Source organism: Harpia harpyja, chromosome 1 (genome assembly GCF_026419915.1).
Source record: "Harpia harpyja isolate bHarHar1 chromosome 1, bHarHar1 primary haplotype, whole genome shotgun sequence".
NCBI lineage: Eukaryota > Metazoa > Chordata > Aves > Accipitriformes > Accipitridae > Harpia > Harpia harpyja.
Genome location: NC_068940.1, coordinates 30,116,706 through 30,247,378, shown reverse-complemented (window position 1 = coordinate 30,247,378; position 130,673 = coordinate 30,116,706). Strand labels below are relative to the sequence as shown.

Genomic DNA, 130,673 nt, shown 5'->3' with positions numbered 1-130,673 from the left:
GGACCGCTGCCCCTCTCCTGCTGTGCCTGAGCCGAGCCGGTGTGACTGGATCCAGCCCAGGGTTACTGGAGGAGCTGCTGGGTGCTGCCAGCCAGGTCCCTCCACCCTGGCTCTGCCACGGCATGTCATGCAGGATGTACTAGTGTGCCAGGCCACCGGTCCACAGGAGCAGCTCGGCTTTCTCAAGGACATAGGGCCAGATTTTGGGGCCCTGGCACCCCCGTGGTGCCCACTGCAGCCGGCCTGTGCCAGCAGTGGGTGGAAGCCCCCAGGGTCATGCTGGCCCGGGATGCAGGGTGTGCTGCACAATGCTTGCACATTGCAACACACGGGTTGCTGCGGGGTGATAAATAGCCCTGGTGGGTCCCGGCCTCAGGGAGACATGCGACAGGAACCTCTCCGCACTGGGGAGCACGGGCAGCCCCGGGGCGAGCGGCAGCGATGCCCCTGGGGGCTTCAGGTGGTCTCTGCCCCCACAGTGACGCTGGTTCCTTAGCACTGCCCGCTGGTGCAGCGAGGACCCTCCTGCCCAGATGCAGCAGCACCCTGGGGTGCAGGGGTGTCCCAGGGGAGCTGAGATGGTGGTGGCCAAGGCAGGAGGTGCACAGGGCTGTGCCGGGCTGGCAGCAGAGGGCACGTGGCCCCACGTGCCCCCCGGGTGCCCATGGCTGTGCTCAGCCACCAGCAACAGCCTCAGCAGCCTCCAACAGGGAAACTGGGCCAAATAGTTTCGTTCCCGGGTTCTGATACGATTCCATGCCAAACCGAATGAGGTGCTGCCAGTGGCGGTGGCTGCCACACAAAAACCCGGCGCTCGCGGGGTTTCTGACGCAGACACAGCAACGGCCACCGAGCCGCCAGCGAAGGGATTTCTTGGCATCTTTAGTGAGCAGTGGCAGCTGTGGAAGCCGGGGTGCGGGGGCCGCAGGGTGGGGGGGACGATGGGACGTGGCAGCTATGCCGGGACTGAGCCGGATGCTCCGCAGCGCCTGCTGCAAACCAGCTCCAGGTGATCCAGCCAGCTCCCGGGGTGCAGCACGGCTTGGCCCTGTGCCGGGCATCACCCGTCGCCTCCCCGGCCTTAGGTGTCCCACCGGGGCTGGACACCATGAACGCGGGAGACGCCGAAGGACATCGCCGTTCCCACCGGGGCGAAGGCGGTGGGGGGCCGTGGCGGGGGGCTGCCGCACAGGATGGGCGAGAGCTGCTGCTCCTCTTCCCGGGGGCGACGTGGGGCCAGCGCACAGGAGAGGAGCCCGATGGCACCCAGCGCCCCGGCCGCCACGCACAGCGCCATGCCCACCAGCCGGCACGTCCCCAGCGCGTGGTTGTACCGCACCGCCTGCACGTCCAGCACCATGAATTCCTCCTCCCCGATCCCTTCCAGCTTCGGGGGCACCAGGGAGACGGCAGCCAGCGCGGCGGCTCCCACGAGCAGGAACAGGGTCCCCGTGGAGAGGCTCACCTGGGGACAGGGCCACCCAAATGCCGTGGCGGGATGCACCCCGCACAGGATGTGGGCAGGGAGTGCATCTCTGGGGGGAGGTGGGAGGAAGGGTTTTCAGCATCTCTTACCTTCCAGATGAGGGGGGCCCAGGCTCCGTGGGGTGAGGATCCCTCCCCATCCCCGTCGGGGCTGGCCCCAGTGCAGTCCTCGTAGAAGAGGTGGAGGTAGGAGCGGACCCCGTACCACTTCCCCTGCACCACGCTGGGCCCGCGGCCGCAGCTGCAATTCGGCTCACGGGTGGGCATCGGGCCTGGGGGGGCACAGGGGGGCCGGACCAGGCTGTGGGGAGGGCGACAGGACCCTGAGACCCACAGCCACTGCCCTCCTGCAGCCGCAGCACCCGCAGGGCTGAGTTGGCTCCTGCCCTCGTCCCAGGGTGCAGGGCGGAGGACAGGGCACCAGTGCTGGATGCATGCAGGGGCCATTGCCTGTTTTGGGGACCACCAAGAGGGACCCCAAGAGCTGCCCCCCCCCCAGAGCTCTGTCTTGGCCGCCAGGACCCAGCCAGGGCAGCGAGGCTGAGGCCACATCCTGGGGGTGACTGAGAGCATCGCTGCCCTTATCCCAGTGGGGCTTCCACACGGGATGGAGGAAGGGAATCCCCCTGCACCGCGGGGGACCTGCCCATCCTGGGCCGGATCCAGACCCGGCACAGCCCCAGCACGGCTCCCGCCACCGTGTTGGCAGGATCAGGCCCAACATCAGGCCATCCGCAGCCACCCAATCGCCGGCGATGGGGAAGGAGGGGCGGTGGCGGGGAGGGATGCAGCCACCTTTGGGGTGGCCAAGGGGCTGCTGCCTCGTGGGGACACAGGGACACGGCCACCCTGCTGCGGGGATGGGGCCGCGGCGTCCCCTCCCTGCCACCTGCCATGGGGTATTGCCATGGGAACTGCCTGCTCAGCCCTTGCCAGGGCGGCCCCGCAGCCTGGCGTGTGCGTGGGGATGTGTGCGGAATGTCAGCCCGGAGGAGGGTGAGGAGGGGGGAACCGGGACCCTTTCGGTGCCGGTCGCGGCACTGAACAAAGCCCTGCGCCAGAGAGGCTTCGCGGGGGGTGGCAAACGTGCCGCCCACGGGACTGGCTGTCCCCCAGTACATCCCCAGCCCCTCTGCCCCAGCCTGGGTGTCCCTGAAACTGGGGACGTGTTTGTCCCCCCGTCCTCACGCAGCAGCAGGGCCCTTCTTGCATGCAGGGGTCTGGGGGAGTCCCAGCCTGGTGCTGCCACAGTTTGGAGGGGGGGAGGCTTACCCTGGGGACCACCCTGCTGTGTCCCTGGTGCCCATCACTTTACCCCCCACAAGGCCGCCCTCATCCTCATCCCCCCATGTGTCCCCACATAGGCTCACCCCTGCCCACACCCCTGCCCCCCCCAAGCCCTGCCTGCTCCCCGCTTACCTCTGGGGGGGGCAGAGGCTTTAGCACATCCTTCCCCGTCCCAGTGCTGTCCCCAACAGCAGTCCTTCTCCTTTCCTTGTGTCCGGGAGGGAATCCCACGGCACCGTCCACCGGTGGGCAGCCAGCACCCGGCTTCAACGTCCTCCTCCCAGGGACTTGGGGTGGGGATGGCAGGGGGGGCTTTGCCGGGGCTGGGGGGGGAGCGGGCAGAGCAGGTCCCTGCTGCCAGGCCAGGAGCCGCCGCTGCCTGCGGAGCCAGCACAGATGCTGCGTGCGGCCGCTGTGCGTGACTCAGAGCCAGGCCGGCAGCGGCGTGCGCACGTGCCTGCGCGGGCAGTGCCAAACACCGGGCACCGGGCACCCAGCCCCGCGTGGCCCTGGCCGGTGGCAAGGTCAGGAGGGCAGCGGTGATGGCCGGCGAGCCGGGCCAGACCCACGGGCCTCCCTGCTCCTGGTCGAGCCAGGCAGTGTCCTGCAGCCGGGGGGGTCTGTGCCGTCGTGCCGGGGCATCGCTGCCCCCATGGCTTTGGGGCACCCCGGAGCCCAGGGTGGTGCTGGGTGCTGGCCCAGAGGCGGTGCAGCCCTGTGGTCCCATGGGGCTGGGGGGTCACTGAAGCACAGCCACCTCCCCGGACACCTCCACGCTCCCTGGGGGCAGCCAGGTCCCCAGAATGCGGCGGGAGGGGCTGGTGGTACCCGGTACCCAAGGATGCTCCGGGCTCCCCTTGTTGCCGTGGCAACAGCAATGGATGGGAGGGGGGGTGTGCGTGTGTATGTGTGTGTGTGAGACGCAAGCATCGCGTGGCCCCCCCCCCCCCGAGCCCTCCTGCGGGGCTGGATTAGCCCCCCCCCAGCCCCTGAGTGGAGCTGACGGTGCCGTGGGGCTGCGTGTGCCCAGAGCAGACACAGCACACGTGTGCACAGCACGCGGCATGCATGGGCATGTGCAGAGCCCATGCGTGCATGGAGCACATGTGTGCACAGCGCGGGCATATGCACACACACACGCGCGCACACTGTGCATCCGCACGCCACACACCCAGACCGTGCACACGTGTGCAGCCCGCGGGCACACGCACGGGGTGCAGGCACACGCACTGCACACCAAGAGGGTGCTTACGCACGTGCAGGGAGATGCACGCACACGCACATGCGTGCACACATGCAGAGACACACAGGCTCACACCCCCCAGCAGCGTGGCACTGCTCCCAGGGGACATCCAGCCTGCTCCCCAGGGAATGGTCGGTGTGGGAGCCCATGGGAACCGGGGCTCAGAGTGGGAGCCTGTGGACCAAGGTGGGAGCTGACATGCCTGGGAGCTGGGTGCTGGCTGCTGGGAACCCCACATCCCCCTGGAAGCCCCGCATCCCCCTGGGAATGCTGCATCCCCCAGCAAACCCTGCATCCCCCAGCAAACCCCACATCCCCCTGGGAGCTCCACATCCCCCAGCAAACCCTGCATCCCCCTGGGAACCCCGCACCCCCCTGGGAGCTCCACATCCCCCAGCAAACCCTGCATCTCCCTGGGAACCCCGCATCCCCCTGGGAGCTCCACATCCCCCTGGGAGGAGCGAGGCGGCGCAGGAGGAGCCGGAGCCGTGGGCAGCAGACCAACACACTTTATTCCATAGTCACAACAGTCAGGATAACCGTTAGCCGAGCTTCCGCAGAGCCAGAGCCGGCCGCTTTGCACCCCCCCGCCAGGACGGGACAGGGGGCGAGGGCTGCCCCTCAGCTAAAAGCCTATTTCTCCAAGACAACAGATACAGGAACCCTTCACTAACACAACACTACAAAGGTGACCCCGAGCGCTGGTGCCCATCCACAGGCTGCGCTGGGGCCCCGCCGGCTCCGGGGGCCCCCGGCCCGCTTGGCTGCCGCCGGGGCGGCTTCTTCCTGAGAGAGGTTTGGTTTATTTTTATTATTCATTTATTTTATTATTATTATTATTATTATTCGCTTTGTCTCTAGTGATGACGGGATGTCGCACGCACACACGCTCGCACACGCATGCCAGCCAGCACCGGGCAGCGGGGAGGCGGGGGGCGCAGCGGGAGGGGGCCGCACGCTGGGGGGGGTCTCTAAGCACTACAACCACACGGCACAGAAAATCCACCACTGTCCACAACGGTTCCCCCCGATAAACAAACCCAGCGAGTCTCGAGGAGGGGGCAGGAGGGGGACGGGGATGGGGATGAAGCAGATGGTGTTGTGCTTGCGGCCGGGGTGGGGGGGGGACCCCGGCTCTGGCTCCGGTTCTGGCGCTGACCCAGAACCTGCTCCTGAGGAAACGTTTCGCCTGACAGTCCGTGGAGGGAGTGCCCCGGCCCACGGGTGATGCACGGCACCCAAGGGACCCACCGGGACCCCGGGGCTGCCCATGTCCCTGCTGGGAACAGGAGATGCAGCCTCAAGTTCCAGGGCTGGCAGAGCACACATATGATGCGAGACCCTCACCGTGGCCTCAGGCCCTGCAGGTACTTTGGGGCTTTGGCTTCCCCATGGATGGGGATGGAGGGTGGGCGACCGGCAGCCTCGGCACCTTTCCCGAGCGCCCCTGGCTGCGCGCGCCCCGAGAAGGCACCGAGGTGCTGGGCGAGATCTGTGTGCGTCGGAGAGCCCCAGGGGCCGCAGGACCCCACAGGAACCCCAAACCTGGTTCACACGTGGGAGGGGGCTTGGGGTGCTCCTGGCGTGGGAGGTGGGAAGGCAGACACCCCCCCCCCCCGGGGCGGCGGCGAGGCGGGAGCAGGCTGGCCCGGCGCTTATTTGGCTTTTCCACCTTGGCTGGGGCTGGGTCCGGTGGGGAACGGCCTCGGGGTGGGGGGTGAGGGGTTGGGGGGGGCAGGGACGGGGACACGCTCTATACGGGGAACACGTGTCTGATGCGTGACACCCGCCTGCCTCCGCAGGCTGGCACCCGCACCAGGGCTACTGAAACACCGTGGCTAACGCAACGCCGACACACACACACACAGCTACCGCTACACACCGACACATCTACAATGCTGATGGCTGGCCGTCAGGGAGGTGCCTCGAGGGGACCCCGAGGCCACCCGGGATGGGGCTGGGGGACACCGAGCATCCCTGCGAAGGGCCCAGGGACGCACCTCTCCCTGCGCCGCGGTGCCTGTCCCCACGGCTGAGCCGGAGCCACCGGCATCTCTGGCAGTGGGGCCAGGCCTGTCCCCCTCTCTGAGCCACCCTGGGGGGCTGCCAGGGCCCCGGGAGGGGTGAGGGGGGGATGCCCTTCCCCTGGTCACGGCTCCAGCCGGCCCCACGGCAATGGGCAGGCATGGGGTAGCCTGTGACCGGAGGAACCGGCAGCCCCAAAACAGGGAGGCAGAGCCCCGGGGAGTGGGTGCCCCTCTGCCCCTGGCACCCCCACTGCCCGGAACGGGTCAGAAGGGCTCCCACACACCCAGACCCCCCCTGGGAATCGGGGCCGTGGGGGGACCTCAGAGGCTGCTTCAAGCAGCGGTCCCCGCCGAGCCCAGCACAGGTCCTCCGGGTGCTGCCAGCCCCCGCCACGGCCACGGCCCCAAGGCTGGCAGCTCAGGGTGACCGGGGTCCCCACTGGCACCCACACAGCACAGCCGTACCCGAGTGCAGCCCCTGCCCCACAAATGCAGCCTGCGGCGGCCGCCGCCGAGCCAGCACTGCAGCCACGTGCTCCCCGGCAGCGGGAGGAGACAGCTCATTGCAGGAAGGAGCCATTAGGAAAAGCAAAGAAAAACCCAGCTGGAAGAGTCGCTGCGGCAGGACCTTCGCTGCTGGGAAGCTCCTTGGCAGCAATTTGCCGGGATGCCCCTGCTCTTGGCGCAGTGGAACGCCGCACCGGAGCATCGCCCACACCCCGCACGCCCACCAGCGTCGGCTCTCGCTGCCCTCGACCCCGTTTGGGTGGTTGCTTAAGGCAGATTTCCCGCAACATCCCTTGCCAGCCACCCTGCCCTGCCCGCTCCCTGCCACCCCGGCAGCATCACTCACCGCGGCCGGGCACGCTGGGACCCGGCTCCGCCAGCCAAGGCGAGCCAGCCCAGAGCGGGTCCTGCATGGGCACCGCGTCCAAGGCTAAAATGGGGGGTGGCTGCTTTGGGAAGGGGTCATCTCCACCGGGGTTCGGGGTGCCTACGGGCAGGGGCTCCTCCCGCGGCACAACCTCCTCCGCACAACTGCCTGGCGAGAGGGACAACACAGCCTCCCGCGTCCACGTGCGGATCACGTGCGCGCAACTTCGCTCTTCCCAAAGCGAGCGGTGGGGAGCGTGCGCCGCAGGGAAAGAGCTGGTCCTGTGGGACACCGAACCCCCGAAGCCAGAGACACCCCCCCACCCCCCCCCCCAAAACGAGGCGTCAGGCAGGGAGGGCTCCGCATGGCTCTGCCGCCCCAGGACGCGGCGCAGCCGGGGATCCCTCCCCAAGGGCTGCAACAAGGAAGAGGAGAAAATTGAAGCTGTACTTTAAATGCAGTCAAAAAGCAAAAGGAATCGGCCATTCCCTGAGGAATGGGGAGGGCGGGATGGGCACCGAGAGCCGAGGGCGGCATGGGTGCTCCCGTTGCCCGCAGAGCGGGAGGGAACACGGGGCAGCCGCCGGCGGGCATGGCAGCGACCGGGAGCAGCCATGGCCAGCAGCACCGCGGGGGCCGGAGCCGCAGGGGGAAGGGACCGGGCGCTGACAATGCAAAACCCGGTTAGATGCTCGCATTTCACGGGCAAATAACCGCGGCGGCCAGCCACGCGTCCGGACAGACGGACGGATGAGGAGTGGGTGTGTGCCGGGGGGGGGGGTGGGGAGAGCAGGGAGCTCTGCCTTCCAGCGCCTTCAAGGCAAAATACCTGATTCCTGCATGTAAACAGCTGGTTTCGGTTCTTTTTATGGTTTTTTTTTTCCTGGGGTTTGTTGGGGGTTTTTTTTGTGGGGTTTTTTTTGATACGACCTGATTGGGGGGGGGGAGAAAAAAAAAAAAAAAAAAAGAGCATTACCTGCAGAGTGCGGGACTCAGTAGGTAAAGACCAAGTCCGAGATGCTGGACATGAGCCAGTCCCCCGCTATCATCTCCGTCACCTCGGGCGTGCAATAGTCCGGGAACTCGAAGTGCGAGGAGCCTCCCCGCGGGAAGAGGTCGTGGTCCTTGTCAAAGACGGACCAGTCCAGGGTGCCGCAGGCGGCACCGGCGGGGGCCCGCCCGGGCAGGACCCCCAGTAGCTCTTCCTCCAGCTCCTCATCGGAGGAGCTGAAGGAGGAGGGAGGGGACCCAGCCGACATGGGAGAGGGGGACCCGCTCTCCGGAGACCTCCCCGCATCGGGGCAGGCGGCAGCAGGGCTGGGGGGTGCGGGGGGCTCCTGGGGGCTGTGTTCCCCGGCGGGTGCCGCGTGCCGGGCGGCCGTGCCGGGCACCGCGGGGCAGTCCTTGACGGGCACCTCCGGCGCGGGTTCCTGCGGGGCGTCGGGGTCAGCGGGCGGTTTGGCGGGCTGCCTGCGGCCGGCGGAGACGCGACCTAGCACGGAGGGTTTGATCTTCACCGGGAGCCGCGGGCGGGACGCGCCGGTGCCCACCTTGCCCTTTTTCCGTGGCCGGTACTTGTAGTCGGGGTAGTCGGCCATGTGCTTGAGGCGCAGGCGCTCAGCCTCCTTGACAAAGGGGATCTTCTCGGAGTCGTGGAGGAGCTGCCAGCGCCGGCCCAGGCGCTTGGAGATCTCGGCGTTGTGCATGTCGGGCCACTGGTCCATGATCTTGCGACGCTCGTGCTGCGACCACACCATGAAGGCGTTCATCGGCCGCTTGATGTGCCCGCTCGGCGTCTTGCACCAGGCGGGTTCGGCGTCGCGGGTGGGCAACGGGGCGCAGGGCTCCCGCCGAGCCTCTGCGCCCCGGCCCCGCGTACCGCGCTGCACCATACCGGGGCCCGGGACCCCCCCCCTGCCGCCGCCGCCTCTTCTTCTTCCTCCTCCTCCTCCTCCCCGCCCGCCGCCGCCTCCCCGCCCGCCGCTACGCGCCGCGCCGCGCCGCCCCCATTGTGCGGAGCGGGCGGCGGCGGCGGGGCGGGGCGCAGGGGGCCGCACCGGGGCCCGGGGGCGCACGGCGGGGGCGGCTCCGCCGGGGCGGCGGCGGCCGAGATGGTCCGGAGGGGGCCCGGGCCGGGCCGGCGGTCTCCGACTCGGGGATGCTCCACAGCGGTCCGGTCCGGGGATGCTCTGGGATGCTCCGCACTGGCCCGGGGATGCTCCCGGATGCTCCGCACCCGCCCGGGGATGCTCCCGGATGCTCTGGACCGGCCCGGGGATGCTCCGCACCGGCCCAGGGGTGCGCCGGGATGCTCTGGACCGGCCCGGAGATGCTCCTCCGCCCCGCCCCGGGGATGCTTCCCCCGTTAAGTCGACGGACGCTCCGGTCGGGTGCGGTGCGGAGACGCTGCGGAGGGTCCGGGTCGGGGGGTGCGCGGGGGCGGTGCGGGCAGCCCAGGAGCCGCACGCCCCCCGGCGCCGCTTTTATAGCCGCCGCCGCTCCGCCCCCGGTAAACACCGCCGCGCCGGTTCTGTCAATGGGAGGCACCGCCCCCCCCGGCCCATTGGCCGCGGGGCGGGGGGAAATATCCGGCTCCGCCAATGGGCGCCCTCCGGAGAGGGGTTGCTGGAGAGAATGGCAGGGCGGCACGCCCCGGTACCGCCGCCACGGCACCCCCGGTAGCTCCCCGTGCCCCCAGCTGAGCAGCGCAGCGTCCCCGGTGACCGCCGGTACCTTCACACGAGCGTCCCGCTGCCCCGGCCTGAGCACCCCGGTACCTCCCCGTGCCCTCCGGGACCCACCCGGGAATGCTCCAACTACTGCCAGTACCCGCTGCTCCCCCGGTCTGGGCACCCCGGTGTCCCCGGTGCCCCCTACACCCGCACACGTGGGGGCCTCACGGCCCCCCCCCGGGAGCGGCCCGGGCACCGCTCCGCCCGCCCGGGACGCCGCTCCCGGACCCCGCCCCTGCCGGTCCTGCCCACTCTCCCGGGTCCCCCTGGCCCGGGACAGCCCCCGTGCCGTCCCGCCGGGGCTCGCAGCCCTCGGTCCCCCGCGGCGTGGGAAGGCCGGTGCCTTCCTGGACGCGTGTCCCCCCGCCCGGCCCAGCGGCGTCTCCCCGCGGCTCGGCTCCCGGTGGGTCAGAGCGGGGCGGGGGGGGGGATGGGGGGAACGGGGCCCGCGCTGCCCACGGGGCGGCCACGCGGCTCCCCCGGTGACACGAGTGGGGCCTCGTCCCGCGCTGCCCGGCCCCGCCAGGCCCCGCCCCGCCCGCCTAGGCCCCGCCCCCTCCGCCGATCTGCGGGCGGCACCAATGGGGCGGCGGCGGCGGCGGCGGTCCTGTTGCCCCGGAGACCGCGGGCTGCCCGCCAGGGGCCGCGCCCATTGGCTGCCGCCGCGGCGCGTGGCCCCCGCCGCAGGGTGCGCGCCCATTGGCTGAGCCGCCGCCCGCCAGTTGCTGTGGTAACAGGGGCCCGAGCGGGGACCGGGGCCGCCGCCGCGGCCTGTCCCGGGCATCTGCGGCCTGTCCCGGGCATCTGCGGCCTGTCCCGGGGCCCTACCCGAGCCCCGCTGCCCCGGGGAACGCCACACAAGCCTGCGCCGCGCCTTCCTCATCGCCTTGGGCCTTGCGCGGGGCTTGCGGGCGGCGCATGCCCGAGCCTTTCCCGCCCGCCGTGCCCGGCACCGGGCACCGGCCGCGCCAGCTCCCCTATGACCCTGGCACCGTGCATCTTGCTGGGCCATCCCACCCCGACCCACACGGCTCCGGGGGTGGGCCCCCGGCCATTAACATGGCAACGCCTGTAGGGCCGAACAGCTTTGCGGGGCCCTGAGGCGGCTGCCCGGTGCCCGCTGGCGCCGGGGCCGCCCTGCTCCGGGCTCTCCGGGGCGGCCGGCCCTCGCCCCGGTGGATCCCGTCCCGGTGGATCCCGGGCTCCTGCCGTGCGGGGGCCGGGGCGGAGCCGGCAGGGGGCGCCCTTCCCGGGAGCGCGGGCCCCGCCCGGCTTCCGTACCCTCCTGCTGTCGCCATGGAGACCGGCCCGGGAGACGGGGATGCGGGGTACGGGGGATCTCCGGGGGGGTCCCAATGGGACAAAGGAGAGAGCCAGGGGGTCTCCCCGTAGGCGACAGGCAGGAAGACTCCCTGGGGGGCATGGGGTGGGGAGGGGGGCTCCCCGTAGGGGATGGGCAGGGGGGTCCCCATGGGGCAAGGAGGAGATGGGGTTCACTTAAGGGTACCATAGCCCGGGGGTGTCACTGCCTCTCTGCTCTGACTTTGGACCCACAGAGGCTTATCCGTGGGGACAGGCGGAGCTGTGGGGCTCGGCCTCCTCGCTGGGGTTACGCTTTTTCCTTCCAGAGCCCGCGCGGAGATGGATGGACAGGGCCCGGGCCCGAGTATCACGGAAGAGTTCAAGAGAATAGTAAGTCTCTTGTTCCCCTGGTGTTTATGACACAGCACCGTGGTTGTAAACACGGCGTCTCTCAAACAGGCCTGGAGATTTGTTTCTCCGGGCTGGTGAAGGGACGCCGGGAAGCCCCAGAGGAGTTGCAGAGGGGAGTCAGAACTGTGGGTCACATCAGAGAGGTCTCTGCTCACAAACCTCCTCTGACGCCCTATCTTCTCTGTGCTACTGTCATGCTGAGTTTAGGATTACAGCAAATGGCAGAAGGCAGAAGCAGAGGAGAGGAAATCTCCAGCCCACAGGCTGACTTTGCCACTGCTCACCAGTGAGGACAAGAAGAAGAAAGGGGAGAAGAACAAGCCAGGTTGGGAGAGATTCCTCTATACACCGCCCTGCTGCCCCTGCCCACTGGTGCTGCTTTTGAGTTAACCCAGTGCTTTCTGCTGGGAGATGTTCAGCAAAAGCCACAAAAAGGAAATTATCCAAGGTGAAATGCTGAGAATAAAGGGGGAGAACTAGAAAAGGCCAGGGAGCGCTTTGTAGGCTCGTCTCCTGGGCTGTAACTGTGAGTGGCTTTTGCTGGGGCCGCAGAAGGTTTGAATTCAGTCTCTCAGTTCTTTTTATTTCTCTCAGTCACATATGACAGGAGAGAGTAGATGTAAGGCATTGAAACTGGACTGTGAAATAAGCACAGGCCTTTGTTTGTTTGTTTCACCAGTTGCATTTATGCTGAGTAAAAAACCACCGTTGCCTTCAGAGACATCATCATCCCAAGAGAAATACAGAAGTTTTACTCAGAGGAAATTAGCGCTCAAGAAGGCTGAATTAGCTAAAACCTTGGAAGAGATCAAAATTACCACAGTACGTGCCACAAATATCCAGTGCTAGGATGTAGGTAGCAAATCCATACAGTTACCCTGGCTGCCTTTGTGGAGGAAATTCTAGCAGCCTGACTCACTCTTGCAAAATGGCATGTGTTTATTTATTAATACACTGGAGGTAATTATGCTGCTCTGCTTAATGCTGGTGAAATCTAACCTTGATATTGTCTATGAAGAAAAATTAAGAGAAACCAAGAGAGAGTCCAGACTGTAGCAGTAGGAGGGATGAGATTTAGGAAATGTGACCTGTTAGAAAAGACTGTCAGTATCAGATTTTCTGTCTAGCAAAGAGAAGGTTGACGTAGAGGACATGACCACAGCTTTCTAGTAGGTGAAAGATGGTTATAAAAGAGACGGTGATCCTGCAGCTGGTAGAAAGGAACGTGGGAGCAAGGGTGTGCTGTATGTGGGAAGTCAGAGTGCCTCAGCAGTGAGGCTGCTGTTACCATGGCACAGGAATGTCCCGGGGATGGCAGACGATGCTATGAAAACTTGGGGTGGGTGGGACTGGTGGAATCCGCAACACTTTAATCCACAAATTCATGCAGAATCTGACCAATCTGAAGAAAAATGCTGTCGAGGAGCTGAAGCAGCGCAGTGCCCACCTGGCAGAGACCAACTGCCGGCTGATGAAGGACATCCAGCACACTGATGACAGCACTGCCAAGAAAGCCAGGAGCCTGCTGCAGCGGTATGAAGTATTTCAGGTGAGGCTTTAAGGTTGACCAACAGACCCAATTCAGCAGAGCGCAGAACTTCCCATTACTCGTTAGTACTGGAGAAGGGTCAGGCACTGCCCAGCCCCTTCCACTGCACCGAGTGTGACTGGAGCATCCCCAGTCCCGCAGGGAGCTCTCTGATGCCCAAAGATCCTGTGAAGTGCTCTTGTTTTGTGCCTGTGTTTTAAAGTCATGAGAGCACCCTGACTGTAACTGTCCCAAGCAACAGTAGTCACCCCTGTAACAGCCGAAATCCATCTCTCTGTAATGTCCTTGGCTCCAGCTGGCTCCTGAAGCACCACTCTGCTCCCCAGAGCAGCTCCTGTGCACGAGCTGGCACCAGCCACAGCGATGGATTCCTCTGTCCTGCTAATGCAAGCAACAGCACGTGAGAGGAAGGTCAGGGATGGTGCAGGGGGACGTTTCAGAGCTCTGTGGAATGAGCAGTGACTGGATTTCTCCCTGTGCAGAGGGTGAAGGCAATCGTGCAGACCTTCAATCAGAACCAGCTGGATACAGCAAGGGCAGAGCTCCAGGAAACGGAAAAAACAATGGAGAAGAATCTGGGAAGTGAGTTGCTCACATTACTATGAAATGCAGTCTTTACAACTGTGTTACCTTTGCTTTCCTTCTTATGAGGTTAAAGACACTGTGTTGATCTTATAAACATCAGACAATTCCATGTCTGAAAACAAATCCCGTTTGCTCTGTGGGGATGATCTTCCCATCAGCCTGTCAGGACAGAGAGTGCCCTGTGACACCCGGCAGCCTGTGCTCAGGGGGGTGGGAAGAATTGCTCCTTGCAGGAGGGCAGGATCTGGTCAAGGTGGTCTGACTTGGGGTAGCCGTTCCCACTTCCCTCAGGGTGTGTAATCTCTGTAGAGAGGATTCAGGCAAATGCAGGACAGACTCCTTAGTGAAGAAGCAAAGCTCTGGAACCCCTGGTTTGAGATTTTCTGTTTTGACTTTCAATCAGAGCTACAGCAGCAGCTGGATGAAGTCACATCAAAGGTACAGGTTCTCCAGGATGAGCTCAGTGTCCTGCGCACCTACATCGACGGGCAGTATCCGGAACAAGCTGTCCAGATAGCCCTTCTGCAGCGCAGCATCCAGAAACTGAAGGAGCAACAGCAGGTGCCGAGACCTCTCTTGCAATGTTGCCAGGGAGGAAGGAGAGGGAAGGGGAGGAAGGAACGTGATGGTTATCTTGCCTAACGCTCCTCTTGTTTCTGTGCACTCCTTCCTGCTGTTCTCAGGAGGAGATAGACAAGACAGAAGAAATGGGGAAGGCCATCTTGGAGGAACTGGAAGAGAAGGCACGGGCAGAACAAGAAGCATTATTACAGAAAGTCGTGGAGGTTTGTGGAGCTCATGAGACATCCCAGCAAGGGGAATCAATTTCTGGGAGCTGGGATACAAGGCAGGGGCTGCCACACATTGCCCATTAGCAACAGCACGGTGCAGCCAGCACCCAAAGAGTAACAAAGCATTGCTGCTCCCCTCCTGATGCCGTACTGGAGCTGTTTGTCAGGCTGGGAGGGTACATGAGAAGCACTTCTGACTTGCTGCTGTAGTCTGGTGTGTTAAAATATTCTCAGACTCGCTCCTGAGAGTTTGCCACATGGAGGTGAGTGCACTGTGACCCAACATTCACCCTGCTTTTATGGTCCCTGTTGTATTACATTATTTAGGTAGCTGCTTTGCTAATTGGCTGTGACACCGCTGTGGCAGTGCACATAAGTTTGTAACAAATTCATGAGGATATTAAACTATATGCAGCACTACAGAGCAGGGACTGCTGTCATTCTTCCCAAAATAGGAGGAACTCCTGTTGCACAGTTCCTGCTCGCACAATGTGCTTAGCACTTTTCCTGGGTTAGCAGCTTGAGAGCACCAGGAAAATAATTAATTACGGACTCGGTTTACAGCCTGCTCTGATGCAGAACTGCTGTGCCCTTTTACAGGTGAATCTGGAAGCACAGGTGATACAAGTTACCCAAGCAATATTAACAAGCTTTGCCTGGGAAACTGAACTGGATCTCTTGAGTTCCTCAGTCTTTTTCCATAATCAGCACAATGTGATCTCAATGACAGTCTCTTTCTAGAGCTGGAACTCAAACCTTGTTCTAGCAGAAATCATTTTCTTGAAGAGTGATGCACCTGGACATGGCCAGCATTGGCATCCAGCAGTGGCAGGGTTTCATGCTGGTGGTTCCTGTGGAGTTTCTTCAGCTGGTTTTCTTCTCTTCACCCACACAGGAGATGTTGCTGCACCAGGACGGCCTGAAGCAGATGGTGAAAAACAACCACATTCTGCGATGTGAAATACTGAGGCAAAGGGAGGTGAGCGAGCTGGGGAAGAATGAGCGCAGTGCAGCAGAGCCAGCCACCCTCAGCCCTTGCCCTTCACAAGGATTTTGTCTGCCTTAGTGGGGTACGTTGCCTTCCGTTTCCACTGGAGTCAGTGGGCTGGTAGGACATCCTGAGGACGAGCAGTCCAGCAGGTGTTTCAGGAAGCCTGTTAGGGGCTCACTTGCACGAGGGATGTTTTCTAGCTCTGCTGTTTGCAAAATCTCTAAAACTTTTAATTCCTGCTTCTATTGCAAAGTAAAGGACTCTTAGAAATGTCATTCATTCAGATTATTAAGGACCTGGAGGAGGAGATTTGTGAGCTGAAGAGAAGCATCCAGACGCTCCGTCAGAGTGCAAGAGACCCAAGAGAGCTGATCTTTGCTGATGTTCTTCTCCACAGACCAAAGTAAGGCTGGTCAGTGGGCTTGCACAGCCCTTTCTCTGTAGCCTTGGGCTGCAAAGTTGTTGGCACTGAGTGCTGATAACCTTACCCCATTGTTTCCACAGACATCACTGTTAAACCTATGCCCAGCCTGGGGTATAAACCCACAGTTACGTTGGGTTCTGCTTGGAAAGATGGCTGCAGGGTCTTGTGGTCTTGCCTAAGAGCAGCTGGGAACTAGCCACAACTCTAATATTGATCCCTGGTCACATTGCATCTCTCTTCTAGGCTTCCCTTTGTGCAGCCTGCAAGTGGAGATGATCAGTGGCTGCAGCTGGGGACAGTCAGGACCAGCAGAGCTTTTCAAGGCCCTTGTGCCTACACTGACTCTTACTTTATTGTTATTTTCACTTTGTGGTTAGGAAACAAAACTGAGGGAAGGGGGCAGGCTCACGAGGGGCATCCCTGTCGAGGCAGGTCTTGCCCATCTAGAGCCGCCTTGCTGGTTGTGTGAAATGGCACCAGCACTCTGTGAGAACAAAGAGGGGCAGCTGTTTCCCTAATATGTAAAAAAATGTGCTGGCAGCATTGGCTGGCAGCAAAAAGGCAAAACTTTGTTATCTTTCTCACTGCTCTTTCCCTGCCCCAGTTCTCTGGTAGCTAATTACTTCCCGAGTGGAGGTTGTGGGTAATCCCCACTCCTGCTTACCGGTGTGTGCTGTGCTGATACTGGATATAAGAATTACAAAGTGTAAGGTGAATCCTCACTTAGTGTTGATGGGGAGAAGGCCCTGCCAGCTCGATCACAGGAATACCGGCCTTTCCTCTCCAGGGACAGACCCAGACGGGCCAAGTCTGTGGGCTGAAGCATACCAACAGCCAGCCGTGACAAGCTATTTTCCACCGTACCCATGGCAGGCTGAAGGCGTAACGCTGCCCCTTGTCCCAGGGCAGTGGGGTCTTACCCGGGGCAGGACAAACCACAAAAATCGCAAATGATTTAGAGGTGCCTTGGCTTTCTGCGCTGTCTGCTGACCAGGGGTATAAACCTGAGAAAAAAAATGGGTCAAATGTGTTTAGATCTTGAGTACGCTATAGCCTGAAACCCATAGTTGTGCGCAGAACAGTGTGCATATGTGCGTTTATTTACAGCAACTGCCTATACAAATTGTTCTTGGCACAGAGGCATCTGCTAACGGAATCATTCCTTTCCAGCGCGTCCCGCTGCTGCAGGTGCGGGCTAGTCCCTCAGCTCCTCCACACCTCACATGCACACAGGGGTTATTTTGCATGAAAATATCATCCCTTGGGATGAGCAGACGCTCGCCCAGCAAACCAGTGGTGGTACAGGTGACAAGAGGGGCTAGATCTTCCACTCCAGGGCCTGGGTTTTAGCTGGAAGCCAGGTATGGCTGCAGCACTGCAGAGGCACGAGCCGAAGCAGGAGGAAAGCCTGGAATGTGTCAGGAGATGGCGAGGGGAGGTGAGCGGCTGTGTGATGGATTAGTGCAACTTAATTTTTTTCCGATAAAAAAAAATGATGAAAAAAGGGAATTAATTAGCCTTGACAGTTGGTGGGGCTGGGGTTACTGAGGGTGGCTGGGAGAAGAGTTAAAAATAGCAGGAAGGCCCAAGTGGAAAGTTTCTGTAACATCACAAGTCAGGCATTTGGTGCTTACCCGCCCTGACAGGCGGGAGCCCGTGCCAGAGCCCTCTCCGCCATCCCTCAGCCCTTTCCCACTGACCTCCCTGCAACTTTTCACACGACTTCACCAGCCCTTCGTTTTTTCTAATTAACCCTTTGGTTCCAGACACCGGATTTGCTTCTTGAAAGAGCAAAATCAGACACAAGCTACGCTCAGTGTGGGAGCGTAAGGGTGCGTAGCAGCGCCCAACTTGCTGGCCCTCTTTGGATCCCTGTGTGCTGCTGGCAGCCCGCAGAGCCCGGAGGAGCTGTAACCCCCTGTGTATCCGTTCCCATCTGCATTTCAGTTTCCCCCCATTCAAGATCCTCTTGCTTCAAGGGGCCCCGGGTGGGTTTCACCAGCAGCTTCAAGCCCTGCGCTGTGGGGACTCTGGACGCACAGTTTGTCCTGGACTGAGACGGAGATGGATGAGCGCAGCTCTGAGCGAGCGCAGCTCTAAGCAAGCCCAGCTCACTGTGCTTGTCCTTTCTCTGCGAGAAAGCAGATGTACCCAGCTGTTCTGATGGGCTTTCTCCACTGCTGTTTGTCTTTCGGGATTGACAGTGAGGGGCGGCTAATTTCATTCCTTCTCCCTCTCGGAGCCCCAGGGGTTACGTCTGGCTCTGCCTCTCTGGGAAGGCCAGCGAGCTCCGAGCCTGCCTTGCGGAGGGCTTCGTCGCAAGCATGGCCTAAGAAAGGGCCGTGGAGCAGGACTCAGGCTTGGAGCTGATTTCTTTTGTAGGCAGAGTGGTTAGCGGCTGGGGTAGATGGTGAAGGGTGAGCCGAAAAGCAAAATAGTGCTGGGGTGAGCTAGTGGTCGGGCAGGGCTCTGGTTCATGCTGAACAGGGACTGCGCACAACAACCCTCATCTGGTTTTAAAGGGTTTTTCCCCCTGCTCCCCCCAGCTGCTTGCTCTGTCCTGTGTCCCAGAACAAGTGTCTGGGCCCTCCCCACTAAAAACCAGTCCTGGACCCTGGGGACACAGAGAAGATGGCACAGCTAACGCACAGCAGGCTTCCCTCTACCCACCCCAAGCCCTCTGATCCCCACATGCAGGGGATCAGGTGCCTTCGAGCTCTGAGTGGGCTGCGCAGAGCATCCGAGCAGTCGCCTACCTCCCACCCTGGCCGTGCAGGAGCTTCTCCTCCTCTTCCTCCTCCTCCTCCTCGCATGGCAGCTTATTCCCACTCTTCACTTTGCCCCTCCTAACTTTCCTCTCTCCCTTAGATGCATGCCGGATACCGAGGTGGTCCTCAGCCTCCCTGCCAAGGAGACACCGCTCATCTGACACTTGGCCAGGCTCTGCTCGCAGGCCCCTCACCCAGCACACGGTGTGGCTGGGCTTGGATGAGGTGCCGAGCTGCGAAGCCCCCTCCTTTGCCGTTGGCACTTCTCCATCCCAGCCCCGCTCAACCGCCTTGGGGACTCGCTGATGTGGGTTTTATGGTACAATAAAGGTGTTACCATCATCCCTGGCCTGCCTGGACTGTGCTGTGCTCACGGGTAACGCCGGAGGGGTTGAAGCCCAAAGGGGCCTCCCCGTCGCTGTGAGGGGTGTCCCGGGAGCAGCCCTGGTGCCACGAGGCCCTGCCAGCGCATCCCAGTGCGGGTGGGACTGGTGTCCCAGCACGGGGTCAGAGCGGTGCCCGCACGGAGCCGGTGCTCAGGCGGTTTGGTGCCAGCGGTAGGTCCGGGCCAAACGACAGCTTCAAATAAAACCGGCTCCTCTTCTCACCCGTGCCAAGCCAGCCTCCAGCCGCGCTCGCCGTCGTTACGGTGCCGCGGTGTCTGCCGAGCAGGGCTCCAAGGGCCCGGCAAAGCACAGCCCCGCCGGGCACCGGGCAGGGCCGGTCCCCCGGGCTCGGCTCGCTCCTTACTTGGCGAAGCAGCGGAGCCGTGCGCTGCCCCACGCCGCCGCGAGATGGAGCCGGGCCGGGGCCGGCGGGGAGCACGACCGGGGGCCGGGGGGACCGGGGGGACGGAACCCTGCCCCGCGCAGGACGGGGGAGCGTGGCGGAGCGCCCGGCTACAGCGGCATGGCCCGGGCATCCCGGTGCTACCGCCGTACCCTCTCCACACGCCCCCCCCCCAACACGCTCCCCGGGACCGAGGGGACGCGCCCCGGGGGAACTCGTCGTTCCCCGACACCGGGAGCCCCGCGGGGACCTCGGGGACCGGACAGGGCGGCCGGGGCCCGGGGCCGGGGCCGGTGCGGGCGGGAGGTGTGTCCGGCGGGGGAGGGACCGGGCGCGGCGAGAGGGGGGGGGCTCCACCTCCCGGGGTTTAAAGCCCGGGCCGGGCGGCGGCGAGCCTGTCCCGGAGAAAGTTGTGCCCGAGTTACCGCCGGTTCGGACGGATACCAGCACCGAGACTGACACCGGGACCGACACCGGGAGCGGCGCAAGGAGCCGGGGCACCTCGGGGCTGCCTCTCCCAGCCCCGCTGCCCTCGGTGCCGCAGATGACCCTGAACACACAACGCGGGAGCAAGAGCCCGCTGCGGAGGAGGGCCAGCACCCCTCTCCCGCGGCCGGGGGTGCCGGGTGTCACGTCGCGGGGGGAGGCTTGTCACCCCCAGCTCGGTCACTCCGCGTCCGAACCGGGCGGCAGAGCCGCGGCACCCCGGGGCAGTTGGTCTTCCGACTCTTCGGGTTCCTCCGGCTCCTGGGAGCCCCTGTACCGCGTGGTGCTGCTGGGTGACTCCGGTGTGGGCAAGACCAGCCTGGTCAACCTCTTCGCTGGTGTCCAGGAGCGGGACCTGCTGGAGCAGCACGGAGGTGGGTGCCCGGTGGGAGGCTGGTTGGGTTCCCTCTACGGCAGGGTCACCCACCATGGGACCCGGAGGAGGTGGCGGGGAGGCAGCGCCTGTCCAGGCTGCGTGCACGGCCCCGTGATGGGAAAAATCCGTGTGCAAGGCGGAGAGGAGCCCGGTGCCAGGACTGGGTCTCAGCTGCCCAGGCGGTGCCGTGCCAACTGGGTTCTCCCGGCGTCTTGCAGAGGCCTCGTACGAACGCACGCTGTCCGTGGATGGCGAGGAGACCACGCTGCTGGTGATGGACACCTGGGAGCCGGAGCAGCGGGTACGGCAGGGTCAGGGCTGGGTGCTGCGGGGAGCCTGCGCTGCCGGCAGGGCCAGGTGTGCTGGGATGTGCCCAGGGGATGTTGTATGGGCACAGCCACCGCTTCAGAGCCTCTGAGCTCCATGAAGCTCCCTGGGGCTTTCCCTGCAATGTCCAGGGTTTGCTACTGCCCTCACCGCGGAGCGGGACATGCACTGGGCAAGAGAGGGGCTGGGGGTCACGTCTCTGGCTGGCTCTTTGCCCACCTTTCACCAGCGTGGGAGGTTGCCCACCGTGTTCTCGCCAGTGGGGGCTCTCGTGGTGAGGCACCGAGAGCACAGGGTGTCCCTCGCACAAGGGGTGGTCGGGCTGGGCGGAAAGAAGGGTCTGTGGGGAAGGAGGGTGGTGCCAGCCCCCTTTGAAATGCGTGGAAATGGTTTGGAAACGGGGCTGAAGGAGCTGACTGGGCAAATCCACGTGAGACGGTGCCACCAGCCAGGACACATGCTTTCATAAGCAGAGCTGTGGCCCTGCGAGCCTGGCACAGGGCATTCCTTCCGCTCAACGCACAGAGGCATCTCCTGGGCAGAAATGCCAGCGCCGCTGTCACGGCCTCCCTTGAAACGCCCCTTTGCCTCCCTCCATGCCGGGACTGGCGTTCCTGCGGGTGCCACCAGGCAGCGACTGAACCCCTGGAGCGGGGATGGAGCCGGTTCCCGGGCTGTGAATGTGGGCACAGCACTCACGTGGGATGGGGCTGCATTTTGCATGTTCAGCTGCGCTCTCTGGAGATGCCTCAGCACCATAACGCTCCGACAACGGCCCTTTATTTCCACTATTGGCTAATCCCACCCTGCCCAGCAGGGACCAGTGCCTGGTTCACGCAGGGCCTTGCACCCACGATGCCGGTGTTGCGTGGCCAAGGGCAGCTCCAGGAGGTGCAGCCTCAGTCCCCGCGAGCCAAGCTGAGCCCACAGCCCTAATTTGTTGCTGATAGAGGAGGAAACTCTCAAACAGCCCACAAAATCAGGAGCTTTTAATGTGCATTTTATTAATGGGGCCACATGTCTGCTCCCCGAGATGCTGAGGGTGGTGCTGAGTGCTGGCAGGTCCCATCGGTGCTGGGGTGCTTCGCTGTCCCCCAGCAGCAGTCAGGGCTGCCAGCAGCCCCTGCAGAGCAGTGACATCTCGTTCCCCATGCGGTGGCAGGGTGAGGAGAGCTGTCGTCGCAGCCAGTGCCTGCAGGTGGGGAACGCCTACGTCATCGTCTACTCCATCACCGACCGGGGCAGCTTTGAGAGCGCCTCGGAGCTGCGCATCCAGCTGCGTCGCGCGCGGCAGGCCGAGGACATCCCCATCATCCTGGTGGGGAACAAAACCGACCTGGTGCGGTGTCGTGAGGTCTCCGTCGAAGGTGAGTGGGAGGGTCTGGCTGGTGGGGACCACCGGGGAGGGCCCTGCACCTGGGCTCCCTGCCCAGCTGCATCCCCCGCGTCTGTCCCCTTCTCCCTGGACATTCAGCCGCTGCCCCGCATGCGGCAGCACCCGTTCCCCAGTGCCCAGGGTGCCAGCGGGGCCGTGCCCCCTCCCTGCCTTTCCCTTGCAGAGGGCCGTGCCTGCGCCGTGGTGTTCGACTGCAAGTTCATCGAGACGTCGGCGGCTCTGCAGCACAACGTGGCCGAGCTCTTTGAAGGAGTGGTGCGGCAGATCCGCCTGCGCCGTGGGGGCAAGGAGGCCCGCGCGCGCCCCTCGCCCAGCCAGAAACGCAAGGAGAGCCTCACCAAGAGAGCCCGGCGCTTCCTCGACAGGCTGGTGGCCAGAAACAGCAGCAAAGGGGCCCTCAAAGTCCGCTCCAAGTCCTGCCACGACCTGTCCGTGCTCTGAGAGCTGCCGCCTTCCCGTCCCTCCACCCACGCAGGCTGGGACTCTCCTCTCTCTGCCAGCAGCGTGGCCGGTGGCTCCGCAGAGAGCCCAGACAGGTCCGGAGCGATGCTGAGGACGTGGAGCTGTTTTAACCGGTGCTGAGGGATGCCCGGGGTGCTCTGGATCCGGCCGGTTCCCCTCCAGGAGGGGGGACAAGTGGGGCCGGGTCCCCTGGGCTGCAGAGGGTGGGACGGGCACCTGCGCTTGGGGTGGTGGGATCCTGGATTACAGATGCTCCTGGGGAGCCGGAGGTGAGGGGTGGCCGTGCTCTGGTGCAGGGCTGCCTGCAGGGCTGGAGGCTGCCGGGAGCGTGGCAGGTCCCGCTCGTGGTGCCCATCCTTTGCAGGGCAGCAGGGGCCGGCGAGGGCTCCATAGCGGTGTCCACCTCGAGGACATCCTGGAGCCTGGCCGGGGAGGGGGGCTGGGGGAGCACCGGCAGCATCGCCTGGCACCCCCGGCTCCTCTGTGCCAGGGCTTTGTGCCATGTCTCCCTGGTACCAGTGTTTCTTGGACTGAGGTTTTTCTGCTGCCACTGTACCGGTGCAATGGGGAAAACCCTCGATCTGCAGAATAAACCACATCAGGGAGGTTGCTGGTCTCTGCTGGGTCCCTGCCGTGGGCAGCCACATCCCAGAGCCGCGTGGCCGGATTCAAGCCCAGTTCCTTGCCAGCGGCTGGGGTAGAGGACCTGCCTCCTGCTCCAGCCAGGCCTCGGCAGGCTCCATCTTCACCAGCTGAAACCTCTCGGGGCAGGGAAAGCCTCCGTCCAGGGCTTCCTTTGGCCGCCTTTGCTGGAAATCCCGATTCCTCACCCAGTGGTCGCAGCATAGTCCCCTGTGATGGCAGAAACCCCCAGCTCCCCCTGCACCTCCCGGGTCCCGGTTGGCTCTGAAAAAGCCTCTGGGAATGGCTGAGCTCCGCTGAGGTGCAGGTTTCAAGCCCCTGAGCACCGTGGGAGCCGTAGCCTGGGCAGGGAGCCGGGCGCTCGGTGGCTCCTGGTGCCCCGGGCAGGGGCAGGGAGGCAGGAGCCGAGCAGCGTGGCTCCTGCCGCAGCGCGGTACAGCCGGGAAGGGACGTGCTTGGCTGCAGCAAGCAGCGAGTGACCCCGGGCACCCGGGGAGGTGATGCTGGAGCCGCATGGGCTCTGCCGGTTGTTTTTAGGCTGTGCTGCCGGCGATCAGCCGGGACGCCGTGGTGTAGCCTGTTCAGCGGGCCCAGCGCCAGGGAGGATCAGCGGTGCCCTCCCTGCCCCGGTCAGGTCGAGAGTTTCCGCTCGCTCTGTGGCTCGAGCGTGGGGAGCCGCTGGCCGTGGCCGGCACGGTGCAGGCCAGAGAGGGGGGTCACCAGCGCAAAGGGGACACGGAGGTGGGGCAGCACCCTGTCCCTGTGGGAAAATTGTCTCTCCGCAGGTGGAAACCCCAGCGAGGGCTTCTCCCTGCCAGCTTTGTCCCCAGGACCAGGGAAGCCCGCTCAAGCTTTTCTCCGTTGGTGACCGCGACATTGCTGCTCTCTCCTTGCTGCTGTTCCGGCTCCAGCTATTCTGCCGGGGCCCTGCCCTGGAGCTCCCCACACCCCGGTTCCTGGTGCTGCTGGATGCGATGCTGCGGTTCACACAGCATCAGCCACACCAGGGTCGGGGGCTGCACGCCGGGGCCAGGGGCTCCTTGTTGCTGCGGGTCCCTCCCACAGCTGCAGCCGGCGTTTCCCTGCGGCAGGCGGAGGGGGGGGCACAGGATGGAAAGTTGGCAGCCAGCAGTGAGGGGAGTGGAAAGAATGAGCTCAAACCCAGAAAAATGCGGCCGCGCTGGAGGGTGGGAGGAGAGGCCAAGGGGGGCCACGGCGAGGCGCTGGGAAACGAAGGGAGGAAGGAAGGCGGAGGCGCTGGTGGGGGGCCAGGGGCTGCCTGCGGCCCCCAGCCGGGCCCACACCTGGGGCAGGTAGTGCCGGCACTTGGCGGCCCCTCCAGCAAGTGCTCTCGGGGCCGTCCCAGTGCCATCCGTCCCAGTGCCATCCGTCCCAGTACCATCCATCCCTGGTTGGCCACCGGTCCCAGTGCAACCTCCACCAGTCCCACCCAGTCCCGGTGCTATTTGCCCCCACGCCATTCCCCCTGGTGCCATCAGCGCCAGTGCCATCGGTCCCGGTGTGCACCGCTCTGCTCACCGCCTCCCTGGGACAAGGGACCCCGCTGGCTCCCGGCCGGCACGTGGCCGCGCTGGGATGCCAGCCCCGCGGGCTGCCCTGGCCCTCCCTGTGCATGGACCCTGCTTGAATGGGCTGCGGAGACACGACTATTTTTTGCGCAATTTCCTCAGTCTGTGGCACAAGGACATCCCAGCCGCCGTCGGCAAAACCCGCTCCCACCGGGCAGACAGTGCTGCACAGAGCCGGCGTGTGTTGGCCACGGGCAGGACGAGCCCTCGGTCCCGGCAGGACGGCGACGGCTGGGGGCTGGTTTGGGTTCTGGTTTAACAACCCACTGAAAAACTCACCCCCTGCCAGCCTTCACTTCCCCCCGGTCCCAGCTCAGGATGATGCTCCCACCCCGGTTAACCTGAGTTTGGTGCAAAAATTGCTGAATCGGACACCTGGACTCCCTGCCCTGCCCGTGGCAGTGCCTGGGGCCCCTCTGCTCCCACCTGCCCACCGAGGGAGCATCGGTGCGGGGGGGGATGCAGGTTCCTGCTCCCTGGGGCACGGTGGAAAGCAAGCAGAGCTGCTGGTCTTGCTCCTCGGGCAGAAACCAAAACCAAAGAAGAAACTTTGGGAGGGATTCCTGGAGAGGGACGTTGCAGCCCCCACCCAGGGCAGCTTTCTTTGGGGGGGGGTGTCACATCTCAGAGCCCAAAACAGGGCTGGAGTGCTGCAGGGCTGTGACACAGGGGGCTGAGCAGCAGGGGCAAGGCAGGGAGGGGAAGCATCACCCTTTGTCGACAGTTCCCAAGCCAAGCTGGGGTTTAGGGGTCGGTTGGGCACCTGAAGGGGTCCATAAGGGGCTGGGTGAGGGGGTCGATAAGGGGGTCAGTAGCTGTGCCGGGCTGTGCCGGGCCATGGCAGGCAGCAGGGTGGGAAGCAGCGGGGAGTGCAAGGGCACGCTGCCTGTGTGGCTGCCTGCTGCTGCCTGCTGCTGCCCTTGGTGCCCGTCCTTCTCCTTTGTGGGAGAATTAGTGGCAGGGAGAGGACAGCATCCCGGGCAGGAGGCCAGCCCCGCAGAGAGGGGCTCCCGGGAGGCCTTTCCATCTGCCCTCCGCCTGAAACACAAAACTATGAATCACACCCGGTCCTGAAATAGATTCCTTTTTTTTTAAATAAAAAAAAGAGGAAAACATTTTTTAAAAAAATTAAAAACTTGCTTTTTAATCCCTGCTGCGCTCCCTTCCCTTGCTCGTGGCTCAGATCTAAACTGGGGGCAGCACCACTCAACTTTGCCCAATCTTTATCTTCGCTGGCGTCTTTGCTTCCCAGCAGACTCCTGCCCTGGCGAGGGAAAGGAGGACGTGTGAGAGGAGGAGGAGGAGGAGAAGGTTCGGTGGCACAGCCAGGCTGCCAGCGGCTCGGGAGGGGAGGGAATATTTGTGAGGAAAACACATGTTTCAGCCAATTTTCCAGCAGAGTCCTGGCCCCAGTCCAGCGGCAGGGAGAATTTGCTGCCATTTATGAGGCATTTTTGCAGAAGGGCTGTTCGACGAGTGTGGCCACGGGTGGGCTGGAGGAGTTCATGGGGGAGGCCTGGCAGCGCGGGGGGGGGGTCCTCGGGAAACGGCGAAGGGCAGGAAAACCCAGGGCTGGATGGAGGAGCAGCTCGGGAGCTCCCGACCTGACTCGCTCGGGCTGACGGTGGCCAAAGCCACCACCTTCCCGCTTGTGGCCTTGGTGGCCGGGGGCTATGGGGAGCTGTGGGCCTCCCACCCCCCACCCACAGGGACCCCCCAGGAGATCTCACCCGCTCCTCGCACCGCAGGGTCTGGGCAGGGAGGGACCAGCCTGCGTTCCCAACCCGGCAGCCATGATATCAGCGCAAGAGTTTTGGGAGATGGGATAAACAACCATGAACCGGGATAATCCCAGGCTGAGCACAAGCAGGGCGTGGGGGAACCGCCGGCGCTGCTCCGTCCCACCGGCCTCCGGCTGCCCTCACGGCTCCCGCTCCACCGAGGCACGGGAGGGCTGGGGGGGGCACGGCCTGACCGCACCGGGGCCTTCCACCACCGCCGGGCTCTGTTGCGGTGGGAGGGGGGGAGACCAGCCTGGAGACCGGCCCCCAGCGGGGTAACGGGTCCCCGGGCCGAGCCCAAGGCCGGTTCTGGGGGATGCAGACCCCGGGTGGGGGGGACGGGACACACACACACACGGGAGGAGCGCCGGGGCCCGGTCGGGATCGGGCCCAGCAGGAATCGGGCCCAGCAGGGATCGGGCCCGGCGGCGCTCAGGCCCCGCCCTCCCCGGCTGTCGGTCTCCTAGCAACGGCGAGCCGGGTTGCCGGGGGTGGGCGTGGCTTTAACGCCGGCGGCGTCGGTCGACGCTTTGACGCGCCTTCCGGTCGGTAAAGAGGACGTGTCCCTGGCGCGCACGGGCCGGAAGCGGACCGCCATGGAGGAGGCCGCGGCGCACAACGGCAGCGCCGCCGGGGCCGGGGCCGGGACGGGGGTCGGGGCCGGATCCCCCGCGGCCGCCCGGCCGCCCGCTACCCCCGAGGGTATGGCGTTGGCTTACGGCAGCCTCGTCCTCATGGCGCTGCTGCCCATCTTCTTCGGGGCGCTGCGCTCCGTCAGCTGCGCCAAGAGCAAGGTATCCCCGCGGCTCCGGGGTAGGCCGGACACCACCACCCCCCCCCCGCACCCCCCCGAACCCGGCGGCGCCGGGGCGTCCGGGTCTCCCCCCCCCAAGCCGTGCCCGGCAGCGGGGGTTGCCCCCCCGCCTCTCCCGGGAGACCCTCCGGGGCCTCTAGGCCTCGGCTGCCCCCCCCCCCCCCCCCCCAACCCCACGGTGCCCCATCCCGCAGCTGCGTGGACCCCCCCGCCCCGACACTGTCCCTGGAAAGGCAGAGAGACTCTCGGCCCGGTGGAGGCGAGGGAGATCCGGCTGCCCTCGGGGTCTTCTCCAGCCCCCTTCCTCATTGTCCCGATCAGTTCAAGTGCTGCAAGACTCCTGACCACCCCTCGCACCCCTGCAAGAGATGCCGTGTTTGGGGGGGGCTGGTGTGTGGCTTTGCTCACCCACCCTGCAGCACTCAGACTGGTCCCTGGGGTGCTGCGGAGCCCTCCTGCCCGCACACCCTGTGCTGTCCCTGCAGCCCATCGTGCTGCTCTCTGCATCTTGTGCCTGGCCTCCGGTAGCAGCTGAGACTTAAATCCCAACCCTTCAGCTCCCGAAGCTCAGGAGAAGGGACTGTTTTACACTGTTTTTAAAGCCTGTTGTCTGCCCTTAAGTCTTACATCAGGGGTTTCGCCAGGAGTTAGTGGGCTTGCTGGCAGCCCAGGCAGCTGAGGTCTGTGAGCAGGGCCTGAGTGTGGTTCTGGGGAGGAATTTCTTTTCGCTCATGCCACAGGGAGCCAGTGGCTCTTCTGTGCTGCCGAGCGCTGTGTGGCAGCCGCTGTGGCCGGGATAAACTGGTGTTCCTTCGCAGGCTTGCTTTGCATAAGGGCTTCCACTCTGCCTGCTGTTGGCCGCAGGTGTTTGCCTGTGCGAGATTAGATCTCTGAGCAGCAGCCAGCTGGGCAGGGGGGCAGGCAGGGGACAGGCAGCCCTCTGCCTCTCCTCTGAAAGCTGAAGGGTCTCTCGTGGGAAATGGCTTGAAAGGGGGCTGGTTCAGCTGGTGCAAAGATGTCTCAGAAGGCAAAAGGGGTTTATAAATCTGGGGTTTCTGAGCACAATGAGTGTCCCAAGAGCGAGGTGAGGGATAAAAGGGTGATTGGAGAGGAATGTCATTCAGAGGGTGATCGACATATGGTGCGCACAGATGGGGAGGCTGGTGGGGAGGGACGGCCGTGAGCGGTGAGGGAGCCCAGCTCCCCACTGGGCAGGGGGAGAAAGGAGCAACGCCAGCGCAGGGTTTTTTTTCCTTTCTCCAAGAGGAAAAAAAGCAGTAAATTGTGGCAGCCCTCGGAAGGACGAGTGCGAGGTTTGCTTTTCCTGTCTCAGGCTCTACCTGTGACACAGCCAGTGCGTGCCCTGCCCCTCTCGAAGCCGCCACGGAGTCCCGCTCATTGTGTCTGTTCACCTCCTGCTCAGGTATGAAGCCAGAGCAGGGACTGATCCATTCCTGTCCTCTCTTTCCCTCCCCAGAACTCCTCGGAGATGCCAGAGACCATTACCAGCCGAGACGCTGCTCGTTTTCCCATTGTTGCCAGTTGCACCCTTCTGGGGCTCTACCTCTTCTTTAAAGTAAGTGAGCAGTGTCAGCGGGTGCTGGAGCCGGTGCCTGCCATCCTCACCGCCTGGTCAGGAGCTCCCAAAGTGGGGCTGAGTCGAGTTTTGGCCCTTAGTGTTGGGACAGAAAGTGTGTAAGGCTGCATGGCTCGAGCTCTTTGGTGTCACCACGCAGGAGGACGTCAGTTCTCACCTGAGCTGTCACAGCTTGGGGGAAATTGGAGCCTGTTTGTGCACAAGTTGGTTCTGGACAGCTGCCAAGGGGCGAGTTCACCCCTGAGCTCTGCCTGCCTCCACGGGGTGACCTGACGGTGCATGGACTGAAACCAGAGGGTGCCAGGGACTGCTGAGTTGCAAATGCTGCTGTCTCTGTGTTGTGCCCCGTGCTGTGCTTCTGAAGCCGTCTTGGCTGCAGGCCTGGGGGATTGCTAGCTCATGGGTGAGCCCCTGTGTGTTCAGGTGAAGTCTTTTAGACATGCAGAGCCAACAAGCAGAGTTAGATGACCATTCCTGAGTCACAGATAGGAGATCCCAGCAGCAGGTGCTTTCAGCTGTGTGGAGAAGGTATCTTGGCTTAAAGTGCCTTTGGCTGCCCACGCATGTCTGGTGTGCGGCTGAGCTCCTGGAGGGGCCTGATGAGCCGCGGGGTTGCCAGCGCAGAGCGGTCCTCTCAACACGGTGGCTTCCAGCCCCGCTGTCCTGGGCTGCCTGCGAGGTGGCAGGGTGCTCCTGGCTGGCCAGGTGAGGTTTAAGGTGCAAAGTTGGGAATATTGCAGTTTACAGGCCCTTCTCTGCCCATCACAGTTACCGTGCAGCAGCCGACCGACACTGCGGGCTCCTACCCTGGGTCGAGCGGCTGTGTGGGCTGACAGCTGTGCTGTGCAGCTCCTTACACCAGTGTGGGCCTGGGCACTGGCTCGTGCTGCGGCTGCACCAGGAAGGCGAGTGCATGCCTCAGCCTGCCCAGCTGCAGAGGTCAGCTCTGCAGCAGCAGACAGGATCAGGCCCCCCTAGCAATATGCCCTGCTTTCCCAGCAATGAAGTTTAGCCTGTGTGCTCACTGGGGCTGCAGCTCCTCTTTTAGGTCACCAGTAGTAAAGCTGAGCATCTGCTGAGCCTCTCCTAATGGTGAGGTATGGAGCAGCCACCAGACCCTGCTGCTGGGCCCCTCTGGCCACTGAAAGGACCCCCAGCAGCTCACCCCTTCCCTGTGGCCCATGTCTCAGGGTACTCTTCCATCTCCTCAGGTGCCTTTTCTGCCTCTTGCTCCTGGCTGGGATGGAGGCACCAGGAAAAGAAAGTACTGAATGTGCAGCATGGCCCCGCTGAAGTCGCTGCATGATCGGCGGCTCTTCCTTTCAATACCTGCAGTCTGCCATGAGCTCTTGTATTCCAGCATCCCCCTTCCAGGAGAGCATGGAGGACCATGGGGTCCCCTTGAGCTGGGCTGTAGGGGTGTGATTTGGCAGTAAGGCAGCGTGTGCGTTGGAGGACAGGATTTCTAATAATACCTGGTTTAATTAGGGCAGGCTGCGCTCGGCCCGCTGCAGTAGTGAGGGGGGGGTGCTGCTGCTCCCCTCTGCCAGGGCAGCCCTTGGGAGCGGCACAGTGCCTCACTCCCTGCTCTGGCTCACTCTGCAAGGGACACACGGGGGAAGCTCTGTCCTCCTTTCTGAAGCGCAGGAGTTATTTTTTGACCCGAGCAGCTCGTAGATGTGCGACAGCTCGCAGGCCCATTGTGCTTGTTCTGTGAGCACATGGCTATTTCCAACATATATCCCATCAGCAGTGCAAGAATTTGGGTTATTCCAGCTACTCTTATCTCCCTGGAGCACTGACACAGCAGCTGCTAATGGAAACGTGAAGTGCTGTAGATGGGGAGGATGCTGCGGTAACTAACCCCTTTCTGGATTTGTCTTGCAGATATTCTCTCAAGAGTACATCAATCTTCTGCTTTCCATGTATTTCTTCGTGCTGGGGATCCTCGCCCTGTCCCACACCATCAGGTACAGCAGAGGGAAGGGTGCAACTGGGGCAGGGATGTCCGAGGCTGCCCGGTCTGAGAGGCAGCGGAGCGTTCAGTTTATTGGGGGCTTTCTAGAGCACCATTGCCTTGCAGCAGAGCCAGGTCCCAGCTCTTGGGGTGCTGTCCCTTGGCGGTGTGAAGGGCCCAGAGCATGCTGTGAATCCTTCCTTGTGGGGGAACCAAAGTCTCGGGGGTCCCGGCAATCCGGTACCCTGTACAGCATCACTGGGAGAGCTCGTGGAGGTGTGGGTGGCCGCTATCATGGGACAAGGCCAGCTCACCCCGAGGAGCTGTTATGGCTTGGTACAGTCCTCGCTGCCCTGTGGAGGGGAGAGCTCCTCGGCACCCGTGTTCCCCTTATTGGGACGGCTGAAACAGGCAGCTGGAGCTCACGATAACGTCCCCGGCCTCTCGCACTGATGCTTGGCACGAGGTGTTGAAAGCTCAGTCTGTTTCAGTAACTGAAAAAATAAAACTGGTTTCCTGTTTCCTGAGCTCTAGGGTGTTGGGGACCAGATGCTTTCCCTAGACCGGTGCTGGGCAAGGGCTTTGTCTCCATTCCTGGCTCTGCAGGAGAGCTGTTCAGTGGTGGCCCAGCCAGTTCTGGGTGCCTAGGGGGCTGCTGGGGGGCCCAGGGCGCATGCTGGTGTCTGGAGCGGGTTCTTCCTTCTTGCGGGCGATGCTCTGTGCCTGTTGCCCTAGAGCATTTGGGGGGACTGTCACATATGGGCACATCAGACCTCTGGGGAGGACGAGGTCCCATATCTGCAGCTTGGTGACTGAAGCTGGGGCTCCTGCAAGTCTCTGATGTGGTGAAACCTGGCGTTTCCCCGTCTCGGGAGGGGGTGTGGGCCAGCGTCCGTTCTGTGACGCCATCACGCAGAGGTGCTGGGCAGTGCATCCTGCGGGGTTTATGTCGAGCTGCCCTTGTCTACACCTCTCATTTCAGCCCCATGATGAACAGATTCTTCCCTGCAAATTTCCCCAACAAACAGTACCAGCTCCTTTTCACCCAAGGCTCCGGGGAAAGCAAGGAGGGTATGTTGGCTCGCCGATCTCTCTGGGGGCCTGCATGTTTTCTGCCTTTACTGTTGTGGTTTTTGCTCACTTGGTGTTTTGACTTTCAGCCCGTTGAAACAACCTTCTTAAAGACTTGCCTCTTGCTCCCCTCTGCACTTCTGTAGCCGGTGTGAGCCCCGTGTGTCTCTGCAGAGCTGGGGCTGCTGTGTGCATCTTCTTGCACCGGCTGGCACTCTCCCTCTGTGCTGCCTCTGGCCAGCAGGGAAACCCCAGAAACAGATCCCAGAGTGCTATAGGAATGGAGCTATGGCTGCTGTTAAATGCACTGCCTGTGTTTAAGCTCCTCGGGTAGCATAGTACTGACTTTTTTTGTGCTGCCTTAACTGATCTGATTCAAATCTTTGCACTGGTAGAAGATGCTTTGATAAGCATCCTGCCCAGTAGCTTTACTGGTAAAGGAATACTACTTCTAGTGATAACACTAGGAGTTAACTGGTGCAAGAAGAGGGAGAAGGTTTGCCTCTCCCTGCCTTAGACAGTGCCTGAATCCAATTTCCTTATTGACAGAAGGATCGCAGATGCTGTCCATGTGGCAGAGTCTGGCTGAAGGAGAAGGTCCGGGCTTGCCAGGGCCAGCTGCTTGCTCGCATGCAGTTTGCACGTGTTTACCATGGCCACGGCCATTTCTGTGGGTACAGTCCCCTCGTTTGGGACATGGGCGCTGTGGTCTGTGTTGCTCCCCAGCTGTGAAGTCACTCACACTTCCCTGCGCGGAAGGGGAGCTGCCCAGGCTGCCCAAAATCTGACTTCTCTTTTTTATTGCAGAAATAGTGAATTACGAGTTTGACACCAAGGATCTTGTGTGCCTGGCCCTGAGCAGTGTTGTGGGGGTCTGGTACCTGCTGAGAAAGGTAAGCGCACCACAGCCCTGTTGCAGGGAGGCCAGGGACCAGGCTGGATCAGACCCAGGCCCCTTTCCACGCAAGGCCTCTGCAGGCTGAGGCCGTGGCTTGGCATATGCAGTGGGACCCAAATCTCCTTTTCCTGTTGTTCTCAGCACTGGATTGCCAACAATCTCTTTGGGCTGGCTTTCTCTCTCAACGGGGTGGAGCTGCTGCACTTGAACAACGTCAGCACTGGCTGCATCTTGCTTGGGGGCCTCTTCATCTACGACGTCTTCTGGGTAAACGGGAGCATTCCCCGGGGCGGACGCGAGTTGCAGCCGTTGGCGGAAGGCATGTGCGTGGCGTTATGCCTCTTCAGAGGCAGCACGCTGGCTGGACACACGTTTGCAGTCAGGATTTCCACTTTCTCAGCCCAAAGGGGTGTGGTGGGGATGATGACGGAATCAAACAGTGGCAGAACATGGCTCAGCAAATGCATTTTCTTTTAGTCTCTGCCTTAGAGAGCCCAGGGCTGGCAGTGATCTCGTCAGGGCTGTTGTGGGGTACCCAGGTGTGTGGCATATCTAGTTATGGTGACCTGTATTTCCCACTAAGGTCTTCCCAATGCCTGACAGAGCTGCTGGGTGGGCTGGAGGACGAGGCTGCTCTGGCGTATGCTGATCCGGCTTGTATGAGCTGTGCCTCAACTTTGTCATCTGCCGGCTTCATTAGCATCCTGTTCTCTTGCACAGAGGACCAAACACTGGAATGCCTCCAGTCTCTTTCCCTCAGCCAATGCAGTGCCCCAACATCTTAATTTTGAGGTTTTCCTTATCTCTCTGCAATGGGCCTGGATGCATGTTTCTCCTTGTAATGTCTGTATTCCCCAGTCCTTCCTGCAGCCTCTACCTTCTGAATTACTGTGTTTCCAAATGTCTGACAGCCTTGTATACCTTGAGGTCTGTCCAGCAGCTTTGCAGCTGCTTCAGTAATCCTTTCCTATTTAAGCCTGGCTACTGTATGTTATTTTGTACTTGGCCAGTGCTACCCCTGTTTCACAGGCTCGTTAACAGTCTCAGCTCTGTGGTTCATTAGCCTGTGTGCCACTTCCTCTGCTGCTTTCAGCTGGAGAAGATTCAGCCTTCTGGCTTAGCCCACCCAGTGCCTCATGCTCTGCTCAGGGTGTGAGTAACTTCCCAGTGCTTCAGAGACAGCAAGAGTGCAACCCTCGCTGCTCTCTGCTTGCCGGCTGTCTCCTGCCTCGGCTTCCCTGGCAGGTCAATGTATTGCCGGAGCCTCACAGAAGGGCCGTCTTGAAGTGGAGACCCTCTTGCTGTGCCCCTCTGCAGGGACTGGTCACTTGGATCTTAGCATGGATTTAATCAGAGTGAGATCCAAGGAGGGTTTCAAGGAGGAAGGACAACTGCTCAGTGGATCGATGATATTGCCCCCTGCAGAGTCTTGGGGTGAATTTGCATGTGACGCTTTTCCCTGGTCCCAGTGTGGAGTCCTGTCACTCCGTGGCGATGCCCAGAGCTTGCTGCACCTTATGGGAGTTAATCTGATGCCCAATGCTTGCTTTAACATTTCTCTTTAATTCCTAGCTCTAGGATCTTGCTCACCTGGTGCTGACCAGCACCTGGTTTATGTGCCTGCTCCTGGTATAGCCAAGACTGGAGGCTTGGAGATGAAAAGGAACAGAAATTAGGGTGGTTGACCTATATGTTTACAGTCCATCCCCCAAATGATGCCAGTATTTAAAGGTGATAGTGCAGTACAAATAAATGACCTCAGAGCAAAATGCAGCTGATCCAAGAATTGCTCCAGTCCCTGTTGGAAGCTCACAGGCAGCAGCCTGGCACTGGCTGGGACTCTCCACTGGGAACTCCTGCCCTCAGATAACATCCTGCGCAGTGGTCAGGCTTTCTGCTGAGTTGACTAATTAGAGCTGAACCAACCTGCAGGGGTAGGTGCTGGGGAAGGCCGGGTGGTGGGCAGCACTGCAGCCCTGCGATGTGAGCAGTCTCTCCGGTGCTGCTCTGAAAGCAGGATGACCGTGATGTGCTCCCTGCCTTGAGCACTGTCCTGTGCTTTCTCCCCTGGGTGGTGGGCTCACTTGCAGGACTCCTCTGCCCGCAGTTCGGCAGCTCTTTGGCTGTTTTCTGTCACTGAGGCCGCTCCGGGCCCCGAGGTGATGTTGTAGCTGAGCATGTGTGTGTGTCCCTGTGCAGCTGTGGTCATCCTGGACTCCTCTGCTTGCCCCTAGGTGTTTGGCACCAATGTGATGGTGACAGTTGCCAAATCGTTTGAGGCCCCGATAAAACGTGAGTAGATCTTCCCCATGTGCCGGAGGAGGGGCTGTCCGTTGTGCTGCGGTTGTTGCCCTGTGCATCCTCCACCTTCTGGAGATGGCTCAGAAGGTGGGATGTGTGCAGGAAGGTTTCCTGCTAGTGACCCCTTAGACTGCTGCATGGTGTCCCTGACCTGCAGGGAGCGGGCCAGGTCTCTGGAGAGGGATGATTTGCAGAGCCCTGGGTTAGTCTGCACCCCCAGAGCGGGCAATTTCACCTGCTCATTAAAAAAAAACCCCAGCAAATCAAAACATCCAAAAAACCAGCGGGAGGGGTGAATTTCTGCTGTTGTGGTGCATGCAGTCATTTGGGTCCTGGGAGCTGGGGCTGAAACCTGCCCATGGGGCTGGCCCCAAACCCCTCGGTTTCCCTTTCCAGAGTTGTCCCAGGAAGGAGAACAAGGGGAGCTGCAGGAGAGGAGGGGGCCAAGGGCAGGGACAGGGGTCTTGCCCGGCTCCGGTCCCTTTTTGCCACACACAGTGGTGCTGAGGTCTACTCAGCACAGACACTCTTCCCTTACTGTTCCTCCCTCTGCTCCTTGTAGTGGTTTTCCCTCAGGACCTGCTGGAGAAGGGGCTAGAGGCTGACAACTTTGCCATGCTGGGTCTGGGAGACATTGTCATTCCAGGTGAGGACAGAAGAGGGGGGACATGACCAGGATTGCCTGTCTGAACAGGCTGCAGGGAGCTGAGCGGGTTGCCTCACTCTGCCTTTGGCCATGCCAGAGCCCTGTGGGCCTCCTGCTGGGGCTGGGGGCTGCGTGGGCTGGGAGCTGCGTGGACTGGGGGGGTCTCCTACCAGGTCCTGGTGCTGTCCCTGTGCCTTGTGCCGCGAGAGGGCACTGTCAGCCCAGGCATGGCACTCGGAGCCGCTGCAGGTCCTGCCCTGCCTCGCTCAGCCTTCCCTACGACCTCCATCCCCTCACTGTCCCCTTCTCCCTGCAGGGATCTTCATTGCCTTGCTGCTGCGGTTTGACATCAGGTGAGTGGGCGGCAGGGAAGGGTCTCTGGCAGGTTGGATCTTGCAGCATATTTGAGCTGCTTTTGTAGAGGAAAAGGGGAAGCCAGGAGCGCAGTCGTGTGCTCCCCTCCAGGGCTTGGCATGGGGACCCGGGATTGCGGCTGGGACGGGGGGTGCAAGGGGAAGCTCTTGGAAGAGTAGACGTGAGAAGGGCTGGCTTTGTGGGTGAGTCCTGAGCACTGGGGGCGAGTTGTTTGAGCTCATGGGCGTTGCTGTATGGATGGCAGGGCAGGCAGCACATAACAGCCCCACAGAGCCTCACTGGCTCCCTGGCACTGGAGAGGGCAGTGCTGCTGTGCTACGGCAGTGAGGGGAAACAACAATGGTGTGGGAAAGAGCATGGGGTGCTGGCACCTGAGAAGTGTTTGCATGGAAACAAATCGGTGCCTGGCAGTGCTGGCTGCCTCTGGGTTGCCATTGGTGTTGGGAGAAGCAGCTCCTTCCTATGCAGGGAAGCTGCACCTACCGCCAGGGTGTAGCTTTCAGCAGTTGCCCCACACCAAAAGTCTCCGGCTGGGGAGCTGCCAGGAATGGGCCGCTTCATGCGACTGCGGTGGTGTGGCCCCGCTCCCGCTGCTGTTGCACAGACCCTCCAGTCTGTGCCAGCTCTTCCAGGTGTTTCCACCCACATCCTGCCTGCACCTGCTGGGAATCCCAGTTCCTGCAGCCTGCCCTGCAATAAAACAGCACGTGCTGAGAGCGGGGTGCCCGGGACCGGCTGTGCCTCCCTGGAGAAGATGGGACCCTCTCCTTGGGTCCCAGCACCGATTCCTCCCCCCCAGTAGCCATCCAGCAAGCAGGATCGTGCACCTCCTTCCCTTCCCCAGCCCCTCACCTGGGCGTCACCCCATCCAGTCCCACACTGCTTCTGTGGGACCTGGGGCTGTGCTGGTGACAGTCTCTGCGCTGGCTCGAAAGCACGGGCAGAGCACGGCTCCCCGTGCCCCAGCGTGGTGGGAGATGGCTTAGAGCGCTGGGCCAGCTCCATTTCGGCCACTGGCATCCCAGACCTGAGGTCACTGGGCTCTGCTCCCTTTCTCTACAGCTTGAAGAAGAACACGCACACGTATTTCTACACCAGCTTTGTGGCCTACATCTTTGGGCTGGGCCTGACCATATTCATCATGCACATCTTCAAGCACGCCCAGGTGAGCTCCGCTGTGCTGCCTCCCGCAGATGCACGTCCCAAGCGGGACATGCCAGTTTGGCCACGAGGTTCCTGCATCATGCCAGGAAAAAGTCGATGCATTCCTTCTCTTGGCTTTGCTTTTCCAATGCCTGCCTGTACCTTGCCCTGCCCAAAGCTTGTGTGCCTGGCTAGAGCAGAGTCCTGTTTGGGGCAAGGCTGGTTCAGGCAGCTGCGTTTCCAACAACATCACCTCAACTGGCCTGCCCTGTGTTTTTGTGGCTCTCTGCAACCAAGCTGCCCGTGAAGACCCACCCTGCATGCTGTGGAGGGGCCCTGGGAGCCCATGCAGTGTGGGTGCTGTCACTGGTCTGCACAGGGGCCCTTGGTGTGTTTGTGGCCCGCTGGGACCTCACGGTGAGGGTTTTGTGCTGCTGCAGCTGAAACTTGGCTCTTGAAGCTGCTTTCTGGGGTATTAACCCTCTGTGCAGTGCTGTGACAGATGCCACGGGTGCGGAGGGAACAGGGCCAGCTCACCTCATGCTCCTCCTGAGGGGTGATTTGTGGTTTGGTTTACCAGTTGTTTTTCTTCCCAACAGCCTGCTCTTCTGTACCTGGTCCCCGCATGCATCGGATTCCCACTTCTTGTGGCCTTGGCAAAGGGAGAAGTAACTGAAATGTTCAGGTGAGCGTCAGCTGGGGACGGAGCTGTTTTGCCCCCGGCACTGGAGCGCATGAAGCGTGCAGATGTTCCCACGCCTGGGCACAGCTGGGGGGACGGGTTCATCTGGGCATGCTCTGGGTGTGCGTGTGCATGTGCGTGGGTGGAGGGAGTGGATCTGTGTTTGTACACGCCGGCCCTGGCTCCAGCCACCCCCTCGTAGCCGGGTGGGAGCTTTGGTGCAGTACCAACAGGCAAGCAGCATCTGGTATTGCTTTACGCCCTGGTGACAAACTCTTCCCGTGCGCTGGCAGGTAGGGGAGGGTGGGACCGCACACCTGGTGCTGAGATACTTGGTCATTGTGTCCCAGGGCCTGTGGGTGGGGGAGAACAGAGCTGAATCCAGCTCCGAGAGGAGCCAGGGCTGGTTTGAGCACATCCCAGCCTCCCCGCTCGAGTAAAGTATCCTGGTTTGCAGCAGTCTCCCTGCCCCCAGGACTGTAGGTGCAGAGGCTTTGCTGTGCTGTTGTGCTCCAGCCCTTCTCTCAGCCTGCCGTGCTCCAGGCGTTTGCCTGTTTGCTGTTGGGGGCAGCTTTGGTCTCCTGCCTGGACTGTCCCCTCTGAGCCGTGCAGAGCATGGCCTGGCTTGCCTGGGAGCTGTTTCTCCACTGTGCTTGGCCAGTTTCGCTCAAGGCGCTCAGTGGTAGCCCGGTGCGGTTGCTTCTTTGAGGACGGCTGAAGCAGAGGAGGGAAGGGAACATCCATCCCAAAGCAGGACGGTGCACCCCCCAGCCTCCCCGCTCCAGGGGTGCCCCTGCCCGTGAGGGCCTGCCCAAGCCCCCAGCTTACTCGGAGGGAAACCAGCACCCGACTGGGGCGCAGCGGGGAGCCGGTTGCCCTTGCTTCCTTCCCCTCCCCTGGGAGATGCAGGTATGCGTGTTCCCACCGGGCTGTCAGCTGGGCCAGCTCCCCAGCCCTGCCGCACCTGCCCCTCCTTTGATGTTTGCTTCTGACGATCGCTGCTGCAGGCGCTGAGTGTCCTGGGATCGTCCTTCCTGTGCACCTGGGATCCTGCAGCCGCTCTCCCCAGTGCCGTGACTCACCAGCTGACAGCAGCACCACCTCCCGCGCCAGGAAACTGGGGAAACTGGGGAGAGGCGAGCTGTGAGTCCGGCCCGCCTGGTAGCAAGGCGTCCGGGGAGCCTGGCAGCCGGGCACCGGGGGCTAGTGCCACCACAGAGCATTAGCACAAGCTGCTCCAGCAGCAAAGCGCTGCCCGCTGTTGTTGGCCGAGTCCTGCCAGGGCAAGTGCAGGAGGCTGGGGGGGTTGCAACCTTGATGGGCTCTGGGGTCCAGCCACCCTTGAAGTCGCGCCGGTTGCAAGCAGAGGAAGTGGGACGCGATGGGACTCGTGCCTGGAGGGCAGTGGCTCCCACCGCAGGAATCCCACCAAGGCGTAGCTGCCCTGTGCGGCTTCGGTGCACCCTGATCCTCCCTGCGCTGATGGCAGCCCGGAGCTGGCAGTTCTCCTGTGGTCTCTGCCTGCTGGCTGCCTGCACGCAGCGAGCTGCCTGCACATGGTGTCTCGCAGCAGCCGTCAGCTGCCCTGGGAGAGGGCAGCGAGGGTCTGATGCAGCGGCGAGTACAGGCAGTGCTGCGGGGAGGGTGGGAGTGAGCAGATCTGAGCTGCGAGCCTGGGGAAGGGCTGCCTGTGGAGCAGAGGTGGGTGATATCGAGATCAGTTTTGCAGCTCCCAGCCTTGACAAGCCTCTCTAGGCAGGTGGTAACCTTCGCTCTGCCTCTGTCAGCAGTGGAAAACCCCTCCTGCTGCTCACCCCTGCTGCAGACGTGCTGTCCTTGAACAGCAGGAAAGGGTCTGCTGCGTCAGGCTGCTGCGTGCACAGCCCCTGGGCTGCTCTGCCGCTGCCTTCCCAGTGCTCAGGCTTGCTCTCCTGTGGGCTCCAGCTGCCTGGCTCTACCCAGGCTGGCGGTAGCTGCCTTCTCCCCGGGTCTCAGGCCTCGTTCTTCCATGCTGCAGCCCTGCCTGGGGTCTGCAGGCAAGGGGAGTGCAGGCATGAGCTTGCCAGCATGGCCCCAGGGCCACCCCAGCCTGAGCTAGTGGGTGCTGGCAGCCAGAGGGGACAGCGGGCTGCCTGCGCAGGGTGGTGAGTTTGCAGCAGTCTCACTCCAAAACTCTTCTGCTTTTTCTTCTCTCTCCCCGCCTCTCCTCTCTGTCCTCGTCTTCCCCCTTTCCCCTCCTGCTTCCTCTCTCTCCTGCAGCTATGAATCCTCTGCTGAAATCTTGCCACACACACCAAGACTTACCCACTTCCCCACCGTGTCCGGCTCGCCGGCCAGCCTTGCTGATTCCATGCAGCAGAAACTGTCCTGTCCCCGCCGACGCCGGCAGCAAAGCCCTAGTGCCATGTAGCAATCGCACGCGGTGCCCTTTCTGTCTGTCGCTCTGGCCAGGTAGGGGCTGGTCCCGGCTCTCCCCTCTCCCTGGGCAGAGGCAGTAGCTGTCGCCTCACTGCTGCGGGCCGGCTTCTCTCCCTGTCTGAGGGGAGACTGAAGGGAGAGAGGATTTGCCATCTCTGCCCTTGTTGTGCTTTGTGTTGGAAGGCAGCTGTCCTGGGTTTCTTTTGCCAGGGCCCTGGGGCCGGTGCTGGGGGGTTTGCAGCCAGAGGAGCGAGACCCTGGAGGTGGTGGTGGGGGTGTCACTGCTGTTGGTATTGCTGTGGCTCCCCCCCGCTAACCAGCCTTGCTGGCACCAGCACTCAGCCTGGCAGCGTGGGGGGGAAGTGTGGTGTTATCCAGGATATCCGACGGTGATCTCGGGAGCGAGGACAGACCCCTGGGCACAGAGCTGGCCCAATGGCTTGGCTGGGGGAAGCCCCAGCCCCTGGCTGGATCCACCCCATCCATCTCTGGAGGTGTCTGGGGGGTGTCACAGTGCTCGTCTCCCCACCTGGGCTCCCACCCCGTTGGGCTTTCTGCACTGGGGGGCCAATGGCTAGAGCACCCCCATCCTCGGCACGGCCCGGCCGCTGCAGCAGGGCAGACCCCAAGACTGTGGCCCCAGGCTGGGCTGTCCCCACCTGGCACAGGTCTCTTGTCCCCGGAGAAGGTCTGACCCCACTCACTCCTCCCTCCTGTCCTTCTCGTCCCCAGCTACGAGGAGAGCTCTACCCCCAAGGAGGTGCCGGGGGCATCCAAAGAAGAGACGACAGAAGCCTCCAAGAAGGAGAAGTGACTTTGCCCATGGGCCATGCCCGGCACCGCCGGGCTGGGGCCCTTCCAGACCCTCCGCAAGTGACAGATGACGAAACAATTGTGCAAGAGCATCGTGTTGTGTGTGTCGGAGCAGCCACCCAGGTGGGGTATCGATGTATGCCGCATAGCCACCCCCCTGCCGGCCCCCCAGGGCCGCACCGCCGCCCCCCCTGCCTGTTTATCTCTTATGGGGGTACAAGGCGGGTGGGGGGCGCAAACCACAGGCCGGTTTTTAAATTTTGTATTGTGCATTTGCTTTCTCTCATATTAAACCATGTCGAAGGAAAGAGTGCTGGTCTGGCAGTGCCGCTGGGGCTGTGCCGGCAGCCCTCGCCTTGGCCACTTGCTCCAGCTTGTAACCCCTACTCAGCCCCCTGGCCGGGATCGGCGTCCTGGCTCACCCTCAGCCTTGTTCTCCCTGTGGGGCCCGTGGCCATTGTCTGGCTGTTTCCAAGTGACCGTCCCCTTCCCCCTCCCGCTTGTCCAGCGCTCAGCCTTCCCCCAGCCAGCCTCAGCCTGGCCCCCCCTCCTTGCAACACCCAGATTTAGGGCTGTGGTCACTGACCCCCCTCCTGTGCCTGGGTGGGTTTGAGCCGGGGTCTGGTCCTGGAGCGGGTGGGTGGGTGCGCGGGAATTGGGGCACAGGAACCCAGCAGGATGGAGACATGCTCTGCCTCGGTTGCATGGGGGGTTCAGCGAGCTGGGGCTGAGTCCCCACAGCCTGGGGGAGCGGGCATGGGAGGGAAAGAGCCTGGTGACCCCAAACTGAGCCTCATAGCGGGTTGAAGAGAGCGCAGGCTGTCCCCCTCCTTGCAGGGAGCCAGGCACCCACCTGCACCCCCTGGGGCTGCAACAGGCACTGGGGGCTCCAGCAGCCGCCTTGGCTCCTGCTGGGGCCAGCTGCCGCGTGTCCTGCAGCACCGGCTGTGTCCTCCCTGCCCGCCCTCGGGGCAGGCATGCGGAGGATCCTGCATCCCTCCGGCCATGCCCACTGCCAGAATAAATAGAGAGTGTTTGCCGGCTTGGCAGCCCCTCCACAAAAGCCGTATTGAACCATTATTCCCCGCGTCGGCTGCGAGCACTAAAAGTGGCGCCTCGTGTTCTGCCATCTAATGACCCTTCGCAGTCTCCTACAGATGTTTTCTATGACTTACAGCTCCTTTTCCAACAGCCCTGTCCGCAAAAACAAGAGGGGCCACTTTAATTCCAATTAAATACCTCCAGCTAAGCAAACAGTGTGCAGCAGGGCTTGGGTACGGTGCGGCCGCCAGGCCCGGCCCATGGAGTCACTGAGTCTAGACTCCAGATGTGATTTCACCAGCCTCCAGTGTCCCATGGAAAACGATGCTGGCTCTGCCGCGGGGCACAGCACCCTACCCCAAGCCGGGGCCCCGCTCACCGCCACGGCATGATGGTGCATGCTCTCCCGCTGTGGGTCTGGCACCGCATCCCGCGAGGCTCTGCATCCTCCCTGGCTTTGGGTGGTGGGAGCCTGATGCCACGCTGGCCTCCCACCCATCCCCTTGCAGCCTCCAGACCCTCCGAGCGTGCAGGAGCAGGCTGGGGGTTGCACATGGTACCCCAGCGCCGGCATTATCCTGCCTCCCTGCTCCCCCGCAGACCTTGGGACAGCTTGTGCCAGCTGTACGTGCGGTGGGAGCGCGGCAGCGAGCCAGGAGCTTTCCTGGGGCTGCGGGGAGCGGAAGGTCTGGGGAGGGGAGAGCAGGGTCACCCCTCACTCTGCCTAGCCGATAAGCCAGGGCCGGGCTGGAAGGAAGGAAGCGTGCTGGGCCCTGCAAGGAGCCGCCAGCGGAGCCGGCGCCTTGGTGGCCCCGGGCTTCGCTCGCCCGCTGCACCTGGACCCTGTGGCATCTCCGCTCCCAGCACCGCCACGGCCACACGGCTCCGCTCTGTCTGGGCTGCCGCTGGGCCACCTTCCCCTCGCCAAGGGGGTCCCTCCGGCTCGGGGAGGGGGGAGCTGCGGAAACGCAAACGCACCAGCTCTGGCAGGAAACCTCCATCCACGGAGCTGCGTCCAGCCGGGGAAGGGACCGGAGACAGCCTGCCCTGCTGCCGGCAGCCGTGGGGTTTGGGGTGATCCCCCCCCCTGCCCGTGGCCCCCTCGGGGCACTGATGTAGGTGCCCACTGGCAAGGGGAGTCCCTGGGCACCCTCCCCTCATGGCAAGCTCCTGCCAGGGGATTGCAGCAAGGTGGGATGGGCTGAGCTGGGGGTGCACGGGGGGCACCCCTGGGTGCAAATGCCAGGCAGCGGGATGGTGGTTTCATGGGTGGGGAGTGCTGGTGCCTGGGGCAGGAGGGGGGACACCGGGGCTGCTTGTCCCCAGAGCCCTGCAGAGCCTCCCCATAGCGGATGGGAGCGCAGCTGGTGGGATGGGTGCCGGGTGCTGTGGTTCCCAGTGCGGCACCTTGTGCCCCACTGTGCAGAGCCGGCCATGCCCGGCTGTGGTGGGGGTGAGAGCTGGGGGTCCTGCTGGGTGGTGGGTGCTGGCGGTGGCACCCGGCCGGCGGCTGCGAGCAGGGGAGAGGAAGCAATCGAGAGCAACCCCAGCCCTGGCCAGCCGGTGAGGAGGGGCAGGAAGCTGGAATAAATCCCAGGAAGGGCTGCCTGGCTCCAGCTGGTCTGGCCTGCAGCGGATGGAGCCGGGAACGGGAAGGCGGGAGGGGAACGCGCAAGGGCTTTCTCAGGCCTCGGCCACGCTCCAGCTGTGCCGGCGGCCCCCGGCTCACATCTGCAGCCGCAGCTCAGCACCGTCCCGTGGGCATGGGGAGCTGGAGGCTCTGCGCAGCCCCAGGGCAGAGGTGTGCATGTCCCCAGGGCCGATCATAGGGTGAGGGGACCTGGATGGAGCCCAACCCCAGCCAGGGCAGGAGCAGCCCAGGTTTGGGGGTCCCGTTCACTGGGGGGGGGGGGGAGGCCCAGCCTGACCCGTGGTGTCCGTGCTGCCTTCCTGCCTCCTGCTCGCAGCCCTGCGGAGCCCTGCGTGCCGGAGCACGAGGCTGGGTGCTGCCGGGGCTGGGGTGCCGGCTGGCCCCCGTCATCGCCGCGGCACAAGTAGCCCCCGGCGGCCCCTCGCCGGCCTGGCGTGGCCGTGCCCTGTGTGGTCCCGGCAAGGCGGGGGGCGGCCGGGGGCTTTGATGTGCTCGGCTGCCGGGCAACCCCTGCTCTGCGCAAAGCAGCCGCCCTCCCCCCCCACGACCGGGCTGAGCCCAGCCAGCGCCATATGGCTGAGGCCGCTGTTACCGTGCCGAGTGCCCTGTTCCCAGAATTGACATGGAAATGAAGCTATCTGTCTTGCCGGACAACACCGGCCGCGCTGGCCGACACGCCGTGCCGGGACCCCGTGGCCAGCTGTGGCCAGGGCAGCGTCCTGGGGCCACGCTGGTAGTCCTGACCCCAGCACCCCATCTCCATCCCCACCACCCCAACACACAGAGGGCCGCGGCGAGGACATCCGACAGCCGGGGGCATCCCACGGGCCGGGGCCACCGGCAGCCAGGGCGACCATGCCACCGTGTGTGCCATGACACCCGCGCTGGCAGTGAAGCCCGTCCCGGTCCCCATGCCACCCGGCGTGGCCGGTGCTTGGGGCGGCGGGCAGGGCGCTTGTCAGGGCGCGGGGGCCAGCTCGTCCCGGCCATGGCGCATTGTTGGCGACGCAGCTGGCGGCACCCGGCCGGCCGGCAGCACTGAAAGGCATTCCTGCGCACAATGTCCCCGGCCTCCCCGCCGCGGCCTGGCCACCGCCGCCAGATGGGGGCTAATTAGCAGCTTTGAGAGCCGCGGTGGGAACCGGGCAGCACCAGGCCCTCCGCCGAGCCCTGAATGGAGGGGGCGACCCCAACGCCGTGCCCACCCTGGGAACCGCCACCGCACCGGGATGGGGGATGCAGGGAGGAGGGACAGAGGGAGGGACAGAGGGATGCGGCTCCCCCCAGCCAGGCTGGCAGGGTTAAAGTCCATCCACGCTCTCCAGGATTGCTGTCCCTGCCAAGAGGAGGAAGAGGAGGGGAAGCCTTCAGCTCCCTGCATGCCTGGGGCGGCTGCAGCTGCTCTGAGCATGGCCAAGCACGGGAGGGTCTGGCCCCCAGCCCACCGCCACTAAGGGCAGGGCACTGTGGCCCTCTGCACCCACTCTGGATCTGGCCTGCATGACACACTATCCAGCCAGGAAGGGCACAACGTGCCCAGGCTGTCCCTGTGGCTGTGCTACCATGAATTGCCATCACAGCAGGGCAGCCCACCCTGGCAGCCCCATCCCCCTGGGGTCGAGGTCTGCTGGAGCTGTGCCGTCAGGGTGCTGCAGCCCCATGCCGGCTTTGTTTGCGACAGAGCCCAGCGCGGCTTCTTGCTGCTGCCAACAATGCAGCGGTGCAGCTGGGCCTGCGGCACGGCCTCCCGGGGTACATGGGGGGCGGTGGGGGCTGCTCTGGCACCCAGGCACATGCATTCGTGTGCAAGATGGGGTGTATGTGTGTGTGAGAGTGCATAGATGTACGTGCATGTATGTGTGTGTATCTATGTACATTCATCCATGCGTGCCTCAGTGCGTGTGCATGTATGTGCATGCATGTACTTATGGACATGTTTGTGCACATGTGTACACCCACAGGTTTGTGTGTGTGCGTGAATCTTCCCGTGCATGTGTGTTTGTGTTATGCCCATACATCTGTGTGTGTGTGCACACACATGTGCATGCCTCCATGAGTGCATGCACATCCGTGTGCCTGTGTCTGTGCATACACATGTGCACATCCGTGCGTCTGTGCACACACAGACACACACCCGTGTGTCTGTGTGCACACGTGCACGCACACCTGTGCAGGTGTGCAGCGATTGAAAAGGCCACAGCTCGGCCTGCTCACCCCCTGCTCGCTGCTGCACCGTTTCGTGCTGTTCGGGGGAGTCTGTGGCAGCGCTCCCCCGCGAACTCGCAGGGCGGACAGGCCGGGGTCCTGCTCGGGGCCCCCCCGGGGCTCCCGGCCCCGCTGCTGGCAGGGCGCTGGCTGCACCTCCCTGCAGGTGCGGGGAGGAACGAGCAGGAACGCTAATTACCTCCCAGATCGGAAGCCCTTCGGGGCAGGGACCGGCCGCTTCGCACGGAGGCTGCAGCCGCACCGGCGGCACCTCCTCCCGTTCCACCCCCCCCGCCCCAGGACCGCGCTCGCAGCCCACGGTCCCGCGGTGCCCCACGCGAGCTGCACCCAGCGCCGTGACCCCCCCGGGTGGACCCAAACCTGGAGACACCCCCCCCCCCCGCCCCGGCAGCCGCCGCCTCCGCGGAGGTTTCAGCCCCGGGACTGGGGGGGGGGCCGGAGAGCGGGGCGACCCTGGGGCGGGGGAGACCGAACCGGTGCCGGGGGTACGGGCTGTCCCCAGGGGGGATGCCCGTGTCCCCGGGGGGGTCCCGGTGCCCCCGGGCCGGGCTGCAGGTGCCCCCCCCCCCCTCCCCGCTCCGCCCCGCCCCCGTCGCCATGGGCACCGCCCGCGAGGCGCCGCGCTGACAGCGCGCGGGGTTTTATGAATGGGTGACGTCACGGCCCTGGCGTCTAACGGTCTGAGCCGCCGGGGAGGCGGGGGGGCCCGGGGAGTGCAGGAGGGCTGGGCGCCTGGAGGGGCACCGGGAGGCCTGGGGGGGCCGGCGGCGAGCGGGGCCGCGGGGAGCCCCGGGGGATGGAGGGGAAGCGGGGGCCGCAGGGAGCCCGACACCGGGGGGCCGCGGGGCAATTACCCACGATAATGGCGGGGAAGGTGTCGGGGCGGGCGGTGCCCGCCGGCGCTCCGCACCGCCGGTGGCCCCCGCACCCCCGGTAGTCCCCGCACCCCCGGTGTCCCCCCGCCGCCCTCTCCCCGCCACTGCCCCTTTAAGGCGCTGCCCTTCGGGGGCGCATGAATGGGGCGGGCGGGGCTGTCCCCGCCCCCGCGGCTCCGCCATTGGCCGCGACTCTCCCCCGCGGCCCCGCCCCGCCGTCGTCGGCGCTCTATAATTGGCGCGGCGGGGCGCGCGCTCGGCTGTCCGCCCGCAGGGTCCCATCGCCGCCGGTCTTCCCCTCCCCTCGCCGCCCCTCGCCATGAAGGTCGCCGCCGCCTCCCCCTCGCCGCTGCCCGCCGGCGCCGGCGGCTCGCTGAAGGCGGTACGACCCGGGGAAGCCGCTCGCTGCGGGCCGGGCCCGGGGGTGTCCCCGGGAGCGGCGGAGCAGGCGGCCGCCGCGCTGCTGTACGACATGAAGGGCTGCTACTCGCGGCTGCGGGCGCTGGTACCGACGCTGCCGCGGCACCGGCGGGTCTCCAAAGTGGAGCTGCTGCAGCACGTTATCGACTACATCTGGGACCTGCAGCTGGCGCTGCAGCGCGGGCCCCCCCGCCCCGCCGCCGCCGGGGACCCCCCCGAGGTGAGTGTGGAGCCCTCCCCGGGCCCGGCGGCACCGGCCCAGCCGGGTTCCCAGACCCCCCCCACCCCATCTCTGCACCGCGCTGTCTACTTCCCGGGGCGGGGGGGTGGTGGGGTCCCTTCCTCCCGCCCCTCTTCCCTCCCCGGGACCCCCCTGACCAGCACTGACCGGCCGCTTCGCCCCCCTCCCCGTTCCCGCAGGCTCCGTGCATGCCCGCTGCCGACCGGATCCTCTGCCGCTGAGACCGCTCCGGACCCGTCACGGACACCCCCGGGACCCCGGCCCCGAGCGCCGCCGCTCGCCTGCATCCCGGGACCCCCGCGGCACGGCGGGGACCGGCAGCCGCGGCCCCCTCCCCTGGCGGGGCTGCCCCGGGGGGGGATCCCCCCGCAGCCTGGGCCGGGGGTGCTGCCCGGCGGCCGCGGGACGTATCCTTCTCAGATTGCTGAGAGCATTCCCCGTATTGTATATTACAATGATGCTGGAGAATATTGTTTTACAATAGCTGGAGTTTTGTTATTAAACAAGCCCTGATGACCAGACATGCCTCTGCTTCCTACCCCTGCTCCCCGGGAGGGGGGGGCTTGGGGAGGGGCTGGATCCTGGGGCCATGCCCCCAGGGAGCATGAAACTGGGGGGAGCCCATCCGGACCAGTATGGGTTGGGCGGGTGTGCTGTGGGGTACTGGGGCTGGGCCCCTGTGGTGGTGCTGGGGAGGGGGTCTCCCATGGGTTGGTTCCAGTTCCTCCCAGTGTGCTGCTTTGGTGGGTCCCAGGTGTCTGCGGGTGCCCTGTCCCTGTCCCAGTACTGTGTCCCCATGGAACCCCTCCCAGGGCCCAGTGGCTCCTGTGGGGTCCATGTCCTGCTCTCACCTCTCACTCCCCAGCCTCAGACATGGGGTGTCAGGGGCAGGCACACAAGGGAAGATGGTTTGCACCCTGGTTTCTGCGGTGGGAAGATGGAGCAGCACTGGGACACGTCTCCCCTGGGCAGGCGCCTCGATGGGACGATGACACAGAGGGGACAGTACTGGGAGCCAGGTGTGGGGCTCTGTGCCCAGGCGAGGAGCATGGGATCCTGGTCTCCCTGGGCAGCAGCATGGGCCTGCCCTCGCCCCATTTCTCAGCGGGATCAGGGCTGAGGCCAGGGCGCAGGTGGCTGCAGGGTGTGAGGCTGTGTGAGGGTGATGCTGCAGGGGATGGTCCCGTTCCGCTGCCCCGAGGGAGAGTGGGTGTGAGCCCTGGGGTGCTGCTCGCTGCAGTGCTGCCCCTGCGGTTCCGGCTCGCCCTCGTGCAACCCCCACCAGCGGGGCTGGGGCTGGACAAGCTTTTTGGGAGAAGGAAATTGCATCAGCGGTTGTGCAACCCCACAGGCTGGGGGTGCCCCGGACAGCTGTGCTGACCTGAGCTGCCCCATGACTCACAAACACCTCGGGGGCTGTGCTGCCTTCTGCAATAGATGTATATGGACCTTCCTATGGGCTTGGTGGGGGCAAATCGGGGTGCCTGGGGGGGGGGCTTCTGCTGCCCCAGCCAGCCTTGGGCGCAGGAAGCCAGCTTGGGGCTCCCCTGGCAGGGCCCGTCCTGCAGCTGGGGGTCTCTGGGGCTGGAAGGGGTTGACCAGCCCTGGCTGCAGGTGTGTGCATGTGTGCACCTCTGCATGAGCATTTGTTTGTGTTTGCACCTTCACGGGCATGGTCACAGCTCTGTGTGTATGTGTGTGTCCGTGCCCGTATGTGCCCGCTCAGGGTTCCCCAGCCTGGCAGATCCCCTGGCAGGGGGGTGAGCAGGGGCAGGTGACTTGGGGAACCAGGACACTGTCTGGCCTGGCCAAGCTTGTCCTGGCTGTGACACAGCAGCAGGGGACATGTAGGGGGGACTGTGGGCTCCATGTGCCTGTGGATGAACCTGTCCATCAGCCCTGGTGTCCCTTCCATCATCAGATGGGTCCCCTTCATCAGCTCCCCAGTGTCCCTTGCATCATCCCCCTGGTGACCCCGCCATCAACCCCCAGGTCCCCTCTATCATCCCCACTGGTGTCCCCTCCATCGCCCCTGGGACCCCTCCATCGCTGTGGCAGCAGTTCTGGAGCTGCCGGTGCCGGGGCAGTGGGTCCCTCTCCCGGTGCCCGCTTGCACTGCATGGCCCTGCCCGGGCCGCCCTCCCGGAGGGTCCTGGGGCCGGGAGAACCAGGGCCTGGGGGCTCTGCTGGGGCCCAGGAACCCTCTGTGGAGGGTGCTGGGGCTCTTCCCCACCCCACGGTGCACCGGTTCCATCTGTGCCGTGCTCCCTGGTGCCGTCCTTGCCCATTAGTTACTGGCACATATGGAAGCTCCAGCTGGAGCTACAGGGAGAGGGGCTCTGTGCATGCCCATGTGTCCCCCCACATCCCTGCCCCACCGCCCTGCCCAAGCTCCGTGTGCCCCACGGCTGAGCCCTTGCAATGCAGTCTTGGCCATCATCTCCCGCTTGGGGCACGGGGACATGGTGTGGCACTGCCACAGGGCTGCCACGACCGGGGGCCTGGCATGCCAGGGTAGCCAGAGAGTAGGGGAAAGGGCTGCGTGGAGCCCGCTGAGGCTCGGAGTGGGGTTGGCAGGGCTGAGTTGCCTGCCACGTACCAGGATGCAGGATGCAGCTGCACCAGGATGCACAGGAGAGCCCAGGGAGGGCCCAGCCCTGTGGGCACCTGCGCCCCGACCCATCTCTCATTGTTTTCATGGGACCTGATTCATCCCGGAAGGGATTAGGGACCAAGGAACTGGGTGACGTTCTGGTCCAACCAGCCCGGCCACCCCGGGATGGACATCGGCATCAGAGTCGGTCACTGCTGCTTGCTGCCATGCACGGCCCTGAGGACATGGCGGAGCTGGGACCCACAGCGGGACCTGTGGCCCCCACGGCGTGGGGTACCGCGACCGCCGGCCGCGGTGAGGCTTGGTGCAGGGTGGGGGCAGCTGGGGATGGAGGGGCTGTGGTGGACGCGGGGCCGGGGGCCAAGGACAGCGCTGGCCTTTGGGATGCTGCCGGGGGCTGTGGCCATCGCTGCAGCCGTGGTTGATGGCACTGGGGGGTCCCATGCAAGCGGGCAGCTGCTCTTGAGGGGACCTTAAGGTGCATTATCCGGTGCTGTGGTCCCTCCGGTGAGGTCAGCCGTGGGACCTACATCCCCACATGGTGCTGGGATGGGGCGCTGGCCCCCCCCCCGAGGGATCCCTGGGTCCCTGGTGCTGTCCCCTGGCTGGATCCAGGCAGGCAGCTGGACCCCTGGCAGCCGTAGCCCATGGCACCATCCAGTGACCTACAGCCGTCTGAGCCACGCTTCTCCCAGCTCACCCTGGCTGGGGGACGGGTTTGGGAGCATGGGCAGCTCTTCCCCTGCGGCCAGGGCTTTTTGGAGGGGATTGCACAGTTCTGCTCTCGCTCTGACTGTCCTCACCTTCTGGTCATGCCGTGGCCCTGGGGGCTGCCGCCATGCCCTGGCGACCCTGACCCCCCACTGGGGTTCGGGTGCCCCTACACAGGGTCCTCAGAGCCCTTCCCAAAGTGGGAACAGCTGCTGCTCCCCAGTGCAAGCAGATCGAGCCCTGTCCCCCCAGTGCAGCCCACCTGCCCCAGGACCAACTCGCAACATCTCCCTGTTCCTCCATCACTCCCAGGCTGGGCATAGCCAAAGCCCCTTGGGACCCTGGCCCAGCTGGGTCCCCACATGCCAGCCACGTGCCCCCACGGCCGGTAACCCCAGGTCCCACACATCCCCAGGGTGGGGGGCTGGCAGCGACACGGCGTGGGACCCTGCCTTCCTCCGTTCCCACAACAGGCGCAAGTGGGGAACAACGGGAGACCCAGCTTCCCCTTTGAGTCATGTATTGGGCAAGGCTGGGCTTTCAGTGGCCAGAGCGCTGCGGTGGGCTCCGCATGTGCGCAGGAGGCTGATGTCACCCCAGGCTCTCTGTCCCCGATATAAGTCCTGGCCGGGCTGGTGCACGGGGACGGGGTCTCCGCAGCGACTGGACATCCCGTAGCCATGTCCTCTGCTTCAGCCTCCAGGTCCCAGCACCATCCCCAAGGCGTACTGGGGTCGGCGTGGCTCTGCCTCCTGCTCCTGCTGACAGCCTGCGTGCCCGCCACCGGCACCAACCCCGGCATCAAGGCCCAGCTGACCCGGAAGGCGCTGGAATTCGGTGGGTCTCGTGCCCTTGACCACCCTTGGGGAAACTGGGCAGGGGGTGAAGGGGACCATGCCCAGACCACCTGGGATGGGGGATGGAGGGGTGTCCTGGACCCGGCTGCTCGCCCCACCGGCACCGCAGCCCCTTCCTTGGTGCCATCCCCCAAATTCCTGCTCTACCCCAGGTCGGCAGATTGGGCTGGAGCTGCTCCAGTCGCTGCTGCAGAAGGAGCATGAGCTGAACCTGAGGGGCTCCTACTACAGCCCACTCCTGGGGACACTCACCTACGCCGTGCCCCGGTAAGAGCTGCCCACGGGGTCCCGGTCCCTGTCCCCATTCCCATTCTGGCTGTGCCCTGGGCGCAGCCGTGAGCCCAGGCTGCCTATGTCGTGCAGCGTCCGCATCCATGAGCTGCAGATGAACGACTCCACTGTGGACTTTGCCGAGGACGTGGGGGTGAGGCTGATGGTGCAGCGCGCCCGCATCCGGCTCAGCGCCGACTGGGGAGCCCAGCTGGGCACCATGTGAGTCCTTACGTGCACGGGGCACAGGGATGGGTACCTGGGTGGCTCGGGGCCACTGCTGTCCCCGTGCTCACCTGCTCTGTCCCCAGCCAGGACAAGGGTTCCGTTGAGCTCCGCGTGCACGACCTGGCCATGGTGGCGGTGCTGGGGGTGAGCGTGGATGGCAGCGGCCGCCCCATGGTGTGGAGCGCAGGCTGTGATGCCCACGTCACCGACCTACATGTGGAGTTTCACTACGGACACAGGTGATGCCGGGACCCCCACTTCCCTCTTGTCCCTGGCATGCAGGGACTCCCTGGTGCCCCCTGGTCTGGGGGAGGCTGGGGCACCCCAGCGTGATCTGAGCACCCTGCTCTGCCCCACAGCTGGCTCTACAACCCGCTGGCACCGCTGCTCCAGAAAGCCCTGAGGCAGGAGCTGAACAAGCAGGTGGGTGCTCGGCCCCTGTGCTGTGGGGTGTTGGTGTCCCCATCCCTTCCCATGGCAGGCCCAATGAGTGGCTTGGGGACCCCCATCTGTGGGCTCACTGACGCCCTGCTCTGCTTCCAGCTCTGCCTCGAGCTCCACAAGGGTGTCTGCAGGCTGGAGGCTGCCCTGAAGCACATGAAAAGTGGGTGAGGGGACCCTAGGGACTGGGGCTGGGGCTGGGCAGGGTGGTCTGGGGGGGGCCATGCAGGGGGCTGGTGCCCGGCAGGGTCAGCAGGACCCCACTGTGGGGCTGGATCCCATCAGCCCCCGTGTCGGCAGAGCCGGGGCTGTGGGAGGGGGCTGGTGGTCTCCGACTCCCCCCCAACCATCCCCATGTCCCTGCAGCATCCACCCAGCTGGACACCTTCGCCGCCATCGACCACTCCCTGGTGGGGCAGCCGGCCATCACGGTGGAGCACGGGGACATCGCCCTCAAGGTAATGCCATCCCCGGCATCCCTGGGCTGGCTCCAGGAATGGGGTACGGGGGAGCCGGGCTGAGCCTCACGTCCATCCGTCCGTCTGTCTGCGCAGGGGGAGTTCTTCAGGGTGGGCAAGTCCCAGCAGAGACCTTCCTCGGCGGTGCCAGTGGCGTTGCCCACAGCGTTGCCCACCGCTCTGCCCACAGCACTGCCCACGGCGCAGGAGCCCATGCTGCTGCTGGCTGTCACCGAGTTCGTTGCCAACTCGGCCGCCTTCACGTACTTCACGGCCGGGGTCCTGCACAAGAACATCTCCAGTGACATGGTAGGGACGGCTCCGGCCATGGCTGCGGGGCAGAGCTGCCTCCGCCGGGGTCCCACCGGGGTGTCCCCGTGCCTGCCCATGCCTGGTCCCAGCACCCCGACCCCTCTGCTGCCTTCCAGCTCCCGCGGCGGTTCCCGCTCCAGCTGAGGACCAAGAGCATGGGGCTCTTCTCCCCGCAGGTGGGTGTGGGTGGGATGGGACACGGGGAGAAGGGGATGCGGGTAGGACAGGATGCAGGCGGGATGGGACATCGGATGGGACACAGGAGGGACAGGGCAGGGGATGGGCTGCAGAAGAGGTGGGACACAGGATGGGAGGCAGGCATGATGGGCAGGATGGGAGGCAGTCGGGATGGGACACAGGCGGGACATGACGTGGGCAGGTGGACCATGGGCAGGACGGGATGCATTGCCCACCCTGCCTGCACCCAGCCCAGGGCAGGGCAGCGATGGGGCACACTGGGCGGTGGTGGAGACCCGCTGGGAGCCCGGGCTGGAGCCCATGGTGCCGGCGGTGCCAGTGTGGCTCCGTGCCAGCTCAGCCCTGGTCTCTCCCAGCTGCAGCAGCGCTACCCAGACTACCCCATGGAGCTGCACCTCTCGGCTCGCCGGCAGCCCCTGCTCTCCTGCCACCCCGATGCCCTGCACGGTGCCTTCTTCGGCTCTGCTGAGGCCTTTGTGGTGCTGCCCAACGCCACCCACGTCCCTGCTTTTCTGCTGAACATCGTGAGTGGCTGGTGCTGCCACGGCACGGGGATCCAGGGCCTGGCCCCAAAGGGCTTAGCTGGGGCTGATCTGCCTGTGCTCCTGGTTGGGGCAATGCTGGATAATGCTGGGCAATACTGGGGTGATGCTGGGCGATGCTGGGGTAATGCTGGGGTGATGCTGTGCGATGCAGGGTTGCAGGCACTGCTCTGGTCTTTCCAACATCTCTTCTTGCTGCAGGATGCCAATGTGACGGGGAAGCCGACCATCACCAGGAACAGGCTCGGAGGCACCGTGAGCCTGAAGGGGTGAGTCCCCAGTCCGGTGCTGGGTCTGGCCTCCCCTGGGGCATTCCTGGGAAGCTCCCCCCATTCTCCACCTTTGGCCGTTTGCCTCCCCATGTCCCGTATCGCCTGCTCAGACCCCTCCTGCCCCTGGCTCTCATCCATGCCTGCTGCCCTGGCACTGGTACCCTGGTTAGGTCCTCAGCTGGACCCTCTCTGTTGGGCTCCCAGCCCTGCCATGGAGCTCAGTCCATTCCTGCCCTGGGATGGGACAGTCCCCGTCCCTGTGCCTGGCTCTCATCCTGCTCTCGTCCTCCAGGCTCAGCGTGTCACAGGTGACGTCGCACGTGGGCCCGGTGGAGGTGAGCTGCTGTGCTGGGGCACGATGGGGGATCCGAGGGGAACCTTGTGCTCTGCATCACCCTGGGAGCGGGGTCTGGGGGTCTGGGAGGGGCCTGGGGGTGCTGGGGACCCCGTGCAAGGCCAGCACTTGCACAGACAGCGGGTGCAGCCCTGGTAGGGGAGCTGAACCCTGCCAGCGCTGCAGCCCCCTCTGCCTGCCCCATGCCAGGCTCAGGGGGCTGCCTGTCCCACAGGTGAAGAGACTGGAGACCCTACTGAAGTTCGGGCTGTGGCTTTTCGGGGTGCCCTGGGCAAACAGTGAGTGCTGTCTCCATCCCACCCCCCCACCCCCCCCCCCCGGCTGCCCTGGGGCTGCCCCCCACTCACAGCTCTTCTCTCCCCACAGAGCGGCTCCAGGCTGGCGTCCCCCTGCCCACCCTGCACGGCCTCAGCCTGCTCGACGCCCGGCTCTCGCTGCAGGAGGTGGGTGCCGCCACTGTCCCCTCACCCTGCTGCCCCCCGCATCCCCCATGTCCCCCCCCCATCTCACCCCAACTCCCCGCAGGGCTTCATGCTCATCGCCACGGACCTGCAGTACAAGCCATGAGACCAGTCACTGCGTGGGAACCTGCCGGCCCCCCACGAGCCGTGTCCCGGTCCCCATCCCGCTGGCAGCCAGCAGGGAGCCGATGCCACCGCGGCCCCGTGGCCAGCACAGCTGCCTGGCCATGGGACCCACTGACCCCCAACCTGCCGGGGGGGGCTCCACGGCAGGGATTAAAGCTGGGAGCGTGGTTCAGCCTGGTGTGGGGTGTGGTGTCTTGGGGAGCCCCCGCAGCCGGGTCCCCCAGGCAGGGTCCCATTCCCAGCTCCATGCTGGAGCATCACCGGGTCCCCCCAGCTGCGTGGAGCTCCAGACGTGCCGGGGTGAGGGGTCCCATCCCCTGCGCCGGGGTCCCTGCAGCACCACCGGGGGGGGAATCGAGGCTGCGTGGGGGGCGTAGGGGGGGCTGGTGGGTCTGGGGGACCGAGGGGGTCACCCACAACCGTCGCGGGTGTGCTGGCCATGCGGGTGCCCTTTGCCCCCCCCCCCAGCAGCAGCCGCTGCAGCTCCACGGCAGCTTCCCCCATCGCCCACGGGATGGTGCTCGTGTCCGCGGCCTCCCACCGCGTCCTGCCGGCCCACGGCTCCCCACGGGCCCCGGCCGCTGCCCCCCCACTCTCCGGTCGTCCCCTGCGCACCCCGGAGGGGCGGGGGGGGGGGGGGTGTCGTGGGGAAGGCTGAGCTGCAAGCAGGGAGCGTCCTGAACAAGGCCCAGTGTTTGTGGGGTTCAGACTGTGCCGAAATGAGCAACCCCCCCCCCCCCCCCAAAGGGCAGGTGGTGCTGAAAGGTTTCCCCTTTCCCCAGCTCACCGGTGGCAGAGCGGAGGGGCGAGAAGCAGCCCCAGGAACGCGGGGTGGGGGGTGTGTGTGCTGTGGGACCCAGTGAGGCACCCACCGGGATGTGGGGCTGCAAGCCCCCTGCCCTCCTCACCCCAACATGGCTGTGGATGCTCCCCCTGCCTGGCTCCCCACCTATGCTGAGCCCACAGTCCCAAAACCAGCTCCCCCCCCCGCCGCCCAAGCCCAGCTAAGTGCCTGGCTTGGGTTGTCCTGCCCCCACAGCCCTGTAATAAGGAGGAGGATTTGAGCCTGGCCCTGGTGAAAAGTAGAAGGGGTGGGCAGGGGTCCGTCCCGATGCTGCCTGTGATGGAGACGGGCAGCACCATGCCCAAGCAGGCAGCACCATGTCACGCCAACCCTGCCCAGCACCGTCCCCTTGGGAAAACAGCAAATCCCAGACCCCTTGGAGCACCCCAACCCTTCCCTGGCCAGGGAAACGACCTGTTCCCCCTCCATCCATCTTGCTGAAGGCAGCTCCTGCCCAAGGCTGCCCGAATGCCCCCTCAAGCCCCCGCCGTTTGCAAAAACCACAGCACCATCAGCAGCTCCAATGACAAGAGTTTATTAGTGGAATCACCTCCACCTGCAAACCGAAGCGTTCAATGGGCTAATGCTAATCCTCGTGCTCCCTGCGTAGGATCCGCTCCCAGCACCATGGGTGCCGGGAGCACATCCTACACTGGGAGCGCGAGTCCGTGCTCGGCGGCCAGGTGGGACCCCCCCCAAAGCCTCCAGTTTCCCCCTCCCCGCCTCCATCCCACCTTGGCCTTTGCAGGGAGCACGGCCCCACACATAAATACGGACAGACAAGATAACAAAAATAGCATTAAGAGTATTCACAAATGAATTAAAAACTACTCGGATATGTACAGCAGAGCGCGGGCGGTATGTACACAGACAAGCCCGCGTGGACAGCTGGGTCTGCCGGTGGTCGTCTCCGAAGGATGAGGGGTTATTTTCGAAGCTAATTTCAGCTCAAAGCCCGGGATGTTCCCTGCCCTGGCGGCAGCAGGAGCCGCACGGGAAGAGGGGTGGGGGGGGGAGCCAGGCACCTCTGCCACTGCATGCACCCATCACAGCCACGCCATGGGGACAGGGATCTGCCTGCGCTACGGGGACTGGCAGCAACCAGGACAGCACAGGAGAAGCCAGCAGCTCCCACTGTCCCCAAAGAAGCTTCCCGGCGGCGGGGACAGGTCTCAGCTGGTGCCAGCCCTCGCTCCCAGCTCCCCTGCGCTCGCTCCCCCACTGGCCCCATGGATCGGCTGCGGTGGGATTGCTCCCAGGGCTCTGCCTTCCCCTGCTGCCACCCCCATGAAGGGCAGGAGCATCGCACCCACACCCCGACACCCCTTCCACCCCCCCGGCTCTGTATTCCTGCACTTGCTGGACACTGCAGCCCCAGCTCTCTGCAGAGCCCCTTGTTCCAGGGTAGGGGCCGGGGAAAGCGCTCTCCCCCCTCGCCTGCCTTCCTCCTTTGCCAGCCCGGAGGAGCAGGTGTGGGGAGGGATGCACACTGCCCCACAGCAATCTACATTCGGAGGGAGGAGGAGGAAGAGGAGGAGGAACCCTTCAAAGCAGGCACAGCCCTGGGCCTGACGCACCATCCTCACCTGAGACCGGCCTCAGCTCCCAGCAGCTGCTGTCCAGGGAGAAAGGGGCTCAGGGACTGACATGAGGGCAGAGCTCGTCACCGCCGGCCTCTGCCTCTTCCTCCCGGCTCCCCCCGACCCCTGCAGGGATGAGCTCTTCCCAGACGAAGCGGGGATGGCATAGGGATGCTGCAGGGAAGCTCCATCCCGTTTGGCAGCCTACCTCTTCCTGGGGCCTGAGCATGATGGAGATGGGGGTACGGAGCCTCGACCCTTGCTCTGGCTGGGGAACCTTATATTAGTGACACATCTACACACACGCACGCACTCACACATGCAAAAATAAGTCTGTTTATTCTCTTCAAAGTGATCTAGAGGACCCTGCAGGGCTGGGACACCTTCTAGCCGGTACTCCCCCCGGCTGCCTGGATCTCCCCAGCGCTGGGAGCTGTTGGCTGAAGTGCTGCATTGGTCTCAGCGCCTTTAAAACACAACGGAACGGAAAATAAGACGGGCTACAATAAAAGGAGCTGGCGGCACGAGGGAGAAAGCTCCGTGGAACGGGGCGCTCGCCCGGGAGGCAGAGGGGCTGCCCCCCCCGCGCCGGTGATGGTGCTCGGGAGCGGAGTGTAGTGGATGTGGCGGTGAAGGCGCAGCCGTCCTGGCGACGGGGGGATTCGGCGGCGGGTCACTTGCGGCTCAGCAGGGATCCCAGCAGAAGCACTCCTGCCACCGTCGCCCCGGTCAGGAGCCATTTGTTGAAGGTCTCCTGGCCCTTCCTCACCTCGGCAGCAGCATCGTTCCCGTAGAGGTCCACAAACCGCTCCTGCGGGAAGAGAGGAGCTGTGAGCAGAGGGGGTGGGAGCAGAGCACAGAGACCATCTCTGCCACTTTCTGGGGCTCCTTCCTCCTCCGTGGGAAGGGGCAGGAAGGCTGCTGGGCTCCTGTTGGCAGGAAAGCGGTGGTGGGGATGGGGCAGCTGACAGATGCCTTGTGCTTCCTTGCTCTGAATCACGCACAGAGGGCGATGGGGAAAGCACAGGACCAGTCATGAGAGAAGTGGATGCCAGAAAGGATTTGCAAGGAGAGTACCACGCGGGCAGGGCAGATGCATCACGTGCTCTAGGCTCTCTAAAATTAGCATCAAAGTGTGATAGAAATCATTGCAGCAGGAAAATGCTGGGCTTTATTCCACGGCCAAGGCCTGGGGGAGCAGCAGCAGGGTTGGTGCCCACGGTTGCGGCAGGAGTCCACAACGTGCATGCCCCCGTTGCTTTTGCATCCAAAGCAGAGCCTCTCACCTTCCTCTCCCCACTGCCGCATCCCAGCAAGACAAGCACTCCCGCGTCCTGGCCATCGCAGGTTACTCTGCAGCACAATCTGGATTTTGTGAACCCCTGTGGCGAAGGCAGACGCTCTGGGTCGTGAAACTCCGGCCTTTCCCCGGGCTTTGGGAGAGCGGGCCAGGCACGAGGCCTGGCCAGGAATGCAGTCACTCCGGCCCGGCTCGTCCAAGCCGGCTGCCTCCAGTCCTTCATCTCCAGCAACAGCAAGAGCCGGGCAAATTTCAACAGAGCCACTGCACGGCGAACAGCCACAGCCCCTCTCCCTCCGAGGGAGGTGTGTGACAGGGCTGGGGACAGATGGCCATGCCCTGGACTGGGGGAGGTGAAGGGCAGAGAGAAAGAGAGAAGACCACCAGAGCTGAACTGCTCCCGAAAACAGGCTCTCAGAGAGCACATCTGTACCCTGCACCCATGCAACACCCTCATGGCATGACACAACCCCTCCTGCTCTCCTGGGTACCCAGGGACCTTGGACCACTGTGAGGATAGGTGCTCAGGTCCTCGGGCCACACGCACTGCAGGGAAGGAGGGGCCCATGGGCAGGGTACATGAAGCAGGGAACTTTACGCCCCAGCAGCTCCCAGGTTTATCAGGGCTGAGCAGGAGCACCGGGGCTAGAGGGAGCTGGAGCAGCGAGCTCTGGGCTCAGGGATCGCCAGTAGCTCAGAGCGCCAGGCAGCTCGGCATCAGCAGGGCCTTGACGCTGTTGCACCTCGAGCCTGTCTTCCCAGCAAGGTCCCCTGTTCCCTGATAAGTGAATGCAGTTCCAGTAACCCGGCTGCTCTGGGAAAGCAGAGATAAGCCCGGCTGACGCTGTGCTTGTGTCACGCCTTACCAGTCTCCCCGGAGGCAGGGGCAGCATCCCTGCCTGCCTGGGTCTGGCAGCTCTGCCTGCAAGCTGCCTCCCACGCCTGCCCACAGCCTGTGATGAGCTGCAACCGCTGCCACAGGACCTGTGGGGGGTTTGGTGCCCAGATCACGGCTGGGATCGAGATGCTCTTTAGGCAGGTGCCTCTCCATCACTCATGGAAACGTGGTGCCAGTCCCCTGGCTCCCCCAAAACAGCCCCAGCATGGTCACAGCTTGCGGGGTATCGCCTCACCTTGCCACACACACACGATCGAGCTCACACACAGCTTTTCACAGCAAGGTGTGCAATAGACATGCATGCTCGCTCCCAGGGAGCCAGGCTGTGTCCCCCCCCTCAGCCACTGGCCTCCCCCCCAACAGGGGATCAGGTACTTGAACAATCACCCAGGTGAGATGTGCACTTCGGCACCTGCCTCTGCCCCACCAAAGCTCTTCTCTACCTCCCATCGAACACCAACTCCAGCATCTTGCGACTTCCCTGGCTGTGAAGAGCTATCAGCAGCCCCGGGGCCAGGGCGCTGGGACAACAGGGACTTTGCTAACTCACCCCGGGGCACCGCTGCTGCCTCACTCAAAGTCCTCTTCAGGTATGTGAAAACCGTCCCCGTGACTCCCACCACTCACACAGAGCAGCAGAAGGCAGCTTGCTTCCCATCGGGCCTGCCAGCTGGCGCAGGCTCCGTGGAGGTCTTGTATTGCATCCTGGCCCCGCAGGAACGGGCAGGACAGCAGCTCACACACAGGTGCCACCCAGGGAGAAAGGTGAGGGCTGCTGCCTGCTGCTAGCCCCTCTGCCCGGCCACTCGTTCAGGGTGATGGCTGCGGAAACAGCCAGTGATGTGCTGCAGAAGAGGGACGGGAGGAGAGCCCAAACCAAAGGAGGGGATATTTTTAATTACGGCACAGGAAATCCCTCTGCTGATAGGTGGTGACGAGCAGCGGAGCGGTGACAGAGCACAGCAAGCAGCAGCAAACCAAGAGCAGGCTGACGGGGATGGAGGGCACAGGGGAACCAGGGCAGAAGGCATAGGCTTGTCCAAAAATGCCAGCTGTGGACTGCGCCCACCACCCCTACAACACCTGTACCAGGGCCCTGGCCCCCCAGGGAAGGTCCTTCCCTCGGATACACGTCCCAGTCGAGCACTCACAGCACCCAATGCTGCGGGAGCACTCAGCAAGAGGAAGGAGGCTGCGCCCTCGTGATGTATTCCCCAGAAAAAGCCACGTTGCTCAGAGATTCAGTAAGGCCTGCCCCACCAAGAGCCCCACACATCTCCGCGGGCTCCTCCTGACCCATGGGAGGGGACATCCCCACAGTTCCCAGGAAGGCTGCAGAGGTGGAAGGGGCCATGCAGTCACCCAGCCTCTCCGCAGGGCTGGCACCAGGAGAGGGCCCCCACAGCCAGGGCAGGGAGCCGGGGAGGGCTGGCAGCCGAGCCCTCTCGAGCTTGGGGAAAGGCAGTTCCAAGAAGCATGTTTTGAAGCCCTTACTTCTAAGAAAAGGAAGTGTTTGCTGAACAAGAGATAAATGGCATATGGTGAACTGAGAGCTATCGGGTGCTACAGACGGAGAAGAGCAAGACAAGAGCCCCGCGCGGGCAGGGAGGGGACGCGAGCCCCTCTCCTTCCCCTGGGAATGGAGCAGCAGCTGCGGGCTGCAGAAGATTTGGGAGGAGAGCGCCTTGGCCTTCCTCAGGGAAACTGTTCCCAGGAGCTGTGATAGCTCAGCCCCTGCACAACTGCGATCCCAGATGTGTCCCCTGGGAATGGCAATCCCAGACCAGGGGGAGTGGGAAAACAGGCAGGAGCGTCCTTCCTCCCTATCCAGGGGGTGGGCTGAAGGTTAGGGAAAGGCAGCTTGCTTAGTTCCCACACCGCCCCAGGCCTCGGCCGCTCTGCACCTGAAGCCCAGCACTCCCAGTACCGATTCTAACCTCTGTGGCCTGGTGTTTGGGATCTCAGGCTTGCCCAGACACGTCCAGATATTTCTGGCCTCCCCCAGTCACCTTTATCTGAGAGGAAATATTTGAAATTCCTGAGTCGATCACAAGGACTATGGTAGCAACAGCACGTCAGTGTCTCAACCACCCTCTCCGCGTGCCCTTGGGCCTCTTCCACCCCAGCGAGGACAGGCTGTTCCACCGCCGAACACCCGTCACATCCCCTTCCCCACCCCGGGTGACAGACACGTCCAAGAGGAAGATGCTCTGGGGCAGGCGATGAGGAAGCAGCAAGATGTTATTCCTCCGCAAAAGGCAATCCCCCAGCTTCACCTCTCCTCCCCCAGCGCTGGGGAAGGACACAACGTTTTCTTGCTGGAGCCTAAACCAGCACTTGCTGGGGGGACTTCCCTCCAGCTGCATGTGCTGCTTGCAGGAGACAGAGGACCTGGAGATCCAGACTCCACCAGTGCCCACCACCTCACAGAGCAGGGGCAGGGAGGTTCTGCAGTGCCAAAGGCTCTCAAGACACCTGCAGTGCCCCAGACTGCAACCCACTGGCGGGGGGGGACGCATCAGCCATTTAAACACTGCCTAGTGACGATACACGACACTGTGGTAGAGAGAAAAGAGGAGTAGGTCTGACCCAAAGTGCTCTGGCTTAGGTGGGACAGCAGATTAATCAGGCACGAGGTCTGGCTGAGACAGCATTCACATCCTGGCCTGGAAATGGGAAGGGGAAGACCCAAAGTTTCAGCCTCTTGCTGGTAGCCACTCCCAGAGGTTCAGCTGGTTTCATTCACCAGCACTGTCCAAAGCAGTTCCCCGAGCCAAGCGGGAGGGAGAACAGTTGCTAGATCCCATTCAGGGTGAGCAGAGCAGACCAGGTTCCTCTTCTAAGATAAGCCTCAACACTTGAGGAAAGAGGATTCAGTAAGTGACACTGAACCATGAGGGCAGGTGAAGGAAGCAGATGTGAGCAATGAATCCCCATCTGGTCTCTTGTGAGCCAGGGGCAGAGCAGAAAGGGGAGGGTGGCAGCTGCTGGGGAGGGCAGAGTTTGGGTGCTCAAAGCTTCCCTTGCACGGGGAGGTGAAGGGTATGGAGGTCACTGAGACACTGGCACGAAGCTCTGAAAACCAGCAGAGAAGAGACAGGCTCTGTCAGGACTATTCACAGTGAACCAGTGGCAGTTAGTCCAACTTTGACAAGGAGACTCTGACTCCAGCAGCCACTACAGAGTTTCCCTGCACCCCCAACAGCCAGCCAGCCTGTCTTTGAGCCAGACACCCACAGCAACCAGCTCAGCACATACAAAAGCCTTTCCCACCCAAGGATCTTAATGTGTTTTACCAAAAATTAGTTAGTTCTCCAAAACCTCCTGCGGGTTAAGTCAGCATTGTTCCCAGACAGATCAACAGAGGTGCGGAGAGGTTAAGTGCTTTCCCTAGAGTTGCATACAAGCCAGCTGCGTGAGCCACAGCATCTGACTCCCAATCCAGGCATTCTCGTCATGAGGCAATGTTTCACTTGCAAACAAGGCTGTTTCTGTTATACCTTCACCATAACTGCAGCTGTATTACTGCTAAGAGGTCTAACACCAACTGCCGGTCAGGAGTGGAGTCATCTGGATGACCAGACATTTGTTAATGAGATGCTAGGAACAGTTTTGTGCTGAGCAGTGAGAGAAGCGCGGAAAAAGAAAGGCAGCAGCTCAGCGCAGACCACAACAAAGCCCTGCATCAACAGCAACCTGCTCCCAGAGCCCCTTCGGGCTGCCAGCTCACCACATGGGACTGGCATATGCGAACCTGGAGGTGAAGCACAGGGGGGAAAAGGCAGCTGAGATCTTTCAGAAAGAAAGAAAACATAAGTATTCTCAAAGGCTGCCACTAGGATCCTGTAAACACAACTCAATGGGTCCCTATGTGCTATGAAAGTGGAAGAGACATCCTGGAGGTTGTCCCTCCGCCCTGCTCCCCCAGACACCGCATCCATGTGTGGCCCCCACCGCCCCCAGCCCTGTCTGAAGCCCAGGCCCTAAAGGAGGGGTCAGTCACACAGCACTGCCTGCAGTTATCGGGACTGGAGGTCAACATGAGCCCCCGCAACTCGGGCACATCATGCCAAGGAAACCTGCCATCCAAGGCAGGGGTCCCAGAGCTTCTCCAGATCCCCAGCTTCACCCCACTGGTCCCCGTCAGCATCCTGGGCAGGCTCGGGATGGGGTGGGGAAGGGCTCTGGGGAGAGCATACTTGCAGGTGCAAATGCTCCAGAGACCCAGCTCTAACTGTTATGCAAATGGTGACCTCCAGGGAAGCAGCTGCTGATCTCCATGACAATGGCAGGGAATGCCACCGGCTCCACTGCCTCTCCTGCATCGCCTGCCCTGGGAGCGGGTGCTGGGGTGCTGCCTGCACTGGGGTGCTGCCTGCACTGGGGTGCTGCCCCTGCCCAGGCTCCAGGGCTTTGCATTCAGAGAAACCTGCGACTCTGAGGGGTGCAGCCATAAACTCAAAAGGGTTTATTAAATAAGCACATCCCTGCCTCGCTCTCCTCCCTTCCCAGCCTTGCCGAGTCACCAGGCTGCAGCCTGCAGTGGGACCGGTGGGGAGGCTGTCCCTGGGGCCTCAGCCCAAAGCCCAACAAACCTGCGGGGCTTCAGCCTAGTGAGGGCCAGAGCCAGCTCTTTTCTAACCAGAAACAAACACTTGCTAGCACACTCCAGCCCTAATCCTTGCCACGGCAGCCTCCTGTCAAACTGGTTTCATCACCAGCTCCAGGGAACCTGCAATAACCCCACACCATTCAGCACAATTTCAGCATTTTCCAAATACATGAAAGGGGCTACAGTGACAGCTGTAACCCCCATCCCTGCCCCGGGGAGACTGCTGTGCACAGCATGAGATGGAGAGCAGGGAATTGCGCTCTCCATTCCAGAAATCTGCTGAAACATTCATGTGTACTAAAGCCGGAGATGGTGCAAATGACTAATCCACTTGCATCCATCGTTCACCAGTGCTTCTCCCAGAACTAACTGGGCTGATGGCTCCCGAAGGTGCTGAAGCCCCGGCCGGAGTCAGGCGCACTTGGCAGCGGGACGGCTGGCAGGCGACAAGGCTCTGGTACAAAGGCACAGCGAAGAACACATTGGCTGAGCCGGATCCACTCAAGAGATTAGCACCTGCTGGGAATGGGATTGTTTTCCAAAGGGCATTAAGTGGAATAGTCCGAGGAAAGACGGTCTCTCTGATGCTTCTCCCCACCGGACAGATGGTGTCTGAGCCCCGGCAGGCAGAGCAGCCTGCCTGCCTTTTGTGCGAGGGGCACGCTCAGGGGACAGGGGAAGACTCCTGCTTTAATTTCACGGTTATCTGCCGCCTGCGGTGCTGGGGAGCCCAAGTGCCACAGCCAGCTCGCTGCACTGGACAAGCACCTCAGCTGGGTCCCCTGCGCCCGGTGAACAAAGCTCAATTTTCACCTTGTCATTGCTTTTCCCAGACGTCACAGCTCCTGTGCAATCGTGCCCTTGTGTAACTGTGGGGAAACCTGTGCCGAGGAGACGTGCCAGGCTCATGTTTGCCTGGCTGCGGAGCCATGTTCCCTCCTATCCAGGGGCTGAGTCATGCGATGCTGACAGCTCTCCCCAGCCCTCAACCACAGCGCGAGCCTTACCCCAAATCTACCCTGCAGGGAACAGCAGCATTACCAGAGCCTGAGGAGTGAGGCTGGGTACAGGGACGGTCCCCAGAGGAGACAGGTCCCGGGGAAGGACCACCCAGTTCTTCTGCCTCGAGCCACTTGTCCTCCAGCATCCTGGAGGAGTGCCGGCCAAGCCTCACCACTTCCCACTTAAGCCCCAGCACTTCATCAGGCTGCTGTAATTCTTACATGCCACTTGAATGAAAAAGGGGAAAGGGTGGAGATGCAGGAAGAGGAGGAAGATGTGCTCATTCTGTTTTCACTTCCTGTTAGTCCACATGAAATCTCAAATGATTCAGGCCACAAAGTCCCTTTTAGCAAAATCCTTGCTGACTTGAGGGCAGGAAGCAGAGTAGGCAGCTGATGCAGCAAACGCAGGAGAGAGCAATGCAGCACGAGAAGGAGATTTTGTGCTCTGCCCTGGGCTCCTCCATACGTGTTGTTGCATGAAATAATCACTGGCTGGTGCACTGGAAGCTTCTAAATGAGGTCAGTTGCTCTAATAAAAGATATTAGCTCTCTGGCAAGTTTAATACACTGGTGAGCCATACCATTACAGGATGTAAGCACTTGCAACACTGCTATGATGGCTGATTTACAGGTAGCAACACCTAATTTTCTCCATACATAAGTCATATGTCACACAGACACTACCCAGGGCCACATACACGCCCAAGTCCCACATCCCAGCCCAAACCCTGAGCCAGCTCGCCACAAGTTACACACACAGAGTAATATCACGTACTGCTGCCAGCCGTGCTCCCTGCACAACACTCGTAGCCCAGCCTTCCTCAGCCTCAATGATGGCAAAAACCAGAGATGTGCAAAGGGGACTAGTATCATCTGGAGGACTAATGATGTGATGCAGACAGCTGTCCCGCTCCACCTGAGCATGGCCTTAGCTGCATTCAAACCAAACCTGCTCCATGCCAGCCTAGGCCTCTTCTCTGAGCTTCCCAAACAGCCCTTCACCCTCCAGCAGAGAGAGAGAAAACCCTTCCATGCTCCTTTGGGAAGCAGCCGGCTCCAGCAGCTCCCTTCCCTCAGGCACACAGTCCTACCCCCAACAGACAGGTAGGTCCCTGCACACCTCCCGACATGAGCAGCTCCTGCTCAAAGCTCTGCCTGCTGCCAAGTTGTCACGTTTTGAAGTATTTGATTTCAGTCTTAAGAGCACCTGGCTGGCAGCGGTACAGGCAGGGAGAACCTGCCTGCTCTTTGTTCTTGGCCAGGTGGAACACGGAGCAGAGGACACCTGCCTTGGTTTCCCCCCTGAGCTCAGGACTGGGGCTGTGAGTCAGGGAGCTCTGGGTCCATCCTAGGTCAGGAGCAGGGGGCAGAGAGGCTGAGCCCAGCCCCACTCCCACCAGAGGCTCCTCATCCCCAGGGCTCATCTCCCCAAGCAGGATACTGATGCCAGAAGCTAGCTACTAATTGGATCTACTTAAATCAGAAGCAACGTCTGCAGACACAGCTGAAACACAAGCTTGAGCAGGAAGGAGGATAATGCAATAAATTCAAGCAGCTCTCCCCAAGGGAATCGCACAGACCCCTGAAAGTTCCCTCTTCGCAGATACAGCCTATTGCCCTTCCTTGGGCATGCTGTGTAAATGCAGGGGCAAGTGGTGGTCGAGAGGGTAACCAGCCCAAAGCCTCCTGAAACGCCATGCTCACCCAGCTCCCTGCTCCCAGTAGCAGAGGGAAGGCAGACCAGTTACAGCACAATGTTCAAACAGTCCCCGTGGCCACGGGAGCCTCTCTGGTTAATGCTCCGAATCCCGCTCCTCCCTCCCTTGCTACCCCGGAGGCAGGCAGCAGCGCTAAGTGCACTGGGGTTCCCATTAAAGAGATCCTGAGAGACAGCACTGGGCTGGTACACGTGAGCACGTGTCCGAGAGAAGACACGGGCAGCTGGAGAGATGCTGGCTGCACGGAGGAGCTGCAGCGGGCGTTCCCGCCTACAGGCAGTCCTTCCCAGCACTGTTCAGCCCTCGGATTCTTTTTCTTTTTTTGCTAACTAAATTAAACATGAGGATAAAATAAGCAAAATACCTAAAAATAAAAAATAAAACAAGCATTTCTACAGCACAACTAGGTCACAGCTCCCCAGCATGCAAGTCATGGCAGCCACGGCTCAGCCCCTCAAGCCTCCCGGGTTCAAAACTGACATCTCTTTTAAAAGGCTGCCTCCCGAAACCCACACCTGCTCCCCGGTAAGCCCAGCTGGAGCCATCTGCTAACGGCTCTGCCTCCTGGCAGCCCTCTGCCCCCTCGCTCTGCCGGGCTGTTCTGTTCCTGTGGCAAAGAGTAACCCTTCTCCCCACCTGAACGGGGCGAGGGCCAGCCCATACCCTGAAGCGGCCCTGGTGCACCCACAGCCAAGCCCTCACGTTCCCCTCCACAGGCGCACCACAGGGAAAGCTATTGGATGCCTCAAGAAAGCACTCCCCCAGCTTAAGCCCTCGGCATCCCAAGGACGATTAGGAGCGGAACTTCAGAGAGATCTTGAACCAAACACCCCTCTGCACATCCTTCCAGGTGGGGAGCAGGGAGGAGGAACCGTCTCCCTGTCCAAGGCCAGGGCAGCAAAACAAGGAGCGCCCTGGCACCGAGGGACACTGCTTCCCTTTCATGCCTCCATTATCTTTGTTAATCTTTAGTTGCTCAGAACAATAGCGTTTAAGGGTAACATCCCTCTCTCGGGAGGGTGGAGGAGGAGAGTGTCGTTGCTTTCCTGCCACGCAAAGGCAGAGCCACCCAGCAGAGCATACCTTCATGCTGAATCAGCCAGCAGGTAGGTCAACGTCCCGACTGCTATTGGGGTCACCAGAGGGGAGAGAGCAGCCGCCCCCAGCCCCTTTCTGCTCCCAAGGCAGAAGCCACCATTAATCCCTTGCCTCTCAGTTCAGCAGGTCTGCAACACTTCTACAACTGATATCCATCCCTTCCCCCAGCTCCTCCTGGGAATACTCCAGCTTTACAGCTAGTGGGGAAAGAGCTGCTAGAGAAATACTCCTTGTAACATCAAGATGGGACTGTGCTTACAGCAGTCAGCAGCTTGGTAAAAATCAAAGGAGAGAAGCTTAAGCAAAGGCCTCAAAGCATCGCGCCACCATTCAAGCCTGTACCCGCTGTGGGCCGCAGGCATATTGCCACTCCCGGGGGTAAACCACGTACACAAACCATACAGGATCTCCACAGAAATCAGGTGCAGCACCCCAGACATGTATAGAAAGCTGCAGCTTCCACAGGGGAAAAGAGCACGTTGCTCCCTCCCACCCCTTTCGCTGTGGTGGGACACCCCATTGCTGCTGAAATGGGGAGAGATCCTGGGCAGCGCTCAGGGTGACCCAGCTCCAGTTTCAGAGAGGAGCAGGATGATCAGGAAGACTGACATTACTGAGAGCAGCTGTGAACACAGAGCAGCAAGAAACAGTTTGCTAATTATTTCACAGGTCTTTTTTTAAAATGACACTCCGTTCTTCGGATTAAAGAACCTCAGAGTGCTTTACAAATCTGAGTTCCCAGTGGCTCCCCTGGGAGGGAAAGAAATGCTATCCGTTTTGCTGAAAGACCAGGGAGTTAAGTGGGCTGCTCTGAGCCACCGCCAGCGATGGGCAGGAGCTTTGCCTTCCAGGCGCCTGCTCTAATCACAGATCTAAGGAACGTAATCAAACTGTACCGCACACCGAGAGGCAGCAAGGAAAACAGGCAGGGCCCCAAAGAAGGAGAACCAAGTAAACGGGGCGAAGAGCAAAGTTCTGAAAACTCGCCTCTGCATCGTTCTCGGTCTAGCGGCAGGAATGCTGCGGGCCGGGCAGGAAACTGCAGTGGAAGTCATTCCAATGGCATTTCCTGGAGAGCACTGCAGAAAAGCCTCCCAGGTCGCAGGCAGGCGAGAAGCTGCCAGGGATCTGCACCCTGAGCCCAGATCTCCAGCCGCCAGTGAGGATACAACTACCTGGGACGGCCGTGCCAGGCAGGACAGCCCGAGCCAAGACCCTGCCGGCAGTGACCGTCAGGCAGGCAGTTCCACAGCCAGAGGAACACCTAGTACTGCGAAGGGATCCAAGGGGACTCAGCTGGCAGGAGGAGAGTATTTTTTTCATCCCAAGCAGGTGATGACAATGGGGGCACCGTCTCAGCTGCAAGGAATCCAGACTGTAAAATAATTACAGAGGACAAAGTGGAAAGCGATAGCCCAGCTAAGCTTTGCAGACCACTGGCTAGGATTCATCTCTAAGACAGCAAAGTGCAGCCTTGGCTATCCACAGTCACCTCCTACAGCCAGCTCTGCTGCGTGTTGGCCAGCAAGTGAAACTGATGGCTGTGATCTTCAACAGCATTAGCCGCGCCGGGGCATCCCCGAAACCCAATGTGTTAACACTCAAAACAACAAAGCTTTGGGAAACAGCGCTCACCCCAGAGGGAGCTGCGTTCCCCATACGGTACAACGCGCAGCCGTGCCTCTTCCACGCGTGCCGTGCACATCTAGCGCGGCGCTCCTCTCCGAGTCTCAGGGCACAACAGCAGCAGAATTCAAACTTGCACTTATCTCACACTGCCCAAAAAGCTCGGATCGAGAAGGCGTGAGGATCCTGTGGCACCCGGGATCAGCTAGATAACGTGGTGGTTGCAGGGAAGGCTTGTGTGGCATACCTGGGCAATGGCACAAGGCCAAAAAGCATTTCTGAAGGGAATCAAAGTCTAGCTCTCAACCTGAAACCATTGAGAAGGTTGGAGCAAGAGCACAGGATGAAATCCCAGCTGCGCTCTGTCATATGACATAGGCTGAGTCATTTCCTATCATTCAAGAAAAAAATTAAAAAGATAGCAAATGAGCTTGCTATATTGACATCTTCTAAGGGATTTCCCCGGACAGAACCACAAGCTTCCAGTCCACCGCAGAGCGACACAACATGTATGTCCCAGCACACCGAGCCCTGCATGGCCAGGGCCGGCTGAGAGCCTGGGACACACAGAGCCAACACTGGAAGCAGTCCTTCCTCCTTCAGCCTAGCCCACCTTGTCGGGATTCAGATGTCACAGACTGGTGACAAAGATGCCGTTTGCTTTCAGTCCTGGCCTGACACAGCCCCTTTATGCTGGTCCCCACCATATGCCCTGCAAACAGGAAACCTCTTGCCTCTATGTCCACAGATCTACCTCCATGTCCCCACAGAACACCCTCTTTAAATCCCACTCTGAACATATATTTAGCCTCGAAGGAAAACCTGTCATCCACTGGAGGGTCACAGCCAGGCAGGAACTACCGCTCACTTTCCTTTCTCAAACAGATTAAGCATGGTCAGTACACCTCTGCCTGCCAGGCTCTCTCCCGCTCACCCTGTGCTTCCCCCTCCTGCATTGCCACTCACCAATTTCTCCCGCGAGGACTCCTGATCCCCACTGGGATCACTGTTTGAACTTCACAGCTAGTGGAATCTGGTCCTGGCCAAAGCAACTGCCCCAGGAAAGCCTCCTCCTTGGTTCTGATAGCTCACCAAGGCAGCAGCTCTCTTCTGGCTGGTTATTAAATGCCCCCCTTGGGTTCTTCTTGTTTGTTTGTTTTCTCAGTGCCAGATTGTGAAGGGGAGGGCAAACCAAGGCTTGGCCAGTAAACCTGACAAAATACACCCAAGTTACCACTATGTAGCAAGATTTAACATTTCCCCCTCGCCTCAAAGAATGGTTTCTCAAGAAAACTGCTACAGCCCAGCACACAGCAGCCTTAACAGGCCCCTCCAAAGGCAACCTGCACCCCATGGCCATCCTACGCTTATCTTTGTTCCACTGGTGGGGAATGAAACAGAGCTTCCTACACAACCAGGCTGTGTGTGACACTTGTGATGGAGCCACGCTCCTTCCCTCTTTCAGAGGGGCTTTCCAGGAAGAGAAGTACTGCAGCGCTCCAAAACACAAACCACCTGGTCCCTGCCAAGCAGGCCTGCCAGAACTTGCATCCCTCTCACCAGGACCTGCCTGCTGCACCTCTCAGGAGAGCTTTGTTTGCATGGGACAGGCTCTAACAGCTCAGGTGCACCGAACAGGCTCCCTGTGCAAACAGGGCGGCAGGAGAGGGACCGCTCTGTCACAGCAAGTGCAGGGTGGCACTCTCTTCGTGCAGAGAGAGCTGGCAGCAGGCCAGCAGTTTTCTCCCTGCAGCTGGAGCCGCATGAGAGCAAAGCAGAGCATCCCCACGCACGCTCCACGCATGAAGCACTCAGGAGCTCTTATGGCCCCTGTGCTGCCGCTGCACCGTGCCATCCCTTCGCGTGGAGCGGCACGGCTGCCCCCCCACCAGAAGGGACATGGTGAAACCTGAGTGCAGAGGAAAGCTACAGCTGAAACACCTAACAAGCACCGGGTTGGGATTTGCAACAGGCTGGCAGCAGCTACACTGCCCAGCCCTTTTTTTGGTGGCTGGTGGGGTGGACCCCCCCCACTATGGCCTTTACCACCCTGCCCCACTCCCCTTCAGCTACCGGCACAGCCCAGGCAGCAGCACAGCCTAAGCAGTGAAGTTAGAAGCCCCATTCAAGGTTAGAAGAAGAGAGCAAGGCTGTTCCCCTGGGTGGGAAACACAGCTAACGGCGATCTCCAAAGGAAAAGCTGGTGGGCAAGTCAGATAGAGAGGAGTCCTGGCCCTTCCACAATCTGTTGAACAAATATTTGCTCCAAACAATTAATTTAGAGAGAGACACAAAAAAATTGAGGAGTCTGAACCGTGATGGTTGGGGGTGGGGAACAGAAGGAGGAGGTATTTCATTCCCCGCAAGCAGGGACCAGTGATTTTCCACCAGTGATTTAATCTAAATCCCCCAGAGAGTTCATTTACAAAAAATCAGATTGCATTATCGCCTAGGTCTCCAGGATACAGCCCAATCCGTCACTAACAGCAACAGCCACACTAGCTTGGAAACCTCAATTTGATCGCTCAATTCCAAGACTAATCTGTGGCTTTAAAAGCCAAAGTCAGTGGGGAGGGGGAAGGAACTCAGCATTTGGCCAGGGTTATCTGCAGGATGAGAGCGCTAATGGGCCAGATACAGCCTGATGAAATGGCCAGCAGATCCCGGGTTATTAACCGAAACCAAGCTCCTCTGCCTGAGCAGCCCCGCCCAGGCAGTGCCCCAGGGCGGCCACATTCCTGGAATTCCTGCACCCTGGGTGAACCCAATCCCTCTTCCTGAGTGTACCAGCTCCCCCTCTTCTCCAGGATCCCCAGCATCGCCAGTGAGGAGAGGAGCTGGGGAGCTCCATGGGGCTCCTGTGCCTCTCCTCTGTCAGGAGGGTGCAGAGCACAGCACTGGGCTCAAAGGTTCCTGCCCCCTCCTCAAGATACAGGGGCCTGCTGATGGACTATGAGATGAACAGGGCTGAAAGGCTTTAGCTCACCAGCATGCCAAGGAGGCAATTCCCCACCGTTTAGATGCTAACGACTGACAGCATGAACTCTTTCCAGTGGACACCAGTAAAGGTTACACCAGCAGGGAATCACTAAGATGCAGAAGCAAAAAGAAAACTCAGACATCTGTAGGTCGTATACCTCCCGCTGGCAGTCCCAGGCAGCACCGCACAGCCGGACCAGGCATCTCAAGAATGCTTCCTGAAGAAACGCTTATTCATGTTAATACCTCACCACTGAAAGCTCACAGGGTTTTCTGCTGGGGCAGCTGGAAGCATTGCTCCCTGCCAAGCAAGAAGCAGCTGCAGGTTTAGCAGTTCCCCAGCACAGAGGTTGCCCCAACCTCAGCCCTGGCTCCCACCGCAGCAGCTCAGACAGGCCCAGCAGCCCACCCACCCACCCACCCGGATCTGCTGGGGGATTCACTTCACCGTGACCATGGCAGAAAGCAAAGTCCTGTCTCCAGAATGAAGAAGTAGCTGTTACCCCAGCAGACCGCAGGCTGGCCCACTGTAGCACTGCGTGCTTGGAGAGGAGGAAGCTCCACTCCCTGCTGTTAAATGACACCAGGGACATGCCTGAAAGCAAGGGCTCCTGCTTGAAGATCAAGCTTGGATGACATTAGATTTCCAAAGGCTCTTGGAAAACACGTCTTTTATGTAACATCCAGGGAAAAGAAGAAACAAGGATAGAGAAGGACTTGTCTGAGCATAAACCGTGTCATCGCAATGGACTGACCCTCTTGGGGCAGAGCGTTAAGAACACAGAGGGAAAGGCCACACGCCCCTTTATCTCCCTGCAAGGTCTAGGACATGCGCTAGCATAAACAGTGCAGGGAGCTGCGCTCCAGTACGACCGGCACCACTGCCGGCCTGGAGCAAGGGAGGACGCGGGCAGCCATCCCCACCGGGGAGAGGAGTTCTTACCCATCCGCCATTCTCCTGGATCCAGGGATCTAGGTGGTCGGTCAAGTACGTGGTCATCCAAGATACAACGCGTCCCACCAATACCCGCATCTCCTTGTCAACGCTCTCCACACACAAGGCTCCTCCGAAGGAGAAGAAAGCCACGATGCGACCCCAGTTCACTCCATCGCGGAAGAGTTCATTCACTACCTGCTCAAAGCTCTGATACGCCGTGCCAGGGGTGATGTGGAGCTGGGAAGTGAGGTCGCTGAAAGCCCGCCGGTACCTCAACTCAAACTCATCCCCTGCCTCTCTCAACGCCTGCCTCACATCAGCTGTTTGAACGATTTCATGGACTTCGAGGCTGTTCCGGTGCATGGCGGCTCCGTTCACTACGTGGCTGGCAGGCGGGTGCCAGGAGGGGCTCCCGTTGAGGACGCCGTCCATCTCGGCCTCCTCTGCTGCAAAGTCAGTCCTGTTCTCATCCTCCTCCTCCAGCTGACTCCAGCTGTATCCCTTCTGTGAGAGCTTGTAGGAAACAAAGTCAATCACTAACTCCCGATTACTGCTGGACATTTTCACACCTGGGACACCCTCAATGAGTCCATGGTCCGGAGCACAAGCAGATCAGCACTTAGCAGGTCCCGACTCCACTCTTCTTCTTCACAACCGATGGAAACATCTGACCTTTGCACAGACAAACACCAGAGAAGGAGAAAGGCAAAGAAACAGTTAACGCTACAGCTTTTAGATGCACCCGCGCCATTAACACTGATAGCTTATCATTAGACTGAGATCATCCTGCAGCTTTATGCCGAGACTCAGGGCCACCGGATTGAAGCCGCACGGAGAACCGACTACAACACCCCCCCACCTCCTGGGAAGCCAACCTCGAGCCCCAGGGGACTCCCAGGCTCGCTTCGAGCAGCCCCCGGCCTCCAGCCCCGGGGTCTCACCGGGTGCAGGCACCACCTGGCAGGCCGGCTGCGGGCCGGGCCCGGGGCGGAGACGGCTCTCGCTCTGCTGGAGCTGCGGGCCGGACCGGCTGCGCTCCGCCAGTCCCGGAGTGCCGCGGAGGTAGAGGCAGCACCGCCCCGGCCCCGCCCGTTAAAGGGCCCGGCTCCCCCCGCCCACCTCCGCCGGCGTTGCCCAACGGCTGCCGGCGGAAGCGGGCAGGCTGCGTTGCCCAAGGGTTACGGCAGCCTCGTACGGGGCCCAGTTTGACGGTAACCGCGGCGCAGCCCTCCCCCCCCCCCGCCCCGGGGGCTGGCTCGGCCGGGCACGCCGCTGTGCACAGCCCCGCCGCGGGCGGCAGCCCCCGCCCCCGCCCTCCCGAAGCCCCTCGCTCCCCGCAGGCGGAGGGGAGCCGAGGGGATAAACGGCTAAAAAGCGGCAAGTCCCCGCCACCAGGGCCGGGCTCGTAGGGCACGGCCTGCCCCGGGGCTGCCGCCGCCCGGCCCTGCGTTCTTACGGGAGCGATTCCGGTCACTCGCTGCGGTGAGCAACGCGCTGCTGCCGCCGGGGCCGGTGGGACGCCGGGGCCGCGGCAGGCGGGAGGGCCGCAGGGGGCGGCCTGCCCCCCGGCCACCGTACCGCCCCTCGCGGCCGCCGTACCCGCGCGGGGCGGGGCGGCGAGCACGGGGCCCGCGCACGAGGGCCGACACGGCGCCCGCGAGGACGGCGCCCACGCCGCCCTCCCCTCACTCGCCAGCCAATCACCCGCCGGAAGAGCTCTGCGGGGCGGGGCCCGGAAGCGAGCTCTCCCATTGGCTGAGCCGCGCGTCGCTCACGGCCTGCCCCACTCCGCCCCTCACCTCAGCGGCCGGTGGAGGGTCCGGGCCCTTCCCGCCCCTGCCCCGCGGGCCCGGCTGGCAGCGACGCCGGGGGTCGCCGGGAGCCCCGCCGGGCCTCGGCCCGCTCAGCAGTCCCCGGGCTCCTTCCTCATCGCCCGCCAAGCCGCCGCCGCGCTCCTGGGCCGCGCCGGGGGGGTGCGGTAGGGTGGGAGGGGGCAAGAGAGGGGCGGTGCGCATGCGCACGGCGCCGCGAGGCTGGGCGGGGAGCGGCGCGCATGCGCGGGGAGGGCGGGGCGGGAGCGTCGGTTAGACGGAGAGGGAAAGGAGGGGAGCGGGCGCGGAGGGGGCGGCTGCTAGTGCGCAGGCGCGGAGTTGCCGGGCGGAGGGCGGGGCTCTGGCGCCCCCTCTCGGCCGCGCCGGGCCCCGTGGGCAGCCCAGGCCGCGGTGGCCCCGGTGCTACGGGAGCTCCGGTCCTGCTGCGCCGCGTGGGGACCGTACGGGACGGCAGAGCCTGTTGCCGCGGCCGCCTGTCCCCTTACAGCGCTTCGGGCTTCACGTGTGATTTTTGTCCTTTTTTTTTTTTTTTTTTTTTTTTTGCTGTTTCCACAGTGTTCCGGGAGGCTGCGGGGAGGGGGGGGTGGTAAGGCTGACGCGGGTAGAATGCCGAGGCGGCGGAAGGCAGCCTGCGGCACCCGGGGTCGGCCTCTCTCGTCGGCAGGGTCCTCCCTTGTTAGCAGAGCCTGCTGTCCGGCTCTACTCCGGGGAGTTTTATGCAGGATTTGGGGTAGGTAATGTTGCCTAAAGGGCACTTTCCCCCAGCAGCAGGGAGCCCGGCCGTGCTCACTGGGAGGGGTGGGTGGTGGAAGCCGCCTTCCCTGGGTCAGGCGGGCAGAGGGAGCTGACCTGGTGAGGAACGGCCGGCAGCAGGAGGAAGTCAGGCAGGGCTTGGGGAGTGCAGGCAGGCTGCCTGTGCTCGATCGAGGCGGGAAAGAGAGAGGCCCGCTGCGTGCTTACTCAAAGCCGCAAACTAAACGCTCCAGCGACCACCTAAGGTACAGCCGTGGTACCAGGGCCCGGTTCCGGTGGGCTCTTGCCCGGGCGCCGCGGCCTGTCCTGCTGCCGAGGCCGCCTGGGCCCGGCGGGGTGTAGGCACCGGCCCCCACCCGACCCTGCTCGGGGGACCCGCCCACCGGCAGCTGATAGGCCGCACCCGAACAACACTCAAAGCGCCGCCTCACCTGGTTGGCCGGGCGCGTCCCGCGCAGTGCATTATGGGAGCTGTGGTTCGCGTCTCGCCTCCTAGCTGTGGAGCAGTGCGCTTGGGTACTACGTTTCCCGTCGGCCTTTGCGGGGAGCGCGCGAGTGCGTGGGGGGCGGGGTTTGCTCATCCGGGTCCCCTGGCCTTCACGCCCAATCGGAACGCACCGAGGGAGTGCCCTAGGCGTTGATTGGTCGGTTCGGACGGACGAGCCCTGTTTGAAATCCGTTAACGGCGGCGGCCAGAAGTGCCGCGCAGGGTGGCCGCGGCGCTGAGGTGAGTGGGAGCGGGCGGCGGCGACGACGACGGTGGTTACCGGGTGCTTCTCCCCACAGCTGCGGGGGACTCTCGGCTTCGTCCTACCTTACCTGGCAGACACCGTTACCGGAGGACGGCCTGGGCCGCAGCCCTTCGCCGGGGTCCGGTCGGGTCTCTCCGGTTGTGGGGTACGTGGCTGGGCCTGCTCCGAGCCCCAGGTATCGGTAACACGGCCTCAGCTCCTTGCGGCACCGTGAGGGCGCGACTGGGAAATGGAGGCGGAAAGCAGCTCCGGGCGCTTAGCCCGTGTCCGGGGCCGCTTTCGCCGTGGCCTGGCGCGGTGGCTGGAGGGTAGGATCGCACCCGGAGCTCCGTGGTCTGGGCCTAAATCCCCGAGGGCTAATTGCAAACCCGTCGTGACCGTGGGGCTTGAAGGAGCCGGAGCCTGGGGCCAGCCCGAGGCCGGCGGCGGGTGAAGCCACCGTGGTGAGGGGCTCCCTCCCCGAAGATGGGTTCGCAGTACTAAAACCTTATAATGGGGCAGCTGCCTCGTGAGTAAAAGAAAGTTGTGTGTTGGGATGCGAGTCTTCAAACAATCACAAAATCTGATGTGATGAAACGATGTATTTCACGATGAAATACAACCTAGAGCACCGTGCCAGCACGGACCAGGCTGCCTTGCTGTGTCGGTAACTGTTCACACCCACTGCTCAAAACCTGAAGAAGTGTGCGTCTTACTTTTGGAGCTAAGGAAAACTATGTTACATCTTCTCAAACCAAATCCTGCTTCCTAGGAAAAGGAGGGAAAAAAACCAGGTGAAACCTGGCTTAAGTAACAGAAAAGGTATTAAGTTAGCTATTTTTACACTGTGCTTTTTTTAAACTAGAGGAGCTTCAACTTAATCTAACAACAAATTGAGGTTATACTGGCTAAAAATAATTTACTTTTCCTTGAACAGCTATTCTTAGAATGTCCCATCTTCATGTCTTCTAAAACTTTTGGGATCTCATTTACAGAGCATAAGGTGTCAGCGCTGTTTATTTTGGGCTGTTGGAAGGGAGGTGGGTCTGGGCTGTTAGCAGAGCAAAGGCTGCTCTGGAGAAAACCTGCTGCTCCAGCACCTCACTTCTCCTTTTGCTGTAGGCTAATGACAGCAGGTCAGGGTGGTCTGTGGTGCTCTCTGTGTGCTCATCTCTCACCTGCGTGGAGTTAAAGGCTTTGTGTCCCAATTTGAATATTATACAATGGAACAGCAGCGTTGCCTCTGTTCTGTACCCGGGATGATGAATTCAGTGTTGATTCTGTGCTGTGGAAAAACACACTGGAGCATTGAGTGAAGAGCATCAGAGAGGAAGGAGAAGCTATAGATCCAGAATTTGTTAAAAGTGTTCACTTAACCCTGCTCAGGGAAAAGCAAGGATGACATCTGTTAGTGATTGCTGGCATGTGCTGAAGGAGTTCACCTGGTGGCTTTGTGGTGGGGTAGCTTCCTACCAGGCTGTGGTGACAGGACTGTACCTACAGAGAGGCAGTTTCCAGCCCTTTGTAATGGTCCAATTTGCATATTAACCCCTGAAAAGCATCTGTGCACCTTATCCAGATTATCGGAAAGCTGTGGGTTGTAGGACAATGAAGCAGCTGCCAGGCTGAATTAAATAAGATGCCTGGTTAGCGCAGCGTCCTGTGTTTAAATGGCAGTCAGTGTTGGGTGCCCAGCTGAAGGCACTGGAGTTACTGCAGCACGTTGGCCGGGAAGCTTCTCTTGCTTATTCCCGATAGCCCACCCTGGGTTTTGAGGCATGTGGATCAACTGGCTTCAGATTTATCTGCCAGTGTAACTCGGAATATCGTTTTTGTGTATCTGGTACTACTTTTTTCTGCTTTCTGATCCTGTTAGGATTTGGAGTAAATAACATCTGTAGCTTATGAAGCTCCAGTGGTGTACTGTGATAAAGTGTTGTCTCTAGTTGACCAGGGGATTATCTAATTACATTGCAAGATGGCAAGAAAGAGCAGATCATCTCTGCACCCTTCTTCTGTCTGTCCCTTGATGCTCCCCCAAACTCCTCCATTCTCTCTCCTTCTGACCTCTAATTTCTCATCTGGGAACGCTGCTTCCTCTCTCCAACACAAAGGCCTGTATGTCTGGGAGGGTCCTTTGTCCCAGGCAGTGGGTGCTGTTATTGTATTGCCTGATGACCATCAGTCCATGCTGGGCTGCTGCTCCAAAAATAAAAGGCTCTTTTGGTTAGGTCGTAATTGTGAAGTGCTCCCTTACAATGCGCTTGGTGCCAAGAGTCACATACTGCACCTAGGCCAGTACTGCGTGGGTCTTGTTGGAGTTACTCCTCTCCAGTCTTGTCTGCCCTAAATGGTTTTGGCAAGAAATCAACAACTACATTGAGAAAAAGATGCTGAGCACATCTGTGATGGAATCGTGTTAGCATTTTAAAGCTAATTTGGATTAGAGCGAGGTGTGAAGTTATTCCGAAATACCTATTGCGCTTGCTGTTGGATCAGTCTTATTCTGGGATAGGAATGCTTGTTCCAATTTAGCTTAATCCTTTTTCAAAGCTAACTAATCTAACCCAGGCCAAGGCACTCTTCTGGAACGTGCCAAAGCATAGTTACTCAAAAGAAACCTGATGTGCAGAGAAACCCGCCATCCATTCCTCTTTGTGGGTACAGCTGTGCTGCTCTGTGCAGAAACTGTATGGGGCTGTGGCTATGTGAGGTACATTTTAGGTCAGTGAGGGGAGCGGACCTAGAAAGAAAATTAAGGTTTTAGTTAGGCAGTCACTTTTATCAAAGGAATTTGGGCTATTTTTGAAAGCGAGAGGACTGGATCTTCCTCCTTTCTTGCACCAGTGGTGGGGTGAGCAGCTCTCTCTGAACCAGGAGAAAGCTGATCCTGCAGAACGGGGGTGAGGGTTCCCCTGGCTTGCTGTGAAGCTCTGCGAACACTACTGTGGACACAGAAGGTGAAGGATATGGGGGAGAGCAGGGTTATGCTTTAAATCCACGCTGTAGTTACATAGGATTACAGTGTGCTTGTAACCATGATCTGGTAAACGCACACAGTGCCTGCTAATTAGGTAACGTCCTTATTAATGAGAAGAAATTTCTGCACCTCGCTTCTGGTGGAAGAGTGCCGCAGTAGAGAGAGAGAATTTTGCCTCCTGTCTTTAAATAAAAGACTGAGATAATGGTGGTTCTGCCCTCAGAATCACAATTGGGTGTTTTAAAATGCCTCAACGGAGTGGGCAGCAGGCTTCGGGGCTGTCCTTGGCTGAGCCTGTTTCGATTGCAGAAGCATTGCAGTGGGCATATCAGAGTGATAAATCACCATAATGTTCCTAACTGACGGGAACTCAGTTCCAAGCTGAGTCGATGGGTGGAGGAGTGAGATGCCTTTCAGTGAATTGCTGCTTCACAGAAAATCTTATTCTGCGCAGGACTCGGAGGATACAGAGGGATTTGAAAAGCGATGCCGTGAGTTCATCTGACTGAAACGGAGCCTCTGGAGTTCAGTCACAGTAACTTTTACCTCCCCACTGGCTCTTTCAAGAGACTTGGAGTAGGAAACTGTGGCATTGATGCACTCCCTTTCTTTTCATGACTATTCGTTTCCCCCTGGGATGGAGGGAGGGGGAGAGAGAAAGGGTCGGTGGTGAGGTCAGTGTTGAGGGTGCTGACGTTATGAAAGGATATGGACTTTACACAGTAAAAAGTTGGAAACTGCAGCAGCATAGCAGTGGACACGAGTAGCTGTGAAACACGATGCCCGGAGCTCTGACTGGGTGGACAGACAGGGGAGGGTGAGGGGAGAATGCAGATGACGCATTTGATTTTTAAAAAAGTGGATAGTGTTGACAGAAACTCTATCTTGATTAAGGGTGGTAGGAAAGCATTCGATTCCAGCCATGTCTTGAGCTCGGTTACAGTTGGTTTTGGCTCCGATTCTTCTGTTTGCCTTCTTTGGGTCCTACCCTGACATCTTTGCAGTCATGTAGCTGATGCTTCTCTAATGACATTCTTCCCCTTAACTATCGCAATTCTGTGCTGGGGAACTGAAGGCTTCTCAGTGCAGCCATCCTCAGGGGGAGGGCCGGTGATTGTAAACAGCAGTGGTACCTTCTAAATGCTGCTTTGATTTACTCTTGAACATTTTCTTATTTACGGAGCATACCGTCCGGGTTGAACTATGTGTGGTCTGCATAGACAGATGGTTTAGGTCTGAGACTTTGTGGATTAAGAATACGCTGCTTTAGAATTGGTTGGACTCATAAAAGCAAAGTTCAGGTGATTTCCTTAGGGAGTGTTTTATAACACATCCTCACGGGCTTTGCCTTGCAGCTGTGCGAGGCATCATAAAAGCATGAAAACACCTTTGCAAAAAGGTTTTGTTACAATTTAAGGTTTTATAACTTTGTTGCTGGCTTTATTCCTGTTGGGTTGAGTTTAATATCACCTGTTGACACAGGGACTCCTCCTGCTGTCAGTGCTCCACTAATTAACTGCAGGAACCATTCTTGACATGGTCACAGTGCTTGGTTTGTTTATAGCCTGGCCAGCCTCAGGGTAGTGCCGTGGAATGCAGCAAGGGCCCTACACTGCCATTATTCCTACTTTTTGCCCACTAATAATACTCTACACAACTCTCTTCCTGCTTTGAAAATCAGTTTACTCTATAGAAGAGCACGTTTGTGTCATTAGTTCTTGTTTGTAGCCCTTTGGAGGGAGAAAGACTGTGCTTTGCAGTGCTCTGTAGTCAACCTCCTCCTCAGGCTCTTGCTTCATAAATCTGTAAGAGGAAGAACTCTTCTTTGCTGTACGTGGTGAGGGAGGGAAGGGCAAATCAGTCTCAATCTGGAAGAGCTTTGTACTTCCTTTTAGAAAATACAATTCTAGCACCTACAGGTACAAAGAAAACCTTCAAAACTTGATCTTTTTGATAGTTTTGAACCTGCAAATGTCAACACTGGTAAAAGCTCCTTAGCTTTGCCAGTCAGCAGTAGAATAAAAAACTGCGTTGCTTATGAGGCATTCTGTCCAAAGGCTGTAAATTACAAAACAGGAAAATGTAGCCGAGGCTGTCCCAGCATCTATCTATAGAAATCGTGCAGAGGAAGAGAGGTGGAGAATGATTTAGCTGACACCTGCGTTGGGGTTTGGTATAACAGGTGACTAATGCTTGTTGTCTAAAGGACTGTAGCAGTGCGAGCAGAGGACTCGTGGGGACAGTGTGAAGGTGAAGATGTCTTGCCCAGAATCTCGCTATTCCTTTGATGTCCCAAACCCTTGCATCAACTTTGCGAGTCTGAGCGATGACGATGTGCACAATGCAGACTCCTGGTTTGGTAAGGTGCTTCCAACTCCTTGATTGTTTTCTCTTTGGATGAGGGCTTGGTGTGATCCTTGTTTTGGGCCTGGCTTCTGTGCCAGCGGATTAGTCATGTTAACTGCATCATTCATCATGCATGGGGTTTTTCCGTTTTGTTTTTGTATTTAATCTTTGTCATCTGTAACTTGACAGATGACTTTGTTAACATCATAATGAGATTCTGAGGTATTAAAAATTCCTAACGTAGTATGGATAGTGAAAGTCTCTCTTTCCTCATAGACCAAAAAGCCGACCTGGAGAATGTCCCTCCTGCAGAAAATCTGGCAAAGGTCTCACAGAACAGCCCTGTTTTTTCAAAGCCTGATATTATTCTGTCTTCTGTCGCATCACAAGGAATAACAATGAGTAAGCTGGCGTGGCATGGGGGGGAGAGAATAAATTTTACCTGCTTTTCACTCACAAAATGAAAAGGCCTCAGTCTGGCTTTTGTGGGACCATCTTCATATGTTGTTGTCTAGCAAGGTCTCATGTGGTTTCACTTTAGCATTCCTCTGTGTGTGTGTGTATAGATATATACAAGCTGATGCTTGTCACTGTTCTCAGGTGAAAGCCATGGTGAAGATGATGGTCAAGCAGAATGTGTGCAGGCCAGTGCGGTTCCTCAGAATATTGTTGGATCCCTGACGAGCTGGAGAGCTACTGCTCCTGCAGAGGCCTCTCAAAGGTGAAATACTTGTATTCGGTTTGTGTGAAGATTGATGATGGTGTAACTAAGCAGGTCCTGGTTCTCAGGATCTAGCTGTTCTTGGGTCATCCTACGGGTCTGAAGTTCTCCAGCACAGAGATTGTGTATTGGCACAGCTGATCTGCTTGCTAAGCTGGAGGGACAATCTCTAGGGGTGGAAATGTAATGCAGTGTCTCGCATGCTTGTCAAATGAGAGTAGCACTAGGAGTTTCTGGAATGTGAGGATACCTGAAACTGAAGTGGCTTATAAAGTTTCTTTGTTTATATCTGCCTGAGTTGGGCAGAACTCGTTCTTGATGTGAATGCAAGGGACTCTGTGTCCTCATATGTACCAAAGAATATTAAGTTTATGGATTGTTAAATAATTCATGCTGCATTTAGTTTGTTGCGTTAAACACGCAATTTATGTAGGGGGCATGTTGGAGTTAGGTGATGCACTGACATAAAAAGTGTTACACAGATCGTGTGTCTTTTCAGACCCGTGGGAAAGCTAACCTCCACTTTCTCTTCTACTCTAGAGCGGGTAGAAGACAGGCTCCAACACAGAGAAAAAGACAGCAACGCAAACAGCCAGCTAGAATCAAAGCAGAGAGAAATGCTAATGCCTTGGTTAATAAGGAAGAAGTTCCACCCCTGAAAAAAATGAGAATGTATGTCATCAAAGTCTTTCTGTTTGGGGCTGGGAAGGGGGATACAACTGTTTCTTTGGAAAGAATTTCCAGGCAGCTGAGAGGGTTCTCACAGGAAGGTTAGGGGGAGGTGACTGAAACCCGATTCCTGATACTGGTTTCATAAACAAGAAGAAATGGCTGTAAGACCTGAAGGAAATCCTTTATTTGGAGGTAGAGATGTGAATGAAATAAGCTTGGGTTTCTTAAGCTTCTTACTCCATACTCGGTGTCTGTCAGCGAGCTTTAAATTTAGCGTAACTTGTTCATCAGGAAGTCATCAGGCAGTCATAAACTATGAAAGAGTTGCAGCTAGAATATTTCTCAAATTAGCTTAACCGCTAAGATATCATGGTGATACGTTTGAGGTCAGGAAATTGAAGTGTGATCTTTCAAGCACTGCTACACCTAGATAAACTACAGTACACGTACCTCCTCAAGAAGAGCCTCAGTTCCAAAAACTCAGTAATTCATCTTCCCTTCTACAGCCGTAGAGTACCAGGGAAAACTAGACAATCTGTACCTGGGCCCGTGGTGAGGTAAGGCTGGTCTGGCATACCTTAGAACTCACCGGGTGTTGGGATGTTATGCATGGTGGTGAGAGCTGCAGGTGATCTTTCATTTAGAGCACAGTTAATTGGAGTGGTTTGCTGTAACACCTTGTTGCCTTAGTTCTAGCAGCAGAGAGGAGGTCACAGAAGTACCCACGAGGAGACAGCCCCTGCAGAATCCTGACCTCTCCCCAGGGAGAGGGAGAAGCAAGCTGACCATGCCCTCCACACCAACAATGTTAAAGTATGTAGCTTTCTTGTGACTTGTCTTTGCTAATCATAGTTGATTTAGGTGACAGCCCTGGCTAGAGTGTTTCCAGCTTCAACTTGGCATGTGATGGTATCACATTTAGTAAAAACCGGATTGAGACAACAATATTAGGATGAAATAAATGTATGTCACCAGCTGAACCTGTGCAAAGGAAAGCTTTTGCTTTTAATTTGAGGAAACAGTTGTTCTTGCTAATGGATGAAGCGTGCATACAGCAAATGGGTGTGCAGGATAGCAGTTAGCTGCAAGCTTTCTTGAGCAAACAAAATCCAAACAGATCTTTTCTAAAGAGTATACTTTTATAATGAGTGATGCTTCTGCAATGAAGTCAGAGATAAGCATGTTCCTTTGTGCTAACATCATGCTGTGAAGCAGGAAGGCATATCTCAGTCTTTAACGTGCTTCTGCAGGAGGACCAATCGTTCTGGCAAGCTGAAGAGTACAGAGGAGCAGGAGCTGGAAAAGATGCAGCAGTTGCAGCAGGAGGTTGTGGAGCTGCGGAAGAAGAACGAGGAGTCTCTGAAAGCAGCTATTGCTGGAGCAGGTGGGCTCTAGCTGAATTGCAGGTTGAAGGTCTACTGGGCTCAGCTGGAGAGTGCTGCATAGAGCTGTACAAGTACCTTTAAAAACAAACATTCCAGATTTTGTAATAAGTGTTGGGATTAGGTGGCTTTTAATGTAGATCAGCCCCTAAACTGCCTGGAAATAGATTTGTTTGGTTTTTGTCATGTTTTGAAAGGTTATAGATGAGTTCTCCAAAAACTGTTCAAGTTAATTAGAAATTAAATGCTTTTTTTTTCTCCAAATCCTCCCCCTGGACCCCAAAAGGCTTTAAGACCTTACATGCTCTTTTCCTTTAGGACAACCCATGAAGAGAACTGTTGGTCAAGTAACAAAGCCAATTGACTTCCACTTCTGCACGGAGAATAGAATTAAACAACATGGGGAAAGCCAGCCTGGGAACGAGTACAAGGAACTGGATTTTGCAGCAGTACTGAGAAAGCATCCTCCTTCTCCGGTGAGAACCAGAATATTGCCAGCAGTCAGCTGACTAACTCTTGACATCACCTTCTTTCTGCTTTTGCAACACGTGCTGCTGGTAACCCGCAAAGAGGGCTACCATAGGAGAGGGAAGCATTGTGCAAATGTAACTGTTAGCTCACTGCATATCTGCATTGCCACAAGACTCTAAAGGACCCTTTTGAAAAGGGCCCTTTAATGTCATACCTTCCGGTCACTACACTTCGTGCTTTAATCCTCCACTTCATACAGTTTCCCAATATAACTAGCTTGTGCACGTTCAAACAGTTAAGACTTATGTCTGATGTTAAGTGTTACCTCCTTTTCAATAAAGAGAAGGGGCAGATACTGTGAATCAGTGGGAAAAGGAAATGTCATCGAAGCATCCTGTGTTAAATGGCCATAATGACTGTAGGGTTTTTTTGTCTTAAGGTGCGAGTGCCGAGGGGACCCACTATCCCCAAACCTTTCAATCTGTCCCAGGGAAACAAAAGAAAACTTGAAGAAACCACATCAGAATATGTGTCCCTTGCTGAGCAGGTAGAAGCATTCCAAAAACGCACACCCTCTCGTTACCATTTGAGGAGCAGGAAATCTGATGAAGGTGAGCAGTCCTGGCTATGTCCAGCCAGGAGGCTGTCCACAGAGATGGTGGTAGAGCAAGAAAGTCTTTTTGGCAACTCTACTGAGCAAACAGTCCGTGTCTGTTGCAGGCCTTGCCATTAACTGCTAGTTTCTGTGACTTGAATTTATAGGCCCAGTTCCAGGAAAGTTGGTGAAGGCTCGGCTTACAAACCCTAAAACACCAGTGCTTCTAACAAAGCAGCGCTTCAGACCTGTCACCTGCAAAACTACAGCAGAGTTAGAAGCAGAGGAAATGGAGAAAATTCAACAGTAAGTAAAGGTTTACTCTAGTCCTCCAAGACACAATTGTACTACACTGGAAATACCTTCCAGGTGCCAAAATATCACTTCTCAGGAATACCCTTTTTGCGTGAAAGAATGAGTAGCATAAAAACATTGAGATTCTTTTAGCTTGTGCATAATCCTAGGGCTCTGACTGTAGGGATGTGAAAAGTAGCCAATTTGTTTTGAAGAAAGCGCTCTTAAGAGAGCTGATCTTGGGTTGAGTATAGCTTATGATTAGTAAAGCAAACCCAATATAGCAGTACAGCCTGTGTACACTTCAAAACTCTCCTGTAAACAAAGCTTTGGATTTCCAAGAAAGCAATCCATAAGGTTTTCCTTAATGTCTTGCTGTTTCAAAAGCAAAGGAGGAGTTGCTAACTAAAGCTGCGTGCTATGTAATGTCTGTGCATGGCACAACTGCTTCTGTACCTGACTATTGCTCTTCTATGCTGTGAGAGAAGCCATTTGCTAGAAGCTGCATCTTGCCATGCACAATACGTCAGTGACTATCTCCGCCTTTCCTGTGTAGGTACAAATTCAAAGCACGAGAACTTGATCCCAAAATCTTTGAGGGTGGACCACTCCTGCCCAAGAAACCCTCTGTGAGGGAACTCACGCAACCCATTGGCTTTGAGTTGGAAATAGAAAAAAGGATTCAGGAGCGTGAGAGTAAGAAGCAGCAGGAGGAAGAGCACTTTGAATTCCATTCCAGGCCATGTCCAATGAAAATCCTAGAGGACATTGTGGTAAGAAGTTTAGTAATACCCAGACGTGGGAATTAGCACTAAGGTGGCAATTAGCTTCAAAATGTCCGTAGCTATGTTGCGTTATGTATTTAATAATCTTCAGTAAACACTGCCTGTCATTAGGTAAGAACCACAATGAGTACGTACTGTGCTGTGTCGGGTTGTTTCTCTGTAGTGCTTTTTCTTGGCACTTAGGCTGGGGTAACTCCTTACTGGCTCTTCTGAACAGGGCGTTCCAGAGAAGAAAGTGCTTCCTGTTACAGTCCCCAAGTCTCCAGCCTTCACCTTGAAAAGCAGAACCCGAATGCCTGGCAGAGATGAAGAAAAGGTAACTGTTGAGAATGGGCTGTAGTCAAGCCTTCTGGTCTCACCACAGTGACTGCCTTGGCCAGCCTGCCGTACTGCTGCCAGTTGGGTGTGATGGTCTGGTTTGGTTAGCCCTTTCCCTCCTGTTAGTCAGTTCCTCCAGTGGTCATCTTTCTCTGTGCCATTCCATTCTAACAATCTAGTTGCTGCTACTCATTTTACAGAAACTAAATTCTCATACAAAATGAAATAACTCAATTTAAACACGAGGGCACTGACTAGGGTTTCTGAGGTGTTGCTGCTATGAATGAGGAAAGCAAACTGCTTAGATTTTAAAGGACATTGCCCATCCCTATTCTGTTACTGAGAAGGGCAGATATTGCACATGACCTTTCTTCTCCCTGCAGTCACTCTAGATCCCTGGAGTTTGGGAGCAGGATTCAGAATGCATCATGGCCTTCCTCCTTTCCCTCTTGCAAGGAGGATGTTAAAGAATTAGTCTAATTTGGATGAGTACTAGGAACTGATAGTTGTTTGGAAAGAGGAAGAACTTGCCTGTGGTTCAGGATGCCTGTAAATTAGTACTTTTTGGATTACTAATTTTTACAGTGTCCGGAGTTTTTGCTTGACACTGTTGTTACCCTTATTAAAGGAACTCTAGTATTCATGGCTTTGTTTGGCAGGAGTTGTAGTCTTTCTACAAAAACCAAAAATCTGGTGCTGTGTCAGATCTTAATGCTAATATCCTTTTAGGAGAAAGAGGTGGTGCCTGTGATCAAAGCTAACCCAATGCCACATTATGGAGTGCCCTTCAAACCTAAAATGCCAGAGCAGAGGCACGTGGAAGTTTGCCCCTTCTCTTTCAATGCCCGTGACAGAGAGCGGCAAATACAAAAAGAGAAAAAAATAGAAGAATTGCAGAAGGAAGAGGTAAGAACTAAAAGCTACCTTGGGTTCCACTCCTTAAGTAAAAAAGGTGTGGCAGGACTTGCCTCTTGCTTTTGGCTGTTAAACTCCAAAGCTTCATGCCTTTGAGGAAAGGGCAAGAAATATTTCAAGTTGTTTCTTTCAGGTGCCAAAGTTCAAAGCACTACCTCTGCCTTACTTTGACCATGTTAAGCTTCCAGAAAAGAAGGTCAAAAACCCAACTCAGCCTGAACCGTTCAATCTGCAGGTTGATGAACGGGGAGTTGCCAAGCTACAGAGCTGGAAACAGCAGGTAGGATGGGAAGGGTAGCAGGTATGAGCAGCCTTAAAGCAGCTAGTGGAGTTATGATTGACTTCAGAAAGTGTCCTGCTTGAGCTGAATCAGGATCTGAGTTTGAGCAATGGATTATCCTGTCCTTGGCATGAGACTTGTGCTATGGGTTAAGGATTGGTGGATTGGGGTTTTTTTGCTCCGTTTATGGTAAGTGATGGGACTTACCACAACTGCATGAACAACTGTGGGGTATTTTCTAAGCAGCAACTATGTGCAGCTGGATCCCCTTGCTGACCATCTCTATGCTTGGGGACTTGTTGATGTATAGTTAATATACTGTTTCTCTCATGTGAAGTCTGTAGTGGACACCTGAAATTTTCTTCAGGCTATTTTTAGCAAAAGTAACTGGCAGGTGACAAGTGACACAACTTTTTGGCTTTAATATAATTTGCTATGCAAATGACTTTAAGTCAACCTGGCTTTTCCAGTGTTGGGAGTGCTGAAGTCTGGGTGGGGACAGATGGTCTTTTTGTTATGCCTGGCACTTGATGGGCTGTCTTCTCTTGCAGCTTAAAGAAGACTTGAAAAGGCAGAAAGAGGCGACATGTTTTAAAGCTCGTCCCAACACAGTGGTGTACCAGGAGCCTTTTGTGCCTAAAAAAGAAAATAAGCTGTTATCAGGTAGAGTTACAAGTCCTTGCTACACAAGCTTGGCTGATAACTCAGAACTGATGCAATTAAATGATGTTTAGATTGGCTGTTGCCTCTTCTTTATCAGCACAGCCAATAGTGCCTTGCACTTAATCAACTAATTCCCTAACAGCTTGTGTCCCCAGGGAGCAGGGGAGTTTCCTCTCCACTGCCCCCCTGTCCTGCACTAACATGGCAGCTGTATTTAACAGCTATGCTACAATTGGCAGATGATTGATGCGTGCTAGCTTGGAATAAGGGTAAATAGTATGCAAGGAGCTCCCTGTACAGACAGCTGGCATTTCTGTAGCAGCTGTCAGTCTTTTCCTCCCACTTCTAATGAGATGAAGGCATCTACAGCTTAGGGTAGACTAAGCTTCATAGGGTATAGGACTAGCCAAAAACTTGTTTGTACTAACAATTGTGTGCTTGCTCCCTCCTACGAGAACACCCATGATGGGGTAATGTCTGCATTAACACTGGTCATGCTTGGGCGTAAGGTTTTCTCTTTTCCTGAAGCCTGGAGGTACCTACTAACTACCCTTGCAAGGTGAAGCGCTCCAGAGGGAGGCTTCCACCTGATGCTAGTACTGCTCTGCTTCACCTGACTGTCTTTGCACCAATGTTATCTCCTCTATTTCTAAACTTAGAGAGCCTTTCTGGTTCCATAGTTCCTGAAAGCTTTGAGCTGGCAACAGAAAAAAGAGCTAAAGAGCGGCAAGAATTTGAAAAACGATTGGCAGCTATAGAAGCCGTAAGGGAGAGGCATCAAGAGCAGGCCAGACAGCAACAAGAGGAGCGTGAAAAGGAAGAAGTTGCTAAGCTAAGACAAGAACTGGTGAGTGAGTTATTTCTGAACAGGGGCTGTAAAGTAACCCAAAGGGATGTGTAAATGTACTAAATGAGCTAATGTCAGCATTGAGGTACATTAAGACTGTCTTTTCAAGTTTCCCTGTTGCAAACTGACTCCTCATTAACTTTACAACTGGTCTTACAAAAAAAAAAAAGGGGACACTCTACTTGGGTGACTGATTTTTGGAGCTGTACACATGTAGTCACTGGAGCAGAGTGATCTGTGTAAAATCCACAACCCCAAAGTGTGCCATGCATGTTCCTGGTGGCTCACTCCAGTGCCCTAGGCGGTGTGGTGGTCTTGTAGACAGACACCTGCCTTCATCCCACTGATGGCTCACCTGCAAGTTTCAGCTTCATCATAACTGCAACCATTTGCTTCATTTTGTCCTTGATTTTTTTTAATTTTTTTTTTTACAGGTTCACAAGGCAAACCCAATACGCAAATACCGCAGTGTAGAAGTGAAGCCCAGTGATCAGCCGCTGACTACACCGAAGTCTCCCAACTTCTCGGATAGATTCCGGTGCTGATAGACATCCACGTGACAGTAGGAGGGACATCCCGTCACTCTCCACTCTCTTGATAGGCAGAGAGGGAACAATTGTTTTTACATGACTGCTCAGTCTCAACTCCTACATTTGGTTCCATTATTATATTGAGTAGTTTAATGCCACCTGAGGCAGGTGGCTGAGGCATGGTGTACAGGTAGTGCCATGTGGTCTCCATGGCCTTGCTTCACATCTAGACATCTTGTTCTCTAAAGACTAAACCAGGTTTTGATACTGCATACAAATATTGTGTACCTGAACTAAATAAAAATTCCTAATCTGATCACTGTCTCTTGCTAGTGGGTTGAATCCCTTTCCTGCAGAAGAGTTTTCGGTAAAGGGCACTTGGTGATCGTACAAGGATGTGCGCATCCTGGAAGAGCTGGTTTGTCTTTGTACATCTACATAGTGGTTTTAAGTGTCTGTTTCTTAGGCTTTTAGTCTGTATTAAGCTTGAATTTTGTTAAGTAATGTGAGGCTTCTGCAAGCCTGCATATTGCAGGTCTGGCCTTTCTTGTTGATGTTTAGATGGGTGCTAATATGAATCTTGCCCACACTTTAAAGTAGTTCCCTGTGTATATTAGAGTATTAAACCTCCTGCTGTTTTATAGCTGAAGCCATTCTATTTGGGGAACCACTTAACTGGCAAATGACTTGTTGTAAGCTGCCTCCCTGGCTCCTGCCAGCACAGTTCTCTTGGCTAAAGACGCATCGTCTCCTAGCCAGTTTAGCGCAGCTAGCAGAACTAAATATAGACCAAGTGCTCTAATGTGCTGGAGGACAAAAATTCCAGCATTGGGAAGAGGTGATCAAATTTAGATTAAAATTTACAAAGAATTATTTCTTACCTTAGCATTGTGATACGATTTCTTACCTTGTAAGACTGTTTTAGGTCTTTCCCTGGACTTAACAAGAAAGATAACTTGCAAAGGCTGTGTGAGGGCAAGAAGGGGCTAGGGATACAACTACTCCAAATGATGCTCTCGGACACCAGTGCTGCCCGCTGACATGTCCGTGTTGCTGTTACCTGTTCTGCTAACTCAGGTGATCGTGTGGTGCTGTTTCCTGAGCTGAAAAGGGACTTGCAAAAAAAGGCTGGCATGGCAGGTGACTGGAGCTGTGCTTGAAGCTGTTGGCAGAGAGGATGAGAGCAAGCTCTCTAGTTCAGGCTTGGAAATGCATAAAGCTCTTTGCGCTGGCTTGGCTTCTCATGGCTGTAATGATACGGAGGCTTTGCCTCTCTTGTGTTTATGGGTCTCTTACCTTTATTGCTTGCTGGGACACGTATGAGCTGGGCTGCTCGCTGCTCTTGTGGTGCTGTTTTGAACAGAAAAACATGGGAAACTTAGAATTAATGTGTCCAGGTAGGACAAACTGTTTCTTGTTTGGGGGTTATGGCAAACATTTGCTTTCATTTCTTCTGAATTTGGATACAATTGGAGAAGTATTCTTAGAGTGTGTGTCCTTTTACTTGGATTTTCGTTTGGATGGAGAAGAGAGGGAGTTCAAACTTGTTAGGTGTCGGACTCCAGCCGAGGGGTATGGTAAGAGGTACTGATTGTCTCATTATCCTTGCCGAAGTGTATCAAGCAATTGCTAGTGTTTTACTCCTAATCTGAGAGAGATGACAGATGCAGAAAGTCTTCAGAGAGCTAAATTTAAAGACAAATACTTATTGTACCCAAGGATGATGTTTCTGCAGGAATTCTCCTAAAAAGTGCAACGCTCAAGGGATATCATTGCAGAACAGCAGTTGCAGCCAGCAGTGAGCAAGCATTTTGTATGGGTGTACTGAACTTACAGTGCTGCAAAAAGCACCAGCCTCAAACTTCTGCTGTGCTTGGATTAAAAGAGCGGAAGTCACCCCCACTGAAACATAAGGATGCTTTAAAAAAATAAAGGTATTGTGCAGTTAATAACTGAGGAACTGGAGAACAAGGGGGTTTGAGGAAGCATTTTGGTACTAAAGGATGAATGACCCTGTGACAGCATGGCCTCTTCAGAACAGTGAGCTAAGAGACAAGGCTCCTTTTTGCCAGAGGTTTCATCTTCTTCCTTTCTCTTGAGGATCTTTACGTGGCTGTGGCAGAACTGGGCCCAAAAGCTTCACCCAGTCATATAGGATGGCTTCAGCTGCATTTTGCTGACTTTGCCGATAGCCCCACGTCGCTGAGCTGAGGGTAACAGGGGAGTGTCAGCAGCAACAGCCTGGCCAAAAAAGCTGCTTGTCACAGGTAAATGACAGCCCTGCTGATGCACAATTTACAGGAATGACTGGAGCAAGAGGAACTCGTAAGCATCCTCTTCCTGAAAACTGCTCAGATCTGCATGGATCTGACCAAAGGCGTGCAGATTTTCCCTCAGTCTGCCTTAACCTTATTTCTGCCGTAATGGAGCTGTTCCATGTGATCTGCTGGACGGGGACATGGCAGAACCTTGAATGTGCAGTCAAGGAAACTTCTGCTGCAGCATTCAGTGCCAGCCCCTCTGGAGCGGGCAGCATGTGGGCAGCAGGAGCAGCAAATATTTATGGTGAGTCAGAGGAAAGCCTGAATGATGATGAGCTGGGGAAGAATGTAAAGGCAAGCAAGGTAACAAGGCTGCTGAGCTGGAGCAGCTATCAATCCCTGAAGCATAGAGCAACTGGATTTCCGTGATGGCCCTACATGGCCTCTGCTTCAGACCTGAGGAAGGGTTTGTATGCCTGACAGCTTGTCAGTTTTTTCCCAATGGTATCATTGGGTCTAATAAAAGATATTAGCTCTTCCTGCAAACACGGACTCTTATATTCCTCATACGCTGCAAACTTAGTGAAAGGGAGCCTCGGGCTGCCATGCCCTACAAGGGTATCAGGTATTTGGCTGAGCTCTCCGGAGTCGCCCAACAGATTCTCACAGGCTGGTGGGTTGTTAGCGTAACCTGCCCTCTTAGGAGGAAAGTGGTGATGCACTAGAAAAGCTGCTCTAGGGTAGAAAATGTGTAAAAGATGGCTGTCCTGGAGGAGCTAAATGGGAGTTCAGCAAAGGCTTCAACAAGGAAACAAGGGCAGATGATTTTCCCAGTAGAGTAGAAGTGGGAGGATAAAGTTACAGGACTCAAGCAGGAGACTGGGATGTAACCGAGTGCTGTTTCAGCACACGCCTTTAGAGTCAGGGTAGGTTGACAAACTGATGTAAAATTCTTGCTGTGTGGATTTTGGAAAAACATTCTTGTATTCAAGAACTCAAAACTCTTCACCTTTATGAGCGTGCCTTGGCAGCAAGTGGGGCTGGGAGGAGGGGTGACCAAGGAGAGCTGGAGCTGGCTACAAAGTCTTCCTCTGATGCATTTCTAGTTGAGTTATTACCAAAGTAATTTGCTGAACTCAGACTAGTGCTGGAACTAAAAGGCAGACAATGTTTTTCTGGACTTTTGTGTTGAAAGGTAGCTGAGAATTGCAAGATCTTATTAGCTGGTGAATGAGATTCTCATGAAAAGGCTTGATGATGCTCTTCAAATCACAGCTTTGCTTCTCACTGGCCTCTCTGCTGGGATATCTTGTTGGCTGCCAGCATGGCCTGGCATGAAACTGGCAAGGACAGCCTGCATGTGGGCAGGTCCTGGTGATACAGATCCATGGCTGGTGCTCCCTGGCGTTGCTGCTGGCAGCCACATTGCTGTCCTTGAGCTGCTGCATAGCTCTGGAAGCTCTTTGGATGATGTTGGGATTGTTCCCCGTCCTTCCCCATCACCTTGATGAGACCTGTCACGACGGCAGCTCGTCTGGGGAAGTCCTGGGTGCTGATGGAAGCAGTTAAGCTGCTGACTGCATGCCTGGGTTGGTCCCCACCGGGACAGGCAGGCTGGCTGGCTTGTGTTACAGTGGCATGGCTGGGATTCAGGTGGGGATGTTGTTCTTGCCTGCCCTGCTGCTCGATTTAGATGGGGTATAGGGTTTCCTGGAGAATGGGCAGGGCTTGGCTGTGCAGAGAGCCTCCCTTACCCATGAAAAGCATAAAGGTTAAAGTGTGCTGCTGAAGTTGTGACAACCACGTAGCTAGGGAACTGGCATGCTTGATGCTTTGCCAGATATCCCCAGGACAGGCTGTCTTCCAGCTGCAGCCAACGTAGACTCTGGCTTAAGTTCTTGAATGGGGAGGAAAAAACCTCACAGCCTGAGAACCCTTGGTGGTGGTTGGTTTGCTTCCGTGTTCTGCAGAGACCTGGAGCACTGTGCTGCTCGTTGGGTTGTGGGTAAGGCATCTGAAATCCTGGTGTGCAGCAGCTATTGCCCTTCTTACAATACTGCAAATCATTCTTGCAAGGGGAGTGTTTTCAGCTTATTTCCCTTTGCCCACAAATGAATTTTGTCTTGTAATAGTGCCAAACCACAGGACTCTCATCCTTTACACACACCTCCTTTGGAGAACCATTTCCATGGCTCCGCAGCACCTGCTTTCAGAGCTTTGCTGCTTCACCTTGTCCTAAAGCTTTGTGCCCGGACACCAACTCTGACTCTCAGTGTGTAAGACTGCAAGTGCCTGGGGAAGGCTGGCTGGCTTCCAGGCAGGTGCTCCAGCTCTCCTTGGAGAATTTTATCCCAGTTTCCACTGCACCAACTGGTCTGAGGGGGCTGCAGGGCACGGCTGTAGCGCATGGGCTCCTGCCCCCCTGTCCGGTGAGTGGATGTGCTCCTTCCACCTGGGGCTTGCCGGGAGGGTGCGGAGCTGAAGGCTGGCGGAGCAGTGGCAGCACGTGCCTGAAGTGACATTGGTGGCCTCCAGGTGCCTGGCAGCCCTCGGCTTGAGGAGGGGAGAGGCAATTCCAAACTGTACGATGGCGATGACAGTCGGTGGGCAGAGTCCCCGCTGCCCGAGGCACGGCATCTAGCCAGTTATTCCTGCCGGCGTGCCCTGTGGAGGCTGAGTTGGGGGGATTTCCCCTTGCCATGGGAGTGGTGTCAGTGGCAGCCAGAGAACCGTGGATGCTGGTGATGCTCCAACCTCTGCATGTACACGACAGCATCGGCACTGCCAGTTGGAGCCACGTGCCTGTTCCTGCGTGATCCCTGTTGGTTCTCATCCCATTCCAGGTCCTGCCTCTGATCTCGGGAAGAGGGAGGCTCTACAGCATGGAGCCAGGCTCACGGAAGACATGAGTCCAAGCTGTGAGGGGCAGAGTGGGAGAGCCCAGTGTCTGCTCAGGAGTCCCCAGCTGTGTCCTGCTGAGCAAGTGTTGCTCTTGCATTGAGGTGGTGGATGATGCCTGAGATGCTGCTGCCAAGGGTCTGCTGGTTTTGCTGTTAGGACTAACTGGGCCCTGGAGGAGGCAGCTCCCACCGTGAGTTTTGCTTTCTCCTTAGCTTAAACCTTGCCTGTGGGCTGCCTGTGTGGCAGGGCTGTGAGTCACAGCTGGAGGCTGCAGCAGGGAAGGAGGTGGGAAGGCTCCCTCGGCCAGTGCTGTGATCGGGGCAAGCCATGACAGTGCCGGCTCGCTCCCCTGCTCTCCAGCTACCACCCGAGGCCAGAGCAGCGTCTCTGCCTTGGGCTTGGGCTGCTGCCAGTGGCAGGGGAAGGGCACTGGGGGGGACACCTTTTGTTTCTCCCCTTCCACTGCTCGTTGGCAGTCTCCTCTGCATCCTGCGTGATGCCCCAGGCCTTTGTGCTCCCCTTGGTAGCTGCCCGAGGCCAGGGCAGGGGCAGGCAGGACAGACAGCAGCACCTCTGGGACAGGGGGATAGCCGTGTCCCCATCCTGGCTTGTCTCGCTCTCAATGCCACGTGTGAACCACAGCTCTTCTGGCAAAGCCTGACCCCAGCCTGTGGTGCACAGAAGCTGGTGGCTTGTGGGAGCGGGGATTTGGCAACATGGAGCAGCACTGTCCCTTCCCCTGCCTGGACAGCATTGCCGTCCTCCTGGGAGGTGCTGCAGGCGAGCCAAGCGCTGCTCTTGGGATGCTGCTGCTGCCTGTGTTGATGGCCTCGGCTCAGCTTGGCCACGTACGAGTCCCATATGGGAGCAGCCGGGCTCGGTGTCTGCAGGACTTGAGCTCTGTGTGGCTGTGGGATGGAAAGCTCAGGAGCAGGGACCTGACCTTCAGCTGGCAGAGGCTGAGGCTGGAGGAGCCTATGGTAATCTCAGCCTCCTCAGGGGTACCCAGCCAGCCTGGCCCGGGGGAGAGCTCTGCTCCCCCAGCAAGCACCAGCACTCAGACCTTCACTGTGCTATCCTGTCCGGCTGCTGGGAGAGCTCGGCAGAGGAGCAGGGTGCCCCTGCCCGCGCCCGGCTGGGGTAGCGAGGAGTGATGGAGAGCGAGGCCAGGAGGATGCCTGGTGTGGGGCAGCTCTAGGGGCAGCTGCCTGACCCCCAGCAGTCTCTGCTATCTCTTTTTCTCTCACTGTGAGCTGCTCTTGCTGCTTTATCTCCTGTCCCTGAGCCGTGGCCTCCCCCCAAAGCAGCACCAGCTGTGGGTGAGGAACTGAGCCCTTCCTCCTCCATCCTGCGCTGGCATTCCTGCTGTCCCGACATGATAAATGGATGTTCTGGGTTTTTAATAGTTGGTATTATTGGAGTGCTTTTGCCTGGTGGTGCTGGCCAGGGAGGGCTGGGTCCGGTTACCGGGGGTTCCTCCTGCAACGCCTCCCCCCCCCCGGCTGCCCCCACCCCCAGAAGAAACCCCCAGCAGCTGTCTGTGCGCTCTTGGTGAGCAAGGCTTTCCTCACCTTAAAGGTTCAAGTTTTAAAGTAAACAGGGCTCTGCTGGGTGGGGGAATGAAGCAGAAACCTGGCATAACCCTTGGGAAGCCATTGGCTTCAGGACCCTGCGTGGCTGTGCTGTACCCTTGCCTGGCTCCGCTCGTGGCCTCTGCAGCCCCTGGCACGGTGCAGCCCACCATGCCCCTCTCCCCAGGGGTTTTCCATGCCTGGATTCAGCCCCACACAGTCCCTGAGGCCGTGCCCTGGGGTGCAGCACCCCAGCACTATGCGCTGCACCTTCAGCAGGGGCCAGTGATGCCCATGCACAGCCTGACCCCTCCAGCAGAAGTCCCCAGCTCCTTTGTTTCTCTTGGGGTCTTCTAACTGGTTCCTGGAGGAGGCTGCAGCTGCTGGTAAGTGACTGGTTCCCAGCTGCTGTCACTTTTCTTTGGGGGACCAGCAGTTGTGCCCAGAACTGGTGGTGCCATCGGGTGCCACAGTGTCCTCACGGAGTGCAGCGTCCTTTGGAGATGCTCTCCCCAAGGGCTGGCACCAGTGGGCAGAGTTGGCCGCAGCTCAGCGGCATGGGGGGCTGGCATCGTCACTGGCTGCTCCCGGCCACCATCCCCAGTGGGGTGGCCACTAGCCACCTTGTATCACCCGTGGGCCCCTTGGAACCACTTGGCCACTTGGCCCACGTCCAGCTCAGCCAGGCCACCCCTGTGGGATGTTTTTGGGGTGCTGCTGTGGCTGGTGCCAGCCCTCCCTGTGGTGCCATGCTGGGGCAGGAGGCGGCTGCGTCCCCCTCCCCTGCGCCGTGTCTGCGTGTCCCCGGCCCGCGGGGGACAGGGAAGAGTGGCGTGTCCTTTGAACGGGCTCCAGCAGTGACAGGTGCTGGGAAAGGCGAAGCGGGATGGCTCCTGCTGCTGTAAAGGATCCTCCTCTGCCTGCACTAATCCGGCTCCGTTACACCCGGGATAGAAGAGGCTGCTCCCTCCGGGCGCTGTCACAGTGCAGATGCTGCCCTCCTGACTGCCCTCTGCACCGGGACCCAGGTAAAGGGGCTGGGGGGGGGGGGGGGAGGGTCCCCATGGGTGCCCGCGCAGGGCACAGCAGTGGGGAGTCCTGGGGAGAGCAGAGCCCCCAGCCCTGGGAGGAATGCTTCTGTCCCCGTGGGCTCCCCATGCTGAGCTGCAGGATGCGGGACCGCTTGGCTGGGAACCAACTGCCTATAGCTCCTGTCCCAGTAAGACCAGCAAGTGAGTCCCCTGTTACTGGGATGGTCACTGGTGGGTTTATTCTGGGGCTGCGCTGTCCCAGCCTCTGGACGGTTGTGCAGGCTGTGCGGGGGGGGGTTTGGGACAGGGTGAGGGGAGGTGGCCGGGCAGGGATGGGCAGCAGAGCCTGGGACAGAGCAGGGATTTGGAGAACGGGTGCTGGGCTGCAGGGGATGGGATAGCAGCTTGTGCTGGCAGCCTGTGCAGGTATGCTGGCACCAACAGGTCGCCTTGGTGGGGACCACTCGGGCAGGAGCTGTGGTCACCACCGGGCAGGGGGACGGGCAGCGCTGGCGGCTACTGGGGCTGGGGGTCTGCGTGGCCCCTGAGCCGATGGGGCTCTGCCTGCATGGCTGGACCTGCCTGTGCGGTTCGGGGTGGGCAGCGGTGGGGCCGTGCCAGGGATGCTCACCTCACCTGATCCCTACCCCACCAGCCTGGGGCTGGAGCCACCGTCTCCTGCCCCACCATGGGGGGACGTGGCCTTAAATTGGCACCCCGGCTGCGCCACACAGGCCTGTTTGCACGCCGGAGGCCCCGTGGCAGCGACAGGTGCCGGCATCAGGCCATCGATCAGTCACCACTGAGCAGATACCGGGACACAATGGGATGGTGCAAGGGACCGGCGGCCACGTGGGGTCCCTGGCTCGGTGCCACCGGCCGGGTGGCAGGGGCACGGCTCCCGGCTGGGTGACAGCAGCTTGCTCTTCTTCTGCAGGAGCTGCCCGCATCCCACCGTGTCCCTTCGCAGGGTGTCGGGTCTGGGGAGCCCTCAGCTTCTGTTTTCTTTCCCGCAGGAGCCTCGCCAGACCGGGAGCACCGCAGGGCAGCTGCCTTCTGCCCGGAGAGTCCCCATGGAGCAGGGCGGTGGGGTGGGCAGCATGCCCGGTGCTGGGGGGGCTGGTGGCATGGCCCCTCCTGAAGCAGAGGGCAACGCAGCCCCAGCGGCCCCTCAGGCTGCCCAGCCCCAAGGGGGGATGGTGCCGGCTGCCGCCGAGGCACAGGACGGAGGGCAGGCAGAGCCTGGGAAGGAGAAGGCTGCGGGAGAGGCCGGAGGAGGGAAGGCAGAGCCGGTGGGGCAGACGGCCCCGACTGTTCCAGAGCCCCAGGCTGGAGAGAAGGCAACGCCGGCAGAGGAGGCAGCTTCAGCTGCGCAGCACGATGGAGGGCAGGCAGCAGCCGTTGAGGAGAAGGTGCCGGCTGCTGCCAAGGCCCAGGATGGAGGCAAGGATGGGAAGGAAAAAGCTCCAGCTGTAGGAGAGCTCAAAGGAGGGAAGCCCCCTGTGGAAGGGAAGGCTCCAGCTGTAGCAGAGGCTCAGGACGGAGGGAAGAACAAGCCCAGGAAGGAGCAAGCCCCTGGCGGGTTAGAGGCTGGGGTTGGTGGGAAAGCAGAGCCCACGGAGAAGGCGGCTCTGGCTGCAGCAGAGGCTGAAGGAGGGAAGGCAAAACCCGCAAAGGAGATGGCCTTGGCTGCAGCAGCACAGGCTCGGGATGGAGACAAAGAACCTGCAAAGGCTAAAACCATGGATGCCGCAAAGGAAAAGCTCCCAGTGGCTCCAAAGGCTCAGGATGGAGGGAAGAAAGCTGCAAAGGCAGAGAAAACCCCAGCTGATAAAAAGCCTGCAAAGGAGAAGACTCCGGCTACTGTAAAAGCTCAGGTTGGAGAAGATAAAGTGGCAAAGGCAGAAAAAGCCCCAGCTGCAAAAAAAGCTCAAGATGGAGGCAAAGAGGAGCCTGCAAAGGAGAAAGCGGCGGAGCCTGCAAAGGAGAAAGCGGCGGAGCCTGCAAAGGAGAAAGCGGCGGAGCCTGCAAAGGAGAAAGCGGCGGAGCCTGCAAAGGAGAAAGCGGCGGAGCCTGCAAAGGAGAAAGCGGCAGCTCCTGCAAAGGAGAAAGCGGCAGCTCCTGCAAAGGAGAAAGCGGCAGCTCCTGCAAAGGAGAAAGCGGCAGCTCCTGCAAAGGAGAAAGCGGCAGCTCCTGCAAAGGAGAAAGCGGCAGCTCCTGCAAAGGAGAAGGCCTCAGATGCTGCCAAGTCTCAGGATGGAGAGAAGGCAGCAGCAAAGGCAGAGAAAACCTCAGCTGCAAAAAAGGCTCAGGATGAAAGCAAAGAAAAGCCTGTGAAGGAGAAGGCCCTGGCTGCTGTAAAGGCTCAGGATGGAGGGAAGGCAGCAGCAAAGGCAGAGAAAACCCCAGCTGCAAAAAAGGCTCAGGATGAAAGCAAAGAAAAGCCTGTGAAGGAGAAGGCCCCGGCTGCTGTAAAGGCTCAGGATGGAGGGAAGGCAGCAGCAAAGGCAGAGAAAACCCCAGCTGCAAAAAAGGCTCAGGATGAAAGCAAAGAAAAGCCTGTGAAGGAGAAGGCCCCGGCTGCTGCAAAGGAGAAGGCTCCGGCTGCTGTAAAGGCTCAGGATGGAGGGAAGGAAGCCGCAAAGGTGGAATCCCCCCCAGCTGCATCAGAGGCTGGGGATGGAGGCAAGGAGCCCACAGAGGCAGCGGCCGTGGCTGCTGCGAAGGCTCAGGGTGAAGGGGAGAAAGTGGCAAAGGTGATGGACGAGCAGCAGCAGCCGAGGGGCCCTGAGGCCCCGCGCCCAGTGCTGCTGCAGAGCCTGAGCTGCCCAGCCGCCTGCCAAAGGTACCTGCACCCTCCTGGGCTGGGGTCCCCTCCCCTCGCTGCTCCCCGAGGAGCCTGGGGTCTCTCTGGGCAGAGGTGGGCACTGGGCTCGGGGGGCTGCTGGCTGGGCTCTTCTCACCTCCTGCTCCTGCTTCCAGGGAGGAGCAGCCCCGCGCGGGGATGGCAGCGATGGAGATGATACCAGAGGAGACCATAGCCGCGGAGCCGAGAGAGGGTCCGACGGAGCCTGGCCCTGCCCCGTCAGCCCCAGGGGACCAGCAGCCCCTGGAGCCCCCTGGCCCTGCAGGGAGCCCTGGCACCCCCCAGGAGAGGACATTGCCCGGTGCCACAGGGCAGCCCCCGGATCCCACCGGGGCCATGAAACAGCCTGGCCTTGGGGGGCAACTGTCCTCGACAGAAGCAGAGCCACCCCCCAGCCCCTACCTCACCCCCCGATTTTGGGAAGGAAGACCCTTTCGAGATACTGGGTAAGGCGGTGAGGTGCTTGCCTTATCCTCGCACCCTGGGACCCTCTGTGGGGCGGCAGCCCGGGGTCCCCCGCGGCTCTGCCTGCACTGCCCTCCCGTGCTGCCGGCTCATGCTCTTGGCTTGTCACCTGCCCGGTGGCCTTCGAGCTCCTGTTTCACTATAAACAGGGCTAAATGTGTCACGTCCCCTCCCCAGGCTGCTCCAGCCTGGCACGGTCCCCGAGGCCGGGGCTGCCCGGGAAGAAGAGGAGCCCGGGGAGTGACAGCCACCGCCTGGCCGGTGGCAGGGGACAGCGTGTCCCCGTGTCCTGCACCGCTGTCCTTGCAGGGATGGCAGGGCTGGGGCTGGTCCCTGCGAGGGTGGCCCAGGACCGGGTGCGTGGGGTGCGTCCTGGGAGGGTGAGCGGGATGCGGTGGCCCAGAGAGGGTGACACGCAGCAGCGTGGCCTGGAGAGGGCGACCATGACACGCGGGACGGTGGGGAGCGGCCACGCAGCAGAGTGGGTGCCACGCAGCAGGGTGATGCTGCGGGCAGCGGTGAGGGACCCGTCAGGGGATGCTGCATCCCCCGGTGCAGCGGGCAGCTGGCAGACCCTGATTTGTAACCAGTCACTCGGTACCTGGCCGCATCCTGCACCCGCAAGGTTTGACTGGGCTGCGCTGCTGGGTGCCTGCCTGCACCTGGGTGCGATCCCAGCCTGGGGAGCAGCTCCCCTTCTCACCCCAGCCCTCCTCTCTGGGCAGATGACATCCCTCCGCCGCCGGCGCCCTTCGCGCACCGTATCGTCACCCTGCGGTCCGGCAACATCAGCTCCCAGTTCAACCTCAGCTCCAAGGACATCCTGGGAGGGTAAGGAGGGGCCCCAGGAGGGTGGAAGATGCCCGGCTTTCTCCTGGCACTGCCCTGAGCTGCCGTCCAGCCTTGGGCAATGGTCCTGGGTCAATGGGACTTCTCTGGCCATGATGGGTTGGTGCCTCGGGCAGGATGGGTGCAGAGGGGAGCAGTGGGCAGTACAGGGCAGCAATGTGGGGGTCCCCAGCAGCCTGGATGGCTGATGGTGTTGGCATCTCTCCTGCTCTCCCTCCCCAGGGGCAAGTTTGGCGAAGTCCGCACGTGCACGGAGAAGCAGACAGGGCTCAAGCTGGCGGCCAAAGTGATCCGGAAGCAGGGTGCCAAGGACAAGGTCTGACTGATGCCGGGGCGGGGGGGCTCCTCCTGGCCACAGTGCCGCCAGCAAGTGGCATGGCCAAGGTGGTGGGTGGCAGTGTCGTGCCCGGTGTGTCCCTGGTGCTCTGACACAGCCTGTCCCCGTGCTGGTGGCTTGGTCAGGGCTGACAACCTGCACTGCCGTGGGGCTCATTCTGCAGGAGATGGTGCTGCTGGAGATCGACGTGATGAACCAGCTGAACCACCGCAACCTCATCCAGCTCTATGATGCCATCGAGACACCCCGGGAGATCATCCTCTTCATGGAGTTGTGAGTGTCGGGGCAGTGCCGCGTGGGGCCCGATGCCTGGGTGAGGGGCAGTGTTGCAGGGGATGCTCCAGAGATAGAGCAGATGTGCTGGCCCCTCACCAAGCAGAAACAGTTGGCCCCATGGAATATCCCTCACCTCGCCTATTCCCTTTTGGGTACCTCCTCGTCTCGCACTGGCCTCGGAGGCAGTCTTGAGCTCAGCCTGGCTGGGACAGCATCTCTGTCCATCACGGCTGTGTTGAGATGACCCAAGTCCTTCCCACACAGCTCCTTTTCCCGCTGCTTGCTTGCTCCAGGGAGGCTGGGGCCATGCTGGGGCAGTTCTGCTCTACAAACCCCAAGGGAGCTGGGGTGTCCTGGGGTGACCTGCCCCCCCCATGCCTGCCTTGGTGAGGTGTGTTGAATCCCAGCATGCACGCATCCCACTGTGGCTCTGCTCAGCTTCTACACCAGCATCTCCACAGTGGGGCTGGGCCAGGGTCCCCAGGGTGGGCAGGGGGCTCTGCAGGAGGATGGCTCGGGGCAGGGAGCCCCGGGTGACCCCGCAGTCCATCCCTATACAGCGTGGAGGGCGGCGAGCTCTTTGAGCGGATCGTCGACGATGACTACCACCTGACGGAGGTGGACTGCATGGTGTTCGTCCGGCAGATCTGTGAGGGCATCCGCTTCATGCACCACATGCGCGTCCTCCACCTCGACCTCAAGGTGCGGGGCCGGGGGTGATGGCAGGGGCCGGCTGCTGCTTGCAGGGATGGGGGACGCCAGGGTGCAGGGGGGCAGTGGGTGTTTGCAGGCACCGAAGTGGGGAGCACTGTGTGCTGGCCCGAGCCCTGCCGTGCCCGTGAGGACAGTGTGTCCCCGACACCGGCCAGCCGTGGGAGGGATGCCTGCGAGTCAGTGCTCTGGTGCGGGTCAGCCGCAGGACCCATGGGCTGCCAGACCCGCGCGCTGGGGATGTCCCCTCTCGGCAGTGGGGCAATGGTCTCCCTGTCCCCACAGCCCGAGAACATCCTCTGTGTTGCTGCCACCGGGCATATGGTGAAGATCATCGACTTTGGGCTGGCTCGAAGGTGCCATCTTCCCCCCCTTGGCTCCATCCCTTCTCCCTGTCTCCCTCCCACCCTTCGGCCCCACAAGCCCTCGAGGTGCTGGGACACTCGGGACCCGCTTTGGGCCGTGGCTCTGGCCATGGCTGCCAGCCCCGGCTCTCCCTGGCTGGCACGGGAGGGCTGGGGAGAGCAGTGCCTGCCGGGAGGGGGGCAGGGGTTTGGGGGAGCAGCCTGTCCCCCTCCTGCTGACTCGCCTGCCCCGGCTGCAGATACAACCCCCAGGAGAAGCTGAAGGTGAACTTCGGCACCCCCGAATTCCTGTCCCCCGAGGTGGTCAACTACGAGCAGGTCTCCTACTCCACAGACATGTGGAGCATGGGCGTCATCACCTACATGCTGTACGTCAGGGCTGTGGGGGGGTGCTTCCAGCACCGTGCCAGGGTGCTGGGACAGAGCTGCCCTGGGCACGGAGCCGTCCCCAAGCTGTACGTGTGCCCCAGGCACGCGGCTGCTTGGTGGGCTGGTGGAGGGTGCTGGATGGGGAGATGGGCAGGTGGGGCTGGGGGACACCGAGCTGGGCTGGGGAGGGTCTGTGCCCGCATCTGCAGGCAGGGAAAGGCTCAGCCCAGCTGTAGGCAGGAGCACAACATGGTGCCAGCAGCCGCACGCCACCTCCCGTCTTGGGGCCACCTTGCCTCGCTCCCTGGGACAGCCCTGGCCGGATTGGCTCCGTTCTGTGGGGTTTGGGAGATGCCGCAGCCTGAGGGCACCCGGCTCCTCACCCCACTGTGCCCCCAGGCTCAGCGGCCTCTCCCCCTTCTTGGGTGACAACGACACCGAGACACTCAACAACGTCCTGGCTGCCAACTGGTACTTCGATGAGGAGACATTCGAGAGCGTCTCCGATGAGGCCAAGGACTTCGTCTCAAACCTCATCATCAAGGAGAAGAGGTGCGAGGCTGGCAGCAGCCATGGGGGTCCCGGGGTTGGGCATCCCCAGAGCTGCCTGCTCAGCACCTGGGTACTACGTGCTGCCCTCTGCACCAGCACCAGCAGCATCCCCTGATGTCCTGTACCAAATGAGCCTCACGGGGCCCTGCCCTGGCCGCTGGCTGTCCCCAGCAGAGCCCCGTGTCCCTCTAGGGTCACCTGCCCCAAGCAGGGCATGCCGGACCACTTGGGGTCCTGCCCAGCCCCACTGGTCCCTGGGCACATCCCTCTGGCTGGTTCCTCCCTGCAGGTTTCTGGGGTTTTGGGGCTCCTGGGTGGCTGGAGAAGGGGGTGGTTGGGGGAGAGAGGCTCGAGCAGGGGTGACCCAGGCTCCTCTCACCCCCAGCGGCCGGATGAGTGCCGGCCAGTGCCTGCAGCATCCCTGGCTCAACAACCTGGCAGAAAAGGCCAAGCGCTGCAACCGCCGGCTCAAGTCCCAGGTGCTGCTCAAGAAATACGTCATGCGGCGGCGCTGGAAGGTGCGGGGTGCCAGCATGGGGAAGAGGGTCAATGCCGTCTGGGGGACCTGGGGGGGGGGGGGGCTGCCAGTCTCTGCCCATCCTGGTGGATGGCATCTGGGACATGGAGGATGGCTCTGTCTCGCCGTGCTGCTGGCAGCTGGGGCACAAGGGCTGGGAACCCTTGAGCCTGGAGGAGGGGCTCCCCAGCAGCAGGGTCCTTGCATGGGTGCCCCCAAGGTGGGGCCCCCCTCAAGCATAGGTCCCGTCGTGGTGGTCTCCCCTGAGCCCATCCCAAGAGCACCTTTTAGGGGCAGGAGTGGTGTCAGGACAGAATGTAGTGAATGATCCCCAGCATCAGCCCTGCGCCTCCCCCTGCCCCACTCTCCCCTCCCACACAACCCAGCTGAACGGGTGCCGGGGCAGCTGCCCGCTCCCCAGCCCGGCTCCTCACCAGCCCCGGGAGCAGGGTCTGGCTCAGCCTCTGGAGCCGCAGCCCTTGGGGTACGATGAGCATCTCTCCTATTCCCCCTTTACAGAAAAACTTCATCGGGGTGTGTGCAGCCAACCGCTTCAAGAAGATCACCAGCTCGGGGTCGCTGACAGCACTGGGCGTCTGAGCAGGGGCTCCCAGTAGGAGCCCGAGCCTCGTGTGAGCCCAGGCCGGAGAGGAACTGCTTGAGAGAGTCCCACATCAGTCTTGCTTCTGGACGGCAGCAGGACCTCGCTGGGCTCCTCGCTTCGCACTGCGGGGGCCAGAGGCTGGAGCCACGCAGCCCCCTCCCTGCCCGTGCTGCTGCCAGATGGCTGCTCTGGACCCCGCTGCGGCACGCCGCTGCACCCCCGCTCCGTGCCCCCCGCCACTGCGGGTGCTGCTCTGCTGCGTCCCTTGGGGCTGCGCCCTGCCTTGGCACCCAGCGGCTGCAGGACTGCTCGGGGGGGCCGGGACCCCACTGGGCTCTGCGCCCGTGCCCGCCGCTTCGGAGCCGCTCTGCCGAGCTTATCTCACCCTGTGCCGCATTTCTGCGCCGGGGACCTGCTGCTGGGGATGCCGGCAGCACCCTCCTGGGCTCCTGGGGCTCCAGCCCTCCCCATTCCCATTGAGCCAATGTTCCCATGTGGATTTCCTCAGACTGCGAGGCCGCTCTTGAGTGCTGGTTTCCAATCTCATCCCTGGCCCAGCTGTGCGATGCCTGACCTGCAGCATCTCTGCTCCGCTCCTCCTTCCTTCTCATGGCCCTGGAGGAGAAATTCCGGCCCAGTGCGAGCACCGCTGCCTGGGCCGCCCTGCGCGCTTGCCGCTACCTTGGACCCGAGACTTGCGTGCTCTGCCTGTAAATGCTGCAACCCTGCCCTGCCTTCGCTGTCGCTGGACCCTGAGCTGCCCGACCTCCCTTCCCAGCACTGTGGCTTGGCGCGGGGATGCCGGAGGGCAGGCGTGGACCCTCACCCTGGCGCTTTGGCACCGGAGCCGGGGCCGAAGCGCCTCCTCCCTGGCCGGCTGGGCGTGCGGGAGCGGAGCTGGCCCCGAGCTGCTGCTCGCACAGGAAGGGAGGAAGCGGCGAGCACGCTTCCAGCAGTGTCCCCAGCTGGGAGCCAGCGAGGGAAGAAGGAGGCTTTGTGTTCCTCCTGCCCTCCCTGCCCTTCAGCTCTGCCAGCGGGGGAAAAACACAACCTCTGCTTCACCCGTCCCCGCCAGATCAAGATGAGCGAGGCGTCCTAATGCAGAGCAGCTGGACCATGCTCCCCCGCTCCTGTGAGCATCGCTCCAGCCCTGACCACCAACACACAGGAACTGCTGGTCGGCGGCTGCGGCCGCCAGCTCCCCCCGCCACACACGGGAGCTCCCCGGGACCGGCCGGACCGTGGGAGGCGGGTGCTGCCCCCGCTCCTCCGCCTCGCCCCGACCCCCTTCCCCTCTGCCTGCGTCCCTCGGGGGTCCCCGATGCTGCCGGAGGATGGGCAGCCCCTGGGCTTTGCAGCTTCCAGCCTTGCCCGCTGCAGGAGGGGATGGGGGGCTGGTGGGGGGTCCTGGGCTCCCCCTGCCCTCCAGCTTTGGCTTTTGCTGTGGCTGAGCCCCCCCCCCCCCCCGAGCCAGGGCTGTGTGCTTGCTCTGGGGCCGTCTGTGCCCTCTGCGCCTGCTGGAAAAACCCTGGGGAGAGATGGGGGGAGGCACCGGCCCCCCAGCCCCACCGGCTGCAGCAGGTGAAGGGGCTTCAGCTTTGTCCCCACCAGGCAGGGGCCGTGGCTCGCAGCGCCCAGCCTAATGCCCGAGTCCTGCCCGGCTCTCGCCTTCTTGTAAATAAATGTACAGGTCTGCCCGCAGCCTGCGCCTGGCCTGCTCCCCCCGGCCCCCTCCCTCAGCCGCTGTTCCCGCCTGTGTGGGCCATGCAGCCGCAGTCTGAGGGCTGCAGATAAGCGAGGAGGGGATGGGAAGCGGCGTCTCATCCCCGGGGTAGAGGGGACAGAGAGGGGCCCTGGCTGTGCCGGGGATGGGGACCACCTGGTGCATCCCAGGCGGGGCTGCGCAGCCCACAGTGCCGAGGGGTTCTGGTCTCTGCACTCTGTGGCCATGCAGCAGCAACTGGCTCCGAGTGCTGGGGGAAAGGATGGAGGGATGGATGGTCACAGACTGTCCTCATGGCTTCAGCATCTGCCCGAGTGGGGCGGGATGCCCAGACAAGGGCTGGTGGGTGGCTGGTGCCCCTCTGCCTGGTGGGGCTGCAGCTGGCCCTGAAGCAGTTAAGGCTGCCCGGGCTGGAAGCCGGCTCCCGCCGCGGGCGTCCCTCCCAGCCGCTTCCTGCCGGCAGCCTTTGACCAGTTCCTGTCGGTGACCACCCTGCGGGCCTGGAAGCCAGCACAGCCCCATCTGGTTTGAGTTACGCTCCGTGGCGGTGACGTCTCCTTCCTGCCTGGCCCCAGGAGCCGCACGTTGCCCTGGCCCCGGCGGGCCACGGGGGGCTGCAGGGCCCTGCCATGGGGTGGCCCACGGGGCTCCCGGCCGGGCCGTCGCCCCCGGACTCTCCTGGTGCCCTGAGCCGCTCCAGAGGATCGGTTCCTGGACACAGCCCTGCGTGCGCACAGCTGCGGCACGGGGACGCATGGGCATCGGCACGTCCTGGTGCCCCAAGCCCAGGATGGGGGACCCCCACCCCACAGCCCAGTTTGGCTTCTCCAGCCCCCTCCTCTCCTGCTCTGGGACCCCATGGGGACACCCATGGCACCTCCATCGGGACCAGCACCTGTGGGAGCAGCTGTGGCCCCATCCTGCGCTCCTGGCCAAGGGGCAGAACAGGGCTCGGGAGCCCCCCAAGCCCTGGGGAGGGGAACGGTCCTGCCGGGGCCGGTGACAGGACTGGTCCTGGTCCAGCACAGGCCATGGCAGCCGGCGCCATCCCTCCCGAAGGGGATCCTCGTCAGCCCCATGGACGCACGGCGCGGTCTGGGCTGCGTGCATGTGTGTCTACAGCATCCGTCCCTGGAGCACTTACGCAGAGCAGCACCCTTTCCCCATCCTTACCCGCACCCCATCCCTGTGGCACCCACCCTGCCTGCACAAGCAAGGGCAGGAAGGGGAGCGGGCAGACCTCCTGCACCGGCACCCGGCAGCACTGCCGGCAGCGGCAGCAGGTTTGCCCCGTGACCGGGTGCAGCCCAGTTTCCCGGCCATGGCACGGCCCATACTGGGAGCGGGTGAGCGGGCTGGGGGCCAGGCCACCCACCGAGAGCTGGGAGCGAGCCGGGGAGGAGGCAGGGCAGGGAAAGCAGCGGGCCCACGGCCGGGAGCTGGGGTGGGCGCGGAAAAGGGGAGAACACTGGGAGAGCGGATGGCCGTGGTCTGCATGCCCCAGGGAGGTGCAGGCAGCCGGGCTCTGCGGGACGGGGGTCCCCATCCCCGGGGCTGCAGCTTGGGTGGGGGGCAATGGCACGCACCATGCGATGCCACGCCGCTCCCAGCACGGGGATGCCAGCCCGGGACACCGCATGGGGCCGGGGACGCGCATTCCCAGGCGGCGGGCGGCGAGAGCCGGGGTGGGCGATGGGCCCAGCCACGCTGCGTGGGAACCAGACGGCCCCTGGGCACGGCTGCGGCGCTCGCTTCCTCCTGCGCCCCCGGGGACCGTGCGAAGGAGGGGGCTGAGGTCAGCCGCGCTCGCCGCCGGCCGCTCCGGAGACGCCAGCATGATGTAGACGCTCAAATATTGTTTTCCACTGGGGAGGGGAAAAAAAAAAAAAAAACCCAGGGAGAAAAGAGAGGCCCAGGGCTGAGTGGCCATCCCTGATGATGAAGGGCAGTTCCCCTGCTGCCCTGCCCCGGACTGGGACACAGCCATGGCCCAGCAGCAGCCATCTGGGGGCTGATAATGGGGCTGACGTGGCCACGTTGCTCTCTGTCCCTGAGTGACGCCAGCTCTGCCTCTCGGTGCCAGCACGGCCCCTGCAGAGACCCCGGGACTGGCTGAGCTGGGGTCCTGCTGGCCTTGGGGGCTGGGGGCTCTGCCACAAACCTGCTCCCCACAGCGGTGCGGAGAGCCCCCGCCAGCCTGGCATCCTCCCACTGTGCCCACCCTGGGGCTGGCTGTGCTGTGGGGTCCGGGCATTACTGCTCCTGGGGTCCCCCCTGTCCCAGCCTGGGGTGGGCAGGTCGAGGACATGGGCACGGGCACAGCCCCCCACTTTGCCAGCATCGCTCTGGCCCCACTCCAGCGCTGCAGACTTGCTGGCCCGGGTGTCCCAGCGTGCCTGGGAAGGGGCTGGCGGCCAGGCTCCAGCCCGGGGCTGTGTGGGGACCCCCACCTGCTCCGGTGTCCCCCAGCCCAGCCAGCCGGGGCAAGTCCCCCGTGCCCAGCCCAGTGCCAGCAGCGGTGACTCAGCCGGTGCCTCCTCACCGGCAGCCGCCCGGCATGATTCAGGTCGGAAGAATCTGCTTTCCTAGACCATTCCCATCACAGCCACACTCCCTGGCACAGCCCAGCTCCGGGGGGTGCCCTGGCCTCGGGGTGTCTGCAGAGCCCTGGTGGGACCCTGGCCAGGCACCGGCACAGCCCCGAGCAGGGACAGAGAGGGGAGGGAGCCCCATCCCCCCCAAAGCAGAGCACCCACACGCTCTGCCACCTCCCCCCCGATGTCTCTCTGGGGCCATGCGTGTGCGTGAGCGGGGCCATGCGTTGAGGCTGGTGCTGGTTGTGCCATGTGTGGCACCCGGGGCGAAGCCAGGCATTTTGAGCGGTCCCAGGCACAGGGAGGCAGCAGCAGGGCTCCGTGGGAGCTCGCTCCTGCCGCAGCACGTCCCCCTTGCCCTTCATGGACAAGATTCCCTCCTGCTACCCCGGGATGGGGCTTTGGGGGCTCCTGGCCCCGCATTGCAGCAGGATCTTGTCCCCAGCATCTCCCAGGGATGCAGGACCTTGTCCCCGGCATCTCCCAGGGATGCAGGTCCTGGATGCAGGTGCCCTGACCCTGGCCATGTCCCGTCCCCCCGTAACCTCACCATTCAGCCGGTGATCGCCGATGGAGGGGCCGGCGGGGATGGGGGCTGCGCCGGTTGGCCTCGGGGATGCATGTCCCCCAGCCAGCACCGGGGCTGGGGCAGAGGGTCCCCAGCTCGCCCCTGCCCACTGCCCACCCCGAGCGGGGTGCAGAGACCACAGAGGCAGCGTTGGGGAACGTGCTTTATTCGGTGCCGCGGCCGGGGGCGTCCCGGGGTGGACCAGTCCCTCACTCGAAGAAGAACATGCCGGGTGTCCGGTAGAGGCAAGGGGGCAGCCCCAGGGGGTAGCCGTTGCCCCCCTGCAGCGGGATCGCGCCCCCCGACCCCCACGGCTCCTTCTGCTCGCCCGCCCGCGGCCCCGCGGCCCCGAAGGGTGGCTGACGAGGGGTGGCAGGGGCCGGGGGGGCCGCGGCCAGGAGATGCTCCAGCGCCGTGCCGCACGGCCGCTCCTTCACGCAGAAGCTCAGCGCCTGTACCCGGCACTGGTAGCTGCCGCCCAGCGCCTCGGGCCCTGACCGGCTGAAGGAGCCAAAAACGGGCAAGGGGGGCTGTGCGTAGCCCTCCCCTTCCAGGAAGCAGGACGGGGGGGGCTTGCCCGTGCCCAGGAGGGTACCGGGGAACGCGGGGGGCACCTGCCCAAAGGGCTGGCCTGGCCCCAGCCCGGGGGCGGCCGGCTCCTCACCTTCCAGCTGCCCCGGGGGGCTGCCTGGGGGGGCCGGTGAGTCCTGCGGGGGGTCCCTGGGCTGGGCGGGCAGCAGGGTGGGCAGCAGGGCAGGGTGCGGTGCCGGGCGCTCGCCGGGCAGCGGGTACTGACCTGGCCGGGGCAGTTGCAGCGCCGCCGGGAGCCCCCCGAAGACAGTCTCCTTGGGCGGGCGGCTCTCCGGTGGGGCGAAGAACGGCCCCTTGGGCTGCGGCGCATCCGGCAGGTACAGGCACGGCTGCCTGGCCTTGGGCAGTTGCCGCCGGGCGCAGGGCTCGGGGCACCCCGGCACCCCGGCACCTTCGGGCAGTGCGGTGGGGCTTGGCAGGCGCCCCGTGGCCGCCGGCGAAGCGTAGCCCCCCTCCGCCTTCCCTTCCTCGGGCAGCGGGGCGGCTGGCTGCCCCTGCGCCCGGTGCCTGGGGGGCTTCCTGCGCCCCTCGTCCCCCTCGGTGCCCGGCGTGTCCCGGAGGCCCCTCTTCCTGGTGAAGCGACGGCGACGGCGCAAGAAGCTGCCGTTCTCAAACATGTTGTAGCAGTCGGGGTCGAGCGTCCAGTAGTTGCCCTTGCCGGGCTTCTTGTCGTCGCGGGGCACCTTGACGAAGCACTCGTTAAGGGAGAGGTTGTGGCGGATGCTGTTCTGCCAGCCCTGCTTGTTCTCGCGGTAGAAGGTGAAGCGGCCCATGATGTAGCGGTAGATGCCGCTGAGCGTGATGCGCTTCTCGGGCGCGCTCTGGATGGCCATGGTGATGAGGGCGATGTAGCTGTAGGGTGGTTTGGTGGCCTCGGGGCTGGGGAAGGAGCCGCCGGCCGGCTCGGGGGCCGGTGGGCTGCGTAGCGCCGCGTCGCCGACGGGGAGGTCCGGCTGCATCCTCCCGGCCAGCCGCAGCCCTCCCGTGCCGCCGCCGCTCCCACTCTGCTGCATGGCCCCGGCACGGCCCCGTTAAAACCCGCCAGCGGCCCAACCTCCCGCGCCCGGCCGGCGAGGGGGCGGCGGGCCCCTCCTCTGCGGGGCCGCCCAGGGCGGAGCGGGGCTCTGCCGTCCAGCGCCGGTCCCTGCGGACGGACGGACGGACACGCCGCCAAGGCCTGCGGCCAGCAGCCGCCGGCCCTGGCGCTGGCACGGCCGCGGCCTCCCTGGGGCAGAGGCGGGCAGTGCTGGCCTCGGCCGAGCCCCGGGCATGGCCCCCGGCTCCCCCAGCCCCTCTTCCCACGGCAGGTTCCCACGACCTGGGTCTCATCCTGCCCTGCCCACAGTGCGCAGCTGGGCCTCAGCCAGGGATGGCGGGGGGCTGAGCGGGGTGCTGCCGGCGGGTCTGGGGCTGCTGACAGCCCTCGGTTCATCACCCACCCCCTGCCCACCCCAGCGTCTCGACCCCTGCCCCCAGGCTGGGGTTGTGCCAGATCCTGTGCACCGTCCCAGATCTCTGCTCCGTGCCAGGTCCCCGCACCGTGCCCAGCCGGGACGTTGACTCCAGGGTGCAGCACAGCCCCCCAACTCCCAGGATCCTGCTCATTCCACTCACCAGGGGAAACTGAGGCACAGGCAGCGAGTGCCTTCAGGACAGGCTCCTGCGTTGCCGGGTCGGCAGAGCAGCTAACGGGCACCTCACCGCTGCCCGCAGCCCCTGCCAAGGGGCCAGGACCCGGCACAGGACAGGTCTTGAGCCGGCACATAGGCAAGGGGGTCAGCTCATGCTGTCCCCTGTGGCTGGGGCTGAGCTGGCTTTGCCCGCAGCGTGAGGCTCTGCCTGGGCTTGGCTCCCCCCAGCTGCCCGTGCCCCCCTCGGTCCGGCACCAGCCCCTCACACCGGAGCCAGTGGTACCGAAACACAACCTTTATTTCTAAGGGTCACGAACGGCGAGTCCCGGCAGTGCAAGGCACGAGGACAGGGCTGGCTCTGCCCCTGCTTACCAAACAAGTACACAGCAAATCCCACCTGGGTGGCTCCCGGGGAATAAATCCAGTGATCTGCGCAGGGATGGCAGCCGTCCGCCCGCCCCGGCCAGTGCCCGCCCGTGTCCGGCCCCGCAGCACCGACTGCCCTGTGCACACTGGCTCGGGGAACGGGGCCGGAGCGGGGCTGAGGGGCGGCAGAGCATCCCGCTCCGAGGCTTCCTTGCAACTGGTCTCTCCTCCTGCCTGTCTGGGCTCAGGGCTGGCAGAGCTGTTTGAGGATGCGGATAATGTGGCTGGAAGCACCAGGGGTGCAGGGCTGGGGGGAGTCGTGGAGCAGCATCGGCCCCATGCGTTGGGCATGATGGAAGAGTTCCCGCGCGAACACCGGCTCCACCTGCGAAGGCATAGAGCCGACGGAGAACGGGCACGGGTCCGTGTGCCCCCCGACCGTGGTGGCCCTGCCACCCAGCTCGATGCCACCGCGAGCGCCAGCCCCGGTGCATACTCACGTGGGCCATGATGAGCTTCTGGAAGTGGTGCCCGGTGCTGGTGGGGTACTCCTCCCCGAAGCACAGGTGGATCTGGTACTGTGGCGTGGGCTGCCCGTGGCTCAGGTACCCCCGCAGCTCTGCAAGACACCGGCTCTATCAGGGGACACGAGGTCCCCGCAGCCCCACAGCCCACAGCAGCCGTGCCAGGGCAGGAGCTGCCCCCGTTCCCGAGGGGATCGGGGTCTCCCGGGGCAGGGTCCAGCAGAGCCCGTGCGCCCGGGACGGTGGGCGGCCACTTACGCTGCAGGAACTGCTGCGTGTCCAGCAGCTTGTAGGTCTTCTCCCTCTCCAGCTTGTTGGGCCAGTCCCTGTGCGGGGCCAGTGGCCCGTTCCAGTACACCCTGCCCTGGCACTGGCGCTTCATGAAGACCCCCTCGGGCGCTACCCACAGCAGCACACCGCGCTCCAGGTGGGGCAGGAGCCGTTCCAGCACGTCGGTCATGCCGGCCACCCGGCCACTGCCACCGAGCGCCCGCGGCGGGGGGAACTCGATCTGCTCCATGCAGGAGGGGCCGTAAAGGCGCTCACTGTCGGCTGGCACGGCGCGGGAGGTGATGCGGCAGCCCTCAGCCGTGCGGGTGGTGACTTCCTTCACCAGCACGTCGCAGTAGTAGAGGCGGATGTGGAGCCAGCAGTCTGGGGAGAGGGGATGGTCAGATCACGGGCAGCCCGGTCCGGGGGGGGCCAACCCAGGGCACTGCCCGGCCCCTACCTGAGTGGTTGACGTCCTCCACGGGGAGGTAGGACGGGGGTCCAGGGAGGAGGTGGCTGTGGGTCGGGTTCCAGCCGTAGAAGACTCCCCTCACGTGGTAACCTGGGCCAGGGCAAGAGATGAGGTGGTAAAGGGACATGGGCAGCTGTCCCTGAGGGCTCCCGGGTGCTGTCCTGGCCCCAGCCCCTGGGCCAGGTGGGCGGCAGGGTCCTTCCCACCACTGCTGCTCGTTACTGGACCTCATTAAAGCTCCTAAGCGCATGATCAAGTGGCTTCGCTGGGGCAGGGAGGGAGTCCCCAGCCCCGGTCTCCATCCCCGTGGGCATTGCCTGCACAAGGGAGGGTGCGCGGGGCTGTGGAGAGCGGGGTTGCTCCTGCTAGGCAGTGTGTGCTCCCTGCCCCCAGCCCCATCCCGCTGCCAGGGACCCTCCTCACCTCGCTCGGCTGGGTGGGCAGAGAGCAGGGGCAGCGGAGACACGTGGCACGTCTCCATCATGCCCTTCTGGTTTTCTTGCTCCGGACTCACCACAGCGGTGCCCTGGGGAGGAGAGCGGCTGCGGTGAGGACTGAGGCGGGAGCGGGGAGTCCTGAGCTGGGTCCTGCCTCCGCCACAGACCCTGCGTGCTGGCGGATCCCCGGCCTGAGTCTGGCAGCTGCATGGCACAGGGGACCTGTAGTGATGCTCAAGGGAGCCAGCTGCCCAGCGGGATGGATGCAGGCAGCGTGCAGGCAGGGGAACAGCCAGCAGATGAGGGGGGATTTGGGGGTCCCACCTTCTCCAGCCCGCAGGCAGCTCCTGCGGTGGATGGCACGGGGCGGGGGGGCTGGCTCACCTGCTGATCCTCGCCGGCTGGGGACCGCGTGTCACCAACCTTCTCTGCAGAGAGCAAGGAAAACCAGATGACCCCCATGGCAAACAGCAGGAACAGCCCCTGGGAAGGTGCCTGGCTGCCCAGGACACCCAGAGAGGAAGAGGAGTGGGGAGGAGGGGTGATGTCTGCAGGACATGGGGCTCATACAGGCACGGTGCATGCATCAGCTCCAAGTCTGGCGCAGGAGGAGGGATGGCAGGGATGTACCTGCATCCCGGGTGCCGTCGGACACGATCTGGTACACCTTGTAGGGCTCGGAGATGTCCAGCTGGCTTCGCTCGGGCACCTCCTGGAAGTCGGTGCTCTTGTTGAGGGCGCAGCGGAGACGCGTCTTCCAGGTGGAGGGGTCGGCCTTGTCCGTCCCCTCGTGGTACTTCCCCTTGTAGACGGCCCAAGCCTGTCGGGCAGAGGATGCCCTGCGCTGCGGGGGCTGCCTGTGTCCTGGCTCCCCGCTCTGCTATCCAAGGGAGCCCACTGGGGTACGAGTCCACCGGGGCTGGGTGGGGAGCCAGGGCTGTGTGTCCTGGGGGGCTGCAGAGAGCTGGGTGGTGGGGGTCCTAGGGGTATGCACGGAGCCAGGCAACAGGGAGCCCTGGGGGTGGGCACGGAGCCGGGCAGGGGGGTCCCAGGGGTGCGCACGGAGCCAAGTGGGGGGTCCTAGGGGTATGCACGGACCCGGGCAATAGGGAGGCCCGGGGGTGGTCACGGAGCCGGGTGGGGGTCCCGGGGAGCCCGGGGTACCTTGAAGAGCGCGGCGTCCTGCTGCTGCCGGTAGTCCTGCTTGGCCGCGTGTTTCCAGGGGATGCGGAAGAGCGTCCGGTGCCGGTTCTCCCAGCGCAGCCCCGGGTACCGGCCGCTGTCGATCTGGGCGATGAGCCACTCCTTCAGCCGCATGGGTGCCCCCGGCTCCGCCATCGCGGCCCCTCGCCCGGCCCGGCCGCCCCGAGGGAACGTGCCGGGGCGGTGAAAGCGAAAGCACGGCTCCGGCTTTCACTTTCCTTTTCCCGCCCAACACCGCCGGCTCTGGCTGTGCCGCCAGGCAGGGGCGGGCGCGACACACGGGGCAACCCACGGGAGAGGGGACGGGGCCACCCGTGGGAGAGGGGACACCCACCTCACATCCACAGGAGAGGGGACGGGGCCACCCGTGGGAGAGGGGACAGGGCAGCCTACAGGAGAGGGGACAGGGCACCCGGCGGGAGAAGGGACGGGGCCACCCACGGGTGAGGGGACACCCACCTCACATCCACAGGAGAGGAGACGGGGCCACCCACAGTAGAGGGGACACCCACCTCACATCCACAAGAGAGGGGATGGGGCCACCCACGGGAGAGGGGACACCCACCTCGCACCCACAGGAGACGGGACAGGGCAGCCTACAGGAGAGGGGACAGGGCACTAGAAAGCACAGGGGACTCTGCTGCACCCCTCCCAGGTGCCTCCCCTCAGACTTTCAGGGCTCCCACACACTCCCTGCAGGGGACAAGGGACCTTCCTCTCCTGTCCTTCTGCTTTGGGGACCAGGACACCTCCCTGCCCAGGGCCTGTGTGCCCTCCTGGGACCAGCATCTCAGCCCACGGGTGTAGGGAGCTGCGGGAACAGGCACGGGGTTTCCAGGTTGGTGTGAGCAGTGACGTTGCCGCATCTCTCGAATCTCTCCTCTGCTCTAACACTCACATCTGCCTTGCGGGGCTCCGGGTGCTGAGTCGAATGGGAACCAGGTGGGAAGGGCCAAGATGAGCTGTGCCAAGGGCTGCCAGGGACCGGTGAAGGAGCCTGACTCATCCCGCGCCCGCGCCAGCTCCCTGCTGGCCCCGGGGTTCCTGGCAGAAGCCGTCCGTGCAGAGGAGACGCAGTGCCCGTGGTCACGGCTCTTCTGGGCACCAGCCTTCCCACGCCTCGGGAAACTGCTTCCCGCGCCTGCACTGCTCTGCGGGGAGGTGGGTGTGCGTGTTGGTGCACACGTGGGTGAGACGGACGTCAGCACCGGGAGAGGGCTGGGCCCAGCACAGGGTCCCAGACAGCCCCTTCGCTCCTGGCTGGCTCCTGAGCATCCTTCCTCAATGCCGCGGCTACCAGGAGGGTCTGTCCCTCTCTCCGTCCAGTGAGGAGCCCAGCTCAGCTGTCCTTTCAGGAAGAAGAGGGATTTCACCTCACGTGGGGCAGGGATGGAGCTGGCTGGTACCAAACACCTCCTGGCTGCCCTTGCACAGGGCTGTGCTGGAGCAGGGCTGGCGATGTGAACCCCCTACCCATCCCAGCAGCAGGGCACAGGCCGGGTCGGCTTTGCCCTCTGGTCTCACTGGTACGCCCTGGGGTGACAGCAGTGTCAGCTTCTCCATCACTGCTGCAGAGTCACATGTTGCTGCGCGGGGAAACCCAGCTCTTCTGCCCAGCCCACAGCCCACCAGGTCTCCTTTTGCAGCCTGCTGGGTCTCCTTTTGCAGCCCGCTGGGTTTCCTTTCCAGCTCTGAGTCAGAGAAAGTCACCTCTCTCGGGGAGGAGACATGAAGCTCCCAAGAGCTGGCAAGCTGCTCGGGGCTGCGAAGCCTCGAAATGAATAAGCAGCGGCACAGCGCCCAGCCCCGGGCTTTCCCAAAGGACATGGGGACGGGGGCTCAGCTGCGTGGCACAGAGGGCACACGGGGCCATGCAGGTGTCTACGAGCCAGGCACGCTGGCAGGGATTTGCTTTCCTTACTGAGCCTGTCCGTGGCCCCTTCGCCGCAGAGCAAAGCCCACCTGCCCTGCCTGCGCCCGCTCAGGGTGCGGGGCTGCAGCTAACCCAGGGTCTGCCTGCAGCGTGGCTCTCCCTGCCTGGGAGGAGGAGGAGGAGGAGGTGGCGATGCCAGCACTGTGGCTCGGAGTGCCAAGAGCTGGGGGAGTCCCGGTTCGAGGAGGGGGAGACGGGTGGCATGTAGGACCCCCCTGCCCCAGCCAGCATTGGGCCATGCTCGCCCTCGCCCTGGCAGCCCGTGGCCATCCCGCTCGGTGCTGCCATAGCCGCGCTGGCAGCCTGCCACGCTCGGGGCAGCGCAGGAAGCCGCTCTGCTCTCCGCACCACCCCAGCGAGAAGGGGATTTCCAGCTGGCTGCGCCTTTGCTGGGGCAGCACCCTGGCCATCCCTGAGCCCCTTGTCCAGGCAAGCCATGGGCTGTGTTCTGGGAAAAGGGTCCGGGACTGACAGATGGAGAATCCACACCTCCCCTTTCTGCTTTGGGAAGCGGGGTGATGGCAAGGGGTCATTGCACAGCCGCTCTCAACAGCTTGCGCAGATTACATCCGAGGCCGGGAGATGATTGTAGCCACCAGCTCGTTAGCCAGCTCTAGCCCAACAGGATAAGCCTTTATCAGCCAGGGATTTCATCTTCTGTGACAGCCGCGTGGTGACGTGCAGGACCCGCAGGATCTAATTACCCCAGCATCAGCGAAGACGCTCAAGAGCCAGTTTCCCTGCTGTGCTGCTCCCTGCGCAGGGAAGGCGAAGCTGCTTAACCCTTAAACTTTTCATGCTAAAATGAGCTTCAAAAGGAGTCAAACATTAACTCGCAGCTAACCCTGCCCTCACCTGGGTTTTTCCAGTTGTGCAAATCAGATCTGCCAGAATAAATACATTTTTCTGTGCTGCAGAGCTGGGCTGGAGGTGCCATTGCTCAGTGTTTGGCCTCGCTGTCGGTTTACAGTGTGAACAGGGAAACCTCGGCTGTAAACACCTCGGCACAGCGTGTCCCTGCATGGGACTGACAGGAGGGTGCAGCCATGCATGAGGCGCATATCCGTCCTGGGTCCGTGGTCCTGGGGTGCGGGGCCACCACTCTCCTGGGTGTTGGGGGGCCAAAGGGTGCTGGAGAGCCCTGGCCTGGGGGCAAGGGAGAGCTGGGAGCAGAGGGAGGACCCCATGGCGGAGGGTGCAGGAGCAGTGGAGGATGGAGTAACCCCTGGTTACTCCGTGGGGTCAGCGTCTATCCGGCAAGGCGGGAGTTGGGGTCCCAGCCTGCCTAGGTCACCCCAAGGCAACACCCAGACCGGCAGGCAGGTGCTGGCAGCAGCAAGGAACCACAGCCCCGAAGCTCTGTGGAAGTGAAACAGGAGCGAGTGTGCGAGTCCTGCCAAGGGGCTGCTTACACAGGAACCTCCAGGCTCCCAGGAGCTGCAGCTGCTGCAGCCCCCTCCTAAATTACCCTCATGTAAATGGAAAGGGAGGCTTAGGGTGCCAAAATGTGGAACATGGCATGGTACACCAGCCCGGGGCAGCGGGTATAACACCATCTCAGCCACCAGCCCCTCCTGTCCCTGCCGCTTCGTGCACTTCTTGCAGCATCCGCGGCGCGGGGGGCCCGGCATGCCCAAGCACCGGCATGGTGCACACCAAGGGACCCTTGGGACGCCCAGAGAGCTGCTCGCCTTCAGCCACAGCTGCCACACAAGGGTAAATGAGCGATTATTAATTACTGGTGGGCATGCCCTGTCCCATGCTGATGTCTCCTGGAAGCAGCCAGGGCAGAGGCAGTCCCTGCTTCCCGGGAAGTTCCTTCACTCTGGGACCCCATGCCTGGCACCCCATCACATGCAGAGCTGGAAACCTTCCTGCAGGCACCTGTACCTGTCCCTGTCTGGCTACTGGGGGACACCCTGCCTCGTGAGAGAGGGTTGGCGGGGATGAGGGGGACCCCAGAACCACACTCTGGCTCCCAGCAGGGGAGATGCTGATGACCCAGCTGGGCATCCCCAGCATTTTCCCCACCTGGCGCTCTGCCCCAGGGAAAGCTGTGGATAGGACAGCTCTTGGGAGGAGCTGGGGCTTGTGGTACTCAGCTGGTGCCAGGCTCCCAGTGCTCCCAGCAGCCGGAGACAGCCGTCTCCTGAACCCGGTGCTCCCGGACCCGGTGAGTGGAGAGGCTGCAGTGAAACAGGCTTCGCATGAGTGCCCACCAGCTGCTGCCCGACCTCTCCTGGAGCAGCCCCTGACCCCACAGAGAGCCCTGCTGTGGCACCCAGGTTTGTGGCCTCTCTTGTAACCTTCCCCCAGCCCACTTCTTCCCCAGTCCTCCCTGGGCTGCAGAAAGCAGCCAGCAGCAGCCTCCAGACCCACCCCACGCCAGGACCTTCCTCCTCAGCATCCCCCTTCTGATCCGGCCATCGCAGGGGAGTCAGACTGCACCCCAGGCAGACTGTGGAGAATAGGTGTTTATTACCTGGGGGACATAGGCAGTCTTTAAGCAAAATGGCTTAAGGCTCTGGTTTAGTGAGGTCTGGCCAGGTTAAACGCTTAGGTCCCACCTTTTAAAGATTGTGCCCTGGGATGGGTGGGAATGGGGTGCAATGGACTCCTAAAGCTACAGTGCTCGCTCAGGGCTTGTGCTTGGCTGGGCTGGAGCTGGACCCTTGCCTCGGAGCCGGTGTGGTGGCATTGCCTGCTAATGCACCCGTGTGTTCCAGCTCCGCAGCCACCTCGGCTCTGGGACCTTGTGCTGCTGGTGGGAAAACTGCTCCGAGGGGAGAGCCGGCTCTCCTGCACCCTGTGCACCCCGAGGACCGTGCAGCAGGTACCCAAGCGCTAAAGCTGCTGCCGGCATCACCTGGGTGCTGGCCCCACGGCAGGAGAGATCCCCTCTGTTGCTCTGCCCCGAGCAGGAGCCTGCAGTGACCTGGGGGGCAGAGACCTCCGCCTTTCACCAGGCGTCCCTAATACACTGGATACGAAGAGGCTGAGCCCACCGAGCGCTGCAGAGCCCGGCAGTGCACGCGAATCCCTCCCCAAGAGCTGAGAGCCGGGACAGAGAATGGCACGCTCACACCCCAGAAGAGAAGAAGGAGCTGGGCTTGGCACAACTCCCTTGAAAAGTGCTCCCCCAGCCCGCTGTGCTGCGGCTCCTTCGTCTCTCCCAGGCTGTTGGGTGATTCTTGCTGCTCTCCCTTGGCTGGGGTCACTTCAGACAAGCCGGGATGCAGGAGAACGTCCTCTTCACCCGCAGCAGGAAGGGAGTCGTGGTCCTGATGTCTCTGGCTCTTGGGACCAGTCCTTGCCGAGGTCCCTCCGTCCTGGACGGTCCTCCTCTCCCTGCTGGCAGCAAGGCCTTTATTTCCTCCTCGTCGTTGAAAGGTGATGTCCCGTACCTCTGCTTCAGGTGCCTGCGGACCTGGGGAAGGAGGGGGAAGCAAACTAAGGTGCCTGTTTCCAACGGCAGGTCCAAGCCTGCTAGCAAGGGGAGCGGGGAATCAACCTGATCCCCTGGGGACCCATCCTTGCTCTGAGACCCGTGAGCAGGCTCAGCTGTGGAGCAAGAGGACGGGTGGCAGAGGCTGGTCCCACCTTGCGGGCTGCACCGCTGCCGAACTCAGCCAGCTGCTGCCTGAAGCCGGGGTTGGGGTTGGCGACGGGCCGGACAGTTCGGACAGCCTCCAGCACCTCCTGGCAGCTCAGCTCCGTGACAGCCATGACGTAGGCGACAACCACGGTGGTACTGCGGGAGATGCCGGCGAGGCTGGCAAGGGAAAGGGCAGAAATGCTGCTGTCGACGGCACACCCTGACCTCATGCTTGCCCCTTCCTCCACCCCTGTGCTTCAGCTATTTCGGTTCCTCTTCTCCGAGAACTTGCTCTCCGGGAGGCCTGAGCCCTTCCAAGGTCCTCTCCATCAGTGCCTATAAATACCCACTCCTCCCTGGGGAAGCGAGAGCAGCGGCCGCTGCCTGGCCGCCTGCCCCAAACCCCACTCTTCCCACTCGCTCAGCTGCAGCAAAATGCTGCCCCGTCTCCAGGGCTGCCTGGATCCTGCTGGGTTTGAGTCACAAGCCGCAGCCAAGGGTGGATCCTGGGTGGATCTGTGGGCACGGAGCCCTCTGGCACAGGCTGGCTTTGATCAGGGGTCTGCAGCTAAAGCGGGGGCCTGGGGGCTGGATCTTTTCTTCTCTGCTGCGCTGGGGGGACATGGCATCAGGCACGGGGAAAGAAGTGTTACCAGTGGACGAGGCAGTTCCCTCCGTGCAGGCGACACTGGTGGATAAAACTGATGCATTCCTTGAAGTGCCTCTTGCTAGCAGGAAAAATAAACCAGACAGAATAAGGATCTCAGGGGCAGAACAGGATTTTTAGGCTGCAGGCAGAGCAGCCCTCTGCGTTTGAGGATGAAGCATTAACATAAACTGCCCGCTGCTTTACAGGCTGAGACCTGAGCAACTCACTGCTGTTGTTTTCCAAGGGAAGGTGCATGGGCCAGCTCATGCTGTGCTGGGGACGGGAGTGGGTGCCGCTGTGCTGGGGACGTGTGGGGCTGCCCGGCTGCCCTGGGACTCGTGTGCCTTGTGCTGGGGCAGCAGGAGCTTGGCTGCTCACGCTTCCAGCCGTGCCAGTGCCCTTGGCCGGCTCCACACCCCTTACCTGCTCTTCCCCTCTCCCCCCCCTCCAGGCACCTCTCAGGGGGATGCTCGCTTCTCCTCTCCATCGGTGCTGCAGAGGGGCTGCCCCTCACCTCGCCCCAGGGCTGGGATCTGCTCCCCAGCAGTTACTGAGCTGGGATGCTGTCAGGGTCCAGAGGTGATCCCCAGCACCGGGACATCGTGCCTCCAGCCTGTGGGTCGCTGCGCTTGAGGAGCTGGAGGCAGCACCTCAAGGGCTTGGGGTGCCGTGAGCCCTCGCCCCTGTTCGCCCTGCAGACCCCAGCCCTCCCGTGTGCCCCGAGCCGTCCCCGGCCTCCCCGGGGTACTCACATGTTGGCCTCGGGGGTGTCGGGCAGGGGGATGCGGAGGTAGGTAATGTCCTGGAAGACACAAAAGGAAGAGGGGAAACTCGGGTGCTGTGGTCGGGGTGTCACGCATGCTTGCAGCCAGTCTGGCAGCACCTTTGCTCCTCGCCCCAGTGCTGCCTGTGGGGCTTCGCTTCCCCAACACAGCATCCCCCTGCGTGGGGATGGGGCCACTCTCTCCCTTGGCAAGGGGAGGGCAGTGGGGGACAGGGGGCTCATGGGAGGAAGTGGGAAACAAGATGAGGCTGGAGAGCTGGAAATTGTTTCCCATTAGCATTCAAGGCCAGGTTATAGTCACAAGACGGCCAGTTTCCCATGCCACAGGGGCTGCCCAGCTCCTCTGGGACCACTGACCGGGGAGAGCCGTACGTGCCGTGGGATGCTCAGAGGGGGAAGGAAGATGCTGCAGCATGGAAGGAGCTGCAGAGATCTAGACAGTGGCGCTTGGCACGGGACCCTACCTGCAGCAAGGGCTGGGGAGATTCATGGATTGAAATGATGTGGGTGATCTTGTTCCGACTTAGCTGCTCCAGGTCTTTGGCATCTAAAGGATAAAACTAGATATTAGCATGTATTCATTTCTTACCCTTCTCTTCCCACAAGTGCATCTGCCGTGCTCCTGCAGACAGACACCATGCAAAGCCATGCTCCAGAGGATCGGCTGCATCACACCCCCCACGTGCAGCAGCAGAGACATGGGCAAATACACAAATGCACCCTGGAAATCTGGAACGCAAACCCCGTGACACCAAACCACAGACCTCGTCCCTCTGAAGGCACTTGACTTTGCTGCTTGTGCTGGGGTGAGCATTCACATCTGCATGGAAAAAATCCCTCTTTTGCAAGCAGGCAGCTTCCTGCCTGCCTGTACTTGTCCCCAGCTTGGGGAGGAGAAGCACGCTCTGCCTGCACCTCCCCGGTGCAAACACGCACATAGCAATGGGACTTAACCGCAGCCTGAGGGATCTGCTTTATCTTGTGAACTGCAGAAGTGGAGCTGCAGCAATTTGTATCAACCCTGAGTTTGGCTCAGTCTGAGCTCCCCTTTAGCACCCAAGGGGGCTGTGGAAAACACCTGAAGGGCAATTTGCAGCGCTCTATGTGTATCCTCTGCAACTGCACGCACAGAAACCAGGTATCCTTGGCTTTCGGAGGTAATGACCTGCTTCTCACTAATGCTTCAGCATCCCTGGCTGTGATCCTGGTCATTGGTTCAGCACAGCGGTTGTTACACTGGGAGGGGAGCGTGATTGTCTTGCTGGCTGAGCAGCTTCGTAGCCATCTCCCTTTCATGCCACGACCAGTGGATGCTGCACAAGCTGCCGGAGAGGAGGAGTAACATTTTCCCATCTCCTCGCTTTGGGTTTCTAAGCTTTCACATGGTGTAAAACCTTGGCTCGGGAATCTAGACCGCAATGTGCTAATGGCATGATGTGAATTTTAATAGGAGGGAGTCTCGAGAGAGATGCTCTGCGGACAAGCCGTGCCGTGTGCCGGTGGGGAGGGAGGTGGGAACCCTTGTGGGAACCCGCACAGCACCCGCCACCTTCCCACCTGCCTCGGGCAGGCAGAGTGACAGCAATTAGTGACACTGGCATGGAGGCTTACGGTGGCTGGAAAAGCTTTCAGATGGAGAAAATAGCTCTGTGGGCAGACAGACCTTAACGTAGCAGGCCTGAAATCTCTGTTGTCACCCTGGATTGCTTGGTAGAGCGATGCTCGGATGGCAGCAGGCCAAGACCCCACATCAGTGGTTACTCGCAGGAACCCCCGTGATAAACCTGGGAGCCGGGTACCCTTGCCCCTCTGCTCCCAGCAAGCCACAGCCCCCCCTAGCCCACCCCAAGGTGCTCCATGGGGTGCAGGGAGCACAGGGCTGCCCTGGTCAGGGCTGCCGCTCAGGCTCCAATGACATTTTCTTACCAATTCACACCAGCGGCTTTAAACCTTCTCAGAACTTACAGCCAGAATCAAGCTGCCAAAAGAGCCATTAGGGAGGCAGGAGCGCTAATAAATGCCAGTTTGTCATGGCAGATGCCAGTACTTGGTCATGAATTGTCCCCTGACAATGAAAGCCCCTTAAAATAGTGAATTGGTGTGAGAAGGGGTGACTGCCTCTGGGAGAAATTGCCTCCTGAGGGTGGGCAGCCCTCTCCTGCATTTCCTACAGCTGTAAAACTGAGGTGCATCACCCCGAGCGGCTCTGGTCCTGCTCCTTCACGCTGCTGTGGCACCACCAGCTCCTCCACTCCTGGCATGGGATCCATGCCAGCTTGAGCACACAGCACAGCCCACCACGGTGGGTGAACTCCCACAGGACTCGGGAGGGGTTTGAAAGCAAATCCTGACTTGCCCTGTGCCACCCCACGTGCTCCCATCCCCTCCCAGCCTGCCCAGCTCGCTGCCTCATGCAGGGCAAGTGGGACGGCTGCGAGGGCTTCCCGGTCCCAGCCGGTGGTGTCATGTCAGGGGTACATCTCGCTGGGCACCGCTGGGACCTTTCCTGGCAAGGCTGTGTCCCCCCCCTCAGCCCCTTCCCCGCCGTGTGTCCCGAGAGCTCAGGGCAGCCGTTAAATAAGGAAACCAAAGCGAAGGCAGAGGGTTTCTGCCTGGCGTTTCCCCCTGGTGCCCCCACTCTCGCTGCTGCCAACACAAACCGAGCGGCAGAGCGGAGCATGTGGTGGGTGCTGGCAGGGCATCGGGCAGCGTTTGCAGGCAGGGAGGGACGAACTCAAGCAAGCCCAGCTCCCCGGCTGGAGGACATCTCTGCGGCGGCGGGGCTCCGCTTACCAATGAAGTTCCCAAGGTAGAGGCCAGGGAGGATCTGCGGGACACAAGGAGAAGTGGCAGCGTGAGCAGCAGCCTTGTGCTGTGGTACCCGCCATGCTGGCATCCCCCATGGAAAGCAGCGACCTCAGCCTTAAAGGCCAAAGTTCTGCCATTAACGTGACCGTCACCAGCCCCAAGGCAGGAGCGGTGCTGGTGCAGCTGAACCTGCACACTCCTGGGGCTGCTGCTGCTTTGGCATCCAGCACGTGGAGCTGGGTGTAAGCCCCGGCACCCCAACGTGCGCAGCCGCCCAGCGCTGCACCCTCACGGGCGCTGGGAGTTGGCCACAGCTTTTTTATTGCTCCTTTTGCTTATTATGAATAAATTCTTTGTCGGAGCCTATTATCTGAGCTCAGCAAACTGCATACGCCTCCATACAGCCTTGGACTAGACCCATGACCTGCGGATGTCCTGCTGTCCGAGGGATGGGGAAGCAACAGGCACGGAGAAGCCTGGGGGGGATGCAGTGGTCCCTCTCCCAGTCCCAAGCTCTGCTCCTGTCGCTTTGAGCTGCAGGGAGCCCATTTCTAACAGCCCAGGAACAGATCGCTCTGGACACTGTGTCTTCATGTTATTTTCCTTATTAAATTCCACTTCTCGTGATGAAAAGATAATTACTTGACATCGCCTCTGTTAATAGCACTGCAGATGCAGAAGCAGGATATCTTGCATCCCTTATTACCCAGAGCTATTTTATATTTTCCCTCTCTCCCAGCCTGGGCAACGAGGCTCCCTGGGCTGTTCACCCCCGTGTCCAGCTGGCTCCCCTCCAGCTTCTCCCTGCTGCGACGTTTGGTGCCCAGGACCTGGGCAGGTGGAGGTGATTTCCACCAGCACAGCTCACAGTCATCTCACTGCCCACGTTTGGAAACATTTCTCTTGGCTGAACAGCTTCGGGAGGTTTTTTTTTATGATTCCTAAGATTTTAGATAATTTTCTATCGACAGGGCGCCTTTAACTTGCAGCTGTGGCACCGAGAGGAGCGGGTAGGAGAGCACCAGTTAGCAAGGGCAGCTCCCAAGGGCAGGACACAGAGCCATGAATATTGGCACATTCCCGTCCCCAGCACCCTTCTGACCCACTCATTGCTGGAGAAAACGGGGCAGTACAGCCCCGTCTGCAGCTCTGGGCACTTCCCCAGATAATGAGCAGTTATGGGGGGGGGATGTTTAAAGCTTAGGACCTGGAGATTCTTGCAGGAAGATGTATCTGTTCAGCTGTGACAGGGAGAAGCTCAAACAACCATAAAATAGTGCCTGTCCCCTCCGCCCAATGATGCTGAGCCCCACGCACAACCCGGCCCCACTGAGCGGGGGGTGCAGGACCACTGGGCTTGGGGTTGCACAGGGCTCCCAGTGTGCGCTCAGGAGCTGGTGCCTGGGATTTGAAGGCATTGGGAAAGGTTCCACCCTTCCCTCGGAGGGGGCTCGCTGTCACTCCTGCCCTCCACACCCCCCGGGCAGCTGTCGGGACGAGCCCCGGCTGCCGGCTGGCGCAGCATCCCTGCCTGCATCTCCTCTGATTTCGCTCCACCAGCAGGTAAACAAGCTGCCTGATGGCCGAGCCCTGTGCCGGATCCGGTGCCGGCAGGTGAAACGGTGCTTGGCGTGGCAGAGCGAGCCGCCAGGCAAGCGTCTCCCACCTCCAGCGCTGGGACAAGCCACCCTGGCATGGCCGGCCCTGCAGAGCAGCCGCCCCAGTGCTCCCCATTACCTGGCTCATGCCGTTTCCCATGGCCGGCAGCGGGCGCCGCGGGGGGGGACGGGGCGCGGGTGTCCTTGTCCCCAATGCTGCCGTCCTCCCCGTCCCCAGGCACAGCCGCCGTCCCCGCTCCGGACGCTTCCCGGTCAGGTTTCCGTCATGAAGAGCTTGGCTCCCCCGGGATCGCTGCCCGTGGCGGGCAGGTTCGTTCCCAGCACGGTGAGGCCGAGCTGGTGGCGGCTGTGCCGGGGTGCAGAGGGGACGTCGGCCGCCGTCCTGCGCGGCTTTTGCCGAGGCCTTCCCTGGCTGCTCCGGCGGTGCCGCGCACCGGCTGCTGCTCTCGCCTAGAGCAGACAAAGGAGGAGAAACTCCCCCTCTGCGCCGTGGCGTGGGAGCGTGGGGGCCGCGCTGGCTGCCGCCTGTCGCCGCTGCCTGCCGCGGCCGCACAAGGCTGCAGTGTTGGGAGAAGAACAAAACCTTTGTCCCGTTCCATCAAGGAAGGTCTGTGCGGCCACCCGGCGAAGCGCCCGGCGGCATGCCCACCCCTGCCCGCGCCATGCCCACTCCTGCCCGCGCCATGCCTGTCCCTGCCTGCGCCATGCCCACCCCTGCCCACGCCATGCCTGTCCCTGCCTGTGCCCGCCGCAGGGTGGGCGAGACCCCGGCCCCCCACACCTCAGGGCTGCCCGCAGCGTGCCCACCTGCAGCCAGGTGACGCAGCATCCCTGCCCTGCCTGGGGGGGGTCTGCGTGGGTCTCCCGGGGGAGCTCTGCGTGGGTCTCCCGGGGGGGCTCTGCAGGGCAGCCGGCTCGGGCAATGCCGGTGGGTCCCGTCAGCCACGGGCAGGGGTCCGGTGGGTGAGGGCTCACCCGCTGCCTGTCACCCACCGCCCCGGCCCCCCCCCCGAGCGATGTCCTGGGCTGGATTTTAGAACTTTTTAGACCTGTTCGCTGTCCCCCTCTGCCACCGGCCCCACAGTAGCCGGGTGCATCATACTGGGCCGCTGCTGGGCTCACTGGGACTGGGGAAAGGCTGGTCGCCGTCCCTGCCCAGCAGCGGGACGGTGGCAGAGGGGGCAGCTCAGGGGTCGGGGGACCCCCCCCACCCCCCACTGCGCCCTGTGGGGTGACACGCCGTGGCCCCACATGGGGTGGGGGACCTGGGGGCACAGGGCAGGGGGACACGGGGTGGGGATGTGGGGGACTACAGGGCATGGGGGGCATGGGGTGGGGGACGTGGGGGGGCACCGGGCAGGGGGACACGGGGAGGCGGGGGCACAGGGTAGGGGACCTGCGGACACAGGGCAGGATGACAGGGGACGGGGTGACATGGGCTGTCGGGGGGGTGGGAGCCCACAGGGTGGGATCGAGGGGACTGGGGGAGCTGAGGGGACCGGGACACGGTGGGGACGCAAGTCTCGGGGCGGGGGGGGCTGAGGTGACGGGTCTGAAGCCCCCGGAGGGGCGGGGCCCGGGGGGCGGGGGCGGGATCAGGCCGGGGGTGTGGCCAGGCCCGGACTTCCGGTTCCACCAGCGCCCTCTGCTGCGCAGCGGCGCTGTTGCCATGGGGACGGGCGCGGCCTGGCGGGCCTAGGCCCAGGCTCGGGCCCGGGCCCAGGCTCAGGCTCAGGCTCAGGCCGGCAGCCCGCGGGGGAGGGCAGAAGCAGCAGCCGTAGTCAAAGGCAGAAGTGGGGGTAACGGCCCGTGAGCGGGGCATCCGGTGGGTTCACGGCGCTGCGTCCCCGGCTCTTGCCTCATCCCCGAGGCAGCGTGTTAAACCCTGGACGCTCCCTGTGCAGGTGAGGGCAAGCACAGCACCGGCAGGGCCTCCTGCACCTGGGTTGTGTGCTGTGTCCCATCTGCCCAGGAAAAGGAGCTTTTGCCTTAAAACCACCTGAGGATGGTGCATTGCGATAGGGCTTCCGAAACGGCTGCATTTGGGGGAGTCTCCTTTGTATTGGCGGGCAGGTTTAGTTGCAACAGGTAAAAAACTCTTACAGCGTGGGAGGCCTGCCCAGTCCTCTCCGGGGTGTTGCTTCCACTGCAGCACAGCGGCTGAGTGGGATGCGTTCCCACTCTGGGCC

General features: G+C 61.0%; 12 protein-coding genes across 27 annotated transcripts; 7 read left to right on the top strand and 5 right to left on the bottom strand.

The window, feature by feature from the left end:
* Nucleotides 1-329: 329 nt before the first annotated feature.
* NRSN2 (neurensin 2) lies at nucleotides 330-3,531 on the bottom strand. The gene is made up of 3 exons (XM_052784964.1): nucleotides 2,905-3,531; nucleotides 1,576-1,757; nucleotides 330-1,465 (listed from the first exon to the last, which is right to left on the bottom strand). The coding sequence occupies exons 1-3, from the start codon at nucleotides 3,497-3,499 to the stop codon at nucleotides 1,082-1,084; spliced, it is 1,161 nt and encodes a 386-aa protein (XP_052640924.1). The 5' UTR covers nucleotides 3,500-3,531; the 3' UTR covers nucleotides 330-1,081.
* A 1,029-nt stretch (nucleotides 3,532-4,560) lies between these two features.
* On the top strand, nucleotides 4,561-18,811 carry C1H20orf96 (chromosome 1 C20orf96 homolog). 3 transcript variants are annotated; one of them, XM_052783740.1, is made up of 11 exons: nucleotides 4,561-4,810; nucleotides 11,277-11,340; nucleotides 11,569-11,686; nucleotides 12,041-12,183; nucleotides 12,752-12,910; nucleotides 13,393-13,492; nucleotides 13,899-14,056; nucleotides 14,179-14,280; nucleotides 15,182-15,265; nucleotides 15,562-15,680; nucleotides 18,570-18,811. In XM_052783740.1, the coding sequence occupies exons 2-11, from the start codon at nucleotides 11,290-11,292 to the stop codon at nucleotides 18,628-18,630; spliced, it is 1,095 nt and encodes a 364-aa protein (XP_052639700.1). In that variant the 5' UTR covers nucleotides 4,561-4,810; nucleotides 11,277-11,289; the 3' UTR covers nucleotides 18,631-18,811. The 3 variants fall into 3 exon arrangements, with proteins under 3 accessions (XP_052639700.1, XP_052639693.1, XP_052639686.1); XM_052783733.1 differs by lacking the exon at nucleotides 4,561-4,810 and adding an exon at nucleotides 10,459-10,976; XM_052783726.1 differs by lacking the exons at nucleotides 4,561-4,810; nucleotides 11,569-11,686 and having other exon boundaries at nucleotides 11,055-11,340.
* Nucleotides 7,657-8,870, bottom strand: SOX12 (SRY-box transcription factor 12). Its single transcript, XM_052783752.1, has one exon. The coding sequence runs from the start codon at nucleotides 8,806-8,808 to the stop codon at nucleotides 7,909-7,911; it is 900 nt and encodes a 299-aa protein (XP_052639712.1). The 5' UTR covers nucleotides 8,809-8,870; the 3' UTR covers nucleotides 7,657-7,908.
* Nucleotides 18,812-19,442: 631 nt separating the features above from the next.
* REM1 (RRAD and GEM like GTPase 1) lies at nucleotides 19,443-22,913 on the top strand. Its single transcript, XM_052783748.1, has 4 exons — nucleotides 19,443-20,118; nucleotides 20,339-20,421; nucleotides 21,610-21,814; nucleotides 22,007-22,913. The coding sequence occupies exons 1-4, from the start codon at nucleotides 19,803-19,805 to the stop codon at nucleotides 22,282-22,284; spliced, it is 882 nt and encodes a 293-aa protein (XP_052639708.1). The 5' UTR covers nucleotides 19,443-19,802; the 3' UTR covers nucleotides 22,285-22,913.
* Nucleotides 22,914-26,856: 3,943 nt separating this feature from the next.
* Nucleotides 26,857-41,340, top strand: HM13 (histocompatibility minor 13). Of its 2 annotated transcripts, XM_052783715.1 has the most exons (13): nucleotides 26,857-27,111; nucleotides 28,609-28,707; nucleotides 30,616-30,698; nucleotides 31,668-31,756; nucleotides 32,564-32,649; nucleotides 32,796-32,921; nucleotides 34,889-34,946; nucleotides 35,518-35,601; nucleotides 35,918-35,954; nucleotides 37,039-37,141; nucleotides 37,719-37,804; nucleotides 40,061-40,252; nucleotides 40,952-41,340. In XM_052783715.1, the coding sequence occupies exons 1-12, from the start codon at nucleotides 26,914-26,916 to the stop codon at nucleotides 40,209-40,211; spliced, it is 1,200 nt and encodes a 399-aa protein (XP_052639675.1). In that variant the 5' UTR covers nucleotides 26,857-26,913; the 3' UTR covers nucleotides 40,212-40,252; nucleotides 40,952-41,340. The 2 variants fall into 2 exon arrangements, with proteins under 2 accessions (XP_052639675.1, XP_052639678.1); XM_052783718.1 differs by lacking the exon at nucleotides 40,061-40,252 and having other exon boundaries at nucleotides 26,859-27,111.
* Nucleotides 41,341-47,067: 5,727 nt separating this feature from the next.
* ID1 (inhibitor of DNA binding 1) lies at nucleotides 47,068-48,005 on the top strand. The gene is made up of 2 exons (XM_052784872.1): nucleotides 47,068-47,465; nucleotides 47,666-48,005. Exons 1-2 carry the CDS (start codon nucleotides 47,145-47,147, stop codon nucleotides 47,705-47,707), a joined length of 363 nt encoding a protein of 120 aa, XP_052640832.1. The 5' UTR covers nucleotides 47,068-47,144; the 3' UTR covers nucleotides 47,708-48,005.
* Nucleotides 48,006-50,225: 2,220 nt separating this feature from the next.
* Nucleotides 50,226-55,445, top strand: LOC128140603 (bactericidal permeability-increasing protein-like). Its single transcript, XM_052784738.1, has 16 exons — nucleotides 50,226-50,394; nucleotides 51,508-51,648; nucleotides 51,821-51,935; nucleotides 52,032-52,160; nucleotides 52,250-52,405; nucleotides 52,526-52,589; nucleotides 52,710-52,770; nucleotides 52,974-53,065; nucleotides 53,162-53,374; nucleotides 53,494-53,553; nucleotides 53,932-54,099; nucleotides 54,319-54,386; nucleotides 54,682-54,724; nucleotides 54,959-55,022; nucleotides 55,111-55,187; nucleotides 55,270-55,445. Exons 1-16 carry the CDS (start codon nucleotides 50,307-50,309, stop codon nucleotides 55,309-55,311), a joined length of 1,581 nt encoding a protein of 526 aa, XP_052640698.1. The 5' UTR covers nucleotides 50,226-50,306; the 3' UTR covers nucleotides 55,312-55,445.
* Nucleotides 55,446-56,694: 1,249 nt separating this feature from the next.
* On the bottom strand, nucleotides 56,695-75,915 carry BCL2L1 (BCL2 like 1). 7 transcript variants are annotated; one of them, XM_052783659.1, is made up of 4 exons: nucleotides 75,727-75,915; nucleotides 73,934-74,599; nucleotides 59,042-59,137; nucleotides 56,695-58,566 (listed from the first exon to the last, which is right to left on the bottom strand). In XM_052783659.1, the coding sequence occupies exons 2-4, from the start codon at nucleotides 74,486-74,488 to the stop codon at nucleotides 58,429-58,431; spliced, it is 789 nt and encodes a 262-aa protein (XP_052639619.1). In that variant the 5' UTR covers nucleotides 74,489-74,599; nucleotides 75,727-75,915; the 3' UTR covers nucleotides 56,695-58,428. The 7 variants fall into 7 exon arrangements, with proteins under 7 accessions (XP_052639619.1, XP_052639645.1, XP_052639609.1 ...); XM_052783685.1 differs by having other exon boundaries at nucleotides 73,934-74,594; XM_052783649.1 differs by lacking the exon at nucleotides 75,727-75,915 and adding an exon at nucleotides 75,384-75,560.
* Nucleotides 75,916-76,082: 167 nt separating this feature from the next.
* TPX2 (TPX2 microtubule nucleation factor) lies at nucleotides 76,083-91,358 on the top strand. 7 transcript variants are annotated; one of them, XM_052783589.1, is made up of 17 exons: nucleotides 76,083-76,489; nucleotides 82,430-82,582; nucleotides 82,846-82,971; nucleotides 83,170-83,290; nucleotides 83,831-83,962; nucleotides 84,653-84,775; nucleotides 85,213-85,346; nucleotides 85,663-85,820; nucleotides 86,255-86,426; nucleotides 86,578-86,716; nucleotides 87,261-87,477; nucleotides 87,707-87,805; nucleotides 88,537-88,713; nucleotides 88,856-89,002; nucleotides 89,554-89,665; nucleotides 90,325-90,512; nucleotides 90,947-91,358. In XM_052783589.1, the coding sequence occupies exons 2-17, from the start codon at nucleotides 82,480-82,482 to the stop codon at nucleotides 91,055-91,057; spliced, it is 2,259 nt and encodes a 752-aa protein (XP_052639549.1). In that variant the 5' UTR covers nucleotides 76,083-76,489; nucleotides 82,430-82,479; the 3' UTR covers nucleotides 91,058-91,358. The 7 variants fall into 7 exon arrangements, with proteins under 7 accessions (XP_052639549.1, XP_052639520.1, XP_052639559.1 ...); XM_052783560.1 differs by having other exon boundaries at nucleotides 76,083-77,239; XM_052783599.1 differs by lacking the exon at nucleotides 76,083-76,489 and adding an exon at nucleotides 77,248-77,409.
* A 7,334-nt stretch (nucleotides 91,359-98,692) lies between these two features.
* On the top strand, nucleotides 98,693-108,418 carry MYLK2 (myosin light chain kinase 2). The gene is given in 14 exon segments (XM_052783705.1): nucleotides 98,693-98,803; nucleotides 99,823-100,848; nucleotides 100,888-101,651; nucleotides 101,789-102,080; nucleotides 102,082-102,118; nucleotides 102,863-102,968; nucleotides 103,209-103,302; nucleotides 103,487-103,596; nucleotides 104,160-104,301; nucleotides 104,596-104,666; nucleotides 104,915-105,043; nucleotides 105,444-105,596; nucleotides 105,982-106,114; nucleotides 106,633-108,418. Coding segments are annotated over 13 exon segments (3,081 nt in total). The 5' UTR covers nucleotides 98,693-98,803; nucleotides 99,823-99,879; the 3' UTR covers nucleotides 106,714-108,418.
* Nucleotides 108,419-111,752: 3,334 nt separating this feature from the next.
* FOXS1 (forkhead box S1) lies at nucleotides 111,753-113,238 on the bottom strand. Its single transcript, XM_052783627.1, has one exon. It carries the CDS (start codon nucleotides 113,204-113,206, stop codon nucleotides 111,812-111,814), a length of 1,395 nt encoding a protein of 464 aa, XP_052639587.1. The 5' UTR covers nucleotides 113,207-113,238; the 3' UTR covers nucleotides 111,753-111,811.
* Nucleotides 113,239-114,104: 866 nt separating this feature from the next.
* Nucleotides 114,105-129,152, bottom strand: DUSP15 (dual specificity phosphatase 15). The gene is made up of 20 exons (XM_052810318.1): nucleotides 128,603-129,152; nucleotides 126,851-126,884; nucleotides 124,522-124,604; nucleotides 124,026-124,075; nucleotides 123,278-123,352; nucleotides 122,630-122,801; nucleotides 122,245-122,456; nucleotides 120,015-120,175; nucleotides 119,018-119,192; nucleotides 118,570-118,867; nucleotides 118,099-118,247; nucleotides 117,614-117,692; nucleotides 117,058-117,303; nucleotides 116,524-116,713; nucleotides 116,278-116,321; nucleotides 115,880-115,982; nucleotides 115,445-115,546; nucleotides 114,973-115,368; nucleotides 114,691-114,809; nucleotides 114,105-114,575 (listed from the first exon to the last, which is right to left on the bottom strand). Exons 1-20 carry the CDS (start codon nucleotides 128,621-128,623, stop codon nucleotides 114,435-114,437), a joined length of 2,850 nt encoding a protein of 949 aa, XP_052666278.1. The 5' UTR covers nucleotides 128,624-129,152; the 3' UTR covers nucleotides 114,105-114,434.
* Nucleotides 129,153-130,673: the final 1,521 nt, after the last annotated feature.

What these genes read in the sequence shown, in the direction of transcription:
- NRSN2 (XM_052784964.1), bottom strand. Translation starts at nt 3,499, where the DNA reads ATGGGACCACAGGGCTGCACCGCCTCTGGGCCAGCACCCAGCACCACC. An exon ending in AGCCTCTGCCCCCCCCAGAG is followed by an intron (nt 1,758 to 2,904) that starts GTAAGCGGGGAG and finishes GTGCCCCCCCAG; the next exon opens with GCCCGATGCCCACCCGTGAG. An exon ending in GGGCCCCCCTCATCTGGAAG is followed by an intron (nt 1,466 to 1,575) that starts GTAAGAGATGCT and finishes CCCTGTCCCCAG; the next exon opens with GTGAGCCTCTCCACGGGGAC.
- SOX12 (XM_052783752.1), bottom strand. Translation starts at nt 8,808, where the DNA reads ATGGTGCAGCGCGGTACGCGGGGCCGGGGCGCAGAGGCTCGGCGGGAG.
- C1H20orf96 (XM_052783726.1), top strand. Translation starts at nt 11,070, where the DNA reads ATGGGGTGGGGAGGGGGGCTCCCCGTAGGGGATGGGCAGGGGGGTCCC. An exon ending in CGGAAGAGTTCAAGAGAATA is followed by an intron (nt 11,341 to 12,040) that starts GTAAGTCTCTTG and finishes TTGTTTCACCAG; the next exon opens with TTGCATTTATGCTGAGTAAA. An exon ending in AATGGAGAAGAATCTGGGAA is followed by an intron (nt 13,493 to 13,898) that starts GTGAGTTGCTCA and finishes ACTTTCAATCAG; the next exon opens with AGCTACAGCAGCAGCTGGAT.
- REM1 (XM_052783748.1), top strand. Translation starts at nt 19,803, where the DNA reads ATGACCCTGAACACACAACGCGGGAGCAAGAGCCCGCTGCGGAGGAGG. An exon ending in CCTGCTGGAGCAGCACGGAG is followed by an intron (nt 20,119 to 20,338) that starts GTGGGTGCCCGG and finishes GGCGTCTTGCAG; the next exon opens with AGGCCTCGTACGAACGCACG. An exon ending in CCTGGGAGCCGGAGCAGCGG is followed by an intron (nt 20,422 to 21,609) that starts GTACGGCAGGGT and finishes ATGCGGTGGCAG; the next exon opens with GGTGAGGAGAGCTGTCGTCG.
- HM13 (XM_052783715.1), top strand. Translation starts at nt 26,914, where the DNA reads ATGGAGGAGGCCGCGGCGCACAACGGCAGCGCCGCCGGGGCCGGGGCC. An exon ending in TCAGCTGCGCCAAGAGCAAG is followed by an intron (nt 27,112 to 28,608) that starts GTATCCCCGCGG and finishes TTCCCTCCCCAG; the next exon opens with AACTCCTCGGAGATGCCAGA. An exon ending in GTTTGAGGCCCCGATAAAAC is followed by an intron (nt 34,947 to 35,517) that starts GTGAGTAGATCT and finishes TGCTCCTTGTAG; the next exon opens with TGGTTTTCCCTCAGGACCTG.
- ID1 (XM_052784872.1), top strand. Translation starts at nt 47,145, where the DNA reads ATGAAGGTCGCCGCCGCCTCCCCCTCGCCGCTGCCCGCCGGCGCCGGC. An exon ending in CCGCCGGGGACCCCCCCGAG is followed by an intron (nt 47,466 to 47,665) that starts GTGAGTGTGGAG and finishes CCGTTCCCGCAG; the next exon opens with GCTCCGTGCATGCCCGCTGC.
- LOC128140603 (XM_052784738.1), top strand. Translation starts at nt 50,307, where the DNA reads ATGCACGGCCCTGAGGACATGGCGGAGCTGGGACCCACAGCGGGACCT. An exon ending in CCGGAAGGCGCTGGAATTCG is followed by an intron (nt 51,649 to 51,820) that starts GTGGGTCTCGTG and finishes GCTCTACCCCAG; the next exon opens with GTCGGCAGATTGGGCTGGAG. An exon ending in TGGGGCTCTTCTCCCCGCAG is followed by an intron (nt 53,554 to 53,931) that starts GTGGGTGTGGGT and finishes GGTCTCTCCCAG; the next exon opens with CTGCAGCAGCGCTACCCAGA.
- BCL2L1 (XM_052783659.1), bottom strand. Translation starts at nt 74,488, where the DNA reads ATGTCCAGCAGTAATCGGGAGTTAGTGATTGACTTTGTTTCCTACAAG. An exon ending in TCCAGGAGAATGGCGGATGG is followed by an intron (nt 59,138 to 73,933) that starts GTAAGAACTCCT and finishes CCTTCGCCACAG; the next exon opens with GGGTTCACAAAATCCAGATT. An exon ending in GCGGCAGTGGGGAGAGGAAG is followed by an intron (nt 58,567 to 59,041) that starts GTGAGAGGCTCT and finishes CTCTTCCCGCAG; the next exon opens with GAGCGGTTTGTGGACCTCTA.
- TPX2 (XM_052783589.1), top strand. Translation starts at nt 82,480, where the DNA reads ATGTCTTGCCCAGAATCTCGCTATTCCTTTGATGTCCCAAACCCTTGC. An exon ending in ATCACAAGGAATAACAATGA is followed by an intron (nt 82,972 to 83,169) that starts GTAAGCTGGCGT and finishes CACTGTTCTCAG; the next exon opens with GTGAAAGCCATGGTGAAGAT. An exon ending in GAAATGGAGAAAATTCAACA is followed by an intron (nt 86,717 to 87,260) that starts GTAAGTAAAGGT and finishes TTTCCTGTGTAG; the next exon opens with GTACAAATTCAAAGCACGAG.
- FOXS1 (XM_052783627.1), bottom strand. Translation starts at nt 113,206, where the DNA reads ATGCAGCAGAGTGGGAGCGGCGGCGGCACGGGAGGGCTGCGGCTGGCC.
- DUSP15 (XM_052810318.1), bottom strand. Translation starts at nt 128,623, where the DNA reads ATGGGAAACGGCATGAGCCAG. An exon ending in CTACCTTGGGAACTTCATTG is followed by an intron (nt 124,605 to 126,850) that starts GTAAGCGGAGCC and finishes TTTATCCTTTAG; the next exon opens with ATGCCAAAGACCTGGAGCAG. An exon ending in CCGAGGTGTTTACAGCCGAG is followed by an intron (nt 119,193 to 120,014) that starts GTTTCCCTGTTC and finishes GGACTCCCCCAG; the next exon opens with CTCTTGGCACTCCGAGCCAC.